The 144,179-nt window shown below is 36.5% G+C and overlaps 5 protein-coding genes, 1 long non-coding RNA gene and 1 other non-coding gene across 11 annotated transcripts in view; 6 read left to right on the plus strand and 1 right to left on the minus strand.

The window, feature by feature from the left end:
- The first annotated feature begins 40,203 nt into the window (after positions 1-40,203).
- LOC112795152 (uncharacterized) lies at positions 40,204-40,722 on the plus strand. The gene is made up of 2 exons (XM_025837101.1): positions 40,204-40,453; positions 40,529-40,722. Exons 1-2 carry the CDS (start codon positions 40,204-40,206, stop codon positions 40,720-40,722), a joined length of 444 nt encoding a protein of 147 aa, XP_025692886.1.
- Positions 40,723-41,393: 671 nt separating this feature from the next.
- LOC112795153 (uncharacterized) lies at positions 41,394-41,912 on the plus strand. Its single transcript, XM_025837102.1, has 2 exons — positions 41,394-41,643; positions 41,719-41,912. Exons 1-2 carry the CDS (start codon positions 41,394-41,396, stop codon positions 41,910-41,912), a joined length of 444 nt encoding a protein of 147 aa, XP_025692887.1.
- Positions 41,913-53,602: 11,690 nt separating this feature from the next.
- Positions 53,603-57,532, plus strand: LOC112797195 (probable serine/threonine-protein kinase PBL18). Its single transcript, XM_025840008.3, has 5 exons — positions 53,603-53,896; positions 54,891-55,564; positions 55,992-56,249; positions 56,496-56,615; positions 56,722-57,532. The coding sequence occupies exons 2-5, from the start codon at positions 54,938-54,940 to the stop codon at positions 57,352-57,354; spliced, it is 1,638 nt and encodes a 545-aa protein (XP_025695793.1). The 5' UTR covers positions 53,603-53,896; positions 54,891-54,937; the 3' UTR covers positions 57,355-57,532.
- Positions 57,533-71,393: 13,861 nt separating this feature from the next.
- LOC112794384 (uncharacterized) lies at positions 71,394-72,108 on the plus strand. The gene is made up of 3 exons (XR_003198847.3): positions 71,394-71,459; positions 71,647-71,674; positions 71,897-72,108. It is a non-coding gene; the product is annotated as an uncharacterized lncRNA (long non-coding RNA).
- Positions 72,109-84,879: 12,771 nt separating this feature from the next.
- LOC112799373 (small nucleolar RNA R71) lies at positions 84,880-84,987 on the minus strand. The gene has a single exon (XR_003200952.1). It is a non-coding gene; the product is annotated as a small nucleolar RNA R71 (small nucleolar RNA).
- Positions 84,988-133,023: 48,036 nt separating this feature from the next.
- On the plus strand, positions 133,024-142,814 carry LOC140184473 (uncharacterized). Of its 5 annotated transcripts, XM_072235941.1 has the most exons (5): positions 133,028-133,193; positions 133,285-133,339; positions 133,428-133,556; positions 135,717-136,849; positions 142,487-142,814. In XM_072235941.1, the coding sequence occupies exons 4-5, from the start codon at positions 135,724-135,726 to the stop codon at positions 142,510-142,512; spliced, it is 1,152 nt and encodes a 383-aa protein (XP_072092042.1). In that variant the 5' UTR covers positions 133,028-133,193; positions 133,285-133,339; positions 133,428-133,556; positions 135,717-135,723; the 3' UTR covers positions 142,513-142,814. The 5 variants fall into 5 exon arrangements, 1 of the variants encoding a protein (XP_072092042.1); XR_011881370.1 differs by lacking the exons at positions 135,717-136,849; positions 142,487-142,814 and adding an exon at positions 134,988-135,315 and having other exon boundaries at positions 133,024-133,193; XR_011881372.1 differs by lacking the exons at positions 135,717-136,849; positions 142,487-142,814 and adding an exon at positions 134,988-135,315 and having other exon boundaries at positions 133,026-133,193; positions 133,285-133,334.
- Positions 142,815-143,497: 683 nt separating this feature from the next.
- Positions 143,498-144,179, plus strand: part of LOC112797196 (uncharacterized) — a 3,610-nt gene continuing 2,928 nt past the window's right edge. The window contains exons 1-2 of the mRNA XM_025840010.3: positions 143,498-143,955; positions 144,039-144,116. Coding sequence (XP_025695795.1) covers positions 143,808-143,955; positions 144,039-144,116 — 226 coding nt within the window. The 5' untranslated portion in view covers positions 143,498-143,807. The remainder of the gene's footprint in view (positions 143,956-144,038; positions 144,117-144,179) is intronic.

Here is a 144,179-nt window from a genome sequence, read left to right on the forward strand (position 1 = left end):
CATGTAACTAAGGTAACATGTGATGAGCAAGGCGAATCATTTGCATGTGGTGCAAGGGTAGTTTAAGCATGCAAGTAAGAAGCATGAGAGGCATACACCCTCAAATACCAAAGTGGGAGTCAATTTATGAAAAGGTGAGTGATTGATTGGAGAATGTGGGGATGCACCCAAAAGTGATTAGTTAAGAGGCAATTAGTCAAAATGAGCTCAAAACTCAAGTATGCCTTTCCTCAAACACTTGGCGTGCATCCTTTTTGTAGTATGTAATTAGATGCAGGTGAAAGCAATGTGACATTCCACAATCCAATATTAATGGCTACAGTGCACAGTGGTTGTAAGAAAATCAAGCAACACATCTCATCTATCAATGCAAGAGAATGTAGGACCCAAATGCCTATGAAGAGTTAAATGGAAAAAAAAACGAAAACACCCCAAAGAAGTAGCTAAAAAGATTCAGGGGAAAAGAAAGAGACTACCAAAAACAAATTGAAATTGAAGATTAAGAATCAAAAAGAGAGAAGTAGAGCAAGAGGGGAGCCTAGTAAAGTACCTTGAGAGAGATGGAAATGGGTATGGGAGAGGAGGTTGTAAAGTGGAATGATGGAGGATGGAGGGGCAATGTAGGGGCCACCGGAGGTAGGTGGTCGGAGGTGGTTGGAAGGAAGAAGAAAGGGTAATAGGGAGATGGGTAGTAGAGGGGGGGAGAAGAAGAAAAGGAGAAGAAGAATGAAGGGGGAAAGTGTGCTCCCTATTAAATTGGCGTCGATCACCCACGCGTGCGCGCATGGTGCGCGCTCGCGCAAGGAAGCGAGGTGGAGTGGGGGCACGCACGCGCACATTGCGCGCACGCGCACATGCGCTTGTGCTGGTAGCACAGGTGTGGCTTAGAGGTGGCACAACTCTCAGGACGAAGTACCAGAAGTTGGCTGCAGGGCTATTGGCGCGCGCGCGCACGGTGCGCGTGCGCGGCAATGTGGTTATGCCCCAGGCATGAGATGGGCCTAGGGTAGGCCTAACTCTCTGTGAAGTGGCCTAGATGAGGGTGCAGGACGAGGGACGCGTGCGCGGCCTAGGCGCGCGCGCGCACATCGTGTTGCGCGCGACGTGCGCGCGCGCGCCCCCACTCCACCTCGCTTCCTTGCGCGAGCGCGCACCATGCGCGCACGCGTGGGTGATCGACGCCAATTTAATAGTGAGCACACTTGCCCCCTTCATTCTTCTTCTCCTTTTCTTCTTCTCACCCCCTCTACTACCCATCTCCCTATTACCCTTTCTTCTTCCTTCCAACCACCTCCGACCACCTACCTCCGGTGGCCCCTACATTGCCCCTCCATCCTCCATCATTCCACTTTACAACCTCCTCTCCCATACCCATTTCCATCTCTCTCAAGGTACTTTACTAGGCTCCCCTCTTGCTCTACTTCTCTCTTTTTGATTCTTAATCTTCAATTTCAATTTGTTTTTGGTAGTCTCTTTCTTTTCCCCTGAATCTTTTTAGCTACTTCTTTGGGGTGTTTTCGTTTTTTTTTTTCATTTAACTCTTCATAGGCATTTGGGTCCTACATTCTCTTGCATTGATAGATGAGATGTGTTGCTTGATTTTCTTACAACCACTGTGCACTGTAGACATTAATAATGGATTGTGGAATGTTACATTGCTTTCACCTGCATCTAATTACATACTACAAAAAGGATGCACGCCAAGTGTTTGAGGAAAGGAATACCTGAGTTTTGAGCTCATTTTCACTAATTGCCTCTTAACTAATCACTTTTGGGTGCATCCCCACATTCTCCAATACATCCACTCACCTTTTCATAAATTGACTCCCACTTTGGTATTTGAGGGTGTATGCCTCTCATGCTTCTTACTTGCATGCTTAAACTACCCTTGCACCACATGCAAATGATTCGCCTTGCTCATCACATGTTATCTTAGTTACATGTTGCAGCTGTCATGTAATAATGATACCCATATTCTTATGGCACAACTCTTCATTTGCATAATCGCATTCAATTACGCTTCTTTGGGTTTGATGTTACCCCCTTTCTTTGCTATCACAGGATGGTAATCAAAAGGAACAAAGGGAAAGCCCCGAAGACGCCAGCTTCCAATAGAGCGCGCCAAGAACTAGCGGCCAAGCCACTCCTAAAGAAGGCTAAGGGCCCCGTTGATGTTCTAGAGAAGGACAACCCTCCAAAGGATTCAAATAAGTTTCCTAACCGCTACTGCGAACTTGTTTACTCAAGAATGATTGAAATGAATTATCACCCGGAGCCTCTTCTAGTCCTACCGGCTCACCTCACTCCAATAGTGATGCCACACATTGACCGGAGGCAATGGAGGTTCCTCTTAAGGCAACCAAAGGAGGCCAATCTCTCATGGGTGGTGGAATTCTACTCCAACTACCACTCACACCTTCTCACATCAATATTTGTGTGCCGGATGCAAGTGTCAGTCACAGTGGAAACCATCCGCGAAGTCCTTGGGATTGGGCCGTTGACGGATGGATATGATGCCTACCAAGAAGTCTTGACTGCATGCGATGACCATGCGTTCGATTGGAGCGCGATCCTCCGCGTAATTGCTTTACCCGACGCATATTGGATTCGGGGGACCATAAAGCAAAGACCAAAGGGTTTAGATGCCCGCCACCTCACTCAAGAAGCCACGGCATGGGCCCAAATTCTAGCTCACTACGTGCTCCCGAGCACCCATGGGTCATCCATTACCGCCGAGCTTGCATTATTGATATGGTGCATCTTAACCGAGAAACCGGTCGATATTTCGCATGCCATTCGCCAATCCATGGGGCGCATTCATGCCAAGGGAAATCTACCATTCCCTGCTATGGTGACCGAATTAGTTGCAATGGCCGGCATCCACTGAGAGGCTAAGGATAGGAGAACCTCAATTCCGGTCGAGGGCGATGTTATTCCGACCAAGAGGTGCCTCAAGCCTCTGGAATTCTCCATGGACATTGGACTACCCACACCAACTCGCAACACCACCACATCATCCACACCACAAAAATCAGCCACCCAACGCCTTGAAGACCTGCACAAGAAGTTGGACCGTTATGAGAGGCGTAACCAACGCCGATACGCTCACGTGAAGAAACTTCTAAGCGTAGTCACCCCACCTATGGAGGAACCAGATATCTCCACATCCACCGCAACTTCAAGCAGAGATAGCGATGACATTGGAGATGAGGGACACTCGGGACTCAACCACCCTTTGCGCCTAACCTATAGCACGGAGGACCGTGCTAAGTTTTAAGTGTGGGGAGGTCGGCCGACCGATCTCCGTAGGTAACACCCGAATAAATTCTTGTTCTTTGAACTCCTTTGTAATTAGGATAGGTTGCATGATTAGGTCTTATTTGACACCATTTGCATGATAAGTTTACTTGGTTGGAACAATGAAACTCTTTCTTAGGAAACCAATACTTTGGGGCAACCGTGGCATTGCCAATTTTAAACATTTTGATGCCAAATTTGCATGAAGAATTATATTTTGGAACATGGATTTTGAGTTAAGAACACAAGCTAGTGAGCTTTGAGCCTTGTTTTGTGGCCACATCTTATAGTCACCTACTGTCCTTCTTGTGTGCAATTGTTTTCTCTCTATGAGTGTGATCCTTGATTTGTTTGATTCTTTATATCCATTATTTTGTGTATTCATGCATTTATATGATTGAGGGCATCATTTCATTAGCTCACTTACCCAAATGGCCCTACCTTTTATCTTCCTTTGTTAGCCAACTTTGAGCCTACGCTTAACCCACTTATTCTTATTTTAGCACATTACAAGCCTTAAAGTAGAACACAATGAATGTCCTTTATTTGGATCCTTGATTGGCTTAGGCTAGTGAGTGTGAGTGTCATCCAAAAGTGGGAAAACTTTGGGACATTGGTTGGGATAAAAGGGTGTTTGTGTTTTGTAATTTTATATTGGGGAATTGGTACATACTCATGTATTGATTAGATGTATAGACCTTATGCATTGATGTTCTTGGGTATAGTTTGGAAGAAATAGAAAAAAAATGACAAGAAAAAGAAATAAAAGCGAAAAAGAAAAGGAAAGGAAAAGAAAAGAAAAAAAGGGTATATAGAAAAAGGAAGGAAAAAAGAAGAGCAATAAAGGGGACAAATTGCTCCAAAGTGAAGCTCAATAAGAATCAATGCATAAGTGTCGTGAAATGAAAAGAAAATGCATGAGTATGTGAAAAAGTGAAGGAATGGGTAGTTAGGTTAGAACTTAATTGTATAGGATGTCATAGGTTAGGAGGGAAGTCTAAGCCTATCAAAGATTCAAACTTCAAGCTCACTTGACCAAATATGCATCCTACCTTAACCCTAGCCCCATTACAACCTAAAGAAAAGACCTCATGATAATTGTATGCATACATTGAATAATTGTTGATTGTTAGATGAAAAACAAATCTTGGAAAGCATGATTAGGGGAGGATTGAGTGAACCAACCCCAAACACCGAGCGACTAGAGTGCAAACACTTCCGGTGAGGGTTCGATGCTCAATTCCTTGATTCTCGGCTCTCACGAGCGTTCCTCATGCAAAGTTGCATATATTGCATTTGATGCTTAAAATTGGTAAGTCCTATATATTGACCACCATCGGACCCTATATGCTTGCATATATCATAGGAAGGTCGATTTGTTCCTAACCAAGTAGATAATAGCACTAGTCATAGTTGCATTCATATAAGTAGGTTGCACTTCATGAGTCTTATACCTTTATGATCCCTCGGTCTTTTGTGTTTCTTTTGCATTTCTCTAAGCATGAGGACATGCTAGAATCTAAGTGTGGGGAGGTTGATATACCCCATTTTGAGGGTTTATCTTTTGTTGATTTCAGGGGTTTTATCAATAATTCCACACGCTTTTTATATGAAAATACAAGACTTTGTGTTCCTTTCCTAATTTTGCCTCATGGATGAAAACATGCTTATTTTGCACTAAATTAGATACATTTCTAATCTTCTCTTGGTTCCATTCGATGCCGTGACCTGTGTGTTAAGTGGTTTCAGAATATAGGGTAGGGATGGACCGGAAGAGAGAAGGAGGACGGGTGCAAAGGAAGGGAGCATGAGAATTGAACTTTGGAAATCTCAGCATGGGCGCGTGCCGCACTTGACGCGTCCGCGTGGATTGAGCAGTTAGAAGTCGAAGCCAAAAGCCAAGCCACGAGGCGGCTTGCGTAGCGGCTAGGCCATGATCTTCGTGGGCGCGCACGCGTACATTACGCCTCCGCGCACATTACAAGATTGTACGCGTGCGCGCCGATGTTCGAATGTGATTTTTTTTAAAGAGCCACGTGACTTCGGCGTGGAGGCAGTTGGGAATCCCATTTTGGGGAAGTGCCCTGGCGGGAAAAGCTTAAGAAGACCAAAGGAACAAGGGTTAAGGGATTTTTTAGCTCATTTTCTAGATTCTGGATATTTTTTGGAAGATAGTTAGTTACACTCTTGGAGAAGGAGAGAGATTCCAAGCTCTCATTAGGGTTCATCTTCATCCAATTTCTGAATTTTCATTTACTCTTTGGTGAGATCCATTGCAATTCTCAATTCATTTTGTTCATGTCATAGATCTTCTTCTCCAATCTCAATTAGTGTTTGTAACTGCTCAATTCTCATAGATCTTAGATTCAATTTTGTAGTTTTGGATTTAATCAATTCCTTTAGAATCTCATTTCCATTGTTGTTCTTTGTTAATTGTTGTTAGTTCCTTGTGTTGAAATACTTTTAATTCTACTTTCTTCTCAATTTTACTATGACTTTCACTCTTGCTCATCAAATGTTTGATAAAATGCCAACACTAGTTATGGGGTAAAAGTTTCTTACTTGGCATAGGGTTTGGGCCATTAGAAGAAGTTGAATAGTTGTGTCAATTGTTGATTTGGAATTAGGGATTGCTAATTGACTTGGAGTACACTAAAGCTAGATTTCCATAAGGTAAAGCTAGGACTTGTGACTCAAGTTGATTACTCTCATTTGACTTTCCTCTATGCCTAGGGGTTAACTAAATGAAGCAAGGCCTAATTGTTGTCATCATTGAAGGAACTATAAGGATAGAATTTCTAATGCCAACCCTAAGCCAAGTCTTTTAAGGATTGATTGTTTGTTTTCTATTTTACTAAAACCTTCAAAGAATCATAACAAGGCTTCCTAATCAATAAGATGCACACTCAAGCAATTCCAAAGGAGGACGACTCGGGAGATTAGTACTCTCGGTTATAGATTGTAGGATTGTTTGGTGCGAAGTTTAAGTGAGTGTGCCATGTTATTGTTTGGAATAAATATGTGTATATATGTACATAGTTTCCTTTCATTGTAATTTGTTCAAGTGACTAACCCCTCACCGTTACCATGAATCTCACTTCCCCTTCATTGCATGACGCGTTCACAACCGAATCCGAGCTTAGTCCCCTTTGATCCGGAAATAGAATGAACTTTGTTTCATATTAGACAAGCTCGGAGGCGGCTAAAGTTTGGGAAAGGTGAAGAGGTCTTTACCACCTCAACCACCTTACTAAAAGTGAACATTGAACCGTCACTCAAAGAAGGCATTAGTCATACCTCCATCAATATCACTAACAACTCTTCTTTCGTTTTAGGTACCAACACCATGGATGCTCCGAGGAGGGTTACCATCAAGGAAGCGGGTGCACTGGATTATGTCCTTCAACCCCTTCATGTAACTCACCCCAACTTGAATGCAAACTTTGAATTGAAGACCGCTTTGATCAACCTCCTACCTAAGTTTCACGGGCTTCCCGCACAAGACCCTATTCGACATCTCAAGGACTTTCATCGTATATGCTCAACCACTAGACGGGAAAGATCCGATGAAGTTGCTATATGGTTGTTTGCTTTCCCTTTCTCTCTTGAGGACAAGGCGAAAGAATGGTTCTACACTCTATCTAGTGAAGTCACCTCTGATTGGGACTTACTTAGAAGAGGATTCTTGGATAAATTCTTGCCTCCGGAGAAGATGGATAGGCTAAGGAAGGAAATGTCTTGTATTGTGCAAGGTGAAACGGAACCGCTATACGAGTATTGGGAACGGTTTCGTAAGCTACTAGACGCATGCCCTAATCACATGCTTGACACTCAAGTATTGCTTGGATACATATGTCAAGGGATGCGAGAACAAGATAGAACTCTCTTGGACACCTCTAGCAATGGTTCTTTGTCTAAATATAAAACAGCGGAGGAGGCATGGCAACGTATCATTGACTTAGCCGAATCCAATCAACATATGAGACGAAGAGTCAACCGCCCGAGAACCGTGAATGAGGTATCAACTAGTAGTGAAACCACCGCTCTAACTCAATCCTTGAGCGAAATGACATCCATCTTGAGGCAACTCCAATTGAACCAACAACAACCACAACAACCTCAATCATACCAACAACACCCCCACCCCCTCAACAACACAACCAACAATTGGTCCCTCAAAAAGTGTGTGGCATTTGTTCTTGCTATTCCCACTACACGGATGAGTGCCCGAGCCTTCAAGAAGATAACACCTTGGCGGCTACCCATAATATCTATGACCGCCCAAATCAAGGGTACTACCAAGGCGGTAATCCTAACCAAGGCACCTTTATCAAGGAGGAAGCTACAATCAAGGGAGTGGGTACCATAATCAAAATTGGAGAGACAATCATCAACAAGGGAATAGGGACAACAACAACAACAACGGAGGAGGTCAAAGATGGAACAACAACTCACAAAATTTCTCACAAAACCGGCCACCATACAACCAACAAAACCCACAAAGAAACTACCAAACATACCAACCACCATATTAAAGACCACCACTCAACCAATCACAAACCCCTCAACTCACATATGCAACCACCCCCTCTAACCAAGACGAAACACTCCGGACCATCATCCAAGGCCAAAAGGAACTACAAAACACACTTGCTTCCGGCCTTACCGGCCTCACCTCTACACTACAAGCTCTTCTTGCATGCATGGATACACCATCAAATCCCACTCCTCAACCCCCAATCCAAAGCGTCATTCCCTCTCAACCTCAACCAAATCCTAAGGGGGGCATCAATGCCATCACCCTTAGATTTGGAACACAATTAAAAGAGAAGGGAGCAAAGGACTCAAATCCTATCACAATCGCCCAAGAGGAGGAGAGAATAGATATAGAAGAGGTAGTGGAAGAGGAGACACCACAAGTCATAGTTGAGGATGAAGCTCAACCAACAAAGGAGACCCCCAAGGCCAAGAGAACCTTGGAAGAAGAAATTGCTCAACCACTCCCATTTCCAACACTTGCAAAGAAAGCTAGAAAGCGCATAGAACTCGACCCCAAAATGGTAGAAATGTTCAAGAAAATTGAGGTAACCATCCCCCTCTTTGATGCTATCCATCAAGTTCCTAGATATGCAAAATTCCTTAAAGATCTATGCATGAACAAGGATAGAATTCTTGAATTGGAAATCATCCCATTGGGGAGTTCTATTTCCGCTTTAATGGGAGCATTGCCCGAGAAGTGTGATGATCCGGGCCCTTGTATGGTCACTTGCACCGTCAATGGAGTTTAATTTATCGATTGTATGTGTGACCTCGGAGCATGTGTTAGCATCATGCCGCTCTCCGTCTACCGGGTATTGAAGTTGCCACCACTAAAAAGGTCGACGGCAAGATTTGTCCTAGCGAATAAAAGCATAATAACCGTGACGGGTGTTGCGGAAGACGTATTGGTGAATATCAAAAGGTTGGTGTTTCCAATTGACTTCTATGTCCTTGAAATGCCATCAAGCGAAATCGAGAGAGCATCATCTATCCTACTTGGAAGACCATTTTTGAGAACTTCTAGATTTAAGCTAGATGCCTACTCGGGAACCTACTCATTTGAAATAGATGGGAGAGTCGTAATTTTTAGCCTAGAAGAAGCAATGAAGCATCCACCGGAGAATCACTCTCTATTCCGGTGTGACCCAATTGACAACATGATTGCCGAAGTGCACCTTGCAAAGTTAGATGAGAAGTACATGATTGAAGAAGCAAATGAAGGTCCAAGCAAATTAAACACCACACACCATACAAACCATCCGGAAACTCAAACTTCAAAGAATGACAAAAAGATGGAATTGAAGCCACTACCACCCCATTTAAGGTACTCATATCTTGATGAAGCCCAAAAGCTCTTCGTGATAATTGCAAAAGAGTTAACTCCTCAACAAGAAGAAAAATTGCTAGATGTATTGAGAAAAAACAAAAGGGCAATTGGGTGGAGTTTGGCGGATCTAGTGGGAATAAGCCCCCAAGTATGCGAGCATCGCATATTTCTTGAAGAAGGAGCAAAACCGGTCCGACAACCTCAAAGGAGACTTAATCCAACCATTCTTGAGGTTGTGAAAAAAGAAGTCACTAAGCTACTTGAAGCGGACATCATCTATCCTATCTCGGATAGCAAGTGGGTAAGCCCGGTCCAAGTGGTGCCAAAGAAATCCGGGGTGACAACAATCAAAAATGAAAGTGGTGAACTTATAGCAACAAGAGTGCAAAATTCTTGGAGAGTATGCATAGACTACCGAAGGTTGAATGCGGCCACAAGAAAAGATCACTTCCCACTACCATTCATTGATCAAATGCTTGATCGATTAGCCGATAAATCATATTATTGCTTTCTTGATGCTTACTCCGGATACTTCCAAATTCACATTGCTCTAGAGGACCAAGAAAAAACCACATTTACTTGCCCCTTTGGAACGTATGCTTACAAGCGTATGCCATTTGGCCTATGCAATGCACCGGCAACGTTTCAAAGATGCATGATGAGCTTATTTGCGGACTTTCTAGAACAATGTATGGAAGTTTTTATGGACGACTTTAGTGTGTACGGTGATTCATTCGATCATCGCTTAGGTAACGTTGAAAAAGTCTTAGAAAGATGCACCAAAACAAACCTTGTCTTAAATTTTGAAAAATGTCATTTCATGGTCAAACAAGGCATTGTTTTGGGACACATAGTCTCAAAAGAAGGCATCTCCATAGATCCGGCAAAAATAAATGTCATATCTAGTTTACCTTACCCCTCCTCCGAGAGGGAAGTCCGTTTTTTTCTTGGACATGCAGGATTCTACCGGAGATTCATCAAAGACTTTAGCAAGGTAGCCTTACCTCTCTCTCGACTACTACAAAAGGACACTGAATTTGAGCTAAGCAAGGAATGTATGGAAGCATATGACAAACTTAAAGTAGCATTGACACAAGCCCCTATTGTGCGAGGACCGAATTGGACTCAACCATTTGAAATCATGTGCGATGCCTCGAATTATGCGATAGGAGCCGCGTTAGCACAACGCGAAGGTAAGATTCCCTACGTCATAGCTTATGCTTCCAAAACACTAGACAGTGCCCAATCCAACTACACTACTACCGAAAAGGAACTCCTAGCCATTGTTTTTGCTTTGGACAAGTTCCGAGCCTATCTTCTTGGTTCCAAGGTTGTAGTGTACTCGGATCACGCGGCACTAAAGTATTTATTGGCCAAAAAGGAATCAAAACCGAGATTAATTCGTTGGGTGCTTTTGTTACAAGAATTTGACTTGGAAATCAAAGATAGGAGTGGTTCCCAAAACTTAGTGGCGGACCATCTAAGTCGCCTCGAACACACAAAAGGCGACACCATTCCTATCAATGACTCCTTCCCTCTAGATGGTTTGCACGCAATCTCGGAAGTAGTTCCATGGTATGCCCCAATAGCAAACTACTTGGTTTCATGCACCCTCCCTCCCAATCTCAGCAAACATCAAAAGGATAAGCTGAAAAGCGAATCCAAATACTATGTTTGGGACGATCCCTATTTGTGGAGATGTGGAACGGACCAAATAGTGCGACGGTGCATACCTCACACCGAATTCCAAGCAATCTTGGACGCTTGCCATGCTTCCGAAGGAGGTGGCCACTATGGCCCCCAAAGAACGGCAAGAAAGGTCCTTGATTGCGGATTTTGGTGGCCAACACTTCTCAAAGATTCTTCTCTCTATTGCAAATCTTGCCCCCAATGCATTCGGTTTGGAAATATTTCTAAGAAGGACGAAATCCCCCAACAAAATATGCTTTTTTGTGAAATCTTTGATGTATGGGGAATCGACTTCATGGGACCATTTCCAAATTCCAATGGCTTTCTCAAAATCTTGTTAGCCGTCGATTATGTGTCAAAATGGGTGGAGGCAATCCCCACCCGAACGGATGATGCTCATGTTGTTTATCCTTTTGTGAGGAACAATATCATTTGTCGCTTTGGCTCCCCAAGAGCAATCATAAGTGACCAAGGATCCCACTTTTGCAACAAAAAAATGGACGGCCTCATGAGAAAGTATGGCATCATACACAAAGTCGCCATGGCCTACCACCCTCAGACAAACGGCCAAGCTGAGGTTTCTAACCGGGAAATCAAACATGTGTTGGAAAGGATTGTGAAGCCGAATCGGAAGGATTGGAGCGCTAAACTCTCCGATGCACTATGGGCATATCGAACGGCTTACAAAACACCCATTGGCATGAGCCCCTTTAGGCTTGTATATGGTAAAGCATGCCACTTACCGGTAGAAATCGAACACAAAGCTTATTGGGCCATAAAGGAATGTAATATGAGCTTGGGTGAAGCCGGAGTAGAGAGAAAGCTTCAATTAGCGGAATTGGAATGCTTAAGATTAGAAGCTTATGACAACTCTAGACTTTACAAGGAAAAGATGAAAGCCATCCATGACAAGAACATTAGGAGAAGGGAATTCCGACCCGGTGAACTAGTCCTTCTTTACAACTCAAGGTTGATATTATTACCCGGAAAGCTTAGATCAAGGTGGGATGGACCCTACCAAGTGGAGAAAGTAGAACCTTATGGGCTCTACCACTTGCGCCACCCATCAAGTCCGGACATTTTCAAGGTAAATGGGCACCGTCTCAAATTGTACCATGGTGAGCAAAGAAAGAACTCTAAGGAATTTGAAGTATTCCTCTTGAGAGATGCATCTCTTGAACAAGAACTTTGAGCTAGTGGAAGTCCAACTTAAGGACGGTAAACAAAAGTGCTAGGTGGGAGACACCCCACCATGGTAAGATCTTCCTTTGTACATAACCATTGAATCGTTCCTTGATTGACACTTGCTTAACACTTGACTTCATGATTGGTACCTAGGTACTAGAAGTAGTTGTAGTTAGATTTCAATTCTAATTTTGCTTCATTTGTTGAGTTCATTTGGTAGTATCAAGTTAAAACATCCTTCTATAGTGCTTAAGTGGCTGTTTAGAGGGTTGAAATGCTATAAGTGGTGCGAAAACATGCAAACTTTGGAAAAGGCACCCTTCTGCGCGTGCGCGCGCGTCTTTGAAGCATTTGTCGACCATCCGCGCGGACGCACACCGTGCGCGGACGCATGGATCGACAAAAGCAACCCTCCATACATTTTCCAGAGAGTTGAGCCACCCTACGCCAGCCCCATGCTTGAGGCACAGGCCAATCACGCGTGCGCGCACATGGCGCGTACGCACGCTTTCACAAATCTGCAGATCGACGCGCAAGCGCACCGTGCGCGCGTGCGCCGATTACCCTTGTGCACTTTTGGCACATATTCCAGAGAGTTAGGCCACTCTTAGGCCTGCACTAAGCCACCAGCCCACCACATCTGCCGCGTGCGCGCACGTGGCGCGCACGCGTCCATATGCTCGCAACACGATGTGCGCACGCGTGCCTAGGCCGCGCACGCGTCCCTCGTCCTGCACCCTCCTCTAGGCCACTTCACAGAGAGTTAGGCCCACCCCAGACCCATCTCATGCCTGGGGCATAACCACATTGCCGCGCACACGCACCGTGCGCGCACGCGCCAATAGCTCTGCAACCAACTTCTGGTACTTCGTCCAGAGAGTTGTGCCACCTCTAAGCCACCCTTGTGCTACCAGCACAAGCGCATGGGCGCGTGCGCGCAACGTGCGAGCGCGCGCCCCCATTCCACCTCGCTTCCTTGCGCGAGCGCGCACCATGCGCGCACGCGTGGGTGATCGACGCCAATTTAATAGGGAGCACACTTGCCCCCCTTCATTCTTCTTCTCCTTTTTCTTCTTCTCACCCCCTCTACTACCCATCTCCCTATTACCCCTTCTTCTTCCTTCCAACCACCTCCGACCACCTACCTCCGGTGGCCCCTACATTGCCCCTCCATCCTACATCATTCCACTTTACAACCTCCTCTCCCATACCTATTTCCATCTCTCTCTCAAGGTACTTTACTAGGCTCCCCTCTTGCTCTACTTCTCTCTTTTTGATTCTTAATCTTCAATTTCAATTTGTTTTCGGTAGTCTCTTTCTTTTCCCCTGAATCTTTTTAGCTACTTCTTTGGGGTGTTTTCGTTTTTTTTTTTCATTTAACTCTTCATAGGCATTTGGGTCCTACATTCTCTTGCATTGATAGATGAAATGTGTTGCTTGATTTTCTTACAACCACTGTGCACTGTAGTCATTAATAATGGATTGTGGAATGTTACATTGCTTTCACCTGTATCTAATTATATACTACAAAAAGGATGCACGCCAAGTGTTTGAGGAAAGGCATACTTGAGTTTTGAGCTCATTTTGACTAATTGCCTCTTAACTAATCACTTTTGGGTGCATCCCCACATTCTCCAATCCATCCACTCACCTTTTCATAAATTGACTCCCACTTTGGTATTTGAGGGTGTATGCCTCTCATGCTTCTTACTTGCATGCTTAAACTACCATTGCACCACATGCAAATGATTTGCCTTACTCATCACATGTTATCTTAGTTACATGTTGCAGCTGTCATGTAATAATGATACCTATATTCTTATGGCACAACTCTTCATTTGCATAATCGCATTCAATTATGCTTCTTTGGGTTTGATGTTACCCCCTTTCTTTGCTATCACAGGATGGTAATCAAAAGGAACAAAGGGAAAGCCCCGAAGACGCCAGCTTCCAATAGAGCGCGCCAAGAACTAACGGCCAAGCCACTCCTAAAGAAGGCTAAGGGCCCCGTTGATGTTCTAGAGAAGGACAACCCTCCAAAGGATTCAAATAAGTTCCCTAACCGCTACTGCGAACTTGTTTACTCAAGAATGATTGAAAGGAATTATCACCCGGAGCCTCTTCTAGTCCTACCGGCTCACCTCACTCCGATAGTGATGCCACACAGGCCAATCTGTCATGGGTGGTGAAATTCTACTCCAACTACCACTCACCCCTTCTCACATCAATATTTGTGCACCAGAAGCAAGTGTCAGTCACAGTGGAAACCATCCGAGAAGTCCTTGGGATTGGGCCGTTGACAGATGGATATGATGCCTACCAAGAAGTCTTGACTGCATGCGATGACCGTGCGTTCGATTGGAGCGCGATCCTCCGCGTAATTGCTTTACCCGATGCATATTGGATTCAGGGGACCATAAAGCAAAGACCAAAGGGTTTAGATGCCCGCCACCTCACAAAAGAAGCCACGACATGGGCCCAAATTCTAGCTCACTACGTGCTCCCGAGCACCCATGGGTCATCCATTACCGCCGAGCTTGCATTATTGATATGGTGCATCTTAACCGAGAAACCGGTCGACATTTCGCATGCCATTCGCCAATCCATGGGGCGCATTCATGCCAAGGAAAATCTACCATTCCCTGCTATGGTGACCGAATTAGTTGCAATGGCCGGCGTCCACCGAGAGGCTAAGGATAGGAGAACCTCAATTCCGGTTGAGGGCGATGTTATTCCGACCAAGAGGTGCCTCAAGCCTCCGGAATTCACCAAGGACATTGGACTACCCACACCAACTCGCAACACAACCACATCATCCACACCACAAAAATCAGCCACCCAACGCCTTGAAGACCTGCACAAGAAGTTGGACCGTTATGAGAGGCGTAACCAATGCCGATACGCTCACGTGAAGAAACTTCTAAGCGTAGTCACCCCACCTATGGAGGAACCAGATATCTCCACATCCACCGCAACTTCAAGCGGAGATAGCGATGACATTGGAGATGAGGGACACTCGGGACTCGACCACCCATTGCGCCTAACCTATAGCACGGAGGACCGTGCTAGGTTTCAAGTGTGGGGAGGTCGGCCCACCGATCTCCGTAGGTAACACCCGAATAAATTCTTGTTCTTTGAAATCTTTTGTAATTAGGATAGGTTGCATGATTAGGTCTTATTTGACACCATTTGCATGATAAGTTTACTTGGTTGGAACAATGAAACTCTTTCTTAGGAAACCAATACTTTGGGGCAACCGTGGCATTGCCAATTTTAAACATTTTGATGCCAAATTTGCATGAAGAATTATATTTTGGAACATGGATTTTGAGTTAAGAACACAAGCTAGTGAGCTTTGAGCCTTGTTTTGTGGCCACATCTTATAGTCACCTACTGTCCTTCTTGTAACACCCCACCATACAAAGTCTTATGCTTAAGTCATAATTCAGAGATGGCAAGGTATTACGACCTCTAAAATAAAAATTAGTACGTATAATAGTATGAATAATTGATTATAACTAGGAGCCTTTGTAGAAAAAGGGGTAAACAAAAACCGCAACCTTAAAGCGCAACACTCCGATCGATAACATAACGAAAAAGGATAGCCAACGCGAGACTATATATATACAAAAGAGTGTCAAAAACAGGAATATCAAGACTCAAGATCCGGATGCGAAGATAACCGGTCCGAGCATAACAATATATACATATGATAAAATAAGGAAAACCCCAAAGGAAACCCAAAGGGACACAAATACAAAAACCTATTCTCCAAAGCCTCCCATAAGAGGAGTCATCACAGTTTGTATTATTTAATGGAGATAAAAGTATCTAAGCAAAACATATAAACCAAAACATAGCCCCGAGAACAAAGGATCTTCGCAAATCTAGAAGTCTCCAGCATGCCTCAGCGGGAAACCTCACGTCCTACATCTGAAAACCACAAAATCCGCATGGGTGAGAACCAGAGGTCCCCAGCATGGTAACAGCTTCCACATATATAATACATAATAATGGAGGAAAGCCAAAGGCAATCCTAGGACTTCCTCCGAATAATATCAAAGCTTATAACAAGCTAAACCATATAAGGGCATCTGACTAAAGATTCTTCAGTCTAACTAATACTTCCCTTTCCAATTCCTTCAAACCTCCCAACCACCAGCAGGAGTATATTATAGCAAACACAGATATATCAGACAAAGAATATACAAGTAGGAGCAGTTAAGACATTTAGACAATTAGCAAGTAGTATGCAGTCAAATAGGCAATCTCAAACAATCCACATAGTATGCATATGATGAATGCCTGTCCCTAGTGGCCGATGATATCATCTTGTCGGTTATATAGCCAACCCGACAAGTCCTGGTCGCTAACCATTGGACTGTCCCTCTGTCGTGCATCCCCAAATTCGAGTTATACTCGTTATAAACTTGATCATAAACATGATCCATATACATCACCCTCACTGGTGAATATTTACGGGGGTTCGAGCTCATCCGGGCCTTTCACAGTGCCCGGCCACACTTACAACATAGGGTTAACAGAGCTTCGAGTCTCAACCTGGAGCACGTGGTGGCTAGCCACTGCTACTACCCAAGGAAACTCGTACTCAGATAGTGGAAGTGCAATTTCACAATTATCAATAATTCAGCATCAACATGCATGAATTCTCATCCATGGATCAACATCCATACTAGCCATTCCGGCTCACGGTTCAATCCAGAACCAGCCAATATTCATAGCATACACAGCTATTCCGGCTCATGGTTAAATCCATAACCAGCCATTTCATTAACAATTATAGCCTTTCGGCCCATGGTATAACAAGCACTTCCTCCACCATCCTCCACATCTCACATAATCATCTTGATCCTCATTGATCATTCATATTTCCCTTACTTCACTCGCAAGTTATCACATTCACTAGCCCCTTTTTAATAGCTAGGCATGCCATAATGATTTAAGACATAAATGGTGAGATCGGAGGCTTAGAAGTATGAGATTTGGCTTTTAAAACTCAAAAATCAACTTTGGGATGAAAGCATGGTCACGCGTATGCGCACTCCACGCTCACGCGTGGGTGACCTCAAAAACTCATCGACGCGTAAGCATCATGCACGCTAACGCGTGGATTCCAAACTTGCCCATCGACGCGCACGCGTCAACCACGCGTACGCGCGGGTGTTCTCGTGCCCCAGGCACAACACCGGCACAGTTCTGGCATAACTCTCTGGAAAATGGCTGGGCATTGGGTGCAGCACAATCGGCGCGCCCGCGCACATCACGCGTATGCGTGGATGGCGCTTTTCGGAAGATCGGCGCGTACGCGCCAGGTGCGCCCACGCGCAAGGGGTGATTCTGCTAAAAATTTTCCAAGTTAAAAGCTGCAGAATTCACAGATTTTTACCCCAATCTTCCAACGGACATAACTTCCTCATTTTAAATCGTTTTTCGCCCGTTCTTCGAACGGCATGAACATCCCGGATCCAATTTCATTTCTAAACAGATTTGGTACAAAACGGGGATCCGTAGTCCAAGTTATGTCCCGTCAAAGTATGCCCAAAAACCATATTCTCATACAAAACTACAATATGCCATTTTCAAAACAAACCATTTTCAACTCTTTCCAAAATCAATCAAAACATGTCAATTTCATCCCTTTTCTTTGAAATCAATTCAAAATGTATCAAATTCAACATCAAGCCTCCTCAACTCACACATTGACACATTACCACAATTTACGAAATCACTATCTCATCATTTTAACCCACTTCACCCAAGTGGCTCAAACTCAAACATATTGACATATCATATACTATCCCTCATGCCAATTCTCAACAACACCAATTCCAATAAATCATTATTGTACACAATCAACATCATACTCACCATCAACATGGTTCAATCCACAATTCAACCATAACCAATCATCAAGCATATATCACAACATGCATATTTCTCATACATCATACCACCAAGGCATCAATAATCATCATCACATATATGACTACATCATATATCTCAATCATTTAACAACATCAACCATTCAATGCCTATCTTAGGGCCTCTAGCCTAAGTATTTCCTACCACATTACATATTAGATACGGGAAACCGAAACCATACCTTAGCCGATTTTCCCAAGCTCCACCGGAGCACTTCTAAACCACTTATCCACAAGCTCTCAAGGCCTCAACACTTCCAAGAACAGATTTTGCACCACCAAACCCTTTCCAAGCTTTTCAAAATCACCAATCAAGCTCCAATATCCACACATACACAACCTAAGCCACAACCATCATACCCATACACAACATCTCAAAACCCAAACATCATAAAAATCACAAATCACACTAGGGTTGAGAATCTTACCACACCCAAGGTCCAAGGAGACAAGATTAACCTTCTCCTTCAAGAGAGTTGGGTCCTATAACATCAAAGAACCCAAAATCTCAACATTTCACCCATGAAACTCGAAAATAGGGGCTGGAATTTCGAACAGAAACTTGTGGCTTACCTCAAGATTGGTTGTATGGGTTTTGTAGAGCTCTCCGCGGTGAACGCATGGCCGCAAACGGGGCGGCAATCGGAGCTCTAGATCAAAAGTTATGGTGGTTTGAAGATCAAGTGAGAGAGAGAAGTTGAGAGAATGTTCTTCCCTTCTTCTCCACCATTTCAGCTTGTGTGTGTAACAAATGAGGAGAGAGAGTGCTGAAAACTAGGGTTTTGGTTAAGTTATGTTGGGCCAAGGGCCCACTTTGGGTCCAATTGGCCCGGTTTGGCCCGTTCGGTCCAATCTTGGTCCGAATTCTATAAATTTGGTACCGAAATTCTCGTCTCAATCTCCTCTATCACATTTAGCCATAAAAATCACATTTTAGGCTTTCTAGAATAAATTCTCATTTATGGGTTAATTAGCCGTTAATTAACCGGGTTTTACATTCTACCCACCTAATTGGGAATTTTGCCCACAAAATTCAAATGCAATTACCTGAGAATAAATGCGGATAGTCCGTTCGCATCTCCGACTCAAGTTCCCAAGTGTGTTCCTCAACACCGCCTCGACTCCATGCCACTTTGACCAATGAAACCTCTTTTCCACGCAACCGTTTGATACCAGTATCATCAATTCTGACCGGAGCCACTGGAAGCGTCAAATCTTCCCTTAACTGAATCGATTCAGGTTCCAACACATGGCTAGCATCAGGAGTGTACTTCCGAAGCTGCGACACGTGAAACACGTCGTGCAGGTTCGAAAGATGAGGTGGTAGAGCCATCCGATATGCCACCGGTCCAATCCTCTCCAGGATCTGAAATGGACCAATGTATCGAGGATTCAACTTCTTTGCCTTAATTGCCCTACCTATTCCCGTAGTCGGAGTAACCTTAAGGAAAACATGGTCTCCTTCCTCAAACTCTAAGGGCTTTCGCCTCTGATCGGCGTAGCTCTTTTGACGACTCTGCGCCGTAAGCATCCTATCACGGATCTTCTTGACTTGTTCAGTAGTCTCAGCTATCATTTCCGGCCCCAACAAGCTTTTCTCTCCAGCTTCATACCAACATAGCGGAGATTGACATTTTCTCCCATACAAGGCCTCATACGGAGCCATTCCAATGCTCGCATGATAGCTATTATTGTATGCAAACTCCACTAATGGCATATACCGATCCCAACTCACCGGTTGGTCCAAAACACAAGCTCTCAACATATCCTCTAGTGTTTGGATTGTCCTCTCAGATTGACCATCTGTTTGAGGATGGTAAGCCGTGCTCAAGCTTAATCGGGTTCCAAAAGCTTTCTGAAATGCACCCCAAAACCTTGAAGTGAAACGAGGATCTCTATCAGAGATTATAGTAGCAGGTACACCATGAAGTCTCACAATCTCCTTTATGTACAACCGTGCTAGCTCCTCTAGGGTGTAAGTCATCCGAATGGGTAAAAAGTGAGCTGACTTCGTCAGTCGGTCCACAATCACCCAAATAGCATCAAAACCAGTCCTAGTCCTTGGCAATCCAGACACAAAGTCCATTGCAATACTTTCCCACTTCCATTGCGGAATCTCTAAAGGTTGCAACATTCCGGAAGGTCTTTGATGTTCAATCTTTACCTTTTGGCAAGTTAAGCACTTTGAAACATATCCCGCCACATCATTCTTCATACCCGGCCACCAAAACATCGCCTTTAAATCATGGTACATCTTAGTACTTCCCGGGTGAATGGAGAATCCACTTTTGTGTGCCTCCTTTAAAATATCTTGCCTCAAAGTGCCAACATCCGGCACAATGATCCTACCCTTGAATCTCCATAACCCATCTTTTTCTTCCGACACTCTCCACCATTTTCCTTGCTCAATAGCCGGTAACACCTTCCATAACGCTTCATCATTTTGATGAGCCTTTAGGAGTTCGGACTTAAAGTCACTTGAGATTTCTAATCGGCTCAAACACAAGGTTCCGGATACTTCTCGAGCACCGATTTTTAGACTCTCAAATCCCTTGAGCAACGTCTCCTCTTGAAGCATCATCCAAGCCGCATATAACGACTTCCGACTTAACGCATCCGCCACTACATTCGCTTTTCCTGGGTGGTAATGTAACTCAAAGTCGTAGTCTTTCAACAATTCCATCCACCTCCTCTGTCTCATATTGAGCTCTTTCTGATCGAAGAGGTACTTCAAGCTCTTATGATCAGAGAAAACTTGGAACTTAACCCCATAGAGATAATGCCTCCACACCTTCAAGGCAAACACAACCGCAGCGAGTTCCAAATCGTGCGTAGGGTAACTAACTTCATGAGGTCTCAACTGTCGTGAGGCATACGCCACCACATTACGATGCTGCATCAGCACGCATCCTAGACCCTTTAATGAGGCATCACAATACACCTCAAATGGCTCATTCGGCTCGGGTAACACTAACACAGGTGCAGTGGTCAACTTTTTCTTTAATGTCTGAAAGCTCTCCTCGCACTCAGGAGTCCAAACAAATGGAGTGTCTTTGCGGGTTAACTTTGTCATTGGCAAAGCTATCTGTGAAAAGCCTTTGATAAACCTTCGGTAATAGCCAGCTAAACCCAGAAAACTCCTTATCTCCGTCACGGTGGTTGGTTGCTTCCAATCCATTACAGCCTCCACCTTAGTTGGATCTACGGCTATTCCCTTCTTACTCACCACATGGCCCAAAAACTTCACCTCACTCTTCTAAAACTCACATTTAGACAGTTTTGCATAGAGTTTCTTCTCCTTTAGAATCTGCAATACGGTCCTCAAGTGTTCCGCATGCTCTTCTTCAGTCTTGGAGTAAATCAGTATGTCATCAATGAAGACAACAACGAATTTGTCCAGAAACGGACGAAAAACTCTATTCATGTAATCCATGAATACCGCAGGAGCGTTTGTCAACCCAAATGACATTACCGTGTACTCGTAATGACCATAACGAGTCCTGAAAGCGGTCTTAGGGATATCCTCATCCCTCACCCTTATCTGGTGATAACCGGATCGCAAATCGATCTTGGAGAAAACTCCAGCTCCTTGTAACTGATCCATGAGATCATCAATTCTCGGCAATGGGTACTTATTCTTTATTGTAACCTTGTTCAGCTGCCTGTAATCCACACAAAGCCGCATACTCCCATCCTTCTTCTTCACCAGTAACACTGGAGCACCCCACGGAGAGACACTTGGTCGTATAAAATTCTTTCCCAACAAATCCTCTAACTGAGACTTTAACTCGTTCATCTCTAACGGTGACATCCTATAAGGAGCACTTGAGATTGGTCCCGCCCCGGGCACCAATTCAATAGCAAACTCAACCTCTCGGTTAGGTGGAAACTCGTCAATATCATCAGGAAATACTTCCGGAAACTCACACACAACCGGAATCTGTTCCAACCTTTGATCATCACCCGAAACGCCCGCGGTTAACAACATGATACCCTGACATTCAACACCAGAGCAATTCACCATCATCGAATTCAAATAATAATTATTCACCACGACCGGCCCTTCTGTATCTTCCGGCATAAAGTACACCGACTTTGTAGAACAATCAAGCAGAACATGGTTCTTAGATAGCCAGTCCAATCCCAAGATAAGATCAAGACCAATCATCGGTAAGCAGATCAAATTATGAACAAAATCACGCTGCTTGAATCTAAAGGAAACTTCCGGGCATCCTAGCCTAGTTACCATAGCCTCATGGGTAGCATTATACACCTTTAGGTCATAACCTAAAGTTACAATCTTCAATCCTAACTCATGGGCTTTCTCAAATGCAATAAATGAATGCGATGCTCCCAATTCAAATAAAGCATTTAAAGTTTGACCAGCTATTTCACAGTTACCTCGAATGAGTGTCTCGGATCCCTCTGCACCCACAGCTGAGGTGGTGAACACCTGACCAGTTTGTTGTGCTTTCCCAGCACCTTGCTTCTGCCGCTCCGGACACCATGGGAGCTTATGTCCTGCCTTTCCACAATTGTAGCACAAACCCCATCCGGCCTTGCATGGTTTTCTCGGATGGTGACTTCCACACCTAGTACAAACTTGATCATTCTGAGGTTGCTTCCCACACCTTTTCCCTTGGGAGTTGTTGTTGTTGAGCCTCCTAAAGGAACCTCTCCTCTTGAAAGGCAGACCTCTAGGTGCAATGCTCTCCCCTCGGTTCTGTGGAAATGATCCTTTGTGACTTGCCCTCTTAGCGGCTGCCCTCTTCGCACACTCTTCAGCCACCCCACACTTGTTCACCAACACAACGAAAGTTCTAATCTCCATTGGTCCCTGAGCTCTATTTATGTCGTTGCCATGGTTGTTCATCTGTTGACCAAGGGCTTCAGCAGTGGCTTGCATAGCAGTAGCCATGTTCTCTAATGCAATCGTAAAGTTCACCGGGTCGTTAGGGCTAATTTCCGGCGCACGAGCATTAGTACGACCTCTACCACGGCCTCTACCACGACCTCTACCACAACCTCTACCGCGTCCACGAGGCGCCATCTGGTTCCTATACACACCAAACAATCGATATTAAGTTGATCAGTCTCAATATCGGAAGTTTAGTGCTTCAAGTCCCAAACGCATGCTCATGAACGTTTATGCCAATTATATCAAGTAGATATACTAACAGCACATAACACACACACAGAGAATGCACAGAAGCATAGTCAGTCCATTCCTCAGGCTCTATAGGAACGAACTGCTCTGATACCATAATGTAACACCCCACCATACAGAGTCTTATGCTTAAGTCATAATTCAGAGATGGCAAGGTATTACGACCTCTAAAATAAAAATTAGTACGTATAATAGTATGAATAATTGATTATAACTAGGAGCCTTTGTAGAAAAAGGGGTAAACAAAAACCGCAACCTTAAAGCGCAACACTCCGATCGATAACATAACGAAAAAGGATAGCCAACGCGAGACTATATATATACAAAAGAGTGTCAAAAACAGGAATATCAAGACTCAAGATCCGGATGCGAAGATAACCGGTCCGAGCATAACAATATATACATATGATAAAATAAGGAAAACCCCAAAGGAAACCCAAAGGGACACAAATACAAAAACCTATTCTCCAAAGCCTCCCATAAGAGGAGTCATCACAGTTTGTATTATTTAATGGAGATAAAAGTATCTAAGCAAAACATATAAACCAAAACATAGCCCCGAGAACAAAGGATCTTCGCAAATCTAGAAGTCTCCAGCATGCCTCAGCGGGAAACCTCACGTCCTACATCTGAAAACCACAAAATCCGCATGGGTGAGAACCAGAGGTCCCCAGCATGGTAACAGCTTCCACATATATAATACATAATAATGGAGGAAAGCCAAAGGCAATCCTAGGACTTCCTCCGAATAATATCAAAGCTTATAACAAGCTAAACCATATAAGGGCATCTGACTAAAGATTCTTCAGTCTAACTAATACTTCCCTTTCCAATTCCTTCAAACCTCCCAACCACCAGCAGGAGTATATTATAGCAAACACAGATATATCAGACAAAGAATATACAAGTAGGAGCAGTTAAGACATTTAGACAATTAGCAAGTAGTATGCAGTCAAATAGGCAATCTCAAACAATCCACATAGTATGCATATGATGAATGCCTGTCCCTAGTGGCCGATGATATCATCTTGTCGGTTATATAGCCAACCCGACAAGTCCTGGTCGCTAACCATTGGACTGTCCCTCTGTCGTGCATCCCCAAATTCGAGTTATACTCGTTATAAACTTGATCATAAACATGATCCATATACATCACCCTCACTGGTGAATATTTACGGGGGTTCGAGCTCATCCGGGCCTTTCACAGTGCCCGGCCACACTTACAACATAGGGTTAACAGAGCTTCGAGTCTCAACCTGGAGCACGTGGTGGCTAGCCACTGCTACTACCCAAGGAAACTCGTACTCAGATAGTGGAAGTGCAATTTCACAATTATCAATAATTCAGCATCAACATGCATGAATTCTCATCCATGGATCAACATCCATACTAGCCATTCCGGCTCACGGTTCAATCCAGAACCAGCCAATATTCATAGCATACACAGCTATTCCGGCTCATGGTTAAATCCATAACCAGCCATTTCATTAACAATTATAGCCTTTCGGCCCATGGTATAACAAGCACTTCCTCCACCATCCTCCACATCTCACATAATCATCTTGATCCTCATTGATCATTCATATTTCCCTTACTTCACTCGCAAGTTATCACATTCACTAGCCCCGTTTTAATAGCTAGGCATGCCATAATGATTTAAGACATAAATGGTGAGATCGGAGGCTTAGAAGTATGAGATTTGGCTTTTAAAACTCAAAAATCAACTTTGGGATGAAAGCAGGGTCGCGCGTATGCGCACTCCACGCTCACGCGTGGGTGACCTCAAAAACTCATCGACGCGTAAGCGTCATGCACGCTAACGCGTGGATTCCAAACTTGCCCATCGACGCGCACGCGTCAACCACGCGTACGCGCGGGTGTTCTCGTGCCCCAGGCACAACACCGGCACAGTTCTGGCATAACTCTCTGGAAAATGGCTGGGCATTGGGTGCAGCACAATCGGCGCGCCCGCGCACATCACGCGTATGCGTGGATGGCGCTTTTCGGAAGATCGGCGCGTACGCGCCAGGTGCGCCCACGCGCAAGGGTGATTCTGCTAAAAATTTTCCAAGTTAAAAGCTGCAGAATTCACAGATTTTTACCCCAATCTTCCAACGGACATAACTTCCTCATTTTAAATCGTTTTTCGCCCGTTCTTCGAACGGCATGGACATCCCGGATCCAATTTCATTTCTAAACAGATTTGGTACAAAACGGGGATCCGTAGTCCAAGTTATGTCCCGTCAAAGTATGCCCAAAAACCATATTCTCATACAAAACTACAATATGCCATTTTCAAAACAAACCATTTTCAACTCTTTCCAAAATCAATCAAAACATGTCAATTTCATCCCTTTTCTTTGAAATCAATTCAAAATGTATCAAATTCAACATCAAGCCTCCTCAACTCACACATTGACACATTACCACAATTTACGAAATCACTATCTCATCATTTTAACCCACTTCACCCAAGTGGCTCAAACTCAAACATATTGACATATCATATACTATCCCTCATGCCAATTCTCAACAACACCAATTCCAATAAATCATTATTGTACACAATCAACATCATACTCACCATCAACATGGTTCAATCCACAATTCAACCATAACCAATCATCAAGCATATATCACAACATGCATATTTCTCATACATCATACCACCAAGGCATCAATAATCATCATCACATATATGACTACATCATATATCTCAATCATTTAACAACATCAACCATTCAATGCCTATCTTAGGGCCTCTAGCCTAAGTATTTCCTACCACATTACATATTAGATACGGGAAACCGAAACCATACCTTAGCCGATTTTCCCAAGCTCCACCGGAGCACTTCTAAACCACTTATCCACAAGCTCTCAAGGCCTCAACACTTCCAAGAACAGATTTTGCACCACCAAACCCTTTCCAAGCTTTTCAAAATCACCAATCAAGCTCCAATATCCACACATACACAACCTAAGCCACAACCATCATACCCATACACAACATCTCAAAACCCAAATCACACTAGAGTTGAGAATCTTACCACACCCAAGGTCCAAGGAGACAAGATTAACCTTCTCCTTCAAGAGAGTTGGGTCCTATAACATCAAAGAACCCAAAATCTCAACATTTCACCCATGAAACTCGAAAATAGGGGCTGGAATTTCGAACAGAAACTTGTGGCTTACCTCAAGATTGGTTGTATGGGTTTTGTAGAGCTCTCCGCGGTGAACGCGTGGCCGCAAACGGGGCGGCAATCGGAGCTCTAGATCAAAAGTTATGGTGGTTTGAAGATCAAGTGAGAGAGAGAAGTTGAGAGAATGTTCTTCCCTTCCTCTCCACCATTTCAGCTTGTGTGTGTAACAAATGAGGAGAGAGAGTGCTGAAAACTAGGGTTTTGGTTAAGTTATGTTGGGCCAAGGGCCCACTTTGGGTCCAATTGGCCCGGTTTGGCCCGTTCGGTCCAATCTTGGTCCGAATTCTATAAATTTGGTACCGAAATTCTCGTCTCAATCTCCTCTATCACATTTAGCCATAAAAATCACATTTTAGGCTTTCTAGAATAAATTCTCATTTATGGGTTAATTAGCCGTTAATTAACCGGGTTTTACACTTCTTGTGTGCAATTATTTTCTCTCTATGAGTGTGATCCTTGATTTGTTTGATTCTTTATATCCATTATTTTGTGTATTCATGCATTTATATGATTGAGGCCATCATTTCATTAGCTCACTTACCCAAATGGCCCTACCTTTTATCTTCCTTTGTTATCCAACTTTGAGCCTACGCTTAACCCACTTATTCTTAATTTAGCACATTACAAGCCTTAAAGCGGAACACAATGAATGTCCTTTATTTGGATCCTTGATTGGCTTAGGCTAGTGAGTGTGAGTGTCATCCAAAAGTGGGAAAACTTTGGGACATTGGTTGGGATAAAAGGGTGTTTGTGTTTTGTAATTTTATATTGGGGAATTGGTACATACTCATGTATTGATTAGATGTATAGACCTTATGCATTGATGTTCTTGTGTATAGTTTGGAAGAAATAGAAAAAAAATGACAAGAAAAAGAAATAAAAGCGAAAAAGAAAAGGAAAGGAAAAGAAAAGAAAAAAAAGGGTATATAGAAAAAGGAAAGAAAAAAGAAGAGCAATAAAGGGGACAAATTGCCCCAAAGTGAAGCTCAATAAGAATCAATGCATAAGTGTCGTGAAATGAAAAGAAAATGCATGAGTATGTGAAAAAGTGAAGGAATGGGTAGTTAGGTTAGAACTTAATTGTATAGGATGTCATAGGTTAGGAGGGAAGTCTAAGCCTATCAAAGATTCAAACTTCAAGCTCACTTGACCAAATATGCATCCTACCTTAACCCTAGCCCCATTACAACCTAAAGAAAAGACCTAATGATAATTGTATGCATACATTGAATAATTGTTGATTGTTAGATGAAAAACAAATCTTGGAAAGCATGATTAGGGGAGGATTGAGTGAACCAACCCCAAACACCGAGCGACTATAGTGCAAACACTTCCGGTGAGGGTTCGATGCTCAATTCTTTGATTCCCGACTCTCACGAGCGTTCCTCATGCAAAGTTGCATATATTGCATTTGATGCTTATAATTGGTAAGTCCTATATATTGACCACCATCGGACCCTATATGCTTGCATATATCTTAGGAAGGTCGATTTGTTCCTAACCAGGTAGATAATAGCACTAGTCATAGTTGCATTCATATAAGTAGGTTGCACTTCATGAGTCTTATACCTTTATGATCCCTCGGTCTTTTGTGTTTCTTTTGCATTTCTCTAAGCATGAGGACATGCTAGAATCTAAGTGTGGGGAGGTTGATATACCCCATTTTGAGGGTTTATCTTTTGTTGATTTCAGGGGTTTTATCAATAATTCCACACGCTTTCTATATGAAAATACAAGACTTTGTGTTCCTTTCCTAATTTTGCCTCATGGATGAAAACATGCTTATTTTGCACTAAATTAGATACATTTCTAATCTTCTCTTGGTACCATTCGATGCCGTGACCTGTGTGTTAAGTGGTTTCAGAATATAGGGCAGGGATGGACCGGAAGAGACAAGGAGGACGGGTGCAAAGGAAGGGAGCATGAGAATTGAACTTTGGAAATCTCAGCATGGGCGCGTGCGCGCACTTGACGCGTCCGCGTGGATTGAGCAGTTAGAAGTCGAAGCCAAGAGCCAAGCCACGAGCCAGCTTGCGTAGCGGCTAGGCCATGATCTTCGTGGGCGCGCACGCGTACATTACGCCTCCGCGCACATTACAAGATGCCCCGGTGGCGCGCACGCGTACATTCCGCGTGCGCGCCGATGTTCGAATGTGATTTTTTTTTAAAGAGCCACGTGAATTGGGCGTGGAGGCAGTTGGGAATCCCATTTTGGGGAAGTGCCCTGGCGGGAAAAGCTTAAGAAGACCAAAGGAACAAGGGTTAAGGGATTTTTTAGCTCATTTTCTAGATTCTGGATATTTTTTGGAAGATAGTTAGTTACACTCTTGGAGAAGGAGAGAGATTCCAAGCTCTCATTAGGGTTCATCTTCATCCAATTTCTGAATTTTCATTCACTCTTTGGTGAGATCCATTGCGATTCTCAATTCATTTTGTTCATGTCATAGATCTTCTTCTCCAATCTCAATTAGTGTTTGTAACTGCTCAATTCTCATAGATCTTAGATTCAATTTTGTAGTTTTGGATTTAATCAATTCCTTTAGAATCTCATTTCCATTGTTGTTCTTTGTTAATTGTTGTTAGTTCCTTGTGTTGAAATACTTTTAATTCTACTTTCTTCTCAATTTTACTATGACTTTCACTCTTGCTCATCAAATGTTTGATAAAATGCCAACACTAGTTATGGAGTAAAATTTTCTTACTTGGCATAGGGTTTGGGCCATTAGAAGAAGTTGAATAGTTGTGTCAATTGATGATTTGGAATTAGGGATTGCTAATTGACTTGGAGTACACTAAAGCTAGATTTCCATAAGGTAAAGCTAGGACTTGTGACTCAAGTTGATTACTCTCATTTGACTTTCCTTTATGCCTCGGGGTTAACTAAATGAAGCAAGGCCTAATTGTTGTCATCATTGAAGGAACTATAAGGATAGAATTTCTAATGCCAACCCTAAGCCAAGTCTTTTAAGGATTAATTGTTTATTTTCTATTTTGCTAAAACCTTCAAAGAATCATAACAAGGCTTCCTAATCAATAAGATGCACACTCTAGCAATTACAAGGGAGGACGACTCGGGAGACTAGTACTCTCGGTTATAGATTGTAGGATTGTTTGGTGCGAAGTTTAAGTGTCGATTAGACTATACTCACGTTCATATTCATCATTGAATTCTAATCGACATGCTAAATCTCGTTAATCAAAATGAGCTGCGAGTCGATGAAACCCCCAGCGTTGAAATTCTTCTCCATAACGGTAAGCGACCCCTTAGGGCTGGAGGTCGACTTCGCTTACGGGGGTTCTCGACTATCGCCATGTCGAGACCTTCCCCGGTAGGCTCTACCTCAGAACGGACCATGCAGCTGCTAGGTGCGGCCGTTGCGCTAGGGCCGGTAGGTCCCGAAGGGGGAGGTGGAGCTGATTGCACTTCAGCAGTAGGAGAGGACGGGGGGTCGGCAGTATGGGTGGCGGAGCTGTCCTCACTATGTCCAGGAAGAAACTAGGCCATTAAATCTTCAAGTCCGATCTTCTCGGCGGCCATGGACACTGCAGTAACGACACACAACAACTCGTTAGTAAAAAAAAGAGAAGAGAAAGAGAGGGGGCAACACTAGAACCAGTCGACCACTCACCTACATAGCTTCTACCCATCTCCTGGTCACTCATCAAAAGGTGTGGGTTGACAATGTTTTTATTAAAAATAGCTAACAACATGTCAGCTATATTTTTGTTCTGCTGGCTCAGCCCTTTGTATGTTACCTTGGTAAAGGCATTGGGCCCAGCGCCGAAGCTCCAGTAGGTCGGAATATGCCGTTTCCCTTCCAATGTCAACCGGAAGGGGTGCAGACCTTCGGTAGGCCATACTTTAAAGAATTTCTCTTTGAAGCCATGAAACAAATTTTCAAATACCCCAAAGATTCGCCTGCCCTGGGCAGTCCGGAAGGACCTGAACCCCTTCTTGTGCCTCCCCTATTTGGAAGGGTTTGTCAAAACGAAGAGCCACAAAAACACTTCTACAGAGGCTGGCAACTCCAAGTACTCACAACCCATCTCGAAGCATCGGATGGCGGCCCAACTATTTGGATGAAGCTGTGACGGCGCCACGTCGCACCTTTTTAAAAGTGCCATCTAAAAGGGGGAGAAAGGGATGCGAACCCCCAAGGTGGTAAACATCGCCTTGTACATCCAGATCCAGTCAACGATTCAGGGAGTGTTTAAGTTGATGTGGCATATCCGCTCATGGTCCGCAAGGACGAACCCTTGGTAGCGTTCCTCAGCGTTCCTCCTCGGGACCTCCCCTGCATAGTTGGTCGGTCTGGCAGAACTCCGTGAGCTCCTCCAGAGTTATTTGAGGGGGCGTATCCTTCACGTCTCCGTGAGCTCCCCCAGGCGTATCGGTCAACACGGGGCCTTAGAAGGGAAAGTTGCGCCATACCTACAGTGGGGGCACCACTTGAAGTCAGGCTAGTAGGTCGGGAAATCAGAAAACTGAAACTAACGCTATACAGTAAGCCTATCTACAGTCAAACAAAGGCTAAAAACCAGAAATTTAATGGTAACCAATTTAAAGCCTAACTAACAAGCAGCGTGATTCAAATAAAATGCATTTATAGCCTAAGAACTACAGAAACGCAATAGGATGACAATAATAAAACAACAGCAGTAGTAACAACAACAATCATTCATTTGCAATGAAAGAGGAGACGCTTACCAAAAAGAAAGTTGTCAAGTGATATTAGAAATTCTGAGGAATTAAAGGCAGACCAGCACAGTGAAATCTAGGAAACTCGAAAGGAAAATGAGAAGAAGCAAAGCAGAAGCGGTTCAAAAATGAAGAAATGGAACGTGAAAATGGGAAAGAGAAACTAGGAATAAAGGAATAACTGTCACTGAGAAGCGCGAAGGTTAGGGGTAAAGTGGACTTTTCACCCAAATTTTCAAATCAGTCATAATGGCATTTGTTCCGAGGGTTACCTGAAACTAGCGGTCGATCTCAGACGAGATCTTCTATGCTGGTCGGAGCTGCAGAGTCCGATCTGATGATGGTGGTCGGAGTTGCTGTGTCTGACTCATTGGACTTGGTGATGATGCTGATCCTTCGTCCCCGGAGGGTGGGGGGTACCTGCAAGGGACTCCGATGCTTAAGTTAGCAAGGGTATTAAGCAGGTATTGAGTAGAATCAAAGTATGAGTTATACCTGGGTGCTCTAGTGTATTTATAGTGACGAGGCGTGACCTTTTTAGATAAGTCTTATCTTACCTTCTAGGTGAGGTCAGCTTATCTTCATGGGAACTGCCCTTCTCTCTGTAGGTTTGGGCTGCCTTAGGATTTGGGACATGTTCCTCTATTTGGGCCCTTCTTTGGGCTTTCCTGTGACTTGGCCGAGCTCTTTGAGAAGAGGTCGGGTCATCTTGACCTGAAGAGGTCGGTCGCTTTGTCTGTAGAACATCCCGCGTCGGACAGCTTTGACCCAGGGTATGAACAGCATTAAATACCAGGCGCGGAGAATGAGGCGACGAGTGACATCTTTGGAACGGACAAAACCCACTCACGCGTAAGTGGCACACCCCATCACGAACGACCGACGTGGCGAGAACTCAACCAAGGTGAAAATGGACGAAACACGCTAGCAACGGCGCACGCGACAATGGCTGGCGCGTTGGGGGCATTATTCCGACCCAGCCCAGCTGGCCCAATGCCAGAGTCCGAGCGGCCGGCCGACCCGACGGGTTGACAAAACCCGAACCAGTGGGCGATCCAAGCATCCCTCCACGAGGCTCCTGGCAGCTGGGGAAGGAAACTTCTTGGAAGGTGGGACTGCCCATGAGGGGCCCACCCCAGCACGGACTATATAAGGGGAGGGCCCTACCCCTCCCCAGAGGTATGACACCTATCCTTTACTTTTTTTGCCACCTTGTACGGATTCTGACTTGAGCGTCGGAGTCCCTTTTGCAGGTGGCTCCCCCCCACGTCACACCGACTAGTCGATAAGATCCTCGAGCCCTCCTCCTCTCTCCGCCACACCAGTCCGTGAGATCCAATCACCCGCGAACAATCCGGATCCAGATCTCCCGTCAATCCAGAGTACCCAAGACCTCCGACCTGTTCAGGAACCGAGCAATCGAACACTATGTTCTGTATATTTTTTTCTTAGGATTTAGATGATTCTTTTTATTAGTTTTGGATGATTCTTTTTCCTATATTTTGTATTTTTTTTTAGGATTTTAGATGATTCTTTATCTTATGTTTTGGTTTTTTTTTGTTTTTTGGAGTTTCAATTTTTTTTTTGGAAAGAGAAATTAAAGTTTGTGTAATAATTGATAAAAGATGATTAAAGTAAGAAGAGATAATTAATAATTATTAATTTTGTATCTTTTAAAATAAGAAATTTAAATCATCATTAATTAATAATAATTAATTAGTATAGAATACAATTTAAAATATTTATTAATTTATTATTGATTAGACCCTGTTAATTTTCTAGCGAAATTGCCTATCTATATACACCATCGTTTTGGTAGATAATCTCTTTTTTTTTTTTTTGACCTTGTTGGTTTACTATAGTGGGATGCCGATTAAAATAACAATATCGAAAACAATTACCTATGTAACTATCCAAAACTTAAGATCATAAGTATTTTTTTGTTCCAACACTCTAGAGAGTTTAAAGACACATGGGGCTTTCTTATGGAGAATTTGTGTCAAGGATTATGTATTGCATTCCTCGTGTGATTGATGTTTAAAAGTGGCAACTTGTTAACAAAGAAGAAGATATACATTTTAACCCGAGGCAAATTTAGGGAAAATAACTTAGGGAAAGTCTATGGTGCTCATTGCGAGGACGAGTTGTAATTTGGACGTGTGCAAATAATTTTTAACTATGATAACCAATTTGAGAAAATAACTGTTAAGAAATCACATTCATTCTATTTTTTTTGTTGGAAAAAGGAGATTAATTAAATGTGATTAGGTGATCAAATTTAGGATGTTGTTGGGTTGAACTTTTGACACGCTAATGGATCAGGAGTGATATAACCTTTTTTTTGGTAATTTTCACAAATTAGAATATCATGTCAAAAACAATGGTTAAATAAGATGGAAAATCTGAATACTATGTATTATTAAAAAAAATAAAGTATTAACCAAGTTAGGTTAGTCTAATGGTTAGTTTATTAGTCCACTTAAGTAAGTATTGGGAGGTTCAAATCCTATCTTATGCATGTACATAAATATTTATTTATTATTTTTCTTATAATTTAAATAAAATATTTTCTATAGAACTAAAAAGATCTTATAAAAACCTAAAAGTAGGTTTATATTTAGATATCTTATGCACAAAAATCTTTTTATCTATTAATTATATTTGGGTATAACGATATAAAAGTACTTTTTTGTTTATTTAATACATAAAAAATATCTTTTTAAAAAAATCTTTTAAAAAAAGATATTTTTTTTCTAGTATTTTTATTTTTACTGTTAGAAATTTGCCAAACACCCTAAACAATACATGAAAGATATTTTTTTATTAAGATAATGGTTCCTAAACAAGCACTTTGTTGAGCTTGTACTTGTTCTCCAGATTATCGACCTTGTTCTTATAGTGTTGTTATGTACGATGTTTCGTTAATTATTTAAATTTGATCTCACAGTAGGACTACATTGAAGCTAAAGAAAATTTTTTTGGATTCAAATAAGACACTTTAAACCTTAAAGACCAAAACAGAATTACGCCCAAATATAAATACTAATTTAATATTTTACCCAATTAAAAAATTATCTTACCAAAACAATTTTAATATATTATAGATGTTTGAATTAATTACCATTCATGAAGTAATATAAATAAATATCTATAATAAGATGTAATTGATATTTTAAAAAAAAAAACAATGATTATTACTCATTATATATTTTTTGAATTAGTTACCATTCATTTATAAATTCATTTTTTTATTTATCGTTGAGTAATAATTTATTATTTTTTAAAAATTATTACTCAAATAAATAAATAAATAAATAATTTTTTATTATTTTAAATTTACTTGAATAATAATTTATTGCTCTTGAAAGATTATTACTCAAATAAATTAAAAATAAAAAAGACTTTTTTTATTATAATAGATTTATTTGAATCATAACTCAGTAAAAATAATAAATTATTACTCAAATAAATTTATTGTAATAAATATTTATTTTTCTTTTTTTATTTTTTTATTTGAATAATAATTTTTTAACTAAACAAATAAATTATTACTCAAATAATAAATTATTACTAAAAGATAAATAAATAAATGATTAGATTAATAAATAAATAAATAAACAGTAATTACTTAAAAATATATAATGACTAGAGTGAGTTATTTTTTTGAAAAAATAATAAGTATATATTATAATAGATATTTAATGAGGTATTAGGAAGGGTTAATATAATGGAATTTAATTCGGACAATAGTTAAATACATGTTAAAATAAATTGAGAAGCTAAGGTTTTACTACTCAATTGTAATATGATTATAGACTTAGTAAAATGTTTAGTAATAGATTATTATTTATATTTCTGGTGTATTTGTGGTCCATACGAATAATTGTAATATAATTGTAATAAATATTTTGGCATGGCATATCACTCCTGGCCCATCCTATCAATATGTCAAAAGTTCAACCCATCAACATTTTAAGCTTAATTACTTAATCACACTTAATTAACCTCCTTTCTCCAATAGAAAATGGAACACATCTAGCTACATCACAGTTGTTTCATCAACTCCGTTGCTGTGGTTGAAGGTTACTTGTACGCGCCCAAATCACAGCTTGTCACATAGTGTCAACTTCACATGTTGATTTCCGCGGTTAGTACTATAGACTTTCTCAACAACTTATTGATATGTATTGAGTTTAATAATTCACCTACTAGTAATTAGTTGTTAATCGCTACTTCTATCACATATTTAAGGTTCAAATCTCATTTTGCATTTTCAACATTAACAAAGTGGTTTATTTTTTTATGGACAACCATTTTGTCAATGCGTCTTTTTTTATTTTTTTATTGTTTTTAACCATTTTGTTCAATGAATCTTTTCTTTATTGTTTCTTTTATTTTTAAATTTTTTTTCTTAATTCTTACATCTATTACTAAATAAAAAATACCTCAATATAATTTATAATAAATCCTAATTAAATAATAGAAAAGTATATATATATATATATATAAATTAAATTATTTTAATATTTGTTTATTTTCTCATAATATTAAAATAATATGTTAAATAAATTGTTTATTAATATGAATATTTAACATATCTTATTTACTAATTTATTTTAAATACATGTATAAGAAATATTAGAACCAATGATCCATATTATTTATGCTTTATTCTTTAATAATATATTATAAAAATTAGAATTTCATGCAAAAAGAAAAAAACTTTTGATATATAAGTTTTTTAAAAAGTATTTTTAGTTATAAATAATATTAAATATAAAATTATTAATATCATGGATAAATCCAAGCATACTCATAAAAGAGAAAGTCAGATTCAAGAGAAGATCAGATTTTATGGATGTTTTGTAATTATTTTTTAATAGACTTAATATGTTCAACACAAAGTCGTTAGTGAAACTCTTATCAAAGCAATCTAAAAATCTAGTACTCTTTTCTTTTCTAACATTAGAAAATTCTATAGATCTAATCAATTTCATTTTTGATAGGTAGGATCCTTAAATAAGAGGCAAGCCTAAAACATACGTGAAACTAGAAAGAAAAGATAGGCATATTTAAGTTGTTCTTTTATAAGGATGGACATCTCTATATATATAGAAGTTTTCTTCTAATAAAGACAAGATACGTGGCAAATAAGAAGAAATCTTATCTCCAGCTACATCATTATATAAGGACAAGTAACTTTAGACAAATCACTAAGATACAGACACGTAGAAGATAAGAATAAAAATCCTATCAACTCCATTATTGTATATTTATTGTACACTCATAATTATTTATTGACTAAGGATCAGAACTTAGTGATGGGCTCATGCTCCGTAATGTCATCTATTTGTTCTTGATGAAAATAATAATCACCAAGTCGTTCTTCAGTGTCATCGTCAATTCCTGCATCCACGTGTGTTGGGCTAGATAAGAGTGGATAAACTCTTGCATCTGATTCTTCTTCATAATTGTAAGTGTTCTGAGAAAGTGGTGGATTATTCTATGAATTTGAGTCATGTTTGACAAGATTGTTGAGACAAATTTTTTCATCTGTGGGACACATCTTTGAGTATTCTACTATGTTGACGATGTTGCATATTGTATAGAGAATTTTTTGCTTGTAATGTAACTGTCTCCTCGGGACAAAAGAGCAATAAAATTTATGCTTCTTTTTATGAGAAATATTTCATATTTCATGAGTCCTCAGTGCATTGTAAAGTTTTTCTCGTCAAGATGGAATTGAGACAAACATAGTCATAAGTTATTCAAGGAGTAATTTCGATAATTGCCTATATCACAAAGCAGATGATTCATACGAGAGCAGAAATAACTATAGCACAATCATATTAAGCAGAAAGTACCTATATGAACCATAACATTTCTTTTAGGATTAGTCCCTTGATGATGGGAATAATACATATTGAAATATCGAGGGTTGGCTGTTATCTGTGTAACAAAGATGAGTTTGTGTCGCTAGTAAAATAGATATTGTCGGGTTAGAGTTTTGATTTTAGTAAAATTTAAAGACTAATTTAAAAAATAAATAATCTTTTAGAGATAAATTTAACTATTAATCTATACTTATCATGATTTAGTCGATGAATTTTTTATTGTGCTTTTCTATAGTTTGGATTGCATGCAAGTCGTTCGTTTTTATATTAGGGCATCAAAATTGTATTGGATTATCTTACAACACTGATTTATGTACATGAATGTGGATTTAAGTTTTATATATATAATTTATGTATACGTCCATATGGATAAAATTAAGAACATTAAGGATTAAGTTTATTTTTTTATTTTAAAAATTATTATTTTAGTGTTATACATATTTATTTTGTTGGAAGTTTAAATCTTTTATTTTATGATATATTGTGAATTTAATTTTATTTCACAATGATATTAATAATTTTCGTACCTAGATATATGTATAACTAATAAAGATTCACAATATTATATAGATATTATATATTATACCTAATTATTTTGTTTATTATTTTTGTGTTATATTATTTGATTTTGTTATATAAGAAAATTAGTAACAATTTAAATTATTATACCCATTATTTTTATAAAGTTTTAGTTTTAAAATAAATTGATTGAATATTATGTCGTTAAAATAGTTTTTTTGTGAAAATTTATTTATTTTAAAACATTAGGAATATGGCGATATATAATTCATGTGAATATTAGTCCGCCTAAAAGAAAATCTATATTTGGCCGAATTACATACGCATTGATGGTAATTATATGCTTGGGTAGCAAGTTAAAAATAAGTTAATGCTTATTATTTATGCGAACAATAATTGACCCAAAGAAAAATTATTATATGACCAAATAATAAAATTATTGAACCTTATGTTTATTTTTTATTTAATTATGCAACCATTAATCGGCTTAAAAGATGGTTGATGTTTGGTCAATTGATAGAAAATATATATGTGGTAATAAATAAGTAAAATTCTCAAGTTTTCATGTGAACAATGAGTCAATCCAAAAATAGGCTTATTGTTTGACAGAATTTTGTTAAGAATATTTGGTAAACTATACAAAATGAATCGATCCAGCATACATTATATAGACATATCAAATCCTAAATCGGTTTTGCCCATATCTTGAATGCATTTAAAATTTTAAATTGTTAAGTTTTTAATTTAAAAACTTTAAATTGTTTTTTTTTCAAAATCGAATATACTTCTTTGTATACACTTATTTGTATTACATTGAACTAAATATTTAATTTAAATTATTTATATAAAATTAGATAAAATAAACAAATTAAATTAAATCAAATCGTAACAAATTTTAAGTACATTAGCTAAATTGTTTTTTGCTTTATTCTAAATACATAACACTCTAAATATATAAGAAAAATCACCCATATAAATCATAGGCATAAAAAAATTATGTAGATCACTTAAATCAAAATACATTACGCACATGTTCCTTATGGACATTCTTATATGAATCGATACAAATAGACTCGAATTAGCCATACTAGTACTAAATCGAATCAGTATCAATCGAAATAGTAGGTACAAATATAAATCGAAGGAGGTTGATTCAATTTACTCAAATTCCTAATAGATCGATTAAGGCAAATTCGATTTACTCATGCTAATAATAAACAAGTAAATCGACTGGTGGTACTTCAATTTACATGGAGGGAAGCCAATGAATAAAACTACATAATTCAATTCGATTTAGTATGAACATACAAACTTATATAAATGGATGGAAGCTAATTTGATTTACCATGGTGCAAACGTATGTAAATAGCTGTTGAGTGTGAATTTTTTATTATAATGAACCTCATAATGGCTAGTGATGAGAGTTTTTTAGTTTTGGTGTACTATAGAGGATCGATAAAAAAAATATATTATGGAATTAAGTTTACTGATAAGGATTCGCTTAGTATTTTTCTCAAACCTTCAACAAGTTTCACCGAGTTTCAGAATACTATAATCCGAAGACTGGGGCTGCAAGGCGTGAAACGGGTGGAGAAGTTATTCTACAAAATTTTGATTTATGTTTTGTGAGATGATGTGAAGTATGATTTGTTCGTCATAGGCAGCGACGAAGATTTGCAAGTTCTATTCCATTGTCATCGGCAATTCCTAGAGGTGAGGACTCCTGAGCTGTTGGCCAAGCTTGTGGATGTGGTCTCTAGTTCATGAGGTTTTAACTGGAATCCTTAGCCTTCTGCCACGGTAGCCTGCTCTAGTTTGAGACCTGTTAGAGCTTCTTTGTCTCTCCCAGTGTTTGAGCCTGCGGCAGTTTTGGTTGCCTTTCCATCCTTCGTTGCTGATCTAAATCTCACTCGTGACGGAGAAGTGGGTGACACTAGACACTTCGGTGATGTTGCGATTGCAATGGCCAGCATTCCTGATGTGGTACCAGAATTCTGACAGAGTGGAGTATTGGATGGTGTGGAAGATGTATTTCAAGATGAGGATGATGATGATGTGGAGCCCGCCACTATTGCCGATGAAAGCAATGATGAGGATGCGAGGAGTACTCTAGCTAGGAGTGGTGAAGCGGCTAGTTCAGGAACTCCGTAGTACCCCCACACTTTTCAACTTCAGACTTGGATGCCATGAGACAGCAGGGGAAACCTATCGTGCCTCGAGGCTTTGGGACAAGAGACACACAGGATACATGAGGACTAGTTGAGTTTCAAGTTGGTCAGCAGTTTCAGGATAAAGAGAAAGTCGTGCTAAGCTTGAAGACTTACAACATCCGACGTAGGATTGAGTATAAAGTGTTGGAATCCGATTATCGCAAGTACCATGAGAAGTGTGAGGAATTCGGCAACAGGTGCACCTGGTTGATTCATATTAGTCTCCAGCAGCGCAGGGGTATTTGGGAGGTAAAAGGGTACAATAGACCGCATTCTTGTCTGGCCACTTCGATTTTCAGTGATCACAAAAGGCTTGATTACCATGTGATCTCGACTTTCATACCGCTTATGATTAGAGCCAATGTTGCCGTGTCAATCAAGGTACTGTAGAATGCGACAGAGGCCCATTTTGGTTTTAGACCGACTTACATGAGGGGTTTTGATGGCTAAGCAGAAGGTCATGGCTCAGATTTACGGAGACTAAAAATAGTCATATAATGAGTTCCCACCATGGGTGCTAGGTGTGCAGATGACAATGCCGGGTAGTGTGGCAGTGTTGAAGATGAGTCCTGTGCGACTAGGTGGCCAAATCAATGAGAAGCAAGCTTATTTTCACCATATTTTTTGGACATTCCCACCGTGTATCGAGGCCTTCCAACATTGCAAGCCCCTGGTTAGTGTCGACGGTACCCACTTGTACGGCAAATACGGTGGTACACTACTAATTACGATTGCTCAGGATGGTAATTCCAATATCATTCCTGTTGCATTCGTACTTGTGGAGAGTAAGAATGCAGAGTCATGGTCGTTCTTCTTATTCCACCTTCAGTAGCACGTAATACCTCAATCGGATATTCTAGTCATATCGGATAGGCACAACGGGATCAAGGCTGCACTACAGGCTCCTGATGGAGGTTGGCTTCCGCCTAATGCATACATGGCATTTTGTATCCGACACGTGATGGCAAACTTCGCCCTCAGTTTTAAGGGCAAGGATGCTAGGAGGTTTCTAGTGAATGCTGCTTATGCGAAGACTGAGGTTGAGTTTGACTAAAACATTAAATCATAATACTCTCTACACCTTGCTATCCCATAGAGTGTGCCAACTCTGTAAACTAGTGAAAAACCATCGATCGCTGCCTATATCATCCTTTGACATTAGAAAATCGATGTTCAGTGTGGGTCACGACTGATGCTGTACTTAGGGCTGGAAGTGAGTCAAGCCAGCTCATGAGCTAGCTCGAGCTCAACTCGCTAATAGCTCGTAAGTTAAGCTCGTGAGCTAGTGAGCCAAGCTTGAGCTTGGAATCCGACGTAGGATTGAGTATAAAGTGTTGGAATCCGATTATCGCAAGTACCATGAGAAGTGTGAGGAATTCGGCAACAGGTGCACCTGGTTGATTCATATTAGTCTCCAGCAGCGCAGGGGTATTTGGGAGGTAAAAGGGTACAATAGACCGCATTCTTGTCTGGCCACTTCGATTTTCAGTGATCACAAAAGGCTTGATTACCATGTGATCTCGACTTTCATACCGCTTATGATTAGAGCCAATGTTGCCGTGTCGATCAAGGTACTGTAGAATGCGACAGAGGCTCATTTTAGTTTTAGACCGACTTACATGAGGGGTTTTGATGGCTAAGCAGAAGGTCATGGCTCAGATTTACGGAGACTAAAAATAGTCATATAATGAGTTCCCACCATGGGTGCTAGGTGTGCAGATGACAATGCCGGGTAGTGTGGCAGTGTTGAAGATGAGTCCTGTGCGACTAGGTGGCCAAATCAATGAGAAGCAAGCTTATTTTCACCATATTTTTTGGACATTCCCACCGTGTATCGAGGCCTTCCAACATTGCAAGCCCCTGGTTAGTGTCGACGGTACCCACTTGTACGGCAAATACGGTGGTACACTACTAATTACGATTGCTCAGGATGGTAATTCCAATATCATTCCTGTTGCATTCGTACTTGTGGAGAGTAAGAATGCAGAGTCATGGTCGTTCTTCTTATTCCACCTTCAGTAGCACGTAATACCTCAATCGGATATTCTAGTCATATCGGATAGGCACAACGGGATCAAGGCTGCACTACAGGCTCCTGATGGAGGTTGGCTTCCGCCTAATGCATACATAGCATTTTGTATCCGACACGTGATGGCAAACTTCGCCCTCAGTTTTAAGGGCAAGGATGCTAGGAGGTTTCTAGTGAATGCTGCTTATGCGAAGACTGAGGTTGAGTTTGACTAAAACAACATTAAATCATAATACTCTCTACACCTTGCTATCCCATAGAGTGTGCCAACTCTGTAAACTAGTGAAAAACCATCGATCGCTGCCTATATCATCCTTTGACATTAGAAAATCGATGTTCAGTGTGGGTCACGACTGATGCTGTACTTAGGGCTGGAAGTGAGTCAAGCCAGCTCATGAGCTAGCTCGAGCTCAACTCGCTAATAGCTCGTAAGTTAAGCTCGTGAGCTAGTGAGCCAAGCTTGAGCTTGGAATTGAGCTTATAAATTAAATTAGCCGAGCTTGAGCTTGGATAAGCTCAGCTCATTAGCTCGTGAGCTGACTCAATTTTATATATATATGAAATACTACTATATAATTATATATGTTAATGGTCTTAATTATTTAAAATTTCATATTTATTTTTTACATATAATTTTGATGTAGGACATAAATAAAAAATGTATAATTTATTGATAGATAACAATATATAAAATTGATCTTTTTAAATATTTTTTAAAATATATAAGTTATAATTTATTGATATAGAATTATAGATTATGTATTTATGTTTCTATTATTTGAGCCAGCTCATGAGCTCAAGCTAGCTCGTGAGCTTTCGGTGAGTCGAGCTTGAGCTTAAGAAATAGGCTCGATTGTTAATGAGTCGAACCGTGAGCCAAGCTCAATTTTTGTGAGCCGAGCTTGAGTTTGGTCTAGCTCGACTCAGTTCGGCTCACTTCCAGCCCTAGCTGTACTCCTCCAAGCTGAAGTAGAACCCAATCCACCTGATGTCACTCTATGATAGTAAAGTAGATCAATGCCATCACGAACCTCCATAATGTTGTGTGTCGTGGCTCTAGTATATTGAGATGCACTATCTGCACGATGTCCAGCGAGCTGTACAACATCCAAGTGAACTGAAAAGGAAAATTTGGTCTAATATAAGGTTTCATGATTAAGTGATCCTGCCAAGTGATCCCCAACTATATTTGCCAAGTGATCCTGCCAACTTTACCACGTGCTTGTTGGCCACACGGCATAGGCACCTGTATAACCACGATAAAGTGGCAGATCCCCAACTATATTTGCCCATGTCCTCTAACTTCGCCACATACGGCAGCCACCTGATATGCATGCGGGTACCAGACTTGTCACCGAATAGTTGCGTCAATAATAGCATCCTTATGTATGCTCTCGTGTACCTCCAGATTGTCTTTTCATTTGCTCCCTCGAAAAGGTTTCTGAATGTTTCCTGCATTTAAGTGCAATTCATAGTGAAATTATCGATGTAGTCCGGTGACGGCAACACACCCAATAACTCCTTAAACCAAGCTCATGTCGGACGCCCCCTTGATGTATCGTTCGAAGTCCGTTAGACATTCACTGATGTACTGACCGTCTATCAGGAGTCCTAACTAGTAAACTACATCTTATACGTAATCGTACACTCATGAGTCACTGAATGATAAATGAAAGATATGAGTCTTTGAACGTCATTTCTCCATATATTGTAATATATGGCGAGTGTAATTGAGATAATTTTTTAAACTTGTAATACATCTTAATTATACAATACTGAAAATTTATATTTAATTGTTTTTTTATCTTACGTATCCTAAATACATTAAGTGATAAGCATATTGCTAAGCAAAATATTTATTTTATTATGAGTAAATAGCCAAATTGGTCCCCGAAAGATAGCCCGATCTCCAAACCAGTCCTCGTAAGAAAAAGATAATAAAATTTGTCCCTAAAAATTTTGAAATTGGTAACATTAGTCCTTCCGTCAATGTTCCGTTAATTCCGTCATTGACACCATTAACTGTTGCTTATGTGGCTGTCAGTGTGGCATATCAGCATGCCAGGTTGGCGCAGAGTAGCTGGTTACAAGATATGTTTCCATATGTGTTTCAAATTAGTCCTAGGTCTGTAAACCCTAATCCCTTCTTCGTCTTAAATGCCATTGTTGGTACAGCTTGAGATTGATTCTGCAGAGACAGAAAATTCTTGACCAATTGCACGATGGGTAGCGTAGGTGGGGGTCGCAGTCGACAAGTGTCGCAATCACACGGAAGCCATGGTTCGAGCTCTTCGCTGCGGTGGCGGAGGAAGAACTCCGACCAAGTTTGCTTTTGTGGGCTGAAGACAGTGATCAAGAAGTCTGGGACAAGAGAAAATTCTGATAGATTGTTCCATGCTTGTCCAAGATATCGGGTGAGTTATGAATGTAGTCTTCTTGAAACTTCAAATTATTTGAGTTAGATTTTGACAGTTTGGTACCCTGATGTTGTGCTGAAGGGAAGCCACTACAATTACTTTAGGTGGGCTGAGGACGACGAGTATGAAGGATTAGAGCACTTAGGAGAAGTTAAAACTGATGCAGAAATGGAGAGTGATGCTGCTTTCTTGAACCATAACATATCATAGAGAATGATGACCTTAGAAGCTGAAGTAAAAGCACTTAGGATGCAACTGTATTTTGGATTAATAGTTGTGATTGTGGTTTTTATGATTATGTGTATGTTCTTTAGTGGGAAGTGAAGCAGTTATTGTGAAAAGGATGATGTTGTGAACCTTGATAGTTTTCTGTTGTTGTGAAAACCTTGTATGTTCATATTTCTTTACTAGTAAAAAGGTTATTTATATGCAACATTGTTATTGATCATAACATAATGTAAGCAAATCAGAATAAGCAGAATTAAAATTAAGTGAAGTAGGAATATCATAACATCACCAATGGTGTACTAGTTTCCATTGTCTCAGATTCAAATAACAACATTGTTTTAACATGATAGTAACACAAAAGGTAGTAGCTGACAGTTGAAAGCAGTATACCATAAAGGACTATACAAAAAACAGGGCTATTGAAGATACCACAACTACCACATTGTTTATAAATGGTAAAATTTAGCCCTGACAAAATAACAGATATTAATTGCCCTATATTTTATGTCTTCAAGTCTTGAAGTCATTCCATGTCTTTTTTTCTGGGAGGTTTAAAACCCGGAGTTGGAACAAATGTCATAAAGCTGACAAGTTTCTTGGCTGTTGCGGAGCTGCTACCCTTGATGGTTTTAGCAGATACAGTAACTGCTCCTGGAGAGGCATTTTCTTTTGCCCTAGCCCTGGTGACATGGAGCTTTGGAGACCTTCCTCTACCTTTAGTCTGCATCAAACAGTTATCATCATTGTCTGAAATAAAAAACAGTTACAAGTAACTAATGCTCAATTTAAAACTCTTTGGAAGATAACCTGAGTGACATTGGTTGAGGTGTGGGATTGTTGTGTCAGTGGAAGCTGAGCATGCTGAGTAACAGGAATTTCAGTCTGTTCATCTGGAGTAGCTGCTGCTACTGCAGGTAGTGTCTGTATGGGCTGAGTGTAATTTTCCTTTTCTACTTCTAGACCAGGTGCAGGTTGTGGTGGTTGAACAGCTGCAAGCTGCAACTACATTATCCTTACTTTCTCTTGAGCATCGTCTTGCTTTTTCTAAATACAAGTTCTCTTGTTGTGGCCCACCTCTCCACAGTACATGCACCGAATTGGAGCATACTTCCTTTTCATTTTTGTCTTCGTGCCAGTGGATCCTTCATCCTTGTCCTTCCTTCTATTTGTTGTTGGTCTGCCAGGTTTAAGTTTGATAGGAGGTAGAACAGGTGCAGAAGAACCAGTTTTCTCCCATAGATCTTGTCCCTTGACAGGATTAACATTGAATTAGTATGTTCTTCTGTATGCCTCCATGGTCAACCATTCGTGGCAATACTCCTCAGGTCTCTTATCATTTTTTTCTTGCATGGCTGATATTGCGTGCATACAAGGCATTCCTATATATTTCACACAAAAAAAATTTCATTCAGTTAAGTATGTATCATGGTATGCATATGAAAGAAGAAATCAGTTATGAATTCAACCTGTCAACTGCCAAAACCTGCAGGAGCAAGTATGGTTTCCCAAATCTACCACCATATTAGTAGGCCATCCTTGAACTTCGTAGACTTTCTCTTTCGCATCACACGACCAGTAGGGAGCCCAGTTTCTGAATAACTTATTAAGAGATTCTAGCCTACTTTGCTGAACTGGAGCAAGTATTCCTTGATAACTCAGAAGCTTCAGTCTATTGTCAGACATGCTTTTCATAACCATTCTTCGTACCTCCTCTGCCAAACTCAGAATAGGCTTACCTCTGTCATGTTTCGTCTTTGCATTGAAGGATTCACAAGCGTTGTTGCAAATGTTGTCGACCTTTGGCCCTTCACTGAAATAGGCTTTGGTCCAAGCTTCCTTCAGCCACTTGGATAAGTATTCTCAAGCTTTTTGATTAATCCTCTTGATTCTATTCATATTCCTTTCGAACTCAACCGGGGTCCTCGATCTTGCACACTCCCAGACCAAGTCCTTAAGCTCGACGTTGCCCCAATGTTTGAAGAAGTTCCTCTACAAATGCCATACACAAAATCTGTGTGGAACTGCTGGGATGAGTTCTTTGATAGTTGGTATTAACCTCTGCACAAACAGTCAAACCCGACAAGATTGACAGTCATTACAGTCCTCAAAGAAGCATCATTAAATAAAAAATGTCCTTAAAAATCAATTCGTGATTCAAATTGGTCCTCACCTTTTGCATGTCTGATATGAAACACAAGTTCTTTGCCTCATATTCTCCCAGGTCTGATAGGAGCAGCTCCAAGAACCATTTCCAATTCTCTTTGTTCTCAACATCAACAATTGCATATGCAATCACAAAAATGTGATTGTTTGTATCCTGTCCGCATGCAGTGAGAAGCTGTCCTCCGTGTAATGTTTTCAGGAATGCCCTATCTAGACCTATCAATGGCCTACAGCCTGCCTTGAAACCCTTCTTACAAGCATCTAGACAGACATAAAATCTCTTGAACTGAGGTGGATTATCAGTAATGGGAATCACACCCACCTGAACTATGGAACCTGGGTTGGCAGTTAGCAATTCATGTGCATAATCCCATATCAACCCGTATTGAGCAATCTCATCCCCTTCAACTATATTCCTAGATGCCTTAAGAGCTCGGGTAATGCATGAACTATTCAGTTTCACGTTGCACTTCCTAACAAACCACTCATACACCTCCCTATGCTTTATCTTAGGGTGCTTCCTAAGTTTTGCGTATAACTTATTCACAGTCTAATGTAGCAGCTCTATTTTTTCGCTTTCTTGCGCAAGTGTGATTGTCAACTAGTATTTTTATCTGCCAGAAACCATCACTGGGGTTTTGTCTACAATATACTACCCATGGACAGTCTTCACACTTACAAACAGCCCTGACTCTAACCTTGTCATTCTTACATAACCTTATATTCCTACCCCATTGTATAGTGTAATCTCTAGTGGCAGCCATAAAATGTTGCTTGGATTTGAAAACCATACTTACCTCAAACTTCATATCACCAAATTTGGCCTTGTCATTGTAATGTGGATACACAGTTGGCCCTTCATCTTCAGAGTCTAACTCATGGGCAGAATCTTTTGACTTCCATTCATCTCCATCTGATGATTCTTCCCACAAAAAATTTATCATCTGACTCTGAAATTACATGAAAATACCACAAGATTTTAATAGAAAAAAATTAGTTAAAGCAGATCTATTAACCAAGTAAATTCAATAACTGATACACAATTAATCATAGAATACCTCCATCAGAGCATTCATCATATTCGATATCCTCATAGCTGGAGTCATCAGTTTCAATAGCTTTGTCCCTTGTTCTATCAGTAGCAGGCATATGCTTCTCTCTGTGATCTACTTTCTTGGCCCTAAAAGACTCTACTCCATCAACTCCACTATCACTGTCACTACTGTATATAGATTCTCCTGCAACTTTTGGAGGCTTGTACAAACTGTCTTCAACACTATCATATGAATCATGAGAGTCACTGTCATTATCAACTAGAGTTGCCTTAACTTGCCTTCCAGATCTTATACTGGTTGTAGGTTTCACCTTCTTGCTAATCTTATCGGCTGTTGTAGCCATACCACTTCCTTTAGCAGCCTGGGGTTTAGTCCAAGGTTTAGGCTGCTGGACAGGATTTTTCATGGGCTTAGTTTTGGGCTTTGGAGTGAACTTAGGTGTGGGCATACGTGTGGGTTGGGGGGTTGGGCTGAGGAGTGGGCTTAGGTGTGGGTTTAGAAGTGGGCTAAGGTGTGGGCTGAGGAGTTGGCTCAAGTGTAGCTTTAGGTGTGGACTTACGTGTGGGCTGAGAAGTGGGCTTAGGTGTGGGCTGAGGAGTGGCCTTTAGAGTGGGCTGAGTTTTGGCTCTTTTTGGCTGAGGTGATTTTTTTGTTGTCTTACAGTAATCTTGGGACATTGCATCATTGTGGTCCTTGTTCAATTTTTCTGCTTCTTCAGGGATGGTTGGCAAACATAGTACTTCATCATCATCCTCGCTCATATAGTCAACCACGTGTGGCTTCGACACTACATGCTCAAAATAGATGTTGATGAGGTGATGATTCCTCCTGCAATCCTTAACCAATGCCAACAAATCAGTGTCATTTTCTAGCCTCCTCAAGCCATTATCCAGCAGCGTTCCAGGAAATTTCCACAAGCAATTGTTCATCTCAGCATATCCCAACTCCTTGTAGTATCCCTTCACAAAGAAAACGTCTAGAGTGTCTGAATCTACACCCATTAATACTCCAGTATTATCTGGTTCATAACACAGATAGCCTAATTCATCTGTTTAGAACTTTCCGCCATGGTGAAGTACAAAGGTCATAGGGGAACCTTCCATCTGAAACCAAAACAGCAACATACACAACTCATGCAAATTTTTTTCCCGGAGAGGCAAAGCATATTCAACATCAACTGCCAAAATGAATCTAACACACACATATGCAGCTACACAGAGCACAAACAACGTTCTCAAGAATCCAAAAACAGGGTCATATCATGGATAATCACCAAAACCGTAAGCCTGAACACAGTCTCCTAAACCCTAACATTGCAAACAGTAACAATAGATTTCCAACGATAATACAACCACATTGATCAGGAGATAAAACCACAATCACTCTCACAAAATAAGAAAAAAAAGCTAACCTACCTCTCACGCAAGGCGATGGAGTGCCCTTTTCAGTTGACCAATGTCGTCGCAAACCGGTCACCAACAACTCTAGCACACTGTCGTCGTCGGTCAAGCCTGGTCGTCGCCGTTCAATGCTTCGTCTTCCTGGAAGAAACAACTAAGAGGAAGGGATTGCAGAGGTTCTTTCTTTTCAGAAGAAGGATGTAACTAAAGAGAGAATAAGAAACAGGGATGAAAACCCAAGCGTTGTAACGGGGAGGAACCAAAACGACGCCGTTTAAGGTTTCGCTGACGTGTCATACTAATGGCCAGACGTTCACGTCGTTACTCAAACATTTGACAGAAGGACTAACGTTACCAATTTTAAATTTTTCGGAGACAAATTTTATTATCTTTTTCTTACGGAAACTGGTTTGATAATCGAACTATCTTTGGAAACCAATTTAGCTATTTACTCTTGTTTTATTTATAAATAAAAAATCCAATTCTACATTGGGTAGATTTATCTGATTTATCCCTCCGTATTTTAGTGACTTATCCCTCGGTATTTTGTTTATTTATTTTTTTGGTAGTATTTTTAAGGTGGTCAAACTTTGGTCCATTTTTCTTGATAACACGAAACAACAAAAGGCTAGTTGTTGTGTTGGGGCACTCGAGCTTCCCAAGTGGGACCCACTCCTCCAAATTGAATTTGCAACTTCTCGCCACGCGTACCTGGCGCGTGGAAAGATGAACAATGTTGATGTCAGGTGGGCCCCACTAAATTATTAACGCCGTCGATCTGAGTGCATAGCGTGATCGTGCGGTGGATATTCGGAGTCAAAGACCTATCTTGATGGCTCTCTTTGACCAACACATGCCACTTTTTTCTCCTTTTTCAATTATTATTAGAAAACGAAATAATAAAATATTTCATAACTTTGACTGGGCTGTCACCTCAGTCGAGATGAACTTCGTTGAAAGTCGTGGAGTTTGGTGGAATTACCAAAATGGTCACCAGACCCACCAACATTTCCATTTTATTTGCTACCTTTATTTTTAAAATATTTTTTGTACCTGAAAATGAAATGTCCAAGATGTCCCCAAATTGTCTATTTAACATCCAAAACAATTTTATAAACTTATGCCTTCAGAAGTTGAATACAAGTATATAACAAAATATATTACGTTCCCTCCTAGCAATTGCATGCTTAGTCCATTTTCACTTAGGATTGGGATAAGTGGATTGGGATTTTTAGTAGGGCTTTAATTTTGTTATTGGAAAGATAAGCTTCTACTTTTAACTATTATTACTACATGTATTTGGTTTTACTTTTGTAGAATTAATTTCACTTAAGAATTGATTATGCCATAAAATTAGTTAGAATTAAAGGATAAGTTGGACAAAATAATATTTTAAGTAAATCTGTTTTTGGTAATTATATTCAAAAATCATTTTGAGTATTACTATCCAAATATTATTAATTTTTGTCACAATGAATTTAAAAATAAACTTTAATTAAATTATATCTTAAAAACACATATTAAGGGTATAATTATAAAAATTTTTAAGTTTTTAGTACATTTAATACGTTATAAATTATTTTATCTTTTTAAAAAATTTTGGTCAAATCTTTTTTTTAATATTCTTAAAATATAAATTACTAAACTTCAAAATTAATTTATACATATTCAATTATGAATATAATCAAATTTTGTAAAAATTAACATACATACACAAATAGTAATATAATTGATAATTGATGTTGAACTCATAGTTAGTTATGAAACTTTAGTTAGCTAAAGAAAAAACATCATCTAAATATATATATATATATATATATATATATATATATATATATATATATATATATATATATAATTGATAAAAGTGATCGTTTTATAAGCAAAAAATTAATTTAAGAATGTGAAATATTGTAATCCTTTGTCATGACATAAATAGAGAAACCTAGTAGTTTCTACCTACAAGATTAGTATAAATTTAAAAAATTTAAAAAGTTTGTGAAAACTTTATACCATATATTACATATTTTTGTTATGAAAAGTTATAATTGGACTTCCAAAGTTTGCTCATAATAAAAAGGGCAATTTACTTAAATAAATAGAATGGCAGAATCTTTTACCTAAATGTGTAAAACTGATTGTTGTTACGTACATGTGCAAAAACGTACTCTATGTAATCCGTGGCAACTCACCACGGTTTACGAAACGTGCATAAATCGTGACAGGTCACAACGGTTTAAGGGCAAAAAATATTGAGTGTAAACCGTGGTAAGTCACCACGGTTTACGAAGAATGGATGGCATGCATAAACCGTAGTAAGTCACCACGGTTTATGAGAAAAGTGGCTTACACATAAAACCCGGTAACCCACCGCGGTTTATGTGTGTGTAGCTATATAAGTAATCTTGTCTAAATTTTTGTTAACAAGGTAATTATTTAATATAGAAAATCTAAACAGAACATTTATTTTTTTCCAAAGATAGTACTACTATATACATTTTTTCACAAAAATCCTGTAATTAAATATTTTGTTAGTACACTTTGTATCATGTTACATTAAAAATAATAAAAAAATTAACAATAAGGTATTAAACATATATATAGGATAGCATGTTACCAAAAATAGTATAAAGGATATAACAATATAATATAAGCTATAGCATGATCACCAAAAAATAATATGGGCATGAGTAATGGCAGAAAAATACAGAATCAAGAGTACAGAACTAAGAAAAATCCTAAAATGTAAATCTCCATCTGTAAAGTAAAAATAAAAAAATAAAATAATAATCTCAATCCGAGACCATATAAAAAAAATAGTATATAGTAATACATAGCAATATATATGGCATATATTGTACTATCCTGTAATTATAATGAACAATAGTTATAATAAGCACCAAAGAATTATGATCTATAACTTGAGCCTGAACTTGCAGCTACTGCTCTTGATTCTAATGGAGTTATTAGCATTAAGATTATCCACAACAATCCAGCACCTAATCCTGAAGGTGATCTTGAATAGCTTCAACTTCCCAAACTTAATTCTCACCGGTTGCTTGGCCTTCAACTGAAGAGGAACACTTCCACTTTGCTGCAGTTGTTGCTTGAATAGGCAATGGAGGGTGAGAATCGCTTGTACCGACTAAATGGCGTCGCTCATGTGGCAGGATATATCGACGAAATGTGAGGCATTTATTATGTGTAAGTTACTTATATAGCTACACACACATAAACCGCGGTGGGTTACCGGATTTTATGTGTAAGCCACTTTCCTCATAAACCGTAGTGACTTACCACGGTTTATACATGCCATCCATCTTTCGTGACCTGCCACGGTTTATGCACGTTTCGTAAACCGTGGTGGGTTGCCACGGATTACATAGAGTACGTTTTTGCACATGCACGTAACAACAATCAGTTTTACACATTTAGGTAAAGGATTCTGCCATTCTATTTATTTAGGTAAATTGCCTTAATAAAAATGGATATTTATTCAATTATTGATTATCTTTTTTAAATTATTTTATCTATTTTTTTTTATAGAATTCCATAACTAGATAGATAAGAGGTAAGATATAGTAAAATAGAATTTGAATTTAACTTTAAATTTATCTGCAAATTAAGATTTTTATATAAATTCATTTTTATTTTATTTACGAATCGAGAATATCTTAATTCTAATTCTATTTATTCTTAATCTAATAGATATTCGATCTTATTTGTAGGTTATCAAAAAATATAATATTATTATATAATTTAATAATAATTTAAAATAAAATTAACTTTTATATTAAAAAATATATTAAATTATTAATTAATAATATTTTTAATAATTAAAAATTTTTTATATTTAATAAAAAATTTTTAATTTAATATTTATTTAAAAATATTTTTATATAAGTATATAAAAAATATATATAAAAGGTGCAGATTAATGATTGAGACTTAATTTATACCTTATTTTATTCGTTACGGATCAAATTAACAATTCTATCCGACTAAATTGGATTGAATTGGATTGGATACTGGGTTCATTCAATTGATGATAATCTTTTCTAAAATATTTCTCCTATCCTTTTTATAGAGCTCCATAATGGTCATTTCGATGTGGATAAGACCAAAAAATGAGATCCAAATGAACCTAAGAAAAACGCAAGAAGAAGGGCAAAATTGAGAATGCAAATATGGGAAAAGCACATCTTGTGCTTGTGTGTGTTGATTGTAATGATGATGATAATATTACTTTAATAATCACTTCAAATTAAATAAATGAGGTCCCTCTGGGTTAGGTTTGACCACTGCTCATTGGAGCTCATTATTCTATGTCATATAAAAAAATATTTTTTAATAAATATTTAGAACATAGTTAATTTTTTATTAAGATTTCCGAATAATAAATTTAAGCTTTAGTACATTAGATTTATTTTAAGGCAAGACGGTAAAATCAAGAGTTATTTGGATGTTTGAACAAGGAAAAAAAAAGAAGAGTCAAATACAATTTTAAAATTAAATGAAACAAAAAATATGACTAAATTATATTTTAACCGTTAAAATTAGATTAAATATATTAAAATTTAGGATTTTTTTAATAAAAATATGACATCTTATCTTATAAATACATAACTAATAATAATATACTGTTATTTTTTTCAAAAACTCTCTCTCTTTTTATCTCTCTCTAATAAATTCTAAATAATATTCCCCTACTCTCTTTCTCTCTCTTCCTTGAATACTTTCTTCTCTCTCTTGTCTCACTTTCTCTCTCTAAAATCTTCACACTTCCCAGCCAGCTTTTCCAATCTGCTTTCTTTGACTCGATAAGGGGGTTTTCTTCTCCGTAGAATCAAAACCACAAAAGTTCCCATTTTTACCCCCATTTTCCCCCTTCTTCACTCCGACTTGCATCTTGCATGAGCTCCAATCTCGCATATCGGTTAGTTCAATTTCCCTTACATGCTTTTAGATTCGTATAATTTTAACCATCTTTATGTATATATATTTTTTAAAAGAAATGGATTTGTTTGTGAATTTGTGAGTTGTTTTCTTGGCTTATTTGTAACTATTTGTGTTTCAGTTCCGTGTTCATTTTTTCTAACATCATTTGCCTTTTTTTTGGTGGGGAGTTTTGTGTGTGAAATTTCTGGTGAGGATGTAGTTATTTTAATCTGGGAAATTTATATATTTCATTTTTGAAAAAATTATAAATTTATTTTACTTTGATGTTGTGAAAGGAAACGGAGTAACTTGTTTTTGTGTTGGATTTATTTGATGTTATGGATCTGAGCTGTTCTTGTGGAGCTATTGAGTTTCAGCAAATTAGGTAGTTAGGTTCATTTGCCCAAAAATGTCTTTTGCTTTTTCACATCCAAATACTTGAAATTTTATTTTATGGTTTTATTTTATTTTATTTTTGTTGTGGAAATAGGCTAGGGAATGGGATAAAAACAAGCTGGCACTGAGGTTTATTAGAATATTACTTGCTCAATTATTGTTATGCATGACTCCATGTGTGGATTTGATTACTCTTTGTTGGTCCTCAAAATTTTGGAAAGTTATTATTTTTTTTTCAATTAGTAATTTATGTTATGAAATTCTCTTTCCTTGATTCAACATTAAAAAGGATTAGATAGGAGGAATATATGTTGATCGGAAAATGTTTTATGCTTAGTCCCTTTTAATTTGAGAGAATCAAAATTAGGTGCCAAACTATGCCTTTGCATAATGCATGCCAGCATCATTTGTTGTGGGTTGTGGAACAATGGTGTTTATGATGGTAACACTATTTCATTGATTAATCCATGCACCAAACTCTATCCAGTTAAACTAGATTTGGTTCTTGTGATTGTCAAACAATATGCTGTTGAACCACATTAAATTAGTTTTTGGTTATATTTTATTTATTTGCTTTTTTATTTTGCTTTTTGCAGACATAAGCAAAGTAGTTCTATAGAACAGCCTAGTACCTGTACAAAGGATGGGGTGTTTTACTGTTTTGAAAAGCAAGAAGAAAAAGCATGACCAAATTGCATATGTAAAACGAGTAAGCCACAGTGAGCATGTACCTACAATATTGCCTGAACCTCATACTCGCACGCTCCAATCTGCACCTCCTAGTTTTAGGACAAGAGTTAAACCCATTCAACCTAGTAAAATGACTTACAATAGAACAAGAGCATTATCTGCTCCATCAACTCTTGATGCAGCGGAACAAGATGCTTTGGCTTCGGTTGAGTATGAGGAACAAGAAGAGTTGAGACACCGAGGAGGAGGATCAATGAAGGAGCAGCATTTGTCTAGCCCACAACCTTTACCGCTTCCATCTCCTAAGGGTGGCAGTTCATTGAACGCAATGGGCAGCTTTAAGTCAGTGACAGCTAATGTTCCTCCAAATTCTTCTGGACCTTTGCCGCTTCCACCTACAGGGTCACTTCGAAACTTTCAGTATGAGGAAATTGCAGCTGCTTGCCTCAATTTCTCCTTGGATCGATGCATGTCGGAATGCCTTTCTTCCACCATATATAAAGCTTCCTTTGGCGATGATTCTTCTTCAAGCTCAAAGAAGTTTGAAGCCACTGTCACACGTCTACACCCATCAAATCAGGTAATTATTATTTATTTAAATTGTATCACTTATGTTTCATTTGTTGTTTATCCTATGCATAGTGATTGTTGAATGAATGTCATGATAATCAACACTATGGAGAAAAAATGCGTTACGTATTATCTGAGAATGGCCATATTTTTCCATATATGAATTGTATTGTGTTAGGCTCATATTCTTCAAAGTTTAGCTGACCCATCCAACTTGTTTTTGAGCAATGTTGGCCTCATTCATCGTCCTGGCCTCTGTTGATCATGCATTTGAAATTTTGAATAGAAACCCTTGTTAAATGCTGAATACCTTGCTAGTTGAAAACATAACTGTCAGTTCGTGTTAGTTTATATTGTGAGATTTTTTATTAATTCCCGTTATTACCACAAAAAGAACGTGTTTCTTTCGTGATCTTAATGTGTGTTTCTCCTTTCAGGGCTTAAAGGAATTCATAAGTGAGGTCAATACTATAGCATCTTTGCAGCATCCAAACCTCTGTAAATTGCTAGGGTTTCATGCGCGTGAAGGTAAGGAACAAAGAATGTTGGTTTATGAGAGGCTATACCATGGAAGCTTGGACCGCCTGTTGTACGTGAGATCTGATGGCCCGTCTCTTGATTGGAACACAAGAATGAAAATTGCTATATGTGCTGCACAAGGTCTTACTTTCTTGCATGAAGAAGGGCCTTTTCAGGTAATTGCCGAATTGAATACATTAACCTGAAGAAACCTGTGTGGTCTTGTCTGCCTCTTGTATCTGCATATGCATTTTAGATATCGTGACGTGAGTACCATAGTGCCTGAGTAATTTTGCTTTCTGAAATGAATTATTTCTAGGATGAATTGCGATTTTCTTTCCAACGGCATTTTAGTGTATTACTGTTCTCAGTTAAATGGCTAATTGATATGGTTGCTGATATGCCGATTTATATATCTGCAGGCAATGTATAATGAATTCTCAACAGCCAACATACAGATAGACAAAGATTTCAGTGCCAAGCTTTCAGGGTATGGTTGCGTTGGACAACTTCCTGAGGAAGAGATATCGAGCAGTTCATCCGTAAGTCCTTTGACTTAAACGTTGCTCTGATTCAGTTGGTCTGGATGAAATATTCCCTTAAATTTTGTTCCTGTATATTGTATTAATGAATTTAGTTATTTTACAGGCTGTTGGCAACCTATCAATGGAGACACTGGAAAAAGGAATGCTCACACCAAAAAGCAACGTATGGAGTTTTGGAATTTTTCTTCTAGAACTTCTTACTGGAAGAAAGAATCTGGATAGTCGTCACCCCAAGGAAGAGAGAAATTTGGTCAAGTGGAGCCGTCCCTTCCTAGCCGACGATTATCGACTCTCATTGATTATGGATCCTCAACTCAAGGGTCGCTTTCCCTCCAAAGCAGCGAGAACCGTAGCTGACATTGCCCAAAGATGCCTTCAGAAGGAGCCGTCCGAGAGACCAACCATGAGGACTGTTGTCAAACACCTAAAAATGATACAGGATTTAAAGTATTCTTGCCGGTTCCCGCTTCAAGAACCAGCCACAATCTCCGGAAAACATATGTCGAGATCCCCAAGTCTTAACGGCATCATTAGCCCTGCTCCTAGGCTGAGTTACTCGCCGTCTCCCCCACCAGCAGTGGCCCCGCCATCTGTTTCACCTCCAAGATGGTCCGGAGTCCCATTCCTTCCTCCGCGTGCATGTTCCTCTACCCTCTCCCTGGAGGAGCTCGATAGGCAGGAGAGCCGCAAGTCATCGTCCTCGGCCTCTAGGAGGGCTAGTGTGGAAGGTTTTTGAATGTCTATAACTGTTCCATTTTTTATTTATTATTTTTTTTGGTGTGTTCAACACAAATTTATAGCAGATAAAAAAGATGTGGTTCTTCCACCCTTTTTTCTTTTTTCCTTTCTGGATCCCTCAGTCGTGATGTTGAGAGGATGCTACTTTGTAGATATAGTGCAAAGTTTTAAGTTTATATTGTCTTGTTAGCATTTTGCCCTTTTTCCATTCTCCATAAGACTAAAATAACGACGGGATAGAGTAATTTCTAACATCTAGTTTGTGAATTAGCAGCATATTCTTAAATTCTTAACAACGTTGAAATTGAAAAACAAAAAGTAGCTCTAAGATAATATAGCTCATATTAACATTTTATTAAAATTATGCTCTTCTATAAAAGGCATTATTAAAGTTTAAACCCTAAACTTGTTAGAAAAAGAAACTACTACTCTTCATGAATAAATAAGTGGTTTTATGAGCATGGCATGCCGATGATGCATGTCAAAGAAAGAAGGAGGCGATCTGGGAGGTAGAGCACATCAGGCATCATAAGTTGAAGAAGGAAGGAGTTGGAATCTTAATTGGGAGTAAGAATGAAAGCTTTTGAACCAAGGACTGAGGGTAAAACAGCGGGGACCTTACTCGAAATGAGTAGATCATTGCTGCCTTCAGGAGTGGTTCTTGGCGGGAGGATATCAGCGGCTTCCGTCGATATGCTTCCAACAAAGTTGTGAGAGAAGACTGTATTCCTTAGGTTATGTGTTGGTGAGTAAATTTCCATAGTGGTCCCTGTGATTCACGGCATTACCCAATGTGGTATTCGAGATCTCAATTTTACTATTGTAGTCCCTAGATAGAGCTCCGTGCACCATAGTGGTCTCTGAGCATCTTTCTATTGATGACACAGTTGTCACAGCGCTAACGTGGCATCACTTTGCCACGTTGGAATGTGCAATGACTAGCTTAGCTAGCGAGATTGCAATTTGGACCTAATTTCGTCAATTCCTCTCTATTTAACTTTAACGTTCCCAAATCTTCTGAATGTTACCTTCTTCTTCCTCCTTTTCTTCTCGTTCTTCTTCTTCTTCATCTTCATATTAATGATGGGTGGTGAGAGCACTACAGCTGGAAGCTTTATCCGCTCACCATCAATTGGGTACTGGACGAGAACACATAATAGGAGCAGAAACTCGCGGGTGCTGAAATGGTGTGGTTGTGGTTGCTATCTAGTTCTTAGGGGGTCTAGCACAAATTCAAATCCAAACAAATCATTCTTTAGTTGTTCCATTATAACGTGAGTTAACATGTTAGTATTGTGCTGTTGTGAATGTTCTTCTTTATGGCTTGATCATAATTTAATTTTTTGTTGATTTCAGACAAATAGAAAGAGATAATGTGAGCAGATTTTGGACAAGATGAACCTGCTGGAAAGTCAGAGTCTGTTAGTGACAATCAAGAAGTGAAGATGAATTTTAATTGGAGACTTGTGAGGTTGGAGGATGATGTGAATGGTCAAAAATTGATACTCTATTTTTTTAGTTATGCTTAGGGGTGTTTGCGGTGCGATTTGATTCGGTTATTTAAGGAAAAGCCATCCGAGGAAAAGCCATCCGATCCGATCGTTTATTAAAATTGCGGTTCGGTTTGGTTCGATTTTTTTGCCAAGACCATCCAAACCAAATCAAACCAATTAAAATCGGTTTGGTTTGGTTCAGTTTGTTCGGTTTTTTAAATTCAGACAAAAACATATATTGATTGTTCAGACCAATATGAGCACATAGCTCATCATAAATTCATAATGATACAAAAATTAAAAAAAAGGAAGAATCATATAAAACATATAAAAAAAGATAGGAGTGGATACAACTTCTATAAAATAAGGAACAATCATAACATAATATTTATAAAAAAACTAGATTAGTGAAAAAAATGATTCAATCAATTTGTTGGTGATCTTTGCAGATTTGTTTAGAGGAGCAATACATGTCCACCACTCTACAGTTCCACCTTCACTTTCACCAATATTATCCCTCATACTATGGCCAAACTGTAAAAATATTAAGATATAACATTAAATATCAACACAACCGTGAATCAAAACCAAAAATAGAATAACAATAAATCATCGAAGTAGTTTAAGCTTCTCTGGAGAACATTTACAGTTATGGATATCCTAACAGTGAAATTTATAAATAATGTAGCAACTCAAACAGATTTTTTTAATTATGTTCTGCAATGTAGAAGCTTCTATGTAAAGAGAGTGAAATATGATATAGCTTTAAAACTATAAGAAATGGGATTCAGAGAAGTATAGCAGTGTGCATAAATTAACTAACCTCAGAAATGGAGTGGCTTTGTTGATGGATTTTATATCTGCTACTATGCAATGCTGGTAGACCCTTTGTAAAAACAAAACTTCTGACCTGCATCTCACAATTAAAGCATTAGTAAAGTAGATTTCTCCAATTACTCTGTTTCTCCAATTTAAATCACAATCATTTCCCCTTACTTCACAATTTAAAAAGAAGCATTAAACAAATTCATTGGTTTAACCCGCCACTTACCCTGACTCCTATAGCAAGAACCACTATTCATGATTTGCTTCATATCAATTTCAAACTAGTGAACAAATATGAACCTACAATAAACCATAACAGTTAACAGTAGCAGTAGAAATAATAATGATTAATTAACAAATTAAAATTAATAATTAACAAATTAAAAAAAAAGATAATAGTAGCAGCAGCCAGCAAAAATTAGAAGAAGAGAGAACAGTAAATCAAGAAGTAAAAAATCAATAGAACACAGAAAATCAGCAATAAAAGTTTAAATCATTAAGCAGCAGCCAGCAATAAACAAGCAATAAATTGAACAAAACCAGATAATCTTAACAATAAATCAATCACAGAAACAAGCAGCTGAAGTTTAGATCATTAAGCAGCAATAAACAAGCAATAAACTCAACAAAACCAGATAATCTGAACAATAAATCAAGCATAGAACCAGCAATAAACAAGCACTTTTACCAGCAATAAACAAGCACAGAACCATCAATAAATCAAGCACAGAACCAATAATAAACAAGCAGCTGAAGTTTAAATCATTAAGTTATAACCCTAGGCCTAAACTGAACAACAAATCAGCAAAGTTTACCTGAATAGATGGCTCAGGCTCCATATGCACTTGAATCGGACAATCGGTGGCTGGGTGGGTGGGCTCCAGAAACGCTGTTGGGTGGACTGGAGGCGGCGAGGTCGGAGGTGGCTCCAGAAACGCTGCTGGGTGGACTGGAGGCGGCGAGGTCGGAGGTGGCGTGGTCAGAGGTGGCTCCAGAAACGCTACTGGGTGGAGGCTGGGTCGTGCACCGGCGGTGGGGGTTCTCCTCTGTGCGGCAGTGGGATTTAGAGGAACTGAGGAAGGCTTCGATCTGGGATTTGGAGAGGGATTTGGAGAGGGAAGCTGTCGCGCATAGGTTTGGCCGTCTCGGGAAGGAGAAGGATCAAGGACGCGTTTGGGGAACAGGGGGAGTGGGGGTGTGGCCGTCTCACGCTCTCACGTCTGGGTCTGGGTCTGGGTCTGGGTCTGGGCCTGGGGGTGGGGTAGGTAGTTTTAAATTTTTAGGGTTTTGGGAAGAAGCGGTTCGGTTCGGTTTGATTAGGGTTTTGGTGGTAAGAACCGAAAACCGAACCGAACCGTAAAAAAACAACAACACATCATTTTTTGGTTTTTTCAGTTTTCGGTTAATTCAGTTTTTAGTTTTTTCAATTCGGTCTGTTGGTTTAGTTCGGTCTGGATCGGTTTTGAACACCCTTAGTTATGCTTATGTTAGTAATGCTAGTTTTATTGGTGGTGTTGTATTGTAAATTATAAGTAGCCTAAAACTAATGTAATTAATAAATGAAATATGAAAGAAAATCTAGATTTCATATTTTTCTGTTTGTTCTTGAATTAAGAATATGCTTCCTCATGAATGATGAACATTTACTCGATATAAGAAAGCAAATATGATAATTGAAACAACTAGAAACCATGACAATAATATATTACTATCCAAAATAAATGAGTCAAACAACTATGATTAGTCCATCAGACAGGTACAAAGTAATCTCAATCAAATGGTTTCACAACAAAACATTAAAGGGGCTACACAAAGTTTTTTTCAAAGTTTGGCAATTTTTTTCCAAAACAGAAAGGTCTATGCATAAATAAAAAGAAGTCTTTAATTCTTCTTTCTTAGGACCTTAAATTTTGGAGTGGATACAAACTTCATGAAGTTGGTAAGTCTGATTGTTGTTCCCGAGTTAACACTCAGCATCTCTTTATATATAATAGGAGAGCACATCGGGGTTATTTACTCGACAAGTGGAGCTGCCAATGAACGATGAATGTTACACTCCAATGTTTGACAAGTGGCAATTATAAAAAGATAATTATTTATATTATCCAATATATTATTACACATTACACATTGTACAAAAGGGATCTGAGTTCAATAGACTATTACACTTTACAATGTTATTGCACCCGAAGCTTTCTTCTTTTATTTGGCATTTTAAATTGTTTATTCTAATTTCTAACCCTCCCTTTAAATACTCTATCTCTCCATCTTCTTCAGCCATTTTTTGAAACAAGAAAGACTCTTTTAAATATTCTTTCTTTATCTTCAGCCATCTCAAAAACAAAAAGGAGTAAACCCTCCCTCTAAATACTCTGTCTCGATTTTTTGTGAAAAATCATACACTGAAAATCAAGCATAATGGCCAAAACATTTGACTACTTGCTCGATGTCAACCCAAGAAAACTGGCATGGAGTTTCAACATATATGTGGTGAGAATTTGGGAGGTTCCAAACAAATACAATGAAAAGAAAATTGGATCAATAGAGATGATTCTTTAGGATAGTAAAGTAGCTAATCCTTTTATATATAGCAGTTATTGTGCAAGTATTTGTTTTTTAATTTACTGATACTTATTTCTCCCTTCTCCGCTAATTTCAGGGCGATAGAATTCATGCATCCATACCCAAGTGTGTTGTTGCTAGGTGGAGAGGCAATATCTTTGAGTTTCAGATGTACGTTATGCGTAACTTCATAGTTGTGAGCAACAAAACTAAGCCAAGGACTACTAATAGCAACTGGATACTAATATTTTTTTAATGGACAACGGTCACACATGTAAACAACCCAAGCTACCCTCTTGAAGCATTCCGTTTCAGGTCTATTTCAGATTTGTTGAATGCTGAAATATTGGACGATACATATCTTTTTGGTGAGTATTACTTACACTGTTTCAAAAGTTATTGTGTGAACTTTGTTCGAAGTATATTTATTGAGATTGATAGTCATAAATTATTGATGGTTCTTGCTCTTTAGACATGATTGCTGAAGTAGTTGGAAAGGAAGATCCAAGGAATTTGGTTACCAGTACAGGCAAGAAAACCAAACGTATGGCTGTTGTGTTAGAAGACTTATAGTATGTGCTATTTTTGAAAATTGACTTTTCAAATATTTCCAGACTATAAAATACCATAAAGCATCCTTATGTTTTCAACAGGAACAACAGGATTGGGTGTACTTTGTTTGGGGAGATGGTGGATCAAATCTGATCACACCTTGAAGAAGGAAGTGTGGAACCCTTTATTGTTGTGCTGCTATTATTCAAAGCATCCTGGTGGAACGGCAAAATCACTGTTCAGAGTCACTTTTACATCTCCAAGATCCACATTGAGAGGGATTTGAAAGAGGTGGTTAGTTTTAAGAACAGGTTTATTTTTTTAAACTTTAACTAGTTTATATCCAACACATTTAAAGAGAGTCAAAAGTTTGAGAAGTTCAACATTTCATTGAATTGTGTAGGCTCCTGAGTGGTGCACCACTAAACTCAATTAGGATTAGTCATCTTTCATCTCAGGAAACTTGGTCTGTGGCTGATGAACTAAAGCAGGGGTCTGTTGGAGTGAAGACCATCGAGGAGACCCTAAATGATGCAGAGGTAAACTAATGGAAGCATTTACTAATTAATTTTTTTATAGGAATATATTTTAATCTTAGAAATTGATTGAAGTGCCTAATCGAGTTTTAAATAGGTAGCTGCATGTTGGATTGCTGCAACCATTGTTTCTATCAATGCTGGGAAGAATGATTGGTTCTACAAAGCATTAGAAAGTGCCCAAAAAAAATTAAAACTTCTACTATTGAAAGATATGAATCTAAGGGTTATGGACACACAGCAGGAACTGCCTCAATTAGGTGTGGCACTTAAACTAGATAATAAAACTTATCACTAGATGACAAATTTATTAAGTGGAGAGCACTATAATATAAAGACTGTATTTCATCTTCAATTTTATTGTTAGCTGTATACTTATGAATACGGATTGAATGACAGGTACAAGGTTGAGGTGATTGTCTATGATGGTACTGACAGTATGACTTTGTTCCTTTGGGATAGGGAAGCAATTCCACTTTTTGAAAAGAGGGCAGATCAAATAAAGGAAGAGGAAGTAAGTGTACAATCCTAACCTCATAACTTTAAAATGTTGATGTATCCATGTAAAGTAATTTCTTTTTGTGAATTTGATCGCAGCCTATTAGTGAGGTGGAATACCCCCACCCTTGATAACATGCTGGATAGAAAGTTTCTCTTTAAGATTAATATAAAGTCAGCCAACATCGATCAATATGACCAAGTTTATACTATTAGCAAAGTTTGTGATGATGAGGACATCATAGAAAAGAACTTTCCAAAAGAATCAAATACTAATTCATCTATAAATCTCACTGTGAGTTAATAAAGTATTATTAATGTTTGTTATACATTGTGTTTTCTAAAAATAAATTGTTCACTAATTATATAATTAGAATTCTCATTCCCATATCTGTAGGAAATCGGATGCAATGATTTCCTCGAGATTACAGAAAATGTGGCTGATATTAAGACTGATAGCGATAATCTGTGTGTTCTGGTATGGAGATAATTTTATCTGTAGTTTTTCTTCAGACATAAATGCATTTAAGATTTAAGATATGTGTTATTTTATAGCTTAGCAACCAGTGATATGTAGGTTACGTCTTTAGTTTTTGTATAGATGTAGAACCAAAAGAAACTAACTACTGAATAGTACCATCATAGACAAAGTATATGAACTCCTTTACTTATTATAAATCAGTCAAAAGCATATTTAATCTCATTATAATTTAAATTTAAGCCTTATTATTGGCAACCTTTCTATTCGGCTAATTTGACAACCTCCAATAGAAAAAGATTAAAAAAAAGTCAATTTAAACCCTATTTGTTGGTTGTGAATTTTTTTTCTTCCTTAATTTATGCATTTTTGAAAGAGTGAAGAAAAATAAGTATATTTAAATATGCATATTTTCTAAATAAATACTAAGAAAGATTAAGAATACTTAATATATGTTTCATTGTGAAGTTGATCCTAAATACTATTTGATATCCATTACTTTTTGTGAAGGATGTTGTGGAATAGGCTGTTTCAAGTCTCAAAGTACAATACCTCTACTAAAAGAGCTCTCAATAGTGTAAAGTCAAGCACAACAACTATTAATGAAAATGATGAAGAAGGGCAGCTCTCAACCAATAGGTTCAGCCATAGTCGAAAAATAATAATATAATATAGCATTGAGTTTTGAAATAGTGTGTTGTTATAAAATATGTATATTTAAATTTAGATGAGGTTGAGTATGCTTTTTTTTAATATTATATATCTATGTACCTCTATACTTATTTTCCTTCACTCTTTTGAAGATTGATAAATTTAGGAAGAAAAAAAAAATTCAAAACCAATAAAGAGGGTTTAAATTACTTTTTTTTTAATCCTTCCCTGTCTCCATGATCCTTTTTTTTATGTATTTCCATTGTAACTCTAAATTAGAGGTTGTCATATCAACCGAATAGAAAAGCTATCAATAATTAGGCTTATATTTAAATCATTAGGATGTTATGTATGCTTTTGACTGATTTATAAAATTCAAAAAGGAGATATTTCTTTAAAAAAGAGATAACAAGTGAGGGAGTTCATATACTCTGTCTGTTCTTATTACATGGTTTTTGATATACTAAAAATTAAAATAGAATGAAGTAGAGTGTTGACGGATTATGTTATGCAATTCCAAGATTTTAACTTCAAGTGACAATGTGAAAAACTCTTTTTTTTTGTTATTTGCTATGGAATGCTTGACAATTCATTATTTATGGTAACCAAATGAATCAAATAAAGATAAATTCAGCAATGGTGAAGATTTAATGTTACTCAAAGGAGGATAAATCTTTTTTTTTGCTATGACAGTCTATTAAAACAATATAATTATATAGGATGAAAAACAAAAAAGGTTGCCATCGATTTTGCTATATCATTGTTTAAAGACAATATCAAAGAGTAAAGTGTGAAGAACAACATAGCTTATTTCACACAATTAATTGTATTTTTGTGAATAGCCCTGCAGCTGGATTTTGCTATAACAAGATAATATAATGAAATAAAATGCAAAGCATAGTGTAAGCATTTGGATGTATGTTATAGTAGTATTTAAAAGCAATATCATCTATTTAAAGTGTAAATCAGAATAGAATCAGATTTGCAGAAGTAAAAGCTTTTTTTGATGAATGTGTATAATAAACCCAAGACCAAATTAGACATACATTATTATGAGATGTTGTCAGATATCCTATGTAAAAGAGATTAATGGAAAATTTCTTTTGCATGTAACCAGGATATATACAGTTGAATTAGTGGGCTTTAGACATCAACCTAGGTTAGCATACAGTGTACAATTTTATTTCCAATAAAAAAAGTTAATTGTATGGTTAATTATTAATTATTTCAATCTAAATTCGGTGGACAGATACCATATAATCAACTGTATGAAATCACATGCAACCATGTTAACTTTAATGTATTTAATGTAGAAAAACAATCATTCTCAAAACTGCTATAGTAAATTTCAAGTATCGTTGTCTTCACATCTAACTCTTTATACTTATTTACCAAGAAATAAAAAAAATAAACTCAATAATATGATTGCTATATATTTTAAATGCAAAAAGTTTCAATCTAATATCTAACCATGTATGATAATAAAGATATTAAACTAATCTTTCATGACTTCTTGAAAATTTCAATGTTTGGTTTGCCTAATTTTTCTCTCTATAACGCACCACATTTACAAGAAGCAATGATTTTTAGCTTCTGCATTGCACTAACGAGCTTTTAGCTATTGACATTTAACATTTATTTTTCTTTACCAACTTTATCCTTTATACATATTATTGTATTATTTATAGAATTCTTATTATTTCTCTTTATATGAGCTCTTTTTTTCTATTATTTATATTTTTATTATTTTTTTGTTTCACATTATATATTTTAAAAATTGTAATTTTTGTACATTATATTTATTATTTTCTTTTTATAATATAATTTATTGATCCTATTAGGTAAAATAAATTAAACAAAAAAATTAACCATAAATAATAATAATAGTAAAAAATTGTAGCGTACTAAAAAAGAGTATTAAGAGTACTAAAAATATACTATATAAAAATATCTAAGAAAAAAGTATAAAAAAATTAAACATGTATAAAAAAATACCATTGTAATTTAATATCATGTCATTTTTAGTAATTATCTATCTAAAAGTGATTTTAACTAATATTATCTAAACAATATTTATTTTATCAAAATCAATTTTGATCTAGAGTTGCCAAATATAAATTATGTTGGCACAAATTTACTTCTATCCAAAATTAATTATATAAAATCACTTTGATTCAAACTCCAGTTTGACAAACCACAATCCAAACACACACTAGAACTACCACCCTTAAAGAAAAAAAATTGAATATAATATTTTTTGATAATGAATATTTAGGAACAAATGTGTTTTGATGTTCCAAAATATTTTGAAGGATCGATTAATATTTTAACTTTCTAGAATTATATATTATCAATTATTATTGGAGCTAACAATGGGTCATAATTAAATTTGTTTGACTTGAGTTAATAACTTCCAACTGTAATAGTTTATATGAATTGGAATAGATATCTAATAGGAGAGTTGCAGGAAAAATTGAACTGCCCAAAACGTCTATATAAATACACATATTGGTAGTATGGAGGAGCACAAAAATTTTCTTCTATAGCTTTTATTGAGAGAAACAATTATTTAGCTTTTTGAAAAAAATGAGTGACATCACACCAACTAGACTGCCCCTTTCACATCTTGTTGATGACCTTTTATGGAAGATCTTTGTAAAGTCAGAACTGAAAACTGTTGACATTGAATAAAACATGGAGGTTCAAGCTCTCTACAACACTGTTCGTGAAACAAAATTTCAAGAAAAATAAGGATAGGAATCAGAGTCTTATTATTGGAGTTGGCTACCCTCCATCAGCTTCTAACTCTCAATGGTTTGTGATGGCTGATGTAGAACATGGACATCAGCTTCAACTGAATATTCCAGCTAACATAAACCAACTTGGGTTCTATTCCATGGTTGGGTTTGACAATGGGAACCTATGCATAAAGTACTGCCAGGGTGGTCTTAACTCCAACCTCATGATACTGAATCCCCTCACCCAATACATGAACTACATATCTGATGAGGCCAAGAGGCACTGTTGTCACGCTGTTAATCTTTATGCTCTTAGATACTTGGTGGATTCCATTGAGTATCGCATTGTCCATGTCTACAAAAAATATTTTTTTGAGAGGCACATTTCATGGATGTTGTACAATTCCTTTGAAGCGGACTGGAAATATTCAGGAACATTTATCAGTGATGTCCTGAAGGTTGGGCCTAAGTCTATTGTAGACAAAGAGGTTATCTATTGGATTGGGTGGGAAGGAGTTGGCTATGCGGAGCCTACCAGCATATTATTCTTCTCTCTGCAACAAATGATCTTTAATGAGGCAAAGATCTCGGAGCAAGTAAAGTTAACCTATCATTGTGTGACACATTTTAAAAATGGCATATGGTTTGTCTCCTATGGGAACATTGACTTTACTAGGACTCTTTTTGTCTGGCAACTTAGCTGCGTTGGAGATGATGTGTTATTTTGGGACAAAATGCTGAAGATATCAGGTATTGTGATACCATTTAACCTAACATTATATGTGGGGAATGATATCCTTTTAGTGTTGGAGTCCAGAAATAGTCATGGGGGAGCAAATGATGCTGAAATAACCGACATCTTGGTTTCGAAGCTCAAATACATGACATTGAGGAGGAAAAATCTTTTGGTTCGTACTTGGCATGAGGATTTATCTGTCAAGACGGTTACTCTCCACTCCAAAGGGCTTTACATGGTTTAATCATAGTTTTGAGTATGGTAGACTTACGGGAATGTTGAATGTGCTTATTTAGGGTATCAATTATGTTGTCCTCTACTCTTTTGGTATTTTCATTTTAGAGAAGTGTTATTCCAGTCCTTTTGGTCTTATTAGAACTAGATGTCAATTGTTTTATATGTTTTAGAAGGATAAAATTCTAAGTAATGTGTCCTCTAATGTTCAAGTTTCAGAGTTGTCCTTATTAGTGTCTTTGATTAAGGGTTTATTCCAAATTCTGTATGTTTTTATTAAGTTTTAATGATATCAGTTGTCAGGATTATATTGATTAAATATACAGCAACAAAAAAAAGACAATATAAAAACTCAGTTTCAAGTGAGTACAAATGTTTAAATAAACCAAGTTGTTGAATTAAATGAATAAACCGAGAAATGCATTGATAGATACATACATACATCAAGACTAAGCAAGGTATTAAATTTTAGAAGAAAATTTTGAAAAAGTCGTTTAATTGGTAATGCATATAGGAACTAAAGCAATATTATTACAAATAATAGATCACATTATAGTAACAAAGCAAGACTACTTTTTTCTTTTAACCAATAATTAATAATTTGGAGGTACTTAACTAAAAGGATGATATTAAACATTCAAACACTGTAATTTACACAATATATTAATAATCTAAAATAAGAAAGAAGTTTTGTTTAATTCAACAACTAAGTATTACGTGTCCCATAATTTAAGAATGCTTAATTTCTTCTTTATTTTATTAATTAGTACAGTGTAGAAGAGTTAAATTAAAAGTTCATATTTATGTGAGACACACTAATTAGAATCATTAATGTTAAATATTTTTTATCTTTTTCAAAATATTTAAATTAGTTTAGATTTTTTAATTTGTTAGGTCAATAGTCCAATACGCAATGCATAGGCTTTCTAAGTTTTTCTAAGAACAAAATCTAAGAAGACACTTAAAATACTGACATGTCATCTTTATATTTAGTACACAGCTTAGCATTAGAGTAAGCTATGAAATAGAGAGATATTGTATCATACATGTGATAGAAATGTAAGTCTATAGAGACACTTGGAAGGAAAAACCACATTGACATAGATAGGAATGTAAGTTTACAACTAGGTCACAACATTTGGAGGAGCAATTTAGACAGAACATCAGCTACACTTGCCAAGAAAAAAAAGAAAAACTATCCTTGAGGAGAAGAGGAAGAGACAATGAACAGTAGATTTGGAAACATCAGAGCTAGGGGTGTTCAAAACCGATCTAAACCGAACAAAACCGACCAACCGAACCAAACAAACCGAAAACCGAACAAACCGAAAACCGAAAAAAATCGAAAAAATGATATTTTGCTGTTTTTTAGCGGTTCGGTTCGGTTTTTGGTTTTAATAATGAAAACCCTAACCGAACCGAACCAAACCGGTTACTTAAAAAAACCCTAAAAATCAAACCCCCCAACCCCAACTCCCCAAGTAGCCGCCACTCCCAGTCTCCCACACTCAGCAACCTTAGTCCCCACTCCCCAACTCTCTCCACTCTCCGTCTCCCCTTGAGTCCTCAACCACCCCACAGTGCCAAAAACTCCTCCTCCCACCCTCCATAGAGCCGTCGTCCTCCCCAAAGGCACCCTCTCGGCGGCCCTTCCTCGTCAGTCGTCACGCTTCCCTCTTCTCGGTTCTCGGCGCGGTCCTTTCTCTTCTGACCTTCCTCATCGTGCTTCCCTCTCCTCGGCGGGGCTCTGTCTGATCTCTCCCTCCCTTCCTCGTCGTCCTCCACACCCCGCAGCTGCCGTCTCCTCCACGCACCAGGAGCTGCATCGTCCTCTACGAACAGCATTCTTCGTTTCTTCCAGAACTTGAGAGGAGTCACCAACATTTGATTTCATTCAATTCACCCTTCATAAACCCTAATTTTCAACCAGGTAACGTTCCTCCTAGTTTTCTTTCTTTTTCCCTTTCAGCATTCTCTTCTAATATCAAATCCTAGGGTTTATCACACAGAATTTTGACGATTTGATTCGTGTTGCGTTGAAGAAATAATGTAATTCGGCTTTCAATAATTTTTTCTGATAAAATAATTGTTCAATTGGTTGTTTATTATATGTCGATGCTAATTATGCGTGGGATTATGCCATATTTAATCACTGTATTTTGTGTAGATTGTATAACAAAAAATTTCATAGCTTTGATGGTTATGCACTTATGCCTGTGATTTTGGTAATTTGATAATTTGACCTGAGGCTTAGTTCAAATAATTCAGTTAATCTTTCATTGTACTTTCTTTCTATTGTATTAATCTTATGAAATGTAACTTGGGGTTACTTTTGAGGCAAAAAATTAAAAATTTCAGGAAGTCTGTGTAATTTGTGAATCTGTGAATTGTATAATTATGTTTTTTTTTAATTCTGGTTTTAGCTATGTTTGTCTTTGTTTGTGTCTCTCTTGGATTGTGAATTTGTGATGCTGTGACATGCCTTGTTTTGTTTGGCTAATTTTTTTTACCTTTTAAATAGTATTAGCTTCCTGATTTGATGAGGTTTGTTTATTCTAGTTTAGTCTTATAAGCTTGCTTGAATTTGCTTGAAATTTCTTCTGATTTCACTAATCATTGATTTCACTGTTGCTGGTTGTTGTTTTATTGCTGGTTCAGTGATTGTAAGTTCTTTTATCTGGTATAGTACAAGTCAGTCAATATTATGAGATACTGATTTTTATTTAATATTTCTGTGTTTTGCTGCTCCTGCTTCTGCAGTTCATCCTGAAAGTTGGAATCCTATGTGGTCTGTTTCAAGGTCAGATTGATTTTAGTTATGATATTTCATTATGTGATTTGTTTTCTAATCTATTCATTTAACTTTTGGATTGTGGTTATATGCTTTTACACAAGTAACCTGTATCTGAGAGTAGTTGTAGATGTTGGTTACTTTTCTATACAGCTTTCTAATGGTCTATATTGAACTTTTTAATTTACCAATGCAGCATACTCACAGGGCTTCTTTCATTCATGGTGAGTGCTTTCTTTCTATTCTAATTAAATTCTTATTCCTTTCATTTCCTATCTTATTTCTTTGTTTGGAAGATAGTTGTCTTGGCTCACAAAATCAGAATTATGGGGTAAAAAATGCAAGTTATTGTTCCTTTATAGCTTTAGTAGCTTGCAGTTGGTACCTTGCCATGTATGAGATTTTCTTGCTGAGTGTTTTATATCTGATAGACTTCATTCTTTCAGATGGACAACAGCCCAACCACCGTCAGTGTAAAAACCACCTCCGCCGAGAAGCAGCGTTTAGCAAAATCTTCCCTTTCTTTCAATTGCAAGAAGTAGGTCTATTGCATCATCTTTTCCCAAGTCACCATAGAATTTAGCAAGGTCCCTACAATTTGTGTCCCATTTTCTTTAATTATTATATTTGAATTCCTTTTGTCTTAAATTTCATTGGATCAAAGACTTTGTTAGCTATTGTGTATTTGTATTTGTCGATTTTAATGTTATGACTTTGTGAAATAGTATGGTAATATTTTTTTTGAATTGACTGAAAAAACCGAACAAACCGAACCAAACCAAACCGATTTTAATTGGTTTGGTTTGGTTCGGATGGCTTAAATAAAAAAACCGAACCAAACCGAACCGCAGTTTAATAAAACGATTGGATCGGATGGCTTTTCTCTTAAAAACCGAACCAAACCGCACCGCGAACACCCCTAATCAGAGCAACCAAGAATGAGACAACCTCTTCAGAATAAAAGATTAAACTCAGTTGATAAATATCGAAGTATGCATATGAAACTCAGTATCCAAGAATGAGACAACCTCTTCAGAATATCAGATTAAATTCAGTTGATAAATATCCAATTATGCATATGAAACTCAGTATATTTCTATTCATATTAATTTTTTTTTACAAATTTATAACTATGAAAAAGTAGAAACTATAAGTATATTGAGCATACTTTTTATGTTTATGCAAATAATGATCGAAATATTCTCCAAAATAACCAGAGAATTTATGATATAGAAAGTGGTTCAAGACTTAAAGAACGAGGACAGATTAATGAACCATCAAGTAGTAACTTTTTATAAAAAAAACTCTGAAGTTGTAATGTACCCGAGCCATGGGTGGACTAACATTGTTTGTTGTCGCAGTGACAGTTGTGACAAAAAAGAAGAGACAAACTAAAAACTGGGAAAATAAAGAAAAGGAGAATATTGTAACAAGTACCGAGCTTTCTCCCTCACAAACAGTCAGCACACTTGGATGATTAATCAACAATATGACACCGTTTCTATAGAATTCAGCCTCTAAAAGTACCATCCCAGGTTTCTAGATTTCATTTAGCGAATATTTAGATGTTTCATAAATCCTTGAAGTTGAGAAGTACATATGAAAGATGGATTTAATATGTTCAATACCAGTCAATGTGAGTAAGCTTATGTCTTTTCTAACTTGCTTTGATTTATAGAGATATAAATGAAATCAGTGGGCATTACAATAATTTTATAATTACAACACAACACATTATTAGTATTGAGTAAGAATACATTATTAGTGTAATAAAACTAATTGAAAGAATTATTTTACTAAGTATCTTAATTTTAAGTTAATTTAAAACCCAAAAAATGTTATTTGATTTTAATATATATGCCCATTGCACATATGTGAAGATCACTAAATTATGTTAAAGACATTGTAGTTGAGAATTGTTGACAACATAAAATTATAGTGAATTAAACTGATTGGCAGAAGAAGCAAAGAATTGGAGAAGAGAAAGGGCATTGAAGCTTGCTGGAAAGAGGAGTCCCTTTAGAGAATACAATCCCCTCGGTGAATGGAAATTTCATAGACATTGAATAGACATAAATAAGAACAAACTGCTTATAATAGAAGAAATTTGTGTATGTCTCAGAAAAATAGTAATAGTTTCATTAACTTAACCTCTGCAGGTACTGCATCAACAGTTACAATGATAGACACTTCAAAATAGCAGGCTGATATAGGTTTTACAAATAATATATAATTTTTTTTTGTTTACTTTTTTAAGTAATTACTGCAAATATTTTGCTAATGTTGTCATATTTGTTTATATCAATTTGTACAGCTGAAGATGGTCCCAACCGAGGTAGTTGCACAAACAATTCTAACTTAGATACTAACAAAACTACATGTGCAACCAATGTAATGTCAAACACAATGACTATGCACAACACACAAAAAGGCTCTCCTAATTAAAGCAATTGGTCTATGGGTAAGTGGTTTTACTTTTTATATTTAAATGGTTATTTTAGCACATGTAAGTGTGACTACTATGTCGTTGGTTTGTAACATACTTAAAAGTGGGGTTGGGATTTGGGTGGAGGACCCTAGTCAAGATATCAAGTTATATACACTTTAGAAATTTTTATACAATAATATAGGACACAGCTGCAAGTTATTGAGTTACAAAGCAAAGCTAAGAATAGGTTACATTGAATTGTTTGGGTAATACAAGAAAACTTATATTATAGTGTATTTGAGTCACTTTATAATTCTAGGATTTGAAACCAAACAAATAGAAATGCAATAAAAATATATGATATATAAATTCTAATTTATATAGGGATGAATATAATTTTGATTGAAAGTTCTCTTTAAAACAAAATGGATATTGTGAAGTGGAACACTGAGAATGAAATAAATCAACATATGTATGCATCACTTATCCAAATGAAGATGTAACTAAAAGAATTTCGTTCAAATGTACTTATCGATCATCATGTTTAGAAACATATATAACATGGAACAAAAGTTTTAAAGAATTTTGATATCTTTATATGGTTATGGTAGTGCACTAAACATATTTGCCAATTTAGAAGAAACAAAGAATGCAAGGAAGGAGAGAGGGTTCATACTTGCTGGCAAGAGGAAGCTCATAAATAAAATAGTCATACGTGGTAAGCTTTCGAAGAAATTTTTTTATTCCTATAAATTTAAATTGTGTTATCTAGATTTCATATAGATTCATAAATAGAGGATCCAAATTGGTAAACTAAATTGAAAATCATGATTGGGGTTTGTTCTATTAGTTTGAGAATGTTATTTTCAGAAATTAATTCATAAAAGGCAACTAAATCACATCTTTGATAATCTTAGTTAAAAAGGATTAGAACTCATAATTTTCATAATAGTTAGATATTTTTGGATGATTGAATGTAAAATTTAAATGATTGGAAAATAATAAAAATTTAAGGATCTAATTAGAATAACTGAGACTTTGATTTTAATATTATGAAATAAAGCAAAATTATTTTGATCATTTTAGAATTTTAAATTATAATAATGATGTTAAGTTAATGAATAAAAATTTTTATATGTAAGAATAAATATACAATTATTTATCTATTTTATTTAAGTAGTTTAATTTTGCAGAAGAAATAATTTAAAATACAGGTTTAATTCTTTTATAACTAAAAATTTATAATTTATTTTTTATTATTCTTATTTCAATGGCATAAAAATTATAAGATTTTAGCACAAAAAAATAATTTTGCATAACTTTTCTTTAAAAAAAATGATATATTACACTTTTTCGCTTTCAAGTTAAAACAAAGCTGCAAAACAACAAAAGGCACTTTGCCAAGCTACTAATCCATGATACATAAGGCTGTCTGAAGTTAGAGTAAACTACAAATTGAATTAGTGTTACCTTTGTATCATTTATTAAAGAAATGCAAAATTAATTTGATTGCTTTAAATTTTTAACTATAATAATAATGGTAAGTTAATTAATAAAAGAAATTTAAACGTCAGAATAAATATACAATTTTAGGCTAACATCCTTTTCCTCCAGTTGAAATAAGAATTTTATGCATAGAAATTAATGATATTAGTGGTGGTGCACGAAATTGTGATCTCAATGGCGCCAACAACTTGGTACGCACAATTGTAATCTCAACTCTTTTTTACAACTTTGCACAACTAACCAGCAAGTGCACTACGTCGTCCAAGTAATAAACCTTACGTGAGTAAGGATCGATCCCACGGAGATTGTCAGCTTGAAGCAAGCTATGGTCACCTTGTAAATCTCAGTCAGGCGGATTCAAATGGTTATGGAGTTTTGATAATTAAAATATAAATAAACATAAAATAAAAATAGAGATACTTATATAATTAATTGGTGGGAATTTCAGATAAGCGTATGGAGATTCATTGTTCATTCTGAATCTCTGCTTTTCTATTGCCTTCATCCAATCCTTCATACTCCTTTCTATGATAAGCTGTATATTGGGTGTCACCGTTGTCAATGGCTACTTCCTATCATCTCGGTGAAAATGGTCCTCTACGGTTTCTGTACGGCTAATCAACTGTCGGATTTCTCGTATCGGATGAAAAATACCATGCACAGATATCGTATGGCTAATGAGCTATTGGTTCTCGATCATGTAGGAATAGGATTTACTATCCTTTTGCGTCTGTCATTACACCCTACAGTCGCGAGTTTGAAACTCGTCACAGTCATCCCTTCCCAAATCCTACTCGGAATACCACAGACAAGGTTTAGACTTTCCAGATCTTGGAAATTCCGCCAATGGATTCTAGCCTATACCACGAAGATTCTAATCTCAGATTCAGATGCCCCATTGTCAGAGGGGAGTCGATGTGAATCGTTGATTAAAAACCCAAGAGATATACATTCAAGCTTGTTTTCATGTAGAACGGAAGTGGTTGTCAATCACGCGTTCATGAGTGAGAATAGTAATGAGTGTCACATAATCATCACATTCATCATGTTCTTGTGTGTGAATGAATATCTTAGAATAAGAATAAGCATGAATTGAATAGAAGAATAATAGTACTTTGCATTAATACTCGAGGAACAGCTGAGCTCCATACCTTAATCTATCGTGTGTAGAAACTCCACCGTTGAAAATACATAAGTGAAGATGGTGTTCATTAGCTTCGTCCCCAGAGAGAGAACCAGAATAACCAAGACCTTGGTCGAAGGACTAAACGTGCAAAGATGTGAGTACACTAGTAAAAAGTCCTATTTATACTAAACTAGTTACTAGGGTTACAGAAATAAGTAAATGATGCAGAAATCTACTTATGGGCCCACTTGGTGTGTGTTTGGACTGAGCATTGAAGCTTTCGTGTGTAGAGACTTCTCTTGGAGTTAAACGCCAGTTTGTAACTTGTTTCTGGCGTTTGACTCTAGCTTGCAACTTATTTCTGGCGTTTAACGCCAGAATAGGGCAGAAAGCTGGCGTTGAACGCCAGTTTGTGTTGTTTAAACTCAGAAAAAGTATGAACTATTATATATTTCTATAAAGCCCTAGATGTCTACTTTCCAACGCAATTGAGATCGCGCTATCTGGGTTTCTGTAACTCCAAAAATTCCATTTTGAGTGCAGCGAGGTCAGAATCCAACAGCATCAGTAGTCCTTTTTCAGCCTGTGAATCAGATTTTTGCTCAGGTCCCTCAATTTCAGCCAAAAAATACTTGAAATCACAGAAAAATACACAAACTCATAGTAAAGTCCAGAAATGTGAATTTTGCTTAAAAAATAATAAAAATATACTAAAAAGTGAATAAAACATACTAAAAACTATATGAAAATAATGCCAAAAAGCGTATAAATTATCCGCTCATCACAACACCAAACTTAAATTGTTGCTTGTCCCCAAACAACTAAAAACAAAATAGGATAAAAAGAAGAGAATATACAATGAATCTCACAATATCAATGAAACTTAGTCCCAATTAGATGAGCGGAGTTAGTAGCTTTTTGCCTCTGAATAGGTTTGGCATCTCACTTTATCCTTTGAAATTCAGAATGATTGGCATCTATAGGAACATAGAATTTTAGATAGTGTTATTGATTCTCCTAGTTCAGTACGTTGATTCTTGAACACAACTACTTTATGAGTCTTGGTTGTGGCCCTAAGCACTTTTGTTTTCCAGTATTACCACCGGATACATAAATGCCACAGACACATAACTGGGTGAACCTTTTCAGATTGTGACTTAGCTTTGCTAAAGTCCCTAGTTAGAGGTGTCCAGATTTCTTAGGCACACTCTTTTACTTTGGATCATGACTTTAACCACTCAGTCTCAAGCTTTTCACTTGGACCTTCATGCCACAAGCACATGGTTAGGGACAACTTGATTTAGCCGCTTAGGCATAGATTTTATTTCCTTGGGCCCTCCTATCCATTGATGCTAAAAGACTTGGATCCTTTTTACCCTTGCCTTTTGGTTTAAAGGGCTATTGTCTTTTTCTGCTTGCTTTTTCTTTTTCTTTCTTTCTCTTTTTTTTTGCCATTTTTTTTCGCAAGCTTTGTTATTCACTGCTTTTTCTTGCTTCAAGAATCAATTTCATGATTTTTTAGATTATCAATAACATTTCTCTTTGTTCATCATTCTTTCAAGAGCCAACAATTTTAACATTCATAAACTTCACTATAAAAAATATGCACTGTTCAAGCATTCATTCAGAAAACAAAAAGTATTGCCACGACATCAACATAATTAAACTAATTTCAAGATAAAATTTGAAATCTAAGTACTTCTTGTTCTTTTGTAATTAGGCACATTTTCCATTTAAAAAAGGTGAAGGATTCATGGAATTATTCATAGCTTTTAAGACATAGACACTAGACACTGATGATCATGTAGTGAAGACACAAACATGGATAACACATAAAGCATAAAGTCGAAAAACAAAAAAATAAGAACAAGAAAATTAAAGAATGGGTCCACCTTAGTGATGGCGGCTAGTTCTTCCTCTTGAAGATCTAATGGAACGCCTAAGCTCCTCTATGTCTCTTCCTTGCCTTTGTTGCTCCTCCATCATAGCTCTTTGATCTTCTCTAATATCATAGAGAATGATGGAGTGCTCTTGGTGCTCCACCCTTAGTTGGTCCATGTTGTAACTCAAAAGCCTTCCAAAGAGGTGTTGAGTTGCTCCCAATAGTTGTGTGGAGGAAAATGCATCCCTTGAGGCTTCTCAGGAATTTCATGAGGAACATGCTCTTGTTGAGGTCCATGAGTGGGCTCTCTTATTTGCTCCATCCTTTTCTTAGTGATGGGCTTGTCCTCTTCAATGAGGATGTCTCTTTCTATGTCAATCCCAGCCAAATTGCATAGGTGACAAATAAGATGAGGAAAGGCTAACCTTGCCAAGGTGAATGACTTGCCAGCCACCTTGTAGAATTCTAGAGGTATGATCTCATGAACTTTCACTTCCTCCCCAATCATGATACTATGGATCATGATGGCCCGATCCACAGTCACTTCAGATCGATTGCTTGTAGGAATAATGGAGCATTGGATGAACTCCAACCATCCTCTAGCCACAGGCTTAAGGTCTGGTCTTCTCAATTTAACCGGTTTGCCTCTTGAGTCTCTTTTCCATTGAGCTCCTTCCACACATATGTCCATGAGGACTAGGTCTAAACTTTGATCAAAGTTGACCCTTCTAGTGTAGGGGCGTGCATTTTCTTGCATCATTGGCAAGTGGAACGCCAACCTTACATTTTCCGGACTAAAATCTAAGTATTTTCCCTGAACCATTGTAAGCCAATTCTTTGGATTCAGGTTTATACTTTGATCATGATTCCTAGTGATCTATGCATTGGCATAGAACTCTTGAACCATTAAGATTCCGACTTGTTGAATAAGGTTGGTAAGAACTTTCCAACCTCTTCTTTGGATTTTATGTCGGATCTCCAGATACTCATTTTTCTTGAGCATGAAAGGGACCTCAGGGATCACCTTCTTCTTGGCCACAACTTCATAGAAGTGGTCTTGATGGACCTTTGAGATGAATCTCTCCATCTCTCATGACTCGGAGGTGGAAGCTTTTGCCTTCTCTTTCCTCTTTCTAGAGGTTTCTCCGGCCTTAGGTTCCATAAATAGTTATGAAAAAACAAAAAGCAATGCTTTTACCACACCAAACTTAAAAGGTTTGCTCGTCCTCGAGCAAAAGAAGAAAGAAAGAAGGGGAAGAAGAAGAAAAAGGAGGAGAAGGGTAGAGAGGTAGGTTCGGCCAAGGGGTTAGGAGAGGGTTTGTGATGTGTGAAAATGAAGGAGTGAAGAGGAGTTTTTATAGGAAAAGAGAAGGACGATGGCCGAATGGAATTGGGTGGGTTTGGGAGGGAAAAGTGTTTGAATTTGAAAGTGAAGTAGGTAGAGTTTTTGGGGAAGAGGGATGGAGGTGATTGGTGAAGAGAATATAGGGAAAATAATAGAATTTGATAGGTGAGTGGTGTTATAGAGATGTGTGAGCGGGGAGAGAGAGGTGGGGTAGGTGTTCCGATGGTTACCTGAAATTGTAGGTTGATCTCGGATGAGATCTTCTGTGTTGGTCGGAGCCGCGTGTCTGGCAGGTGTACGGCGGCCGGGGCTGGTGTGTCCGACTTGTTGGACTTGGTGGTGGTGCTGATCCTTCGTCCCCGGAGGGTGGGAGTACCTGCAAGGGACTTCGATGCTTAAGTTAGTAAGGGTATTAAGCAGGTATTGAGTAGAATCAGAGTATGAGTTATATCTGGGTGCTCCAGTGTATTTATAATGGTGAGATGTGACCTTCTGTGGATAAGATAAGTTAGTTATCTTATCTTATCTTTAAGTGAGGTCATCTTTAAGGGAACCGCCTTTATCTCTATGGGCTTGGGCTGCCCTTGGATTTGGGACGTGTTCCTCTATTTGGGCCCTTTGTTTGGGCTTTCCTGTTACTTGGCCGAGATCTTTTGAGAAGAGGTCGGGTTGTCCTGACCTGAAGAGGTCGGTCGCTTTGTCTGTAGAACATCCCGGGTCGGACAGCTCGACCCAGGGTATGAACAGTGCCCCTGTTTGAGCTCAGTCTTCTTTTTTGAGGCCGAGTCCTTGACTTCGGTCCTTCTTTGGTGAAGCCGAACTCAAGCATTTTGTCGATTCCTTTGTATCAGTTTTGAATGTAGAACGTTTCCTTTAGAAGACGCGCGCTTTTACACCGGCGCTTTTTTGGGAACGTGCAAGGGTTTAATGCTTTTAATTTTGAGAATTAATTGCCCCGTTTCTCCTAGGCTCTTTACTTTGGATTTTGAAAAAACCTGAAAACGGTTTCTCTCCTTTTGCTCTTTCGTAACTTCTTTTCTCAGTTCTCTCCACTCTCTATTTTTTCACTTCTGCTTTCCTTTTGTTGCAGCGTCATTTGGTGTTTTTCAGGCGCTTGGGATCTTGCATTTCGACATTACTCCTATTCGCATTCTTTGTGAGAAGGCATTTTGATGAGCGGATAATTTGTACGCTTTTTGGCATTGTTTTTAGTATGTTTTTAGTATGTTCTAGTTAGTTTTTAGTATATTTTTATTATTTTTTAGTTAAAATTCACTTTTCTGGACTTTACTATGAGTTTGTGCGTTTTTCTGTGATTTCAGGTATTTTCTGGCTGAAATTGAGGGACCTGAGCAAAAATCTGATTCAGAGACCAAAAAGGACTGCAGATGCTGTTGGATTCTGACCTCCCTGCACTCGAAGTGGATTTTCTGGAGCTACAGAAGCCCAATTGGCGCGTTCTCAACGGCGTTGGAAAGTAGACATCCTGGGCTTTCCAGCAATATATGATAGTCTATACTTTGCCCAAGATTTGATGGCCCAAATCGGCGTTCAAAGTCACCCTCAGGAATTCCAGCGTTAAACGCCGGAACTGGCACAAGAATGGGAGTTAAACGCCCAAACTGGCACCAAAGCTGGCGTTTAACTCCAAGAAGAGTCTCTACACGAAAATGCTTCAATGCTCAGCCCAAGCACACACCAAGTGGGCCCGGAAGTGGATTTTTATGTCATTTACTCATATCTGTAAACCCTAGGCTACTAGTTTTCTATAAGTAGGACCTTTTACTATTGTAATCTCATCTTGGTTCTTCTGGTTCCCTCTCTGGGACCGAAGCCAATGATCACTCTTGTTCTTATGTATTTTCAACGGTGGAGTTTCTACACACCATAGATTAAGGTGTGGAGCTCTGCTGTACCTCGAGTATCAATGCAATTACTATTGTTCTTCTATTCAATTCCGCTTGTTCTTGTTCTAAGATATCACTTGTTCTTCAACTTGATGAATGTGATGATCCGTGACACTCATCATCATTCTCACCTATGAACGTGTGACTGACAACCACCTCCGTTCTACCTTTGATTGGGTGAATATCTCTTGGATTCCTGATACACGATGCATGGTTGATCGCCTGACAACCGAGCGCTCGCCTGACAAACGAGCCAGCCATTCCGTGAGATCAGAGTCTTCGTGGTATAGGCTAGAACTGATGGCGGCATTCAAGAGAATCCGGAAGGTCTAACCTTGTCTGTGGTATTCTGAGTAGGATTCAATGATTGAATGACTGTGACGTGCTTCAAACTCCTGAGGGCGGGGCGTTAGTGACAGACGCAAAAGAATCACTGGATTCTATTCCGGCCTGATCGAGAACCGACAGATGGATAGCCGTGCCGTGACAGGGTGCGTTGAACATTTCCACTGAGAGGATGGGAGGTAGCCATTGACAACGGTGAAACCCTTGCTTGAGCTTGCCATGGAAAGGAGTAAGAAGGATTGGATGAAGACAGTAGGAAAGCAGAGAGACGGAAGGGAAGGCATCTTCATACGCTTATCTGAAATTCCTACCAATGAATTACATAAGTATCTCTATCTTTATCCTTATGTTTTATTCGCATATCACCATACCCATTTGAGTTTGCCTGACTAAGATTTACAAGGTGACCATAGCTTGCTTCATACCAACAATCTCTGTGGGATCGACCCTTACTCGCGTAAGGTTTATTACTTGGACGACCCAGTACACTTGCTGGTTAGTTGTGCAAAGTTGTGTTTATGCCATGGTATTGAATACCAAGTTTTTGGATTCATTACCGGGGATTATTTGAGTTGTGAAAAGTATTGATCACAATTTCGTGCACCAAGTTTTTGGCGCCGTTGCCGGAGATTGTTCGAGTTTTCGGCAAGCTTTTGGTCCGGTAACATCAGTGCCAAATATCTGATCCGGCAACAGCACCAAGTTTTTGGCGCCGTTGCCGGGGATTGTTGAGTTTGGACAACTGAAGGTTCATCTTGTTGCTTAGATTAGGTATTTTTTTTTCGGAATTCTTGAAGATGAATTCTAGAGTTTCATGATGATTTGTTGAAGTCTGGCTGGCTGAGAGGCCATGTCTAATTTCATTGGACCGAGGTTTCAACTTATCATCACAAGAGCTTGTTGATTTCTATCAATCTTGCTGTTGGAGCAGTGATCTGCTAAGGCTTGGCTGGCCATTGGCCATGTCTAGTGTTTTGGACCGAAGCTTTCTTTGAAAGCTTGGCTGGCTGTGAAGCCATGTCTAATTCCTGGACCGGAGTCTTAGACTAAACATTGCATGATTCCTGGAATTCTCATTAAGAATTTTGATACCTTTATTTTCTTTTTCCACTTAATTTTCGAAAAAGCACAAAAAAATTACAAAATCATAAAATCAAAAATATTTCTTGTTTGAGTCTAGTGTCTCATCTTAAGTTTGGTGTCAATTGCATGCATTCATTCATGTGTCCTAAGTGATTTTCAAGTTATTCTTGATGATTTACTTTCTCTGATCTTTGAAATTCTCTTGACTTGAGTGTTTTATGTGTCTCATATGCATTCTCATTTTGTTAGTGTCAGTAGTATACAAACTGCTAAGTTTGGTGTCTTGCATGCATTGTTATTTGATTTTAGTTGCATTTTGATTATTCCTCATTATTAAAAATCCAAAAATATTTTTAATTTGTGTCTTTTCAAGTCAATAATACAGAGAATTGAAGATTCAGAACATACAGCAGAGGAATTGCACAGAAAAAGCTGGGCGTTCAAAACGCCCAGTGAAGAAGGACAGACTGGCGTTTAAACGCCAGCCAGGGTACCTGGTTGGGCGTTTAACGCCCAAAAGGGTATAGTTTTGGGCGTTAAACGCCAGAATGTGCACCATTCTGGGCGTTTAACGCCAGGATGGCACAAGAGGGAAGATTCTGTTTTCAATGCAATTTTTTTCAAGTTTTCAAAGTTTTTCAAAACCAAATCTTTTTCAAATTATATCTTTTCAATCATATGTTTTCAAAATTGATTTCTTTCTATTTTCAAAGAATACTTGCTATCAATTAATGATTTGATTCAACATATCAAGTATGTTGCCTTTTCTGTTGAGAGAGGTTTAATGTCTGAATCATATCTTTTCTTGATAGCCAAGTCATTAATTTTCAAAATCAATTTTTTTTTTAAAATGTTTTTCAAATCATATCTTCTCAATCACATCTTTTTAAAACCAATCATATCTTCTTAACCACATCTTTTTCAAAATAGTTTTCAATCAAATCTTTTTTATTTCTAATTTCAAAATCTTTTTCAAAAATCACTTGATTTCTTTTCCACTTTCATTTTCGAAAATCAATTAGTGTTTTTTTTCAAAAATGTTTTCAAAATCTTTTACTTAATTTTCGAAAATTACTTCCCTTCTTCTCACATCCTTCTATTTATGGACTAACACTATTCCTTAATGCAAATTCGAACTCCATCTTCTTTGATAAGTTCGAATTTTCTACTTCTGTCTTCTATTTTTCTTTTCCTCTGACACCTAAAGGAATCTCTATACTGTGACATAGAGGATTCCACATTTTCTTGTTCCCTTCTCTTTCTTATGAGCAGGAGCAAGGACAAAAGCATTCTTGTTGAGGCTGATCCTGAACCTGAAAGGACCTTGAAGCGAAAGCTAAGAGAAGCCAAAGCACAACTCTCTGTAGAGGACCTAACAGAAATCTTCAAAGAAGAAGAACCTATGGCAGCCGAAAACAACAACAATGCCAACAATGCAAGGAAGGTGTTGGGTGACTTTACTGCACCTACTCCCGACTTTTATGGGAGAAGCATCTCTATCCCTGCCATTGGAGCAAACAACTTTGAGCTTAAGCCTCAATTAGTTTCTCTAATGCAACAGAATTGCAAGTTCCATGGACTTCCATTGGAAGATCCTCATCAGTTTTTAGCTGAATTCTTGCAAATCTGTGACACTGTCAAGACCAATGGGGTTGACCCTGAGGTCTACAGACTTATGCTATTCCCTTTTACTGTAAGAGACAGAGCTAGGATATGGTTGGACTCACAACCTAAAGAAAGCCTGAACTCTTGGGAAAAGCTAGTCAATGCCTTCTTGGCAAAGTTCTTTCCACCTCAAAAATTGAGTAAGCTTAGAGTGGAAGTCCAAACCTTCAGACAGAAGGAAGGAGAATCCCTCTATGAAGCTTGGGAAAGATACAAACAATTAATCAGAAAGTGTCCTTCTGATATGCTTTCTGAATGGAGCATCATAGGTATTTTCTATGATGGTCTCTCTGAACTATCCAAAATGTCTTTGGATAGCTCTGCTGGAGGCTCTCTTCATTTGAAGAAGACGCCTACAGAAGCTCAAGAACTAATTGAAATGGTTGCAAATAACCAATTCATGTACACTTCTGAAAGGAATCCTGTGAACAATGGGACTAGTCAGAAGAAAGGAGTTCTTGAGATTGACACTCTGAATGCCATATTGGCTCAGAACAAAATATTGACTCAACAAGTCAATATGATTTCTCAAAGTCTGTCTGGAATGCAAAATGCACCAAGCAGTACTAAGGAAGCTTCATCTGAGGAAGAAGCTTATGATCCTGAGAACCCTTCAATGGAAGAGGTGAATTACATGGGAGAACCCTATGGAAACACCTATAATCCTTCATGGAGAAATCATCCAAATCTCTCATGGAAGGATCAACAGAGACCTCAACAAGGTTTCAACAACAATAATAATGGTGGAAGAAACAGGTTTAGCAATAGCAAGCCTTTTCCATCATCTTCTCAGCAACAGACAGAGAGTTCTAAGCAGAACACCTCTGACTTAGCAACCATGGTCTCTGATCTAATCAAAACCACTCAAAGTTTTATGACTGAAACAAGGTCCTCCATTAGAAACTTGGAGGGACAAGTGGGTCAGCTGAGCAAGAGAATTACTGAACTCCCTCCTAGTACTCTCCCAAGCAATACAGAAGAAAATCCAAAAGGAGAGTGCAAGGCCATCAACATGGCCGAATTTTGGGAGGAAGGAGAGGCAGTGAACGCCACTGAGGAAGACCTCAATGGACGTCCACTGGCCTCCAATGAGTTCCCCAATGAGGAACCATGGGAATCTGAGGCTCAAAATGAGACCATAGAGATTCCATTGGACTTACTTCTGCCATTCATGAGCTCTGATGAGTATTCTTCCTCTGAAGAGGATGAGTATGTCACTGAAGAGCAAGTTGCTAAATACCTTGGAACAATCATGAAGTTAAATGACAAGTTATTTGGAAATGAGACTTGGGAGGATGAAGCTCCTTTGCTCACCAAAGAACTGGATAACTTGTCTAGGCAGAAACTGCCTCAAAAGAGACAGGATCCTGGGAAGTTTTCAATACCTTGTACCATAGGCACCATGACCTTCAAGAAGGCCTTGTGTGACTTAGGGTCAAGTGTAAACCTCATGCCTCTCTCTGTAATGGAGAAGTTAGGGATCCTTGAGGTGCAAGCTGCAAAAATCTCACTAGAGATGGCAGACAATTCAAGAAAACAAGCCTATGGACTTGTAGAGGATGTTCTGGTAAAAGTTGAAGACCATTACATCCCTACTGATTTCATAGTCCTAGAGACTGGGAAGTGCATGGATGAATCCATCATCCTTGGCAGACCCTTCCTAGCCACAGCAAAGGCTGTGATTGATGTTGATAGAGGAGAGTTGATCATTCAAGTGAATGAAGAATCCTTTGTGTTTGAGGCTCAAGGATATCCCTCTGTCACCATGGAGAGGAAGCATGAAGAGCTTCTCTCAAAACAGAGCCAAACAGAGCCCCCACAGTCAAACTCTAAGTTTGGTGTTGGGAGGCCACAACCAAACTCTAAGTTTGGTGTTGAACCCCCACATTCAAACTCTAAGTTTGGTGTTGGGAGGTTCCAACATGGCTCTGAGCATTTCTGAGGCTCCATGAGAGTCCTCTGTCAAGCTACTGACATTAAAGAAGCGCTTCTTGGGAGGCAACCCAATGTTATATTTTATCTATTTTCTTTTGTTATTTTATGTTTTTTGTAGGTTGATGATCATGAGAAGTCACAAAATCAATGAAAAAAGTAAAAATAGAATGAAAAGCAGAAAGAAAAAAACAGCACACCCTGGAGGAGAGCGTGCTGGCGTTTAAACGCCAGTGAGGCTAGCTGTTGGGCGTTTAACGCCCAGTCTGGCACCATTCTGGGCGTTTAACGCCAGAAAGGGGCACCAGACTGGCGTTAAACGCCAGAAAAGGGCAAGAAGCTGGCGTTAAACGCCAGAAATGGGCACCAGCCCGGCGTTTAACGCCAGAAATGGCTAAAAACGCATTTTTGCATGCCATTTGGTGCAGGATTGACTTTTCCTTGACACCTCAGGATCTGTGGACCCCACAGAATCCCCACCTACCCTACCACTCTCTCTCTCTCTCTTCTTCACCAATCACCTTAACACCTCTTCCCCAAAAACCCTTCACCTATCCAATCCCATCTTTCTCTTCACCACTCACATCCATCCTTCATAAAACCCCACCTACCTCACCCTTCAAATTCAAACCACTTTCCCTCCCACACCCACCTATACATGATCGAACCATGAGCCCCCCTCTCCTATATAAACCCATCTTCACTCCTTCATTTTCACACAACCTAAACACCACTTCTCCCCCTTTTTGGCCGCACACAAAGCCATTCCCTTCTTCCTCATTTCTTCTTCTTCTACTCTCTTCTTTCTTCTTTTGCTCGAGGACGAGCAAACCTTTTAAGTTTGGTGTGGTAAAAGCATTGCTTTTTGTTTTTCCATAACCATTTATGGCATCCAAGGCCGGAGAAACCTCTAGAAAGAGGAAAGGGAAGGCAAAAGCTTCCACCTCCGAGTCATGGGAGATGGAGAGATTCATCTCAAGGGTGCATCAAGACCACTTCTATGAAGTTGTTATCATGACCTCAAACCCGTGGCTAGGGGATGGTTGGAGTTCATTCAACGCTCAATCATTCCCACTAGCAACCGGTCCGAAGTTACTATAGACCGGGCTATCATGATTCATAGCATCATGATTGGAGAAGAAATAGAAGTTCATGAGGTTATAGCTCAAGAGCTTTATAAGGTGGCGGACAAGTCCTCTACCTTGGCAAGGTTAGCCTTCTCTCATCTCATTTGTCACCTCTGTTATTCAGTTGGAGTTGACATAGAAGGAGACACCCCCATTGATGAGGACAAGCCCATCACTAAGAAAAGGATGGAGCACACAAGAGATCCCACTCATCATGAGATCCCTGAGATTCCTCAAGGGATACACTTTCCTCCACAAAACTATTGGGAGCAACTAAACACCTCCCTAGGAGAATTGAGTTCCAACATGGGACAACTAAGGGTGGAGCATCAAGAACACTCCATCATCCTCCATGAAATTAGAGAAGATCAAAGAATCATGAGAGAGGAGCAACAAAGACAAGGAAGAGACATTGAGGAGCTCAAGCACTCCATAGGATCTTCAAGAGGAAGAACAAGCCGCCATCACTAAGGTGGACCCGTTCTTTAATCTCCTTGTTCTTTATTTTCTGTTTTTCAAATTTTAGTGCTTATGTTTATCTATGTTTGTGTCTTGTGATCATTAGTGTTTTAGTGTCTATGCCTTAAAGTTATGAATGTCCTATGAATCCATCACCTCTCTTAAAAAAAATGTTCTTAATTGAAAAAGAAAGAATTGCATGAATTTTGAATTTTATAACAGTTTGATTATTTTGATGTGGTGGCAACACTTTTGTTTTCTGAATGTATGCTTAACCAGTGCATATGTCTTTTGAATTTGTGGTTCATGAATGTTGGCTCTTGAAAGAATGATGAAAAAGGAGAAATGTTACTGAGGATCTGAAAAATCATAAAAAATGATTCTTGAAGCAAGAAAAAGCAATGAATACAAAAAAAAATTCGAAAAAAAAAGAGAAAAAGAAAGAAAAAGAAAGAAATAAAGTGTGATCCAAGGCAAAAAGAGTGTGCTTAAGAACCCTGGACACCTCTAGTTGGGGACTCTAGCAAAGCTAAGTCACAATCTGAAAAGGTTCACCCAATTATGTGTCTGTGGCATGTATGTATCCGGTGGTAATACTGGAAGACAGAGTGCTTTGGGCCACGGCCAAGACTCAATAAATAGCTATGTTCAAGAATCATCATACTTATCTAGGAGAATCAATAACACTATCTAGATTCTGAGTTCCTAAAGAAGCCAATCATTCTGAATTTCAAAGGATAGAGTGAGATGCAAAAACTGTTCAGAGGCAAAAAGCTAAAAGCCCCGCTCATCTAATTAATACTGATCTTCATAGATGTTTTTGGAATTCATTGCATATTCTCTTCTTTTTATCTTATTTGATTTTCAGTTGCTTGAGGACAAGCAACAATTTAAGTTTGGTGTTGTGATGAGCGGATAATTTGTACGCTTTTTGGCATTGTTTTTAGTATGTTTTTAGTATGTTCTAGTTAGTTTTTAGTATATTTTTATTAGTTTTTAGTTAAAATTCACTTTTCTGGACTTTACTATGAGTTTGTGTGTTTTTCTGTGATTTCAGGTATTTTCTGGCTGAAATTGAGGGACCTGAGCAAAAATCTGATTCAGAGACCAAAAAGGACTGCAGATGCTGTTGGATTCTGACCTCCCTACACTCGAAGTGGATTTTCGGGAGCTACAGAAGCCCAATTGGCGCGTTCTCAACGGCGTTGGAAAGTAGACATCCTGGGCTTTCCAGCAATATATGATAGTCTATACTTTGCCCAAGATTTGATGGCCCAAATCGGCGTTCAAAGTCACCCTCAGGAATTCCAGCGTTAAACGCCGGAACTGGCACAAGAATGGGAGTTAAACGCCCAAACTGGCACCAAAGCTGGCGTTTAACTCCAAGAAGAGTCTCTACACGAAAATGCTTCAATGCTCAGCCCAAGCACACACCAAGTGGGCCCGGAAGTGGATTTTTATGTCATTTACTCATATCTGTAAACCCTAGGCTACTAGTTTTCTATAAGTAGGACCTTTTACTATTGTAATCTCATCTTGGTTCTTCTGGTTCCCTCTCTGGGACCGAAGCCAATGATCACTCTTGTTCTTATGTATTTTCAACGGTGGAGTTTCTACACACCATAGATTAAGGTGTGGAGCTCTGCTGTACCTCGAGTATCAATGCAATTACTATTGTTCTTCTATTCAATTCCGCTTGTTCTTGTTCTAAGATATCACTTGTTCTTCAACTTGATGAATGTGATGATCCGTGACACTCATCATCATTCTCACCTATGAACGTGTGACTGACAACCACCTCCGTTCTACCTTTGATTGGGTGAATATCTCTTGGATTCCTGATACACGATGCATGGTTGATCGCCTGACAACCGAGCGCTCGCCTGACAAACGAGCCAGCCATTCCGTGAGATCAGAGTCTTCGTGGTATAGGCTAGAACTGATGGCGGCATTCAAGAGAATCCGGAAGGTCTAACCTTGTCTGTGGTATTCTGAGTAGGATTCAATGATTGAATGACTGTGACGTGCTTCAAACTCCTGAGGGCGGGGCGTTAGTGACAGACGCAAAAGAATCACTGGATTCTATTCCGGCCTGATCGAGAACCGACAGATGGATAGCCGTGCCGTGACAGGGTGCGTTGAACATTTCCACTGAGAGGATGGGAGGTAGCCATTGACAACGGTGAAACCCTTGCTTGAGCTTGCCATGGAAAGGAGTAAGAAGGATTGGATGAAGACAGTAGGAAAGCAGAGAGACGGAAGGGAAGGCATCTTCATACGCTTATCTGAAATTCCTACCAATGAATTACATAAGTATCTCTATCTTTATCCTTATGTTTTATTCGCATATCACCATACCCATTTGAGTTTGCCTGACTAAGATTTACAAGGTGACCATAGCTTGCTTCATACCAACAATCTCTGTGGGATCGACCCTTACTCGCGTAAGGTTTATTACTTGGACGACCCAGTACACTTGCTGGTTAGTTGTGCAAAGTTGTGTTTATGCCATGGTATTGAATACCAAGTTTTTGGATTCATTACCGGGGATTATTTGAGTTGTGAAAAGTATTGATCACAATTTCGTGCACCACATTTCCAGATTTCGCCTTCCCTCTTTGAAGCTTGCTGCTCTTTTCCAGGTTGGTACTAGCTTTTCTTACTTTTTTCTGTAGCTTCGTCTTGAATTTTGGTGAATGTTCTGGTTTTGCATGTTTGAACGTTTGGACCTTTTTGCGATCTTTTACTTGTTGCTGTGATATGCTTTTGATACTGGTAGAAAATCTACATCTGTTTCTTACTTTTGGAGATTGCTTCCTATCTGATCTTTGAAAAAAGGTTGCATCTTTAATGGTCCCGTGCTTTGTTGTTTTGGGAATGTTTTTGTTTGGTAGGCTTTGTAACGATTTGCTGTGTTTTTCTTTGATGAAAAGCGCTTGTTGTTTTGAATCCTTTTTGAGAAATGCTGGGATGTGATCTGTAGAGTATTTCTAGAAACCTTGCTTTATGGCTGCCTCCAAAGGATTCCCCAGGACTTTGGTTTGAGTCTTGGGATTTTCCTTTTCGTGGTTTCATCATCTGAGAAGTATTGATCGAGTTGTTTTCTCCCTATTCGAGATGTTTGTAGTAACCCCTATCTTCTTTTCTTACTTGTAGAATTTAGTTGGCCTCATGTCTTCTCGCAATAACATTGTAGAGATGTCTTCCAGAGTTCCCGAGGGGATGTCCGATTGGCTGGACTCCCTTGTTTTGTTGTGTGTTTCCGTTGTGGATGCTGAATTTTGCACAGAGCTGAGGAAGCGTCATAGGATTTGTGGTAACAATGCTCGCGAGGGTGATTACGAGCTTGTTGCTCCTGATTCTGATGAGAGGGTTTACTTTCCGACTTCCATTGAGAGGGAGCGTCCCTTCTTCTATGCCTATGAATACTTTTTCAGCCAGTTGAATGTTACTTTTCCTTTTACTGCTTTTGAAACCGACCTGTTGTGGTCGTGTAATATAGCTCCATCCCAGCTTCACCCCAATTTCTGGGGTTTTATTAAAATTTTTCAACTTCTCTGCCATGAACTAGATGTAACACCTTCCCAAATTCTGTTTCTTTACTTGTTTGTTTCTGCCAAACCTGGCGGTTCTTCAAAAAAGAAAGCTTCTTGGGTTTCTTTCCGGTCCGCCCAGGGCCATAAAGTGTTTGCAATGTATGATGAGTCCTTTAGGGACTTCAAGAACTACTTCTTTAGAGTTCGAGCTGTTGAGGGGGCCCACCCCTTTTTTCTTGATAAAAATGACGAGCCCTCCTTCCCTCTAGAGTGGCAGAAGGATGTAAGAGTGTCTCGCTATACTTGGGAGATGCTTGATGATGTCGAACGCGTTTTTGTGGTTGTTCTTGAGGATCTCTGGGGAAAACCACCTCATCTTGATACAAAAAGATTTTTGACTAATCCGTCCTTGGTTCGGACTGCTTTGGGTATTTGTTTGTCTATTTGTCTGACTTGTTTCTATACTTATTTCCTTTTTCTTCCTCTTTTGTAACACTTTGTCGTGGCTATTTTTGTGTTTGTAGAGATGTCAAAGAACAACGACTCTATGAAGGCCTTCAAAAGGGCAAAGAAGGCAACTGCTACTCTGAACATCTCGGCCAAGGTGGCCGGCGAGGGATCTTCACAGGTCCCCATGAAGCCTCCTGTGCCGAGTTCTCTTGGGTCGAGGAAAGTAATTCCTACTCCTCAGTTTCATTAGGTCGATCCTTCTCAGACTTCTGCTGCTGTTTCTGGTGCCCCACCCTTGAAAAAGCAAAAAACATCCGAGCCTTTTAACTTGGATGCCCCGGACTTTGATGCCATCGAGTTTGTTGACCAGCAAATTGCCCCCTATGGTGGGCTTTCCATGGACGACGTGTCACTTCTTCAGCATTTGGATTTTATCACTAAAAATAGTGTGAAGATGGCTCATATGGGTGCGGCTATTTTTCGAACAGTTCAGGGGATTCTGATTCATGCCACCAAATCTTTTATGGAGGAGGCCAAGTTAGAATTTGATCGGATCAAGGGTCTGAAGGAGGAGTTAGAGGTGAAGTTGGCAAAGGTGGAGAAGGAGCTGGAGGGTGAGAAGGCCAGCTCTATTGCCCTTGCTGCTTCTTTGAAGCTGGCTGAGGACATGGCACTGAAGCACAAGGATAGCTATGTCTCAGCTTACAAGGAGTTGATGCGTCTCCGGGATGATTTGGAGACTGCTCGGGTTAATTATGGTGAGCTTCAGAGTCATCTTGTGGGCAGCGTGACTGCCGCCTCCGAGAACCTGATGGAGCAGTTCTGGGTTGTCGCTCCTGATGCCGACTTGACTCTCATCAGTCTGGACAATGTCGTGAAGGATGGTAAGATTATCCCTGATGATCAAGATGATGATGATGCTGATCCTCCTCCAGTGCCTTCTCTTAAGGTGTGAACCTCCTCGGTTCCTCCCATTACGTCTGATCCGGACTGCCAGATCCTGAATCGGGATGATGGAACTGTAGATGCTGTGCCTCTTCAGACTCGTCCTCCTTTTCCCTGTACTGATGCTGCCGGGAAGGCTCCCAATCTTTAGCCGTTCTTTTTTCTGAATATTTTGTGTAAATAGCCCGGTTTTGTGGGATTTTTTGAACTTTGTTTTATTTGTTCTTCTTAACTGCTGACGCTTCTAGTTGTCTGCCTTGCAACTTTTTTGAAAAACAAAAGTAGCTTCCGAGGTTGGTATGTGGTGACCCCTTGAAGTTTTATCGTATTATGCATGATATCTGTTGAAATTTTGCTGTCTGGCCTGTTTGGGTTGCTTTCGTGTTTATCGTTTGTAGCTTGGATCCTTTTGAGGCCGTGCCTGTGGGGGGTCCGATTTGTTTCTCGGTTTCCTCGCTCTTGTTTGTATTTTTAGTACCTCATAACCGATTTCTTTATGTTGGTCCCCTTCTAAGTTATTTTTGTAATCCTCGTTCGCGGACTTTTTGTCAGGAATTACTTTCATAACTTATTTTTGTGGGAGACCGACTTCGTTAGGTCGATCTCTACTAAGTTATTTTTGTAATCCTCTTTCTTGGACCTTTGTTAGGTCTCTTTTAGGGATTACTTTTACAACTTGTTTTGTAGGAGACCGACTTCGTTAGGTCGATCTCTACTAAGTTGTTTTTGTAATCCTCTTTCTTGGACCTTTGTTAGGTCTCTTTCAGGGATTACTTTTACAACTTGTTTAGTGATAGGAGTCCGACTTGGTTGTATCGGTCTCCTTTAAGTTATTTTTCGTAGTCCTCTTTCTTGGATCTTTGTCAGGTCTCTTTCAGGGACTACTTGTATAACTTTTTTAGTGATAGGAGTCCGACTTGGTTGTATCGGTCTCCTTTAAGTTATTTTTCGTAGTCCTCTTTCTTGGATCTTTGTCAGATCTCTTTCAGGGACTACTTGTATAACTTTTTTAGTGATAGGAGTCCGACTTGGTTGTATCGGTCTCCTTTAAGTTATTTTTCGTAGTCCTCGTTCTTGGATCTTTGTCAGATCTCTTTCAGGGACTACTTGTATAACTTTTTTAGTGATAGGAGTTCGAGTTGGTTGTATCGGTCTCCTCTAAGTTATTTTTCGTAGTCCTCTTTCTTGGATCTTTGTCAGATCTCTTTCAGGGACTACTTGTATAACTTTTTTAGTGATAGGAGTTCGAGTTGGTTGTATCGGTCTCCTCTAAGTTATTTTTCGTAGTCCTCTTTCTTGGATCTTTGTCAGATCTCTTTCAGGGACTACTTGTATAACTTTTTTAGTGATAGGAGTCCGACTTGGTTGTATCGGTCTCCTCTAAGTTATTTTTCGTAGTCCTCTTTCTTGGATCTTTGTCAGGTCTCTTTTAGGGACTACTTGTATAACTTTTTTAGTGATAGGAGTCCGACTTGGTTGTATCGGTCTCCTTTAAGTTATTTTTCGTAGTCCTCTTTCTTGGATCTTTGTCAGATCTCTTTCAGGGACTACTTGTATAACTTTTTTAGTGATAGGAGTCCGACTTGGTTGTATCGGTCTCCTTTAAGTTATTTTTCGTAGTCCTCGTTCTTGGATCTTTGTCAGATCTCTTTCAGGGACTACTTGTATAACTTTTTTAGTGATAGGAGTTCAAGTTGGTTGTATCGGTCTCCTCTAAGTTATTTTTCGTAGTCCTCTTTCTTGGATCTTTGTCAGATCTCTTTCAGGGACTACTTGTATAACTTTTTTAGTGATAGGAGTCCGACTTGGTTGTATCGGTCTCCTCTAAGTTATTTTTCGTAGTCCTCTTTCTTGGATCTTTGTCAGATCTCTTTTTAGCGACTACTTGTATAACTTTTCGTTTTGGGCAGACTTTATTATGTCAGGCCCTTCTAAGTTAAAGTAATCCTCTTTAATAGGGTTGGCCAGACCTCTTTCCAGGGTTTACTTATAACTTGGGTTGACCTGGTCCGACTTCCGCACGTCGGCCAGTCTTTAAGTTATTATATTAGCTATCCGTAAGACCTCGTCAGGTTCTTTTTTGGATTGCTTTCAATAACTTCTTACATTATTCTGTGTTCATCTTTGCCGATTTGTAGAAAATGGTTGGCATCTTTAGATCGTCCTTTGGGTGAATCGCGTTTTCACCTTTATCGGACGATTATCTTTATCGTGGTCGGGCAGTGAATTTGTTTTTCACTTTCTGCCGACCTGTTGCTTTATAATCAGACGATGAATACTTCAGATTAATGCGTCTTGGACTCTTGTGGAATATCTAAATAAACTTTATTCAAAGAAAAAATGCAAATATATACATGTGAAAATTTTCTTATCCTTTAAGTCGGGCATGATCTAGATCTCAACATGGTGCCTCATTAAAAAACCTTTTCAGGAAAAAGAGCGCATCCATTTAGTGAGATCCTTGACCTTTTCTAACTGTAGTACCTTCTTAGGTTGCAGGCGTGCCATGATCGGGAAAGCTCTCGTCCTTCAAGCTCGGACAGTCTGTAGTAGCCCTTCCCAAGTACTTCTATGACTCGATAGGGTCCTTTCTAGTTTGCTGCCAGCTTCCCTTCTCCGGGTCGAGTTGTTCCAATGTCATTCCGGATTAGGATGAGATCATTCTCTGCAAAACTTCTCGGCACTACTTTTTGATTATATTTGGAAGCCATTCGGCGTTTTAGGGCTTCTTCCCTGATCCGAGCTCTTTCTTGGATTTCGGGTAACAAGTCGAGCTCTTCTATCTGAAGTTGGGAGTTTGCTCGTTCATTGTAATGGACTACTCGGGGAGATCCTTCCTCGATTTCTATCAGAATCATTGCCTCCGCTCCGTATGCTAGTCGGAATGGTGATTCCTTTGTAGTAGAATGGAGGGTTATGCGATACGCCCATAGGACTTGTGGAAGTTCCTCGGCCCAAGCTCCCTTTGCTTCTTGTAGCCTCTGCTTTAGTCCGGCCAATATGACTTTGTTGGCCGCTTCGGCTTGTCCATTGGCTTGGGGATGTTCAACGGAGGTGAACTGGTGTTTTATGTTCAAGTCGGCCACCAGTTTTCTGAAGCCTGCATCTGTAAATTGGGTCCCGTTGTCCGTGGTGATGGAGTATGGTATTCCGAACCTCGTAATAATGTTCCTATATAGGAATTTTCGACTTCTTTGAGCGGTGGCGTTGGCTAGGGGTTCTACCTCGATCCATTTTGTGAAATAGTCTACTCCTACTATGAGGAATTTTACTTGCCCCGATCCCTGTGGGAAGGGTCCGAGAAGGTCGAGTCCCCATTTCGCAAATGGCCAGGGTGAGGTCACGCTGATGAGCTTTTCTGGTGGAGCAATGTGAAAGTTGGCATGCTTCTGGCATGGTGGGCATGTCCTCACAAATTCTGTAGCCTCCTTTTGTAGAGTTGGCCAATAGAATCCCGCCCGGAATACTTTTTTGGTGAGAGCTTGCGCTCCAAGATGATTACCACAAATGCCGCTGTGCACTTCCTCCAGGACTTCCTTTGTGTTAGAAGTCGGTACGTATTTTAGTAAAGGTGTTGATATCCCTCTTTTGTATAGTGTGTTGTTTATGATAGTGTAGTACTGTGCCTCCCTTTTCAGCCTCTTTGCCTCCTTTTTATCTGTAGGGAGTGCTTCTGTTTTGAGGTAGTTTATTATGGGGGTCATGCATCCTTGATCCCAACCTATTATGGCTAGGATTTTTTCTTCTTCCGCTATTGACGGGTTCTGTAGTATCTCCTGGATGAGGCTTCTGTTGTTGCCCCCTGGTTTGGTGCTGGCTAATTTTGAAAGGGCGTCAGCTCGGGCATTTTGCTCACGAGGTATGTGATAGATCCTATATTCCCCGAGTTGTCCGAGTTGTTCTTTGGTTTTATCCAAATATTTTTTCATGGTCGGATCTTTGGCTTGGTAGCTTCCTGTTATTTGTGAGGTGATGACTTATGAGTCACTGTAGATGTTGAGTTTCCGAGCTCCAACCTCCCTGGCCAGCTTCAAACCTGCTAATAGTGCTTCGTATTCTGCCTGGTTGTTCGAGGCCGGGAATCCGAATTTAAGGGAAAGCTCAAGTTGAGTTCCTAGGTTGCTTTCGATTATCACGCCCGCACCGCTTCCTGTTTTATTCGAGGATCCGTCCACGTATATGTTCCATTCTATGGAGATTTCCGGGGTGTCTGTGAATTCTGCGATGAAGTCGGCCAGGTGCTGTGATTTGATGGCTATCCGCGCCTCGTATTGGAGGTCGAACTCAGACAACTCAATTGCCCATTGTAGGATTCTTCCTGCTAGATCTGTTTTCTGCAATATCCCTTTTATGGGTTGGTTGGTCCAAACTTTAATGGTATGCGCTTGGAAATATGGGCGAAGCCGCCGGGATGTGAGGATCAGAGCGTAGGCAAACTTTTCTATTTTCTGGTAGTTCAGCTCAGATCCTTGTAGCGTTTTGCTGATGAAGTAGACAGGTTCTTGCTCATGTTCGTCTTCTCTGACTAGTGCTGAGGCTATTTCCCGGCTCTCTACTACGAGATATAATATGAGCGGTTCTCCTTCTCGTGGCCGAGATAGGATAGGTGGCCGTCCTAAGAACTCTTTGAAGTCTGGGAAGGCTTGCTCATATTCTGTCGTCCACTCGAACTGTTTTTCCTTTCTTAAAGTAGCATAGAAGGGAAGAGATCTTATTGCAGCTCCTGCTAAGAATCGGGATAGAGCGGCCAGCCTCCCGTTGAGTTGTTGTACTTCTTTGACACAAGTTGGGCTTTTCATGTTGAGTATGGTTTGACACTTGTCTGGATTTGCTTCAATCCTCCTTTGTGTGAGCATGAAGCCCAAGAATTTGCCTGCTTCTACTGCGAAGGTGCATTTTGCGGGATTGAGCCGCATGTCGTGTTTCCTGATAGTGTAAAATACTTGAGCCAGGTCGGATAATAATGTATCTTTGCTTTGTGTCTTTATCAACATGTCGTCTACATAAACTTCCATGGTTTTCCCGATGTGATCTGAGAAAACTTTATTCATTAGCCTTTGATAAGTAGCTCCTGCGTTCTTGAGACCGAAAGGCATCACAATGTAACAGTAGTTTGCTTTCGGCGTTAGGAATGAGGTCTTTTCTTGATCTGGCGGATACATGGGGATTTGGTTGTACCCTGAATACGCGTCCATGAACGAGAGATACTTATATCCTAATGAAGCATCTACTAGAGCGTCGATGCTTGGGAGTGGGTAAGGGTCTTTTGGGCAGGCTTTGTTGAGGTCGGTGTAGTCGGTGCACATTCGCCACTTCCCATTTGACTTTTTCACCAAGACGACGTTTGCTAGCCATAGTGGGTATTTGACTTCCCTTATGAACCCGGCCTCTAGTAGCGCCTGTACTTGTTCTTCTACAACTTGAGCTCGTTCTGGTCTGAGTTTTCTTCGTCTTTGTTGTACCGGCCGGGATCCCGGGTAGATTGCCAATTTGTGGCTCATTAGTTCGGGATTAATGCCTGGCATGTCGGCAGCTTTCCATGCAAAGAGATCAACATTATCTTGTAGGAATCGTATTAGTGATTCCTTTGTGTCTCCTTTCAGGATCGTGCCAATATTAGTTGTTTTATCTGAGGTGTCTCCGATCTGGACTCTTTCTACTTCTCCTTCGGGTTGTGGTCGAAATTCTTCTCGCCTCTGAACTCCACCGAGCTCGATTATATGGAACTCTCCTCCTTCACCTCGGAGGTTTAAGCTTTCATTATAACAGCGACGTGCCATCTTTTAATCTGCCTTTATTGTAGCTATCCCTTCCGCAGTTGGAAATTTCATGCATAGATGTGGAGTTGAAACTATTGCACTGAGTTGATTTAACGTTGTCCGACCTATTAAGGCATTGTAGGCTGAGCTTACGTTGACCACGATGTAGTCGATCTTGAGTGTTCTGGATTGGTTCCCCTTCCCGAAGGTTGTATGCAACGATACGTATCCCAGTGGTTGAATTGAGGCATCTCCTAGTCCAAACAGGCTGTTCGGGTATGCTCTTAGCTCTTTTTCTTCTAGGCCGAGTTTGTCGAAGGCAGTTTTGAATAAGATGTCGGCAGAGCTTCCCTGGTCAATTAGTGTACGGTGAAGGTTGGCGTTTGCCAGTATGATCGTAATGACCATGGGGTCGTCGTATCCCGAGATGATTCCGGATGTGTCTTCTTTGGTAAACGTGATTGCTGGGATGTCTGGGGCTTCCTTTTTTCCTTCGACGTGGTATACCTCTTTGAGGTGTCGCTTGCGAGATGATTTGGAGATTCCTCCTCCAGCAAATCCACCGTGTATTACGTGAACGTGTCTTTCTGGCGTGCGAGGTGATCGTTCAGATCGTCCAACATCCTCATCCCTTCTTCTTTTTCTTGGTTCGTCATCCCGATTAGCCAAAAACCGATCTAATTTTCCTTCTCTTACTAGTTTTTCTATGACATTTTTCAAATCGAAGCATTCATTGGTGGAATGTCCTCGAAGTCGGTGATATTCACAGTATTCATTCTGATTTCTTCCTCCTCTTTTGCCTTTAAGTGGCCGAGCTGGAGGGATTTTCTCTGTATGGCAGACTTCTTTGTAAACATCTACCAAGGATACCCTAAGAGGAGTATAGTTATGATACTTTTTGATTTTCTCTCCGGAGCGATCCTCCTTTTTCTTGGATTCTTTGTCTCGGTAGGCCGAACCGAACCTTGAGGATTCGCCAAGTCGAGAATTTTCCTCCATGTTGATGTATTTCTGTGCCCATTCTTGTACTTCGTCTAAGGATGTCGGGTATTTCTTTGATATAGATTGGCTAAATGGTCCTTCTCGTAGGCCATTTATGAGGCCCATAATGGCAGCTTCTGTTGGAAGACTTTGTATGTCCATGCATGTTTTGTTGAATCTTTCCATGTAGTTGTGAAGGCTCTCCCGATCTCCTTGCTTGATCCCTAGTAGGCTAGGCGCGTGTTTGGCTTTGTCCTTTTGTATGGAGAATCGGGCCAGGAACTTCTTGGCCAGGTCGTCGAAACTCGAGATGGATTTTGGAGGTAGGTTGTCGAACCATTTAATGGCTGTCTTGGTGAGGGTTGTTGGAAAGGCTTTGCAGCGAACTGCATCTGAGGCATCAGTGAGGTACATTCTGCTTCTGAAGTTGCTGAGATGATGGTTGGGGTCCGAGGTGCTGTCATATAGAGTCATATCCGGAGGCTTGAAATCTTTCGGAATTTTGGTTTTCATAATTTCTCTGGTGAATGGATCTTGATCTTTCTGAGAACTATCCTCTGTGGATGGTCGAGTAGCTTTAGTTTTGAGATCAGCTTCGAGTTTTATAAGCTTATCTTCTAATTCTCGGCGCCGCCTTATCTCCCAGCGTAGATCTTCTTCTTTTTCACGTCGATGTTGGGCTTCTTTCTCAAGTTGCTCCAATCGATTTTGAAGTGCTTCTATTACTCCTGGATTTGATTAATTTTTGTCTCCGTTGGTTTCTGGAGTATCTTTGAGTATTGTGTCTGCGTTTTTATGCGGCGTTTTGTCTTCCAAACCTGAATCGTGGTCGTTGTCATGGTCATCCTCCATGTTAATGGGATGACTTCCAGTTTCCCCGGCAACGGCGCCAATGTTCCGAGGGTTACCTGAAACTGTAGGTCGATCTCGGATGAGATCTTCTGTGTTGGTCGGAGCCGACGTGTCCGGCAGGTGTACGGCGGCCGAGGCTGGTGTGTCCGACTTGTTGGACTTGGTGGTGGTGCTGATCCTTCGTCCCCGGAGGGTGGGGGGTACCTGCAAGGGACTCCGATGCTTAAGTTAGCAAGGGTATTAAGCAGGTATTGAGTAGAATCAGAGTATGAGTTATACCTGGGTGCTCCAGTGTATTTATAATGGTGAGATGTGACCTTCGTGGATAAGATAAGTTAGTTATCTTATGTTATCTTTATCTTATCTTTAAGTGAGGTCATCTTTAAGGGAACCGCCTTTATCTCTATGGGCTTGGGCTGCCCTTGGATTTGGGACGTGTTCCTCTATTTGGGCCTTTTGTTTGGGCTTTCCTGTGACTTGGCCGAGATCTTTTGAGAAGAGGTCGGGTTGTCCTGACCTGAAGAGGTCGGTCGCTTTGTCTGTAGAACATCCCGGGTCGGACAGCTCGACCCAGGGTATGAACATTAGGTGTTATAGAAATTGTGATCTCAATGGCACCAATAACTCGGTACACACAATTGTAATTTCAACTCTTTTTCACAACTTTGCACAACTAACCAGCAAGTGCATTGGGTCGTCCAAGTAATAAACCTTACGTGAGTAAGGATCGATCCCACAGAGATTGTTGGCTTGAAGCAAGCTATGGTCACCTTGTAAATCTCAGTCAGGCGGATTCAAATGGTTATGGAGTTTTGATAATTAAAATATAATAAATATAAAATAAAGATAGAGATACTTATGTAATTCATTGGTGGAAATTTCAGATAAGCATATGGAGATGCATTGTTCATTCTGAATCTCTGCTTTCCTATTGCCTTCATCCAATCCTTCATACTCCTTTCTATGGCAAGCTGTATGTTGGGTGTCACCGTTGTCAATGGCTACTTCCCGTCCTCTCAGTGAAAATGGTCCTCTACGGTTTCTGTATGGCTAATCAACTGTCGGATTTCTCGTCTCGGATTAAAAATACCATGCACAGATATCGTATGGCTAATCAGCTGTTGGTTCTCGATCGTGTAGGAATAGGATTTACTATCCTTTTGTGTTTGTCACTACGCCCTACAGTCGCGAGTTTGAAGCTCGTCATAGTCATCCCTTCCCAAATCCTATTCGGAATACCACAGACAAGGTTTAGACTTTTCGGATCTCGGGAATGCTGCCAATGGATTCTAGCCTATACCACGAAGATTCTAATCTCAGATTCAGATGCCCCATTGTCAGAGGGGAGTCGATGTGAATTGTTGATTAGAAACCCAAGAGATATACATTCAAGCTTGTTTTCATGTAGAACGGAAGTGGTTGTCAATCACGCGTTCATGAGTGAGAATGGTGATGAGTGTCACATAATCATCACATTCATCATGTTCTTGTGTGCGAATGAATATCTTAGAATAAGAATAAGCATGAATTAAATAGAAGAACAATAGTACTTTGTATTAATACTCGAGAAACAGCAGAGCTCCACATCTTAATCTATGGTGTGTAGAAACTCCACCGTTAAAAATACATAAGTGATGATAGTATTCATTGGCTTCGGCCCCAGAGAGGGAACCAGAATAACCAAGACCTCGGTCTAAGGACTAAACATCCAAAGATGTGAGTACACTAGTAAAAAGTCCTATTTATACTAAACTAGTTACTAGGGTTACAGAAATAAGTAAATGATGCAGAAATCCACTTCCGGGCCCACTTGGTGTGTGTTTGGGCTGAGCATTGAAGCTTTCGTATGTAGAGACATCTCTTGGAGTTAAACACCAGTTTGTAACTTGTTTCTGGCGTTTGACTCTAGCTTGCAACTTGTTTCTGGCATTTAACGCCAGAATAGCGCAGAAAGCTGGCGTTGAACGCCAGTTTGCATTGTCTAAACTCGGGAAAAGTATGGACTATTATATATTGCTGGAAAGCCCTGGATGTCCACTTTCCAACGCAATTGAGAGCGCGCCATTCAGGTTTTTGTAGCTCGAAAAATTTCATTTTGAGTGCAGGGAGGTCAGAATCCAACAGCATCAACAGCCCTTTTTCAGCCTCTGAATCAGATTTTTGCTCAGGTCCCTCAATTTCAGCCAGAAAATACCTGAAATCATAGAAACATACACAAACTCATAGTAAAGTTTAGAAATGTGAATTTTGCTTAAAAACTAATAAAAATATACTAAAAAGTGAATAAAACATACTAAAAACTATATGAAAATAATGCCAAAAAGCGTATAAATTATCCACTCATCAAGTGGTCAGTCAAATCAAGACATGCGCGATCTATTGTTAATGTAAGGAAACTAGATATGGTAATCTTATTGTAATGTATGTGACCAATTAATGTTTCAAGTTTCAGAAAATAGAAAGAAGGTTAGAATAGATAAAAGATCCACACCAAAGGCTGCAAGTACTGCAAGAGGTAAGCTATTCCTAAAATTTGAAACTTATATTACACAAAAACTACAAATGGTTTTGTAGGGTTAAGAAATTTTGGTATATGTACTTCTTCTGGGAGCCTATGAGAATATTATTTTGGTTCTGTGTAATAGGATCATATAACAAAACATCAGGTGATGGAATAGGAAGGGATGCCAGAGAAAGCAAAGGTATATTATGGATTTCAATTATTGGGGTCATGTGGGAAGTATCGTCAACTATTAACATAATTTGAAATAGCATGAAGATACTAAGTAATATTGAATTTCAAAGATTATTTGCATATGGGTGATGCAATTCATGAATGTCAATTCTGTCATGCGCTATTTTGGTACGATGAAAGGTCAAGAAAACACTATAATATAAGTGAACCCAAGTATACACTCTTTTGTAGAGGAGGATAGGTTGAAATACCACAACTACAAGATTCTCCAAATCTTTTATACGACTTATTGTACGCTGATGGGATTAAAAGCAAACATTTTCAAGAAAACATTAGAAGTTACAACAGTATGTTCCAATTCACTTCAATAGGTGCAAAGATTGACCGAAGTGTAAATTCTTCAAGGGGACCACCTACTTTTATATTGTATGGAGAGAATTACCATTTGATGGGTAGTCTTTTACCTCCAGAAGGCTGCACTACAAAATTTGCTCAGCTATATATTTTTGATACTCAAAATGAGGTCTCGAATCGAATGTCAGTTATACGGTATGACACAAACCTAACTTCTGAAATACAAACTACATAGTATTTTAGAATACGATACATTTTTGTGCAAAACTGTTTCTATTTTTATTCAACTTAATCTTAGGATGTGCTCTTTTTGTAACACCCTACCATACAGAGTCTTATGCTTAAGTCATAAAACTGAGGTGGCAAGATATTATGACCTCTAAAAATAAATAAATATATATATATTAATATAGTTGAAAAAATTTTATATCTAGGAGACTTTGAAGGAAAGGGAAAAAAACAAAAGTCGCAACGCTCACGTAAACGAAAAATTTGCATACAAAGAAACATAAGATATATGTATATGAATAATAAAAAGAGAGTGTCAAAGATATAATTAACAAAGATTCCAAATCGGTTTGCGAAGATAAACCGTCCAGAGCATATATATATATATATATGAAAGAATACCAAAATGACCAAAAGCAGAAAAATGACAACTTGTTTCTCCGAGTCAACCTCTAAGAGGGACAAACATAAAATAAAAGGTGGAGAATCTATATACATATATAAATATAAACAAAAATACACCCCTGAGTCCCAAGAGTTCTTCGCTTCATTAGAGTATCCAGAATACAGAGTGATGCTTCTCAACATGCATCTGAAAAATCACGAAAGATGTATGGGGTGAGAATCGGAAGTTCTCAGTATGGTTAAGGTACCCACATATATAATAAATAAGGTCCCGGGAAGGCCAGAGGCGATCCTAAGGTACTTAAGGTTCTAACTCAATCCTAACTTAATCTCTCAAATTACAATTCACTCACTGTCTCATAAAAATCTAACTCTACAATGTACCTTCTACCTCCTTTGACCCTCCAAATTCACCAGTGCACAAATAAACAATACAAGTAAAGGCAAACACAATTAGAGTACATGTAATGCAAGTAGCAAGTATCACAATTAGGCATACTAATTCACATAGGCACTCCAAATTAATGCACAAACAAGCAAATTAAACATATGCACATGATGCATGCCTATCCTACGACTTATTATATCATCTGTCGGTTATATAGCCAACCTTACACGTCCTGGTAGCTAACCATGGACAGAAACACCTATACAGAGCAAGTGAGTTTGAGCTACAACCTCCTTGCTACTATCTGCTTAACCCAAAGCCAGTGGAATAACCACTACTGTGACTACTACTCAAGTGGGTGTTTAGAAGCTCAACTTGGAGCAAGTGGAATAATCCATTACTACTGCTACTACCCAGGCATCACAATCACTAATCTGGAGCAAGCGGGACAAACTACTATCCTTGCTACTATCCAGGTATCTCAAACATACATTCAAACAGTTTAAATCAAGCATCATCGTTATCAAATCTCAAACATTAACCTCGAGTAAGCAGGACAAACCACCATCCTTGCTACTACTCAGGTATCACAAACATACATTCATTCAAAAATCCATAATTAAATTCATTTCTCATAACTCTTCTTCCCTATCTCAAACCCGGAGCAAGTGGACATCGCCACTGCTTACTACCCGGGGTCACAATCACTTTTTCACAAACACATCAAACCTCAATTCCAAAACCTTCAAAAATCCCAACCCCTTTAAAACTTACTAAGACCCACCATAGTAACTCAAAACGAAACTTAACTACATCACATAAGTCCTCAATACACTAATTTACCATCTCCATCAAGTTTTCAATCCAACAACCCAAGTTCAACACAACATGTTTAATATACATCATCATGATCATAACCAACAATTTCAAGTTCAATATAACAATATACATACTCATCAATACCTATATCATCATACACTTCAAATATCATCTTTCCACCATCATCAATTTCCCTCATGACCAACAATCATCAATCAAACATAACACATCAACTAATATAATATGTATCAAACACAATATTCAACTTATCCTAGGTCGTCTAACCTAAGTTTTCACGACACCGTACATATTATATACGAGAAACCAAAATCATACCTTGGCTAATTTCTCCCCAAGCTCAAACATCTCAATTCAAGCCTCCAAGGTTCCAAATCAAGTGTTATAGGTTCCAGCCACCAAAAGCTCCAATTCAAGTATACCGCACTTCACCAATTTGACTTCAATTTCACATATATACAACCTAATGTCGTATAATTCCATATACATACAAATTTTCAATATCCTAATCTCATGAAATTGAAAAATTAGAAGGAAATTAATGATTCCTTACCTTACCCATGGATTAATTGGACAAAACTCAACAATTATCCACCGCTAGAGTATCCCTAAACCATCAAAATAACCAAAATCACTCAATACTCACACCAAAATGTGAATTTAGAAAGTAGAAAAGAAACTGGGCACAATATATAGAGTTTCTTACCATTTTATTCGAATAAAAATGAAGAGGACTTTGAGACGAACGCGTGGCCACTGACGGCTCGTCAATCAAAGTTCCGGATTGAAAGTTACGTGGATTTGAAGATTGAAATTGGAACCTAAGGTTTGCTAATGAGGTTTCTTCCCCTCTCTGAATTTTCCACCGTGAAACATGATAAGGAAGAAAGAAGGGCTGTTGCCCTTTAAGTGGGGGTGAAATTGGATTAGGCCTTGGCCCGTTTTAGGTTCGGTTTATCCAGTTTGGTCTGTTTGGCCCAATCTTATGCCAAATTCTTTAAAATTAGCGCCAAAATTCATATTTTAATTAATCCTATCTCATTAAAATATAAAATTATATTTTCTAATTTATTTAATTAATAATTAATTTATTAACTAATTATTCACTAATTACTCGGAGTTTATATTTAGCACATGACAAAAAAAATTTGCCAATTTTTTTTTTATAAAAAATGATACATCACATTTCTTCGCTCCTAAAGTTAAAACAAAGCTGCAAAAGCTACTTTGTGAAGCTACTAATCCATGATACATAACAATGTCTGAAATTCTTAGGTAAACAACTGAATATGTGTAATGACTTAAGGTGGCGATTATAGTATCATTTCCTCCTATTATATACCTCATCTAATAAAAAAGAGAGAAAGAAAAACCAAAGCCTATTCCACCATTTGCTAGAAATGAATTATACCTTCACCAGTAAACTTACCAACATCAAAACAAAGTTATATTGACTAGATTCATATATGTTTCCAAGATTAACTTTTCCAAGCAAAACTAGTACAGTTGATAGTTATTAGCTCAAGCCAAAAAAGTTAATTAGGCTTTTAAATTTGAATTTAACACTTCTTTTACATACCTTAGATTATATTCATTTAAAATTATTAACTTAAAAATCTTGAAGATTAGGAAACATAATATTTCAATTTTGAAAATGATAAATTAAAGCAAAATTAATTTGATAATTTTAAATTTTAATTTATAATAATGATGTCAAGTTAATGGATGAGAATTTTTACACATCTGAATAAATTTACAATTATTTATGTCTCTTGACTTAATTATTTTAAATTTTTTAGAGAAATATAATAAAATAATTTTATAATTTACTTTTTATTATTTTTATAATATCATGTAAGTAACAAACACAATTGCTTCAATCCTGTTGTCACTTACTTTTGAGTTTCGTTATTCTTTGTAGATCTACATTTAACATAAGAAGAGTTAAAGAATTTTACTCTCATTGATATTAAGAACAAATTGAAAAGTTACAATAAGAGTCTTGGGGACTTCCCATCTATGCCAGTCCCGGATGTCGAATTAACTTCCAGTGCTTTGATGACTAAGGGGGTTAATAGCCTAATATGTGATGAGCTTCGTTATGTCAGATGTACATTAGCAGAAGAGCATAACAATCTCTTGGGTCAGCTGACAAATGAGCAGAAATATGTATATGATAAAGTAATGGATGCTGTAACCAAAAAGAAAGGCGGAGTTTTCTTCTTATATGGTTATGGTGGTACAGGAAAAATATTCGTTTGGAAGACATTGGCATCTGGGTTGAGATCAGAAGGGAAGATTGTTTTGACAGTTGCATCAAGTGGAATTGTTTCTCTTCTACTACCCAGTGGCAGGACAGCCCACTCACGGTTTGCAATCTCCCTTAATTCGGATGAGTTTTCAATATGCAACATAAAACAAAGGAGTCCACTTGTAGATTTGTTGATTAAAACTAAACTTATTATTTAGGACGAAGCCCCTGTGGTTCACAAACATTGCATTGAAGTACTTGACAGGACAATGTGAGACATATTAAGGTTTACTAATGTAAACAGTCTTAATAAACCATTTGGAGGGAAGACAATTGTCTTTGGGGGTGACTTTAGGCAGATACTACCGGTTATACCAAAAGGTAGTAGACAAGACATTGTATATGCCACAATAAATTCGCCTTACATTTGGGATAGTTGCAAGTTATTGATGCTAACTAAAAACATGCGTCTACAAGCGGGAGGCAGCAATGCAAGGTCCGCAAAAATAAAGGAATTTGCAGATTGGATATTAAGCATTGGAGATGGAAGATGTGGAACATCTCTAGATGGAGTTGATAAAGTTAAAATTCCAGATGACATCCTCATAAATGAGTCAGATGATCCTATATTTGCTATTTGTAAGGCAACTTATCTGGAGATGTGGGAAAGAACAAACAGTGATTTTCAAGTTGAGGAGCATGCTATTCTGGCACATACCTTGCAATTGGTGGACGAAATTAATAGCTACAGGATGAATTTGAATCCTGCCGAAGCACAAACTTATTACAGCAGTGACAAAGCGTGTCCAATAGAGAACAACAATGACATTCTGGCATCAGTACACACTCCTGAATTCTTAAACATAATTAGGTGTTCGGGCATGCCAAACCATGAGTTAACAGTCAAGGTAGGGACACCTATTATATTACTAAGGAACATTGACCATTCTGCTGGACTATGCAATGGTACTTGGTTGGTTGTTACTAAGCTTGGTAAACACATAATAGAAGCAAAAAGTATCTCAGGAAAAAATACAGGTCAAAAAGTATTCATCCCTAGAAAATGAATCTAAGTCCTTTTAACCATAGGATACCATTCAAGTTTCAAAGGAGATAGTTTTCTATTATGGCTTCTTATGCAATGACGATCAACAAGAATCAGGATCAATTATTATCAAAAGTTGGTTTGATTATAAGGAAGCCAGTATTTACGCATGGTCAATTATATGTTGCAGTTTCAAGAGTTACAAATAGGAAGGGGCTTAAGATATTATTATGCCATGATGAGGACAAAAGCAATGAAATAGACAATGTGGTATACAAAGAAGTATTTAGGAATCTCGGTTAAAGATGGTAAAATAATGGAGTTGCTGAAAACTCACCATTTTAGGTAATTATTTTTTAAGTGTAATTTTTTCTCGTAGTTATGATTTATTTTTAAGGACTATTTAGTATGTGCTTCCAGAAAGTTATTATGAACAATTGGCTAATATTGTGATGATTATTGAGAAATATATATGTTCTAAAAAGAATGTGAAAGATGGATTTAATAGGCTCAATACCAGTCAATGTAATGTAGCTTATGTCTTATCTAACTTGCTTTGATTTATAAAGAGATAAATCATGCATTGGGCATTACGATTAGGATTAATTTTCTAATTACAACACAACACATGGTTAGTATTGAGTAAGAACATATGTTAGTGTAATAAAACTAATTTTGAGAACTATATTATTAAATACCTTAATTTTAAGTTAATTTTAAAGTCGAAAGAAGTTAATATTGTGATTCACTTTATAAATACGACAGATAGACATTCATGGGAAAGAACAGAGACAACAAACTCTTATACACCCCACAAAACACAAAATATACTATTATTGTATTTGTATGATAGCTATCAAATCAGTAAGCATAGACCATAATTAACTTAATTTATTTATCAATCATTAATATAAGCCACGGAATATGAAAGCAAGCATTTGATAGTGATTTCAGGAGACTCATCATCAAATTGAATAGCTTATTTCATCACAGATTAAAATGATTGACCCTCAAATGTAAAAAGTTAACAATGGCAAATCAATAGAAATGGAGACCCGAAAGGAAAGTGAACGAAAGCTAATCACATTTAGAATATATAAAGCTGCATGGAGGAATAAATTAGTCTATCAAAGATGAGAGATGTCACCTCTTCTTCTGCCTTCAAAAACATCCTCAGATGCTCACTTTGTTGAAGTTTAGGATGTGATGCTATCCTATTTACAAATAGGTCTAATACTTGCCGCTTCATCTCAATAAATTCAGCACTGAAACGAATTTTTCTTCTGCAGTAATAAACCATGACATGTGAAACTTCAGAACACCTTTAAAATGAATATTCAACGGGAATGAACAAGTCATTATCTAAGTAAGTTATGATCATGATCAAACTGTTCTTATGATGACCATAGTTATTTACTAGAATATATTTCAAATAGGGACCTTCAACTTAATTGTTGAACACAACCTACTTTTTTTAATGCTAGAATTTTCACTACTAAAAATACTTCAGTTAAAATATTCTCATTACTACAATTAAGAAGGCAAATTTAAGTAATTAACTTCTGAAAATTAATATAAACAAGAAGATGATGCATTTAAAGAATCAAACTAAAGGTGCCATAAGCACGCATTCCAATGATGATCCTTTTGTGGGATAAATAAGATTATTTACATCATCCTGGAGCTGATCATTAAGTTTAGGACTTTAAGCATTTATTTGCAAAATGATATAAGAGGTCAAATTATATTGGTTATTTTAAACTGTCAATATAAAAAAAATAAATTCATAATATATCTAAATGAAAGTTTCTTAAAACCTACTAAGGAACTTCAATAATAAATGTAAAAGGATTTATATGTTACCTTTGCTGTGAGAATAATCTCTCTAAGTAGACCAAATGTATTGTTTTGAAATATATGTCATACTATGTTACACCTCCATGGAAGTTTGATATCTATGAATAACACTAAAACTTCCAATAAAGGAATAGTTGTTATACTAGATCCCTCAGGAGCCAATAAAAATTGAACTTTCAACTAATTCCTGTCCAATGAAAAAAATTAGGTAAGATAGCACAAGAAATTTGAAAACAAGCGATACATAGAAAAGTTTATCAACCAAACAAAAAAGACATTTTAAAACTAATGCTTCAAAAGAAATAGTATAGCAACATCAAAAACCAAGTTGAACATCTTTCAAAAGGTTCCATAACAAGTACGATTTTCAGGTTATGTCACAACATACATACAAATCAACTAATATTGAAGCACGAATAGAAGTAATGTTGCCCCATTCTGACCATATATGCATGTTATATTCGAAACTCCTATAGAAAGTAATGAACTTAAATTAAGCCAATGATTCCTACCTATTCTGATGTAAGGATCGAATACAAGTATATACCAATGGCTTCACCCGGTAGTTGGCCAGAAGACAAGTAGAAGAGTAATCTAAATCAGGAAAAAGCCCCACAACATCCCCTGCTGCATATATTTTCATTAGTTTCAACCCCAACAGTACATATTACAGAAACAACAAGGATGTAGGCATATGTTCTTTTTGTCTGTGTATTCTAGTGATTGTTCTTTCATTTAAACTCATCGAAAAATGCAAGAAGAACAATTAATTTTAGAAAGTTGTGAAGATTATCATTAATTATATTATTGGTCAAGAAGACTTATGAAAATATGGGTGGGTTTATAGCTTTTTGTTAATGTTGTTTTGGAAAGTTTCCTTTATAGAAGTGTGGTCTTTGCCACCATGACGTCGGGATTTTTGCCAGTAAAGAATTTCATAAAAAACAGTCGCGTTGTAGATATAGTCTCTAACCGACAGAAATCCCTTCGTACAAACGTTTTGGTTGTCACAAGTAACAAACCCCTAAATAAATTGTTAACCGAGTATTTAAACCTCGGGTCGTCTTCTCAAGGAATTGCAGGGAGGTATGTTCTTATTATTGGTTATGAAAAGGGTAAAATTGGGGTTTTGAGAGTGAAGAATAAATATGGCAAATAAATTAAATGGCAATCAAAATAAATAAATACTGTAAAGCAACTTTTGGCAAGATGAGAGAAATTAGAAGTCCAACTTAGTTATCCCTCTCAACAATAATAAAAGTTGTATCTTAATTCCACTTTGTTAACCTTTGAAGCAAGGTAAGTCAAGGGACTAATTAGTTTGACCTTCGAATCTTATTTATTTCCTAAGAAAAAGTTGGGATAATTGAAGTTCAGTTCAATTAGCAAGATAACGATTATCAATTACACTGAGTTAGATAACTGTTGAGTTACTGATTTCTTAACCAAGACCAAAAGGGAAAAAAGTAAATTGTTGGAATAAAATATCTTCAGATTGGAAGCAATGGTAACGTAAATAAAAGCAAGCAATCATAAACTGAAAATACCTCAATTATCATTAATTCAGACAATAATCTGTGACATGGAAGAATTCATAAATTAAATTATAAAAATAAATAATTAACACAAATGCCGGAATAACTAAATAAAGTGAAAAGTAATCTTAAAACAAAGGAATATAAAACCTGGATCGAGAGTCACTCTTAAAAACAAAAAGAAGTCCTAAATCCTAAGAGAGAGAGGAGAGAACCTCCCTCAAAACTAAATCTAAATCATGAAAAGTGAATTATGAAAAGCCTCTCCATGAATGGATGCATTCCTCCACTTTATAGCCTCTAGTCTATGCTGTCTGTACTTGGATCTGGGCCAAAAAGGGCTTCAAAAATCGCTGGGGCGTATTCTGTAAATTCTGATTCATGGCCTCTGTCACGCGGTCGCGTCATTCGGAGCTTTTCCTTGCCACGCGGTCGCGTCAGTCACGCTTCCGTGTCGTATGCGTTCTGCTTAAGGCGCGCGGTCACATCAGTCATGCGGCCGTGTCGCTGCATCTTTGCTTCTGGCACGCGATCGCGTCATCCATGCGGTCGTGTGGATACTAGTTTCCTTAAAGCTCCGTTTTGCCTTCTCCTTCCATTTTGTATGTTTCCTTTTTTCATCCTTTAAGTCATTCTGCCTTAGAAAATCTGAAACTACTCAACACACTAATCACGGCATCGAATGGAAATAAAGGTAATTAAAATAATTAATTTTAAAGCCTAGGAAACATGTTTTTCGCATACATCACGTAATAAGGAAGGGAAAGTAAAACCATGCAATTAATGTGAATAAGTAGGTGAAGGATTATATAAATCACTAAAATTAAGCACAAAAGAACTCATGAAATATGGGTTTATTACACCACTATAGATGAATTGTTAAAACATGAAGATTAATCTAAATATTTTTATAATAAATTACTCTCATCAATTGAGTTTGAACAATCTTTCAAAATTACAGTAGAGAGTTGCACAACATCTAAAAAACAAGAATCAAATCTCTATTAGGCAGATCATTTAACATTGTACATAGTCAAACCAAAGCTTGGTAGATTTATTAGTTACCTGGATGGGAAAAATACTTGCTCATTGACTCATAAATGAAAGCAGCTTGAGTTCAGAAGCATAGGCATTTTTATGGTAACTCGATGGCATTCTTGCACGGTTCAAAAAAGGCGCACGAGTGCCTAATTTGTCACAAGACTTTTCTAACGGGACAGGCGTTAAGCGGACATGAGAGGTGCCACCACCACGGCGGCACGCCCGGAGTTTAAGCGGTGTTATAATAGAGGAAGGTGTCGGATATACTCACACCGCTTTTAGCTATCGTGAATTCTCACCCGTTTCATTGTTGATCTGGAAACGAAATGGTAGCTGCAGCACATTATGTATATGAGCTGAGTTTAACATTTTTTTGGGAGGAGGTGGTGGTTGGCGGCCAGTAAGTAATTTAAACTCTTACTCTTTTTTGGAAAGAATCAGTAGAATTTCACATTAACTCCTTCTGATTAGTTAAAGCACATTAAACGTCTCCCTCTCAGTTTAATTGGTGCATATTTAATGTCTCTCTCTTCATTTGAATATTCAACTTTTAATTAACTGCCAAAGTTAATGTAACGGTCATATGTTAATTTGGTAACCAAAAATTCAGCTTATGCATTTGTGGATTTCAAAGAAAAAGCATAAAGTATAAAAAAGTGCATTTGTTGATTAAATTTTTTTAATATATTAACATATTAATAATAATTATATTTTATACAAATATAAAAAATATTTAATACACAAATAATATTTCTGCATGTGTGTTGTATTTTAATTAATCTATTTATTTTTTATTTTTTTACTAAAATATTAATTTTTTTAAATAACACACAACATATTAAGGTATATACTAGTATTTATTTTTTTTATATAAGCGATGTAGGACTTTAAAAGATACCCTCAATTATTCAAGTTATACTTATAAATTATAATATAATATTCATATAAATATTAATTACATATTATAGTAGAACAATAGTGTAGTATATTAAATATTGATTATATATTTATTATAAAAATATAATAATTTTTATAATAGAATAATATTATTATTGTAATTATAAAATCAAATAAATTTAATTGTGTAGTACAAAGAGTTCTAATATTAAGAAGTCCATAACCAGGGAGGTATGACCTTCATTATAAAATAGTCCGCGCATATACGTGGATGATACACTAGTTAGATTGAATGGGACATAAGTTGGTGGTAGAGAGGACCTTCTTTTTGGAGACAATTTTGAAAGTCTTGGTGGTGCATTAACTTATATGAAAAAAAAACTCCTTAGATAAGAATGAGTATTCACAACAAATCATTATGTCAAATATTTACATACCTGTTGAAAATCTTCTGGCTCAGAGATAGTGAATTGAGATAGATCAATCTTCACAGACTAGACCTCATGAGCTACAACAATAATAGGTGGTGCATTCATAGGAGCACGATCAGCTGGATTATTGTCTCCAACACCCTCTTCCCATGAGAGGGAGACTGCTCAGATGGTTGCTCAGTTATAGAGATACTTGCATCACTTTGTTTGCTCTTAATAACAACATTAGCCACTTTTTTCTGTTTGTAATCTTGTTTTATGTGCCTCTTCTTATCAAAGAAACTACATGTGAATGATCTAAGATGTTTTTTCTTATGTATGTTGTCTTCACTGGTGGCATCAGATTTACAGGCAGGTTTAGCTTTTTTAGATCCTCCACCATTTTTATCTACCTCCATTCTTCTCTTCATCTGAAACTTTTCTAGTTTTTTCTTAATTTTAAGTGTTTGGAGTATGTTATATTCATCAGCTTTTTTTCACAATGGTTGACTAGAAATTAGGTTGATATGTTTATTGTAGGTTTTTTTTATATGCCTCTATTATTAGTCATTTATGGCAAAATTTTTCTAGTGGCATGTTGACCATAGATAGAACAACACATGCATGTACACAAGAAATACTTGCATATGATAAGCAATTAACATATATTAGCATCAATTTGACAGTAATTATTTGAAAAAAGTATTCCAATAATAATTAGACTAATGGTATCTGTGAGCATCCAAAATTGGCAAGTATATAATCTTTTCTCTTAAGTCTACCACATGATTAGTAAGGTGCCCAATAACCTCAAACTTATCATGTTCGTTATCTTCTGTCCATATTGATTTTCACATCTTATACTCTTTTCTTACCTTCTCCAATCTACTCTTAATCACTGGTGTGAGGAACCCAGCATGATTGTTCAATGTCACTTTGTTTTTGGCTATGGTTCTCATCACAAACATTCTCACATCCTCAAGAAGTGTTATGATAAGCTTTGTTCTTAACTCCTTAATCTTAGCATTGAACGTCTCACATGCATTGTTGTATATGTTGTCCAATTTGGATTTGTGACTAAACTGACTCCCAGTCCATGCTTCTCTGGGCCATTTGTTTAGGTAAGTCCAATCATCTTTATTTAGTTTTTTATTTTCTTCATATTGTCCTTAAATTTCTGATAGGTTGTAGCGTTGGTACACTCTCACAACAGTTCTCTAAGTTGAAGATCCTTGCAATTTTTGTTAAAATTTCTCCACAAATATCAAACACAGAAGTGATATACATACCAGGCATCACCTCTTGTATTGCTGGTATGAGTCCCTGCCAATAGAAAAATAGAATGTAACCATGTAGATAGTTATTATTTCTCCCAAATTTAACAACACTTTCCCATAAATATATATGATGGTTAGCATTTTGGCCAATTGCTAAAAGGATTTGACTACCAAACTGAGTCTTCGGGAAGGCACCATTTAAGCCAATCAAGGTACGGCAGCTAGCTTTAAATTCTTTGTTATATTTGTTTAAGTAGATATACATTTTCTTAAACATCACTTCTCCATTTAGTTGATGTATTGTTGATATCTGGATGGTTAATACGAGATTGGTCTTTAACAGTGCTAACCCATAGTGTCTGACCATCTTATATTGCTCACATTCATCCCCATATATAATACTCCTAGCATCCATCAGAGCCCTTGAAATGGAGTTCTTGTTTAGGGTGAGATCAAATTTTGTCTTATTTGGATATTTTCTCACCTTCTTTACAAATTTACTACACACCTAAATTTCTATTAGCAGTTATATTTCTATGCTTTATAGGACAGGTGTGATCATTGTTAAAAGTTTTTATTTGCCAACAAGTGTCCCCTTGATCACGTAAGGCATAAACCACACATGGACACTCCTCACTTTACAAACACCCATGTAACTAATGTTAATTTTTTTAGCCTTATACGCCTACCTTGTTGAATTGTGTACTCCCTCACAGCTTTCATGAATTTTCACTTGGTGTTGAACTTCATATCAATCTTAAGGTGTAATTCTCCAAATCTTGAACCCTCTCTAAAAATTGGACATGCATCATCAAAATGAACTTCATCAAGCTCATCTTCTGAATTTGGATGAGTCTTCATCTCCTCTGAGTCCCATGAATTAGTCCCATCCGAGTCGACTCCAGGATCAAGACCATAGTCAACACCCTCGGTACCATGACCTAGAAATCCAAGGTCCACCTCCTCATCACTTACTTCCTCTACCAATGCATCATTATCAACTAGTATTTTTTTTTTCTTTTCTTTTGAAAGTGCAGATACAATCCTCTCTTTCTGGACTTTCTAGCCCCGCCTACCACTCTTCACCTCTTTACCTCCATCATCATCTTCAATGGAACTCTTATCTAATCCTGACTTGAAATTAAAAGGCTATCTTTTGCATTCTCATAAGAGTCATGAGAGTCAAAAGACACTTCAAAAAGAATCTCATTATTATAAATCTTTCTCTTGAAACTCTTTGTACCAGACTTTGTGCAAGGTCTCCTAGATAGAATTGACTTTTGGTCTTTATGAAATTTTTGGACTTGCTAGGGATGATAGGCTTGGTGGGTTTGCTCGGGATGGTGGGAATGATGGACTGAATAGGCTTGGTAGGGATAGTGAGATAGGTTGGATTGATATTGTTAGTGTTATTAGGAGTGGACTAGATATTGTTAGTTTTGGAGTTGGTTGATTTTGGAAGAGTCTTCTTAGTAGGAATACGATTGTTAGCTAAATTAGGCCCAAAAGTAAAATTTGGTTCACTACCTTGATGATGGGTCAGCATTGAATCTAGAAAAAATATTTAGGAAAAGATTAATAGGACTCTATTTCTTTGCAATAGGTGCAGAATCTTCTCCATCATCATCATCTAAGTACATCGCACTCTCCTTGCCTCGTAAAATCTCTGGAACCGAGATCCCATGTTCATAATATACATCTATAACTTCTTGATTGTTTTTAACACAGATTATCATTTTTTTTAATTCTTTGTCAGTTTAGATTTTTTAGACTATTCTCCAAGCCTCTTTCAGAATATACCACTAGCAGTGTTTAATCTTATTATATTCAAGCTTTTTATAATAGTTTCTCATATAAAACATATCTAAAGTATTCACACCAAAATTACCAAGATAACTCCTATTATCCGATGAATATATCAACACCTTTTTTTTTAAATTGCCCCCATGATGATACATGATGTCCATAATTTTTTTATTTGAAGAAAAAAAATCTATATGCATTACTTTAAAATCCAATAGAAGTGAACAAGATTTTAATTTACGTATATACACAATAGTATAACAACATCCCAAATCTTAAACACCATTTTTATCAACCTTGTGTCACTTTATTAACTCACCCATGTTCTATTGGAAAAAAAAATAAAGCCTAAAACCCAACCTACTAGAAAAATTTAAAAATCCTAGTAACTACAAGAATGACAAATATATATATATATATATATATGTTTCCAATACATTCACACTACGATTATAGTAAAGAATCATCACCTCATTGCAGAAAAAATTTAAAATAATAGTAACTATATTTTTATTGTGAATGATAATGGCAAAATCGCTTGGGTCTAGAAGAGGATTAGATGATTTAACTCAGTTCTTTAATGTTAGTGAAACAGTTGCAAAGTAAAAAATTCCAGAAGTTTAATTATACTATTGAATTATGTTTCAATATCGTGTTTGGTTTAAAATAAATATAAAGACTAAAATAAGAAAAATTACTTAAATACCTTTATTAATTTAAAAAAAAACTAATCCCCCATTCTGTTTATCTCTTCCCTCTCAGACTTAAGAGATTCTTGATTTTTTTTATTCTTCCTTTCTCAATCTCTTTTAAAATTCCACAAGATCAATCATTTCAAGATAATTAGCCTCACCATTAGAAACCCATGTTTAAATCCATTCATTTTCTGACAAAGTTTTGATCTTGAAACACAAACCTCTATTATCATCATCATAATGTCGCACAAGATGATCATGTTTTGTTTCTAACTTTCAATAAGTCGTCGATAACTACTGCTGCAGTAAGAGAGCTCATCGACCTCAACGATAGGGAGGTGGAATGGAGTTAGCCAGAATCAAACAAAATAAAATATTGTCGCATCAAAAAGCTTTAGATTTGGACCGATTCCAACGAGCTGGTTAAACTACAAAGGGATGTTGTTGTTGGCGCCACACCATCGCCGATTTCTGCAGTAATAGGAAGAACGATATTTAAAAGAGAAAAAACCTAATCTTAGCCCTACCCAAATGACTGTGTAGAGGATAAACTTGGAAAATAAAAAAAAAAAGTAATATGGGCATTTGAGAAAGAAAATATATTATTAAAGTTTTAATTATCATTCCTAAAAATTTTAGTTCCTACTTTCTGAAAATACTGAAAAGACTAAAATTTTGCATTCAAAAATTAAAATTTTAATTTCAATATTTGTATTGATAAATCACAATGCTATATTTCAGTCTCTCAATCTCAATGTCAATACTCATTACCAAACACTACCAGGTAAGTTTTAGAAAGCGCCGGTTTAAAAGATACTTTTCAGATGCCTCTGGCACTCTGACGCAAAAAAAATGGTTTTAAGTGTTTCTTTTACTTTTCGGTATCACTTCTGTTGGTAAAGTTTATTTTAAAAGTGACTACATACTTTGTATTTATTTGAAAAACAAATTTTTTAAATTTCTAATTGTTTACTATAGATTGTTGTCCTCATTTATATAGGCCGGTCCAATGAAAAGTCCAAATCTATTAATTTTTCTAATTATTTATGATTTAGAACAAAAAATAACTTTAAAAATTAGTTGATATTAGCTAAAAAATAATTTTCTAATTAAATTCTTAATTAATATCTAACTTTTAAAAAATATAATTTTATAGCTTAAAATTTTAAAGTACTTTGTTTTTCGAAAATATTTATCAAATTTTTTCAGATAATTTTTTAAATTAAAATGCAGTTTTACATTGCCAATATATTATTTCATAATTTTTTAAATAAATATAAATATTTTTTAATTAAATATATATATATTTTAATTAAATATAGTCTTTATTTAAAGAAATATAAATATATTTAAATTAAATTTAACATATGCAATAAATGTTAGCTAATATAATCTTCCAAAAAGCTATTTAAGGAAGTGGACAATTACTAGTTACATTTCCTATAATAATTAACATGCCATTGACTTCACTAATGCATTTTAGTTTTAGACTATATATAAGACAAGAAATCAATTAATTTGTCACTTGGCTATAATAATATTAGTGTCTCTTATATTAATATCAGTTGTATAATTGTATATTCTAATACCTTTTTTATATTTTAATATTTAATAAAAAGATTCTTGTTATGAAAAAAAATCGTGTATGACTTTTAAGAATTATTTAATTTTAGTTATATTTATTTGGATTAATTTTAAATAGTGATTCATATTTATTTGTCTACATAATAAATATGTTTTCTTAATAACATTAAATTATATTTAGAAAATCATAAACAACATCAACTTTTTAAAAAACCACCATAAAATTTGTGTATCATTTTTTTTGTGTAAATCCAACATTGTTGACGAACAAAAAACTTTTTTAGTATTTAACTTCTGAACAAAATTTGCCCAACACACTATATATATTTATGTTTGTTCCCTAAAACCAATGACAAATTTAAAATTACACATTCAACGTTGCTTGGTGTTAATGGCTTCTCGAAAATTCTATCCTTCTCTTCTTCGTTTTTGTGTTCTTGTTCTTTTTCTATTGCTTCTTGTTCTTTTGTTATTGGTGCTTCTTCTTCTTCTCTTAATTTTTTAAGTTGTTTAGGTTGAAGGGAGGGGTGTCTTGGAATTGTCATTGTTGAGGCCTGTGTGGTGGTGGAAGGGCCAAGAGGATCAACAATAAGAGTTTGGAGTTGGTTCCATTAACATGTGTCAGTGATGCTAAAGTTTGGTTTGTTAAAATTTTTTAAAGAAGTGTTTGTATTTTTTAAGAGCACAAGTTTTTTATTTTATGTTTGGTAAATAAAAAAGATTATATATTTGTACTTGCAATTTTTAAAAAATTTAGATATTTTTAAAAGTACATAAGGTAAAACTTTTTAAAATTGATTTGTGCTTTTCAAAATTTAAAAATTTAATTTAACTTCAAATATTAACTAATTTTTAAATTTAACGCTTAAATTTATATCCCTTATAATATTTTTAAATTTTAAAAATTATTTTATCAAACGTAATTATTATTGTTTATGTTTATTAAAAGTTATTTTTAATTTAATTTATCAAACATAATGTTATACTTTTTTAAAAATCATCTTTTAAAAATTAGCTTTTATAAACTATTTTTAAAAAATAAAAATTTTACCAAACTAAACTTAAGTCTACCACACCTCTATCTCTTCTTGAAGATCCAAAAAGAGTGGTGGTTTATCCACATTCCTTTTTTTTTTGTTGTATGAATTTGTTTTTATAGTTTATTCAAATTCTCATTAAGCTTTTTAAAATTTTAAAATTTATTCAATGAATTCATAAAAATTTTAAAATTAATTTAACATTAATTTAAATCATCATATAAAAACATATCATTATATAAATTGTTATATAAATGTATACCCAAAAACCGTTATATATATATATATATATATATATATATATATATATATATATATATATATATATATATAGGAAGAATTTCACCTGTACCAGTATACTTTATTGGTATACTGGTGTATATTAAATCTGCACCATCAGAATATTATTTAAAAATATGGATGGATGAGATTTTTTATATAACATGGGTTTATAATGGAAAGCATTATGAGGTGTGTACCAAATTTTGCATTCCACGAGGTATGATTTATGAAAATTACACCCTCCTGCCCCTTAACACAGACTTCCCTTGTTGGTGGCTTGGTGGCTTGGTAAGTGCTAACTAGTTTTTTGGATGGCTTACCCTTTCGTTTTGTTTTTTTTTTTTTTTTTTTTGTGATGATCTTTTGTTTTGATTTAGCTTATTCCTTATTGCACGGCTAATGAACCTTTTTGGTGCATGATTTTTCTTGTATTAATTTGTGGGTAGTGAATGATTTTTGGTACATTATTTTTGTATAATTTTTTCCAGCATTATTTTTGGTCCTATTATTTCAAGTATTACACAAGTATTATAATACATTAGAACATAAAATTTTTTGTTCTGATATTAAAAAAAAAAAGTAATCCTTTATCATATCGGTATAATTGAAAAGTGAGATTCAACCAAATAATATTTTTAATAATATAAAATTTGTTAGAAATTAAAAAAAGATAAATTTAATGTATTTTTTATAAAAAAAATTAAAAAATTATCAAAATTTATTATTTTTGTCATTAATTAGTCATTAATATTTAAAAATATAGAATAAAGTATATTATTAGACTAAAAAATTGAATTAATAACTAAATAATGACAAAAAAGAATAAATTCTAATAATTTTAATATTTTTTATTTTATTTCCAAAATAGTCTTTATCATATATATGTATATAGATAAAAAAAATATTCTTTTTCCCATTTACAAAACTTAAACCCAAAATTTTTTAATTAAAAAATAAGATATTCATATACTCATCATCTTTACTAATCTTGTATTGTAATAATTATATATATCTTTATATCTTTATCTTTATAATATACAAATGGGGAGCTTATTTGCTGACGTGGCGCTCATACGTGGAGTTTTGGAGTTCATTTGCCGACGTGTCGTCACTAGAAATTTTAAGATTTATATTTATAAATCATAAATTATTATTTGTTTAAGTTGTTATTTTCAAATTTTAAGTTTAGGTTGTTTTACTTAGGTTATTATTTTTTAAATTTTAATTTATTTTATTTAAGTTGTTATTTTTTAAATTTTAGACTATTGTACTTAGGTTATTATTTTTTACATTTTAAATTATTTTACTTAGATTGTTCTCTTTAATATTTTAACACTATTTTTTTAAAATCTGTTAATTCTTTTTAGTATTATTTTTTAAAGTTTTGTTGATTCTTTTTAAATTGCAGCTACATAAATTCTTTTAAAGAAATTTAGAGTTTTAAAAAAATTTACGTTAATTATACTTCGGTTGTTACATACTAATATTACTATAACGATTTACGTTAGTTTAGATATTTTAAATTATTATTTGTTTAGGTTGTTATTTTCAAATTTTAAATTTGGGTTGTTTTACTTAGTTTGTTATTTTTTAAATTTTAAAATTAAAGTCAACCAAATTTAAAAAAATTTAGTTATGATGCAAGTATAAAAGTATAAGTTATGAGAGATGTAAAGCACCACAATTTAAAATACATTAATCCCTTTTTTTATATATATCCAAAATCTCTCTACTTATTCCAATGGCTGGTATTCACAAAATTGCTGACATCAATCCTACAATCGACAATTTGTGTGTACGTATACGAGTGATATGGTTATGGATACTACCAAGTTACGAAAATTTTCTATTGCCATACTCAATTGAGATTATTTGGTTCGATAAAAATGTGAGTTTTCTACTAATATTTTTTATTTTATTTTAAATTTATATTATTTATATTTTAAATTTGTTTGTTTATCCCCATCTAATTGTTCTTTGATTTTTGTTTATCAATTCTAGAAAAAAAAAATACACGTCTTGGTACGATTACACCTACTTAGTTGGTAAGTTTATTGTTTTAGAAAAAGTATAATTTATTTATAAATTTATTTATTTTATTGATAATTTCGGGTGTGTTTTGATTTTTAACAAATTTATTGATAACAATTTTTTTTATTTTGAATCATTTCAGATGTTGTTAGATATCTTGCTGGAATTGAGAGTGAAAGAATTCTTGAAAAGAATGACAAATCTATCAAGTACACTATTATTGAATTAGAGATTAATAATGGGTAATCATATATTTATTTTTATAAATCTAAAATTTTTGATTTTTTCATCTTTTTAAATTATTATTTAACTTATTTTGTTATGAATATTTTTATTAATATTATTAATAAGTAACAAACGTTTTTATTAAGAGAAACATTTTTGAAAAAAATGCAACATTTTCTCCTCTTTGATTATTAGTAGTATCTAATTTATAAATAATAATTAATAACTAATTATAATTTTAAGATGTTGACTATACCGGTGGTTTGCTTCCAACTTCAAAAGCTTTGTCAATCATTGAAGGAGAAAAAGTAGAAGATGTTAAGGTATTTGTTCAAAAAATGAATTTTTTGTTTGTTTGTTTTCTCAAAGTTAGATCTTTATTTTATTAAAAAATATTATTGAGATAAAATCAAAGGTGAGAAGGAAGTCTTTAATTTAACGTAGTATTTTGTACAGAATTTGTTGCTTGAATTCTCCAATGAAGTTGCGGACAGTGATGAATCCGAAGTATTGAAAAATGCTATTACACTAACCAAGCGACTATCTTTGGAGTCGGAAGATTCGAAGGTGCAAAGAGATACCTCAACTTGCAAGAAGATCAAACTTGAGAATTTGGATGCACATGTTTTAGAATCCCTTTTAGAGTATATCTAATAGAATAATACTAAGTTTGTTTTGGTGGAGACATTGTCTTTTTTTGAGTTGTTATTTTTCTTTTGGTTCTTTTGGATTTTTATGTTTGGAATTTAGAATTTTTTAAATATAAATTGAAGTTATTTGTTTATTATTTATGGTTTTATTTTTAATTTGATTTACACCGTTGATATTCTGTTAATTTCTAATTTAGTATTTAATGTCATAAAGTTATAAATTTTTCATATGAATTATTGTTGATACAATTAAATTAGTTATTAATTTTTAATGTGTACTTATTTTAAAAAGAAAATCTAATTATAATTTTTAATTAAAGTATTATATTTAAAATTTTAAATTTAAATTCGAATAAACTTTTTTTTTGAATTTTTAAGTAAGCAATTAGGTGTGAGAATATTTTTTAAAATTTTATATAATTTATAAGTTACTATGCTAATTACAAAAGATTATATTAAAGTAAATAGAATTATCAATCTTATTAAAATGTGAGGTTATTTATATTATTTAAAAAAATTAATTTGACATTTTCCTATACTTTAATTCTATTTCTAATATTGTTTCGACAAAATTGAATTAATTTAGGAAATTTTATTTAAAAATTTAAAATTTGTACTAGCTAATTAAAAAACTCTATTTAAAAATTTAAAATTTGAAATTCTAAATCTAATTCCTAATTAAGTGACTTCTTAACCATTTCGATTTTTAAATTTAAATTTTTTTACTTGCCACATTTATAAATTTTCTCTTTACTCAATTTACATTGTTATCTTTTAAATTGTTTCTGCACATAGAAGTACGTTCATTTTTTCTCTCTTTTTAAATATTTTTTCTAAATTTACGTAATTTATAAGGTTATTAATTTTTAGATTGTATTTAATTTTATTTATTTTTATCGACAAATAATAGGATTGATACTATTTATGACGAAACTAATAAAATCATTCTTAAATTAACAAATTCCTATATTCTTGATGAACAACGAACATTTAATTAAAAAATTTTATTTAAAAATTTAACATTTGCACCAGCTAATTAGCAAACTCTATTTAAAAATTTGAAATTTGAAATTCTAATACTAATTCCTAATTAAGTGACTTCTTAACCGTTTCGATTTTTAAATTTAATTTTTTCATTTGTCACATTTATAAATTTTTTCTTTATTCCATTTACATTGTTTCTATACAACAATAGAGGTACTTTCATATTTTTTTTTCTCTTTTTAATTATAAGCTATTCATTTTCAATTTCATTATTTAAAGAAATGAAAAAAAATTTAACTATTAGATGAATTTATCAACTGTGAAATTAATCTTTTTATTATTTGTTAAAAACTTTTTACTAGAATTTTGACATTATAACTCATTTATTTAATAAAATAAAATATTTTGTGACTAAAATATATTTATAACTAAAATTTTCGACAAAAAATATTTAAAAAAGTAATTTGGAGTATTACGACAATTCTCTCGATAAAATGCTTAACAGATTTTTTAAATAAATAAAATAAATCAAATATTTTCTTATTTTAAAAAATATATATTTTTATATTATATTACACATTTCATAAGTGTATCTTTATCTTTATAGCAATAGCAATACAAATAGGGAGCTCTTCTTATGCTGACGTGGTGCTCATATATTGAGTTTAGAAATTTATTTGCTTAAATGTCGACACTAAAAACTTTTAAACTCTTATTTATAAATTATAACATATTTTATTTACTTAGATTGTTACCTTTTGAATTTTTAAATACACTTTCTTAGGTTGTTGGATATTTAATTTTTAATATTGTTGAACTAATAATTTGCTTAGGTATCATCACTAAAATTTTTAAAAATATTATTTATAAATTATAATTTATTATTTGTTTAAATTGTTACTTTTTAATACAAATGGGGAGACTTTTTGTTGACGTGACGCTCATATGTTGGGTTTCGAGATTATTTTCTTAAATATCGTTATTAGAAATTTTTGTAATTTTATTTATAAATTAATAGATTATTTGGTTAGATTGCTAGATAATAATAAGGATTTAGTTTTTGAGTTTATTAGCAAGGTAGTTAGATATTTAAATCTTAATATTATTAAACTAATTTTTTAAAAAAATAAATTATTTGGTTAGATTGTTAGATATCATATCAATAAAGATTTAGTTTTCGAATTTATTAACAAGGTAGTTAGATATTTAAATCTTAATATTATTAAACTAATTTAAACAATATTATTTATAAATTATTTTAAAATTAAGATAGTTGTTTAATAATGAAATCAACAATTTAAAAGTGATAACAACAAAAAGCAAGTATTAGTAAGAAACAAGTTCAAAAACAAAATAATAATAACTTAAATTTGAAAACAGAAATAAAACGTCATCTTTAAAAGAGGTAGTTATTTTTTAAACTTAAGTTATTTCTTTAAGTTGTTTTACTTAGGTTGTTATTTTTTAAATTTTAAATTATTTTGCTTATGTGGTTATTTTTTAAATTTTAAGTTATTTGCTTAGTTTGTTATTTTTTTAAATTTTAAGTTATTTACAGATTACTCTTTTAAATCATAAATTATTATTATTTATTTAAGTTGTTACTTTTTAATTTTAAGTTATTTTTTCATAATTAATTTTTTTAAAAAAGTTTTTTAAAAAATACATGTCTCAGTTAAGAAGGCTTTTGTGACTCGATTTATGAATTTGCTAAGAGAAATCGATGATGGATAATCAATTATTATTTTTTAAATATAAATACTTACACATAATAAATGAGTAAAATGAAATCTATGAATTTTAATATTAACTTCATTGTAAGTTTATTTATTTGAATTTATTTCAAGATTTTATTCTATATATTTGAATATTTTATTATTTTGTATTTAAATTATTATTTTAATTTTATTTTGTTTAAAAGATTTTATAATATTAGTTTTGTTTGTACTTGAAAGATTTTAATTTATTAAAAAATTATTTTTTTAAATAAATATTTTTTCTATCTTTTTATTTAAAATATTATTATTGATATATTAATTTCAAAAATATAAAAATAACCATACTTTAAAAAAATACTTTGCATAGTTTTATCTTTATAAAATAAAATAAATAATTAATTTTAATTTTTAAATTATAACTATTTCTTTAATAAAAGATAATTTATAAATTGTGTTTAAAATTTTTTTAATTTGTTAATTTTTAAATTTTAAAATATAAAATATATATGTATATAATTTGGTATAATTTTTTGTTGTTATTTTTTAAGTTATAATTAGTTTTTTTAATATAAATAGTTACACGTATTAAATGAGTAAAACAAAATCTAAAAATTTTAATATTAACTTCAATGTAAATTTATTTATTTAGATTTATTTCAAGATTTTATTCTATAAATTTAAATTTATTTATTTTAGTATTCTCTAGATTATTATTTTAATTTTATTTTGTTATAAATATTTTTGTAATATTAATTTTTTTTTGTGTTGGAAGGATTTTAATTTGTTGAGGAAAAAATTATTTTCGGTGAATAAATATTTTTTCTATCTTTTTATTTAAAATGTTATTATTGGTATGGTAAATGATAAAACATATTTAAAAAAATGTATTATGAGATCAAATAATTTTATGATTGTAGGTATTTATCTACACGGGAGGCTGTATGGAGAATTTTGACTTATGATATTCAGTAATGAGATTAACCTTTTATTTACCTAGAAAACAGAATATCATCTTTAAAGACAATAACAATCTTGAGAAAATCATTGATTAAGAGAAAGGGAAATGTACGATGTTCTTAACATGGATGGAGGCTAACAAAGAATTTGAAGCAGGTCAAACTCTAACGTATACTGAGTTTCTAAATCAATTTGTTTATAATACAGAAGAAAGGGAATGATATCCATGCAAGAGAGAGTATTTTATCGGGAGATTAAATTATGTTTTACCGGATACATATGATATCTACTATATAAGAATTTTGTTAATTATTCAAAAAGTTGCACAACATATGAGTCTATTAACATATGAGTCTATTAGGACAGTTAATGGGATTACATATCCTAACTTCCAATATATTTTCTATTTTATGGGACTACTGTGTGACGATAGAAAATTCATTGCAGCTATTAACGAGGTCTGGTCATTAATTGAGAAAACTGTTTGTGATGCTATTGATATCTAATAGTGTTAACAAATTAAATCATATTTAGAATGCAACTTAGACATTATTGGTTGACGGGATACTATATATTAGGAGAAAAACATTGAAACCAAAGTATTTCACTATGTAGTCAATCATTATCGCATGTAGAACTTTACTTTCCAAAATCAGTGTTTATCAATGGGCAACTTTACGTTATTTTGTCAAGAATTAAGAGTCGCAATGGCTTGAACATTCTAATTCTAAATAAAGACAGTAATCCAAACTCATCAATAACAAATGTCGCGTTCAACGAAATTTTTAATAATATTTAGATAAGAAAATAGTATTTTCATTTTAGTAACATGTTATGATTTGCACTTTTATACAAATATTTGTCGTAGATATAACTAATTTATTAACTATACTTTCAGACTTGAAATAAAATGTGTAACATAAAACACAACATCATATGCCAATTACTTTTCTAATGAGGTTAGTAAAATACTAGGTTGTTTATAAATTTCATTAGTCTTATAATATAAAGTTTAGTGTAAAATTAACATGCTACTATTACAGTTATATATGTTCTTATTTTTTTAGGTCTCTTTTTTTATAATTCAAGAATATTATAAACTTCAAACTGTTCCATTTGTATTTTACTTTGAATAAAGATAAATAACATATTAAATACGTTTATTATATAATGACAATGATAATATTATACTAAACTTGGAAAAATTTATAATTATAAACTATTATTTTTTATTTATCGTGTAAAATTAAAATATAAGCCCGTGCATCGCACGGGTTTAACACTAGTTTAATAAATAAAAAGAAATTAAAAGGTACTTTTATACCTACTAATTTACTAGTTTATCTATCTATATATCTATTAATAATATATTAAAACAGAATTTAAGATAATTTCCAAATGTATTGTTAATTTTCTAATTTTTTAATATTATGCTACGTCAATTTAAGTGGTTAATTGATAAATCTTATCTAATTAAATTACTTTTTAATTCTTCAGTTTTTATTTGAAATATTTTTTATTTTTTTTTACAAAATAAAAAAATCTATTATTATTCTTATATTTATTATGTAATAAAATGATCTGTTATTTTATTTTGATAAATAAAATAGATAATACTAAAAAAGTTCTCTTATTCAAAATACCATTTATATTGTATATTTAAATAAAGTTTTTATTTCTTAAAAAAATATAAAAACTAACACAAATACTAATATTTTTAAATAAAAATTGTATATTAATCAAGACACTACACAAAAAAAATATAAAATATTCAGAAAATATCTTCAAATAAAAAATTTATATACAAAGATAAAATAAAAAGGATAGTACAAAACTCAAACAAACTTGTATTTTAAAAATATTTCATTTCTACAAAAAGACATGAGAAAATAAATAAATAAATAACTTCAATAAAAAATAAAAATAAAACAATAAAACAAACACTACATAAGAAGATTAATAAATATGTCAACTATAATAATACAAAAATAAAAACAAAAAATAAATATGTAACTTTATACAATTATAATATTAAATACCTATATCTTTTTTAAAAATACATAATATTTTACTTTATATTTTCTTCTACTTGAATAACTATATTAAATTATATACAAATTATAAAATTAACACTTTGTACAATATTTTTAAATTTAATATTAATTTATATATTATTTAATCAAATTATAAATAATATAACACTTTTAAATTTATACTATAAATTATTCTTTTTATGCGCATCATGTGAATTTTAGTCTAGTTATTATAATGTAATTTATTACTGTCATGAAATTTTTACTATTCATTAATATCATGACTAATTCATTATCAATGTATCTATTTCACTTATTAGCGGTAGAAGAGATTATAACAACAAAAAATTAAAAATTTTCCTTTGACAAAATTATTAGTCTTAGTCATAATAAATTAGTGCTAATTAATTTATGACTAGATCGATATTTAAAGAAATTTTTATGAAATATTATTTTATTTTTTAATAAATTTTAATTATCAAATCATTTTTTAAACTTTATTTTGTTAGAAAAATTAATTTTTATATTAAATTATTTGTCTATATAGATATTTATATTTTTATTAAATAATAAAAAATATTAAAAAATATTAAAATTTATTATTTTTTATTATCACTTAATTATTAATGTTTAAAAATATATGATAAAATATATTGTTCGATTGTATTAAAATACGTAATGTAACCAATTTTAAACACGTTAAAAATAAAGAAGGCAATTTACCAAAATTTTTACCAATTAGCACGTGCTGGTATCTAGTTTCTAGCAAATTCTCAAAATACTGTTCCATGTATTTGAATTTTTTTAATCCACTATCCAACTAAAACATTTGTTATAATATGTCATTATATGTCATTCAATCAAATAAAATATATTAATTTTTATTTTTTAAATTAGTCTAAATTAAATTATTAGAGGTATATGAGTGTATAAGGTATTTATAGAAGAAGAAACAATGATCATCATTAAAATAGTTTCACTTCTGATAATGTTGAGATCTTTCTTCTAAAAATGGGAGATAGATTTACGGAAGCAGTTACTTAAATAAGTATTTTGTCGATTTTTAGCAAATCAACGGTGGTTCGATATCTAATGGTCTGAGAACAAAATCTATTCCTCTGTGCGAGTACAAGCTTTTTAAAAGTGCATCAAAACGTCTTCGATTAGACTAATATTAAAAGTAAAGAATAAAAAAAATTTGTAAATTGATAATGAAAACTTAGAAATCAAAGTTTTCGAAGAATAAATGTAATGAAAGTGAAAAGGTTTAAATTGAAATTAAAGAAAAACGATAAAATGTCCTTGATTGGCTCAAAAGACTTTGACATAGGAATTTAAAATGCAGGAAGATAAATTAAATAATAAAAATAGAGAATATTTAATAAAAAAAATTTACTTTAAATGTTAAATTTACAGAAAAGTAAAGTAAATTGAAAGAGAAGAAATGAAGATGGAAAGAACCCTACAAAAAAGATTACTCGATTGCAGATTCAGGAATTCCTTCATATGTGAGTATGCTTGAGTGTTTTTTTGAGTAAAAGTTCCAACCTTTATTCTCTAACACTTTTTAGTATTTATAGGCCATCTTACATAAATGACAATTAATTTACAATTAATTACAATTAAATACAAAATTACAATTTTGAAATGCAATCCCTCTTGGTAACCGTTTTTGCCGCATAATTGTAGATATTCCCCATGATTTTCTCGTGTGACAGAAGCCACTAACTCTCCTACTTCGATAACTCATTCGACTAGCTCATCGAAGGCCTTACTCGATTTATCGAATCGAATCTCCTACCCGATTAGGCTTACTCGATTAACAAAACAATGAAAATCCAAATCGGCGCCAATCACTTTCAAACTCATGCTCATGCGTATATCCTCCCGAGAGACTATACCTAACTCATTCCGAATCAACTCGCTCTTATCGAAAATATTTTTTGATCAACAATAAGTATTAGGTATCTGCCCACGTTGAACCCGATCTTTTTGAGGAGGTCGGATAGGCGATGGAAGCCAATCTTATAGATTGGGTCTTTTAGCTTAATTTGGGCCTGGCTTATCATTTGGGACAGGATATGAATAATATGTATATTTTTTTACATAGTCATTTAATCGCATTTATTCTTTTAAATAACTATTTACATGATTATTGTAAAAGATAATGTTGTTAATTATAATACATAATTAAATAGATGCATAAAATTTTTAATGTGACAATATATCAAAATCAAATTAAAAAATATATAAAAATTTAATTATTAAAAAAATATTTGTAAATTAAGTTTCTATTATTTTATATAAATATATTTTGCATATACAAGCTTAGATTTTTTGGTATTTATATATAATTCTAATTTCAAATTATAAATACTAATGTATTAATAGACGTTAATGTACTAATTAATTTATTTTTTTATTATTAAATATGCATACAAGTAAATAAAAGTAAAATTAATAAAGATGATAAATTATTTATAATTTAATTAAGAGGTTCTAAGTTTAAGTTTTAGAAATAACAAAAATATTTTTTTATAAATTATATATGAATAGTATTTTAAGATTGAAAATATTCACTAACACTTTTTAATTTTCATATCTCTATTATATTTTTAATATAATTAATAACGTTCACAAAATTTATTTTAATATATATATATATATATATATATATATATATATATATATATATATTTGCTCTTATTTTTAAAATTTTGTAGGTTTGTCATTATATATCTTATATATCTTATTTACTGTAAACCCCGGTTAAATTAGTAGATAATTAGTCAATAAATTAATTTTTAATAAGGAAGATTAGAAATGTGAATATTATATTAAATTAGGATAGAGCTCATCGAAACGAGAATTTTGACACCAATTTCGAAGAAAACGGTCCAAGATTGGACCGAACGGACCGAACCGGTTAAACCGGGCCGAACCGGTTAAACCGGGCCGAACCGGTTAAACCGGGCTGTGGGCCCAATTAGTCCAACAATTAAAAAGAGCCACGGGCTCTTATTCTCTTCATTTCCCTCAACGATGCAGCAGCCTCCCAGGGAAGAGAAGAAGAGGAATTCGTTTACGGTGAATTCAATTTCCCGTAACTTTCTCGTTTGAGCTCCGATCGCCGCACCGTTTGTGGCCACGCGTTCACCGCGTTGAGCTCTACATTTCTACCGGAACAATTTCATAGGTAACTTGATATTCCACTTCAGTCTCTCATTTCCCCCAATTTTTGAGTTTTGAGAAAGGGTGTTGAATTTCTTTGATTTTTGATGTTTTAGGATCCAATTAGCTTGAGGAAAACGTTCACTCTTGCTTATGTGAAGCTTGGGTAAAGTGAGGATACGATAATTATATTTTATTTTCATTAAATTTGAGCTTTGAGTATTAAATTGGGTATATATGTGTTATGAATGTGTATTAGGTTGAAAATAGATAATTGGAGCTTGAAATTGTGAATACTGGAACTTGGAGGAAGCGGATTAGTTGAGGTTTTGAGGGCTGTGTTCTTTTAGAAAAATTTTCTTGGAATAATACTTGGGAATCGGCTAAGGTATGGTTTAGGTTTCTTGCATTTAATATATAATGTTCTGTGAAAACTTAGGCTAGATGACCATAGGATAAGTTGGAATGCGGGTGTATGTTTAATGTTTAGTAATTTTTCGATGAATATATTTGGTTGAAGTTTATTGGATAATTAGTTATTAATTTTGGATGGTGAATGTTATTATTGATGAACATGGTTAGTTTGGTGCTTGTTGATTAATTAATAATTTGGTGAATTATTGATTTGAGGTATCTTGTGTTAGAAGCCTAGGATTAGTGAACTATGATCCTTAATTGAATTTTTGGTTGTTGGATTCGAATATTGTATGAGTTTAATTGTTGATCTGAGGTAGATTTATTGTGGTGATTGTTATGATGATAAGGAAGGGTATGTTGAATTGAAAAGAATGCAGGTTTGGACCCGAAAAGGGTGGCAAAATCCGAGTTTTAGAGGAGATGCTGCCGAAATTTTATAGAAATTAGAGATTTTGTTTATATGATTATCTAAAAAGATTTAGATTCAAAGGGTATATGGTTTGATTTAGAGTTATTAAGAAAATGAGCATGTTTTAAGTCTGATTCATTTAGAAAAGAATGAGTTATGTTTTGAATTGGAACTATTGATGGACGGAATGGGAGGTGCGATAGTGAAGGATAAGGATTGAATATGATTAATGTATGATGATGAATGAAATGCGATTGAGAATGATGTTAATGTTGATGAATTATAATTGAATTATTTATATGGCTTATGAATTTGAATAATCTGAGATACGAGATTCCCTGGATAAAGTACCGTGGCTTGCCACCACGTGTACCAGGTAGAAAACTCGATACTCTGTTGACCCTACGACGTAAGTGTGACCGGGCACTATATAAATTCCCGGGAATGTTACCCCCATTGAGCAATATTGATTATTTGAGATAAAGCTATGCATAGACTCTTGGGGATGCACGTCGGGGGACAGTCTAAGGACAATTCAGACTTGTCGGGTTGGCTGGATAACCGACAGATGAGCCTCATCAGCCATAGGACAGGCATGCATCATATGCATACTATTTGAACTACTTGCTTGTGCATTAACTGGGTGTGCCTGAATGTATCTGCCATGCTAAATGTATATTTGTTACCTGCAGTACTTGTAACCTTCATGTGCTTGCTTTATCTGTTTGTTTGTCTGTGAAATCCTGATGGAGATGGAGGTTTGGAGGAATGGCAATATGAGATTTAGGTTTAAGATTAAGTTAAATCAGGTTTACATATTCTTAGAAAACCACCTTCTATGGCTTCTATTTAATACTTTAAGCTCTATAATCTGAGTGTCGGCGTTCTAGGATTGCCTCTGGCATTCCCAGGACCTTATATATTATGTGTGTGGCACCTTTACCATACTGAGAACCTCCGGTTCTCATTCCATACTATGTTGTTGTTTTTCAGATGCAGGTCGAGAGGCATCTCGTTAGGTGTCTGGACTCTTGAAGCGGAGTGGTTACTGGGTTTTTTTTTGTTATGCTATGATGTATATATATGTACTTAGTTTTCTCTCCACATAACTTATTCTTTTTTATCCTCCTAGAGGTGTATGGAGAGGCAGGATTTTGTTTATGTACATTTGGGTTTTGGATATGTATATATATGTATATATGTGTGTATATTCTCCGGCCAGTCTTGACTTCGCAGGCTGAGTCAGGAGCTCGTTATTTTGTATCTTTGGCACTCTATTCCTACTTCTGTTATCATATGTTTAATAGTTATGGTTTCCTTAGCACGCAGGTTAACCCGTTCCTTGAGCGTTGCGCTTTTATTTTGCGATTTTGTTTCCTCTTTTCTTCACGGCTCCTAGCATATTATAATTCTTCTGCTATTATAAATATATATTTTATTGTAGAGGTCGTAATACCACACCACCTCTGTTTTACGGCTTAAGCGTAAAGCTTAGCGTGGTAGGGTGTTACATTATGGTATCAGAGCAGTTCGTTCCTATAGAGCCTGAAAGACGGACTGATTGTGCTTCTGTGCATTCTCTGTATATGTGTTTATGTGCTACTAGGATATCTGACTGATATATATGGCATAAACGTTTGTGAGCATGCATTTGGAACCTAAAGCATTAGACCGGCGATATTGAGACTGATCAACTTAATATCACTTGTTTGGTGTATATAGGGACCAGATGTCAACTCGCGGACGCGGTCGCGGGCGAGGTAGAGGTAGGACAGGCACCGTTACTCCTGCCCCCATAGGGACTGATCCAGTAGATTTTATGGCTGCCCTGGGAAATATGGCTGCAGCTATGCAGGCGACAGCTGAGACACTGGGTAATCAGATAAATCAGGGCTATCATGGAAATAATAATGATGAGGATGGTCCTATGACACTTGCTACATTTCTAAAAGTTCATCCTCCAACCTTCAGGGGAACCTCAAATCCCACTGATGCAGATAATTGGATTCAGGCTATGGAAAGGGCGTTACAGGCACAACAGGTTCCTGAAGAGCAATGGGTTGAATTTGGAACCTATCAGTTGCAAGGTGAAGCTCAGTATTGGTGGCAGGGGACACGACGTATCCTGCAGCCTGATGGTGCTGCGATTACTTGGGAGGTTTTTCGGACAGAGTTCTATAAGAAATACTTTCCTAATTCAGTCAGAAATGCCAAGGAACTTGAATTAATGCAGTTAAAACAAGGACAGATGACTGTTGCTGAGTACACTAGTAAGTTTGAGGAGTTGTGTCGCTTTTCTCGTATCTGTCAAGGTGCGCCTGAAGATTTTGCTGAATGGAAGTGTATTAAATATGAAGGAGGTCTTCGGAGTGATATTCTGAGCTTCGTTGCCCCAATGGAGATCAGGGTGTTTTCTGAATTGGTGAATAAGAGTAGGGTGGCTGAGGATTGTGTGAGGAAGGCGGCAGCAGAGAAAGGAAGTTTGAGGGTGCCTTTTCAGAGACCTTCAGGAAGGAACTTTGCTCCGAGAGGTAGGAATTTCAAGCGTGGAGGTTCTATTCCGCAACAGACTCAGGGTCAAGGTAATTATAGAAGGCTGAATACCAATGGTAATCAGGGAAGAAGATTTGGGAAGCAGCCACAGCAGGATTTGAATTGTCAGAGGTGCGGAAAGTATCATCCTGGAGTTCCGTGCAGACTAGGACTTGGAGTATGCTATTCCTGTGGACAGCCTGGGCATATAGCCAGTAATTGCCCAGAGAAGAAGAAGTATGAGACTGGTAGGGTGCAGCAGCCGGGGAGAGTATACACCACTTCTACCGTAGGTGCTGAGGGATCTGAGACACTGATTAGAGGTAATTGTGAAATGGCTGGTAAAATCTTAAATGCTTTATTTGATTCAGGAGCAAGTCATTCATTTATTGCATTTAAAAAGGCCCATGAATTAGGATTGAGAATGGTGGTTTTAGGTTATGATTTGAAAGTATATAATGCTACTCATGAAGCTATGGTGACTAGGATAGGATGTCCACAAGTTTCCTTTCGAGTACAACAGCGTGAATTTGTGCATGATTTGATTTGTTTGCCTATGACTGGTCTTGATCTCATTTTGGGATTGGATTGGTTATCCAAGAATCATGTTTTGCTTGATTGTTCTGAGAAGTCAGTACAGTTTATGCCGGAAGGGTCAGAAGCACCGGTTGTGGTGAATAGTTACTATTTAAATTCTATGATAGTAACCTGTTCTGGAACTGAATGTCAGGGTATTATGTTATTAACTGCGGGAGTATCAGGTGATGATCAGAGTTTAGAGCAAATTCCGGTTGTATGTGAATTTCCAGATGTGTTTCCGGATGATATTAATGAATTCCCACCTAACCGAGAGGTTGAATTTGCAATTGAGTTGGTACCTGGATCCGGTCCAATTTCAATTACTCCTTATAGGATGTCACCTTTAGAAATGGCTGAACTGAAAGCTCAGCTGGAAGATCTGTTGGGTAAGCATTTTATCCGACCAAGTGTTTCTCCGTGGGGAGCGCCAGTGTTACTGGTAAAGAAGAAGGATGGGAGTATGCGGCTGTGTGTCGATTATCGGCAATTGAATAAGATCACTGTGAAGAATAAATATCCGTTGCCTAGAATCGATGATCTAATGGATCAGTTACAGGGAGCCGGTGTGTTTTCTAAGATTGATCTGCGATCCGGATATCATCAGATAAGGGTTAGAGATGAGGATATTCCGAAGACTGCTTTCAGGACGCGTTATGGTCATTATGAATATACAGTAATGTCTTTTGGGTTAACTAATGCCCCGGCAGTATTTATGGATTATATGAACAGGATTTTCCGACCGTATCTGGACAAGTTTGTTATTGTCTTCATTGATGACATTCTTGTTTATTCTAAGACTAAAGAGGAACATACTGATCACTTGCGAACTGTGCTGCAAATTCTGAGAGACAGAAAGTTGTACGCTAAGTTATCTAAATGTGAGTTCTGGAAGAGTGAAGTGAAGTTTCTCGGCCACGTGGTGAGTAAGCAGGGAATAGCTGTGGATCCTGCTAAGGTGGAGGCAGTGATGAATTGGGAGCGACCAACTTCAGTGACAGAGATTAGGAGTTTCTTAGGTTTGGCGGGGTATTATCGCAGATTCATTAAGGGATTTTCACAGCTCGCCTTACCTTTAACTAAGTTGACTAGGAAGGATACGCCTTTTATCTGGACTCCGGAGTGTGAAGAGAGTTTCCAAGCATTGAAGCACAGGTTGACTGCTGCACCTGTATTGGTATTACCTGAACCAAGTGAACCGTTTGAAGTGTATTGTGATGCATCTCTGAAAGGTTTAGGGTGCGTTCTGATGCAGCACCAGAATGTTGTGGCATACGCCTCACGGCAGTTAAGGCCGCATGAAATGAACTATCCGACACACGATTTGGAACTTGCTGCTGTTGTGTTTGCTTTAAAGATTTGGAGGCATTATCTCTATGGTGTTAAGTTTCATGTTTTCTCAGACCATAAGAGTTTGAAGTATCTTTTTGAGCAGAAAGAGTTGAATATGCGTCAGAGGAGATGGATGGAGCTTCTAAAAGATTATGATTTTGAATTGAATTATCATCCAGGAAAAGCGAACGTTGTGGCGGACGCTTTGAGTCGGAAGTCTTTATATGCAGCTTGGATGATGCTACGGGAGGAAGAATTACTAAGGGCATTTCAAGGTTTGAATTTGGGAATTAGAGAAGAATATGGAATCCTGTGTTTGAGTCAGTTGCAGATTTCAAGTGATTTTAAATTAGAACTTCTGAAGGCCCATCGAGATAGTGAAGCGTTACGTAAGGTATTACCAGCAGTTGAACAGGGAAAACAGTGGAGAGTGTCAGAAGGTCAGGATGGTTTATGGAGGTTCAAGAACCGGATTATTGTGCCTAATATTGGAGACCTGCGACAAAGTATCTTGAAGGAAGCTCATAAGAGTGGGTTCTCAATTCATCCAGGGAGCACTAAAATGTATCAGGATCTAAAAGCGATGTTCTGGTGGCCAGGGATGAAGAATGATGTGGCATTGCATGTATCTAAATGTTCAACATGTCAGAAGGTTAAGATTGAGCATCAGAGACCATCAGGAACCCTTCAGCCTTTGGAGATTCCACAGTGGAAATGGGAGAGTATCGCAATGGATTTTGTGATAGGTTTGCCTAAAACCCGATCTGGTTGTGACGCTATTTGGGTGGTTGTGGATCGACTAACAAAATCAGCTCACTTTCTTCCTATCCGAATACGTTGCACAATGGAGGAATTGGCTCGAACGTATATTAAAGAGATTGTCAGGTTGCATGGCGTGCCTTCTACTATCATATCTGATAGAGATCCTCGTTTCACATCAAGGTTCTGGGAAGCTTTTCAGCGTGCATTTGGGACTCAGTTAAGCTTGAGTACTGCGTATCACCCTCAGACAGATGGTCAGTCAGAAAGAACTATTCAGACCTTGGAGGATATGTTAAGGGCTTGTGTTTTAGACCAGCTGACGAGCTGGGATCGGTATATGCCAATAATAGAATTTGCTTATAATAATAGCTATCATGCGAGCATCGGAATGGCTCCATATGAGGCTCTGTATGGTAGAAAATGTCAGTCTCCACTATGTTGGTATGAAACTGGAGAAAGAAGTTTATTAGGGCCTGAAATGATAGCTGAAACAACTGAACTGATAAAGAAGATTCGTAGTCGAATGCTTATAGCCCAAAGCCGCCAGAAGAGCTATGCTGATCAGAGGCGAAAGCCTTTGGAGTTTGAAGAAGGAGAACATGTCTTTTTGAAAGTTACACCAACCACTGGAGTGAGAAGAGCTATTAAGACTAAGAAACTGAATCCCCGTTATATTGGACCCTTTGAGATTCTGAAGAGGATTGGGCCAGTGGCTTATAGAATTGCCTTACCGCCATATCTTTCGAATTTGCACGACGTGTTTCATGTGTCTCAGCTTAGGAAGTACACCCCTGACGCAAGTCATGTTCTAGAACCAGAACCAATCCAAGTGAGAGAAGATCTAACACTCCCAGTAATTCCGGTGAGGATTGATGACACCAGTGTTAAACGATTACGAGGAAGGGAAGTATCATTGGTAAAAGTGGCTTGGAGTCGAGCTGGTATCGAGGAACATACCTGGGAGCTCGAATCAGATATGCGAAAGGACTATCCACATCTCTTTTCAAGTAACTAGATTTGAATTTTGAGGGCAAAATTCTTTATTAGGTGGGTAGGATGTAAACCCCGGTTAAATTAGTAGATAATTAGTCAATAAATTAATTTTTAATAAGGAAGATTAGAAATGTGAATATTATATTAAATTAGGATAGAGCTCATCGAAACGAGAATTTTGACACCAATTTCGAAGAAAACGGTCCAAGATTGGACCGAACGGACCGAACCGGTTAAACCGGGCCGAACCGGTTAAACCGGGCCGAACCGGTTAAACCGGGCTGTGGGCCCAATTAGTCCAACAATTAAAAAGAGCCACGGGCTCTTATTCTCTTCATTTCCCTCAACGATGCAGCAGCCTCCCAGGGAAGAGAAGAAGAGGAATTCGTTTACGGTGAATTCAATTTCCCGTAACTTCCTCGTTTGAGCTCCGATCGCCGCACCGTTTGTGGCCACGCGTTCACCGCGTTGAGCTCTACATTTCTACCGGAACAATTTCATAGGTAACTTGATATTCCACTTCAGTCTCTCATTTCCCCCAATTTTTGAGTTTTGAGAAAGGGTGTTGAATTTCTTTGATTTTTGATGTTTTAGGATCCAATTAGCTTGAGGAAAACGTTCACTCTTGCTTATGTGAAGCTTGGGTAAAGTGAGGATACGATAATTATATTTTATTTTCATTAAATTTGAGCTTTGAGTATTAAATTGGGTATATATGTGTTATGAATGTGTATTAGGTTGAAAATAGATAATTGGAGCTTGAAATTGTGAATACTGGAACTTGGAGGAAGCGGATTAGTTGAGGTTTTGAGGGCTGTGTTCTTTTAGAAAAATTTTCTTGGAATAATACTTGGGAATCGGCTAAGGTATGGTTTAGGTTTCTTGCATTTAATATATAATGTTCTGTGAAAACTTAGGCTAGATGACCATAGGATAAGTTGGAATGCGGGTGTATGTTTAATGTTTAGTAATTTTTCGATGAATATATTTGGTTGAAGTTTATTGGATAATTAGTTATTAATTTTGGATGGTGAATGTTATTATTGATGAACATGGTTAGTTTGGTGCTTGTTGATTAATTAATAATTTGGTGAATTATTGATTTGAGGTATCTTGTGTTAGAAGCCTAGGATTAGTGAACTATGATCCTTAATTGAATTTTTGGTTGTTGGATTCGAATATTGTATGAGTTTAATTGTTGATCTGAGGTAGATTTATTGTGGTGATTGTTATGATGATAAGGAAGGGTATGTTGAATTGAAAAGAATGCAGGTTTGGACCCGAAAAGGGTGGCAAAATCCGAGTTTTAGAGGAGATGCTGCCGAAATTTTATAGAAATTAGAGATTTTGTTTATATGATTATCTAAAAAGATTTAGATTCAAAGGGTATATGGTTTGATTTAGAGTTATTAAGAAAATGAGCATGTTTTAAGTCTGATTCATTTAGAAAAGAATGAGTTATGTTTTGAATTGGAACTATTGATGGACGGAATGGGAGGTGCGATAGTGAAGGATAAGGATTGAATATGATTAATGTATGATGATGAATGAAATGCGATTGAGAATGATGTTAATGTTGATGAATTATAATTGAATTATTTATATGGCTTATGAATTTGAATAATCTGAGATACGAGATTCCCTGGATAAAGTACCGTGGCTTGCCACCACGTGTACCAGGTAGAAAACTCGATACTCTGTTGACCCTACGACGTAAGTGTGACCGGGCACTATATAAATTCCCGGGAATGTTACCCCCATTGAGCAATATTGATTATTTGAGATAAAGCTATGCATAGACTCTTGGGGATGCACGTCGGGGGACAGTCTAAGGACAATTCAGACTTGTCGGGTTGGCTGGATAACCGACAGATGAGCCTCATCAGCCATAGGACAGGCATGCATCATATGCATACTATTTGAACTACTTGCTTGTGCATTAACTGGGTGTGCCTGAATGTATCTGCCATGCTAAATGTATATTTGTTACCTGCAGTACTTGTAACCTTCATGTGCTTGCTTTATCTGTTTGTTTGTCTGTGAAATCCTGATGGAGATGGAGGTTTGGAGGAATGGCAATATGAGATTTAGGTTTAAGATTAAGTTAAATCAGGTTTACATATTCTTAGAAAACCACCTTCTATGGCTTCTATTTAATACTTTAAGCTCTATAATCTGAGTGTCGGCGTTCTAGGATTGCCTCTGGCATTCCCAGGACCTTATATATTATGTGTGTGGCACCTTTACCATACTGAGAACCTCCGGTTCTCATTCCATACTATGTTGTTGTTTTTCAGATGCAGGTCGAGAGGCATCTCGTTAGGTGTCTGGACTCTTGAAGCGGAGTGGTTACTGGGTTTTTTTTTGTTATGCTATGATGTATATATATGTACTTAGTTTTCTCTCCACATAACTTATTCTTTTTTATCCTCCTAGAGGTGTATGGAGAGGCAGGATTTTGTTTATGTACATTTGGGTTTTGGATATGTATATATATGTATATATGTGTGTATATTCTCCGGCCAGTCTTGACTTCGCAGGCTGAGTCAGGAGCTCGTTATTTTGTATCTTTGGCACTCTATTCCTACTTCTGTTATCATATGTTTAATAGTTATGGTTTCCTTAGCACGCAGGTTAACCCGTTCCTTGAGCGTTGCGCTTTTATTTTGCGATTTTGTTTCCTCTTTTCTTCACGGCTCCTAGCATATTATAATTCTTCTGCTATTATAAATATATATTTTATTGTAGAGGTCGTAATACCACACCACCTCTGTTTTACGGCTTAAGCGTAAAGCTTAGCGTGGTAGGGTGTTACATTTACAGTGTAAACAAATTAATTATGCATATGTCAATTTTTATGTATCACAATATATCTATTTTATTATTTAAAATTTATGTCTATAAATAAGATAAGTAATAAGATATTTTGTTTTTGCGACCAGACAAGTAATAGGATATAAAAAAATGTAAACTGTGTCTATATATATCAATAAATAAAATAAAATATTTTTTTAAAAAAATTGTTCCAGCATAAGAAAAAGGCTCAACCATAGTTGAAATAACAGTTTTTGTCCGAATACCATATTGTACCTGATACAGCTATACCAATACAGCTATACCAATAAATTAAATGGTACATGTGAAAGTTTTCCATATATATATATATATATATATATATATATATGGTTCCACCAAAATAATAAAAGAAAAAAGACATCTGTCAACTCAACTAGGTCTAGTCTCTTGACAAAAATATATTTATGCACTTACCATATATAATGTCGAATTTGAATATCCTCTCAACTCTCAAGACCATGGAGCGAATTTCTAATTCTGAGAAGATCTCATTAACCTGTTGGACAATCAAAAACTACACCTCAAACCTACACATTAATACTAAATACAACACGTGTCTCATAAAAATTGTGCCAAAACCCAAAAAGGTACAAGGCGTGTGGCACGCCTGATTGGGGCAGGCGCACCCTAAAACTCACCAACACTGGAACAGTGAACTGTTCAAAAAAAAAAAAAAAAGTCCAGTTGGAGCTTGGAAGGAACACGAGCGCTCTTGGGTTGGCATTTTCCTTATCTGTTTGAGTCTTTGGGTGCAACATAACCATGGAGGGAATCGCAAGCTTGAAGCTAAAGCTCTCACCTTTCTCTTCCGTAATGTCCACTTTCACCTCTCCTTCCTCCTCCTTTTCTTCAAACCCTTCACTTCTTCCAATGCGAACTCCTTCTTCTTCTTCCACAACCAGATTCCTTAGTGAGTCTCTCATTACAATTCACCTCTGATTCTTCTGCTTTATTCATTATTCTTATTCATATTGTTTGTTGTTTTTGTTTCAGGGATTTACGCATTGACTAGCAACGACATCAAAGTTGGTACCAACCTTGAAGTGGATGGTGCTCCTTGGCGTGTCTTAGGTGATTCCTGTTTCACATTTATTATCTATTTAATCGAATGAGATAAAGCTAGGAATTACTAGT

Source organism: Arachis hypogaea, chromosome 4 (genome assembly GCF_003086295.3).
Source record: "Arachis hypogaea cultivar Tifrunner chromosome 4, arahy.Tifrunner.gnm2.J5K5, whole genome shotgun sequence".
In the NCBI taxonomy this organism is placed as follows: domain Eukaryota; kingdom Viridiplantae; phylum Streptophyta; class Magnoliopsida; order Fabales; family Fabaceae; genus Arachis; species Arachis hypogaea.

What these genes read in the sequence shown, in the direction of transcription:
- LOC112797195 (XM_025840008.3), top strand. Translation starts at nt 54,938, where the DNA reads ATGGGGTGTTTTACTGTTTTGAAAAGCAAGAAGAAAAAGCATGACCAA. An exon ending in GTCTACACCCATCAAATCAG is followed by an intron (nt 55,565 to 55,991) that starts GTAATTATTATT and finishes TTCTCCTTTCAG; the next exon opens with GGCTTAAAGGAATTCATAAG. An exon ending in AGATATCGAGCAGTTCATCC is followed by an intron (nt 56,616 to 56,721) that starts GTAAGTCCTTTG and finishes GTTATTTTACAG; the next exon opens with GCTGTTGGCAACCTATCAAT.
- LOC140184473 (XM_072235941.1), top strand. Translation starts at nt 135,724, where the DNA reads ATGTCAACTCGCGGACGCGGTCGCGGGCGAGGTAGAGGTAGGACAGGC. An exon ending in ATCTGAGACACTGATTAGAG is followed by an intron (nt 136,850 to 142,486) that starts GTAATTGTGAAA and finishes GTTGTTTTTCAG; the next exon opens with ATGCAGGTCGAGAGGCATCT.
- LOC112795152 (XM_025837101.1), top strand. Translation starts at nt 40,204, where the DNA reads ATGCCGGGTAGTGTGGCAGTGTTGAAGATGAGTCCTGTGCGACTAGGT. An exon ending in TGCATTCGTACTTGTGGAGA is followed by an intron (nt 40,454 to 40,528) that starts GTAAGAATGCAG and finishes CGGATATTCTAG; the next exon opens with TCATATCGGATAGGCACAAC.
- LOC112795153 (XM_025837102.1), top strand. Translation starts at nt 41,394, where the DNA reads ATGCCGGGTAGTGTGGCAGTGTTGAAGATGAGTCCTGTGCGACTAGGT. An exon ending in TGCATTCGTACTTGTGGAGA is followed by an intron (nt 41,644 to 41,718) that starts GTAAGAATGCAG and finishes CGGATATTCTAG; the next exon opens with TCATATCGGATAGGCACAAC.